Here is a 130,770-nt window from a genome sequence, read left to right as displayed (position 1 = left end):
TTTGCATTTACTACAATATATATAATCACTCTTCTCCGCTCCTAGTTTCTACAATGAACTCTGCTCTTCTTTATATGGCATGCTGCCATCTATCTTCGCTCTTGGGAAACAGTTTTTCCTTGCATTTTTCATTGTGTCGTCGGAACTAGCACGTGACAGTGCTGTTCATTTGAATTTGTGTTTGGCCGTTCATCCTCATCTTCGCGATCAGCCAAAAGTGGCAGAAGAGTGAAGCAAAGTAAATCAAATCAATCAATCAATGCAATTGTGGATTCTGGTTAATTGATTTAGTTTATTTTACTTCGTTTTTCTTCCACCCTTGGCTAATCGCGAAGATGAGGAAGACTGGCGATTACGTAGATGAAGGGACAGATAGGTACAACACACCACAAGCCTCACATACCATTATACTGGCTGTGAGATCACACGCCAGAGCCTCGCTTGTCTGCAAATTGCAGTCCATGTAGATTGACATTTGGGTGTTCTCAGAAAGAGACACCCTTTACATCCCGGATTCTGCTTCTACATTGTCTTGGTGGACAGGATTGGATTGATTTGGTAAATTATACTTCGCTTTTGTGACACTTTTGGCTAATAATGAAGATGAGGATGAGTGACATGATGAAATCGATGAAGGGACGCTCTCAAAGAACACACATGATCTGGCCGGGATTCGAACCTGGGACCCCTATACATGTCGCATTTCCAGCTGGCGGCTGGGAAGCAACGAATCAGCGATCAGTTGAATTCTCTTCGACTGACATCGGGCATTTTCGTATCACAAGGCATCGAAAGCGGCTGGCGGGACAAATCAAATGAGGGTCGGATACACACCATGTTGACAAACGTACTGTAAAACGGGGAGAGAGTTGATGAGCTGGATCACTGGAGAAAAGTTGTGCAATAGTGCACAAAGAGCGGAAAATTAGTACACAAGACACCCAAACACTGTAAAAATAAGCTAATTAAAACAACTGACAAAAATAGACATACGCTTGGAAACGTTGTAACGGGAGAGCGATGTTACCCCTACAACTTTTACTTCGCAACTGTTGTTGACACTCATCGAGCAACACCCCCCCCCCCCCCGAAGACGATTGATGGACAGATGGAGCTACAAGCCGCCAGTTGGGCATTCGATCCAGGTAGCCTTCGTCGAAGCGCACAGTGCTAACCGTTCAGCCACGGAGGTTATCTGGTGGACAGGAGGATGAGACTACCACATCACACAGGGCTAGAGCCCACCTTCACCTACCCGCTGGCTACGCCTCTGCGTACCAAGACTCAAAGTGGTTTTCCCTGCTCAAAATGATAGCAAAAACGATGGTCAATTCCTAAGAACTGACGTCATTCTACATCATGACGTCGCATCAATGTGTATTTAGCAACGAACCTTCAAGGAAAATGGCAGAATATTACCTGGCAGCACTGTGCAGAAACCGGTCTCGACCTTGAAAGAAAGGAATATGTTCCCAACCTCCAGTCATGGAACCAGTGTTGCCACATGAAGGGAAATTTCCCTTTTGTTGGGAAATTTGGACCGAAATTTTAGCCAAAAAGGGAAAAAGGGAAATTCGATAAAAAAAATACCACAATTTTAGGGAAATTTTAAGGTCATCTGACTCAACATTATTACAGTTTATGTCAATTACGAATTTCATATCCACATTTTTATGTTATTTATTTATTTTGCTTTTCCCACTTGTTTCTGCTTCTTTAAGTTTATTGTACGTTGCTTTTATGTATCTTTGGATAAATAGTAACGATGAGGATTAACGATTAAATGGATTTCTGAACAGGATTCAAACCTGGGACATCTGGTCAGGAAGTGATGAAACTGAAATATGATTTTTTAAAAAAAATATTTGTTATTCAACGTAATACTTAACTACGTACTACTACTGCTTCCACAACCACCACTATACCGCGTTTGTTACAACCTGTCCCGGTTCCCGCGCTAGTTGCTCCCTGTCTTTTCTCGGTGCTGGGGAAAGTCAAAGCCAGGCAGCCAATTAAAATACGCAACGTCGCAACAGCGTCTACGTAAGCGCCTCTCTTCTGGCTTTCATTCGCTCCTCGCTGCCCAGCAGACGATTTTTTCCTCGTTTCTCATTGGCACCGAAACTGTTGAGCGCTCCCTAGCGCGGGAAGCGGGACAGGTTCTACCAAACGCGGTATAATAATGTTGCTGCTGCTACTACAAATTATTATTATTATTATATAATTTGCTTAGGTGAAGGGAAAAATTGGTTCAAATAGGGAAATTTTGCCCCTTTGAAAGGGAAATTGTGCCCCATATTGTGGCAACACTGCATGGAACCATAGACTGTTTGTTGCCAGTCGGAAAAACTTTCAACCAGCCGTAAGTAACCCCAGATCTGCCACAGGTGGGAATTTCGTTGACCTCTATGTGAGTACAGACAACTTTCACTCCTATGTTCCAGATACAGTTTACTTCAACGTGCTTTTCCTTTTTTAAAGAAACTTGCCATTCCTCTATTTCTTCTTCTTCACTGAACGACGGAAAATACAATGCAGCATTCCTCAGTACGTTTCACCTGCGCTTTCATCGCAGTATGTCTGTCTAGTTTTGCTTTTCTACTTTGTAATTGTATTTATCTCACTTTATGTAATTTTCCTTCCCATTTGTGTAAGGTTTATCCTTTTCGGAATGTCAGACTAACTAGGTTCTTGCGTCTGGGTTCGCAGCAGTGATGTGCCGTAGACTATACGTTTACATCTACATGCGTTGTCTACACGTACGTAGATTACATTGGGTTGTAGTTTACATTGACTACGTAGACAATCTAAAGTGCATTAAAATTAATTTTCAAGGGTTTCATGAAAGGAAAGTGACTTTTTCAACTATATTGGTTCCTAACGAAATGAAAAGAATCCTATTTACAACAAAATTTCTCTTCTCTTCTATCATCAACTATGGAAGAAGATAAATAGTATGCAAAAAACAACAACAGATGGCAGTCGTGAGGCACGTGTGGTCTTCTCCCCATAAAACACTAGAATATTTCCTATATTAGGTTTCTTCCTAGGTGAGAAATTGTTCGAATTTGGAAGAAAGAGTATGAAAAGTTCTTTTCACACATCAGCAACTGATACGTAGTATAATTTTCTTTTAATTCCACGGCGCCCTTTGCTGAGTTATCACCTTTCGCCATGTTGTTTACATAGATTACGTAATCTACGTGTATAAAATAGTCTACGTGTAGAATGTAGACTATCGTTGTTTACGCGTAGACGCACATCACTGTTTCGTAGTCAGTATAATCGTATTTTGGGGCTTGTGTGTTTCCGACTGTCCTTTCATCATTCTAATCGCATCACCATTCACTCTCTTCTTCGCGATTAGCCAAAAGTGGAAGAAAAGCGATGTAAAATAAATCAAATTAATCAACCTTTGAATTTAAGCAAACCTCGATTGCATTGAGTTATTGTGATGAGCAGTGGCGGCGATCGGGTTCCGAAGCAAGGGGGGGGGGGGCAAGTTGCCAAAACTGGAGGGGGGTTAAGGGCAGTTTACTTTCCCTTGATAGATAAGGTTTAGCATGGTGCGTGGACAACTGCCCCCTTACCCTCCTCCCAAATCCACACACCTGTGTGCCCGACGTTTAGCACGGAAAATATTGTCACATCCCGACTAAATCGGCAAATTCTCGATATGGGGAATATCCTGACACTATAAGAATCTCGAATTCTACACACTACCCCCTCCCCCTCAAGTGATTGCTGTTTTTGTATTTATGGAATTAAAACTGCTATTTTAAATAAATTTCAGACACAGTGCACAAAAATCGAGAACAGGGTGCGAAATCCTGGGGGGGGGTTATCCCCTCAGCAACAATCTTGGCCTCAAGAATCCCCCTCACCAGAAATTTCCGGGGGGAGAGTTCTTGTTATATCAAACAAAAGATAAGCAATTGCTTTTAATTTCAAATATGCTTTACTAAGAAGAATATCGAAAACACACACAAATTAGTGTAGTTGTGAGTATTGAATGCATTCTCTCTCAAGGGATAATTAACAAATCTACATCAATACGCACAATATAAGTAAAACAAGAATGCAACAAAATAATAGGTACGAAATCTAATTGATTTATATTAACATAAAGCACAAACTAAACAAAAACTTACACATAATAAAACCACTTGAAGTATTTCACAATTTATTAACATCTTTAACCAGTTTGTAAAGTAATTAGTTGGCTGCTTTACAATATCTGATATGTATAAAAGTAACAAATTAATGTCCCTTATGTAATTAATAATAGTAATAATAATAATATATTTTACCTTCCTTAGAATATGCTGTTAGGAAGGTAAAAGAAACTAAAGAAGGACTAAAATTAAATGGTGTGACTCAGTTGTTAGCATATGCAGATGATGTAGACTTACTGGGGGATGATTTGAATACAATTAAGAATAATGCTAAAATATTTTTCAAAACTGCTAAAGAGATAGGTTTGGAAGTTAACAAAGAGAAAACTAAATATATGCTTACAGGCCGAAACCAAGTGTTAGGTAATAATCGAAATCTAATTATTGATAACAACTCGTTTGAACCAGTTTCCAAATTCAAATACTTAGGAGTAATATTAACAAATGAAAATTATATTAAAGAGGAAATAAAAAGTAGGCTTAATTCAGGAAATGCATGATACTTCTCTCTCTTCATAAACTTTTGTCTTCTCGTTTAATATCTAAGAAACATAAAGGAACATAAATTGAGAGTATTTGAAAATAAGATCCTTAGGAAAATATTTGGACCTAAAAGGGATGAGGAGACAGGTGAGTGGAGAAAGTTACATAATTTAGAATTGCATAATTTGTATTCATGTCCAGATATTATTAGAATGTTTAAATGAATGAAGACTTAGGTGGGCAGGCCATATGGCACGGATGGGAGAGGAAAGAATAGTTTACAGAATTCTTGTTGGGAAACCTGATGGTAAGAGACCTGTAAGAAGGCCAAGACGAAGATGTAGGGACAACGTTGAGATGGATTTAAAGGAAATCGGTAGGGATGGAAAAGAGTACATAGACCTTGCTCAAGATAGGGACAGATGGAATTGCCTGTGTTGCTGCAGCCATGAACATTGGGTTTAAGAAGGCTAGAGAGTTAGTTAGTTAGTTATAATAATATATTTTAATTGGGTAATTTATTATTACATTTAACAACAGTACAAATATATCATATAATTTACACTTTTTTTGTAATGGAGGGTGTTTTTAGATGAACTTTCTCCCCCACCATTTTTCAATTTCACACCCTGATAGAAAATAACCATTTTTAAACACTATCATTTGGGATTTCTCATCTGTTAAATGGGAAATCATTTGCCGAAGTCTGTATCGGGATGACATTTTCTTCTCCGCTACCAGTTACAATTTTTCAGGATTCCATACACCCTTAGTAATTACTGTACACCCTAGTGCTGCTTCTCGGCTTCCAATTTTCATATCGTGAAATGTTATTTAGCCATGATCGCATTTTGCATCTACTATGACACAACTTTTCGCTTCTTTCCTATGTCACACAATGTTAACGCCTTTGAGCAACATATTATGAGCCTACGAACCGGAAGATGTCCTGCTAAAACTATGGCGTCTGCGCGAACACACTTCCTTTCGGTGGATAGCCCCTATAATTCTTTCTTGTTTTTCTGTTTTCGATCATATTTATAGGCAAAATGTTAATGTCCACTAGGTTCACAGATGAGCTAATCGGGATTGGGCCTACAGTTTAAAGTGCAATCCGAACCACATTGAAGCTATATTTTATTAGATTCTGAGCCAATCTCAAACCTGCCAAGTAATACATATATTCCCGGTTTAATTTGTTACCTTGCTTCATGTTTTATGTCTTTGTGTGCAAGCATTTTCACTGTGTTGCTTTTTCCATGTCTAAATTATCATCAGTTTCCATTTTTAATTCATTCATCTTTAGTCAGTAGGGGAAAATTCCTACGGAGAATGCTACAACAGAAATATAACATTAAATGTTTCGTTTTTAACTATTTTTAGTTCGTCCAAAATGATTACGGGGGAGGGTGCGTAACGTAAATCCTTTAAATTATACTTTTGTTAATGTTTATTCTCTTGATTTAACACTATTAGGAGTTAGGCAAGTTTAAGGTAACTTAAAGTTCCTCTTGCACGTTGCTCCGTGCCATGAAGTCACGTTTAGGGGGAATGTGAAGGTAGGGTCCCAAACATTCTCGATCTCGGTCATTTTGCATGTGATGTGATCAGCATCGCGTTCCGGCCACCTTTACACTCGAATTTAACTGAGCTGCCACCAAAAGTGGCACACGGAATTGGCTTTGTTTAACACAATTTTTGGTGCACCGTTACACCATTTGATGCCACACCACATCAAGTATTGAGAATTGAGACCTTTAACGGTCGGTTAGGAGTTGTGCTAGAACAATTATAGTGTTACACCACTCAGTTGCATATTGTTAGAGTGTACCCTCCAGGGTAATCCCTTGTAGTTGAGGCTGAAAGGACTCCAGTGGCCTTTTTACGCAGAGACAAGGCCGGAATATTCCCACCTTAGTCTGGGAAATGAACCCAGATCTCCCGCATGCCAGACAGGCGTCCTACTGAGTAGCCCACCGCGACTCCAGGGCAAGTTAACGGTTACCTTTTCCTTGTTTAATCTCGTTATATTGTTTACAATTTATTGGTACAGTCACGGACACTTCTGGGTTGCAACAATCCCATTGAAGGAGCTGTTACAACACAGAAGTGTCCGTGACTGTACAAAGAATTACATCTAATATGCAGCACGGAAACACTGTGCATGACCGGCATGCAAAGCAATAGACATATGCACCGAGAATTTATTGAATAAATCACATTTCTGTATCCTCTTACGTCGGCTTAATACCATTTTGTTCTTCAGAGGACGAAATATGAAGGCATTACAATGACATAACGGACCCTTCTTTTTTTCAACTCGAAGATTCGGATCGTAGGCTGTAATTTCGTTCGGACGTGGGGAAGGAAAAAGAGAGAGAGAATAATTTGCTTCTCTCTTTACCCGTAATTATTGGGAAACTAAACAGGTAAGACATGCTATTCAGAGGTTACCCGGAGCGACATGTTTTCCCCAGAGCGCTGTGTTCGTGATGGGACGGGGAATTCTGCTACTTTCCGAGTGAGATCAGCCAGGATGTTTCCCATACAAAACTTCAAAGCGACTTTCTTGCTTTTATTCTTGTACGCTTGCGTCTTGGATGCAAGGAGAAAGAAGTCTTGTGTTAGTGCCGAAATAAAGTAAGTACATTTGTAATCCGTATTTTGTCTGTTCTTTACGTTTAAACATATAGTCAAAGATCTAACTGATTACATTCTGTTTTGCCTGTTCCCCTTTCGCCTAATGGCTTATCAGCACAATATTGTTCAACGCGACACCTGTCGGCCATTCCAGGGGAAACAGAAATTCCAGTTTCGCCTGATCAAGTTGAGAGGGAAATATTTGCCATGCCGTCAATGTGTTCCCTAGGTATAGATTTTGTATGCGTGGACCTAATTAATTTTACTAACAATGCAACTGTCATTTGTTTTTGTTTCATTACAATTCAGTGACTGTGACTCATTCTATATAACATTCATAATTTTATTGTCACGATAAAATTCTTTGATAAGAAGGAGATTTCATTATCACTGTTACTGTTTTAAAATGTTGTACTATTATGGGATATGGTGTAATAATGCAACTCGTAACTTGATTTCTGTATTTTATTTATTACAATAATTTATATATTTTGTGCTTGGTGCTAATTTAAAACCTAACAGCAAATTGATCCAACAGATGTGACGAGGTTCAATGGATTAGTTAACTAGTAGAGAATCACGCTGTTGTTGAATTTTAACGTGCACAATATGCACATATATTTATTTGTATAATATAATATGACTAAGGCTATTGGCTATTATATTACAGTTACGTATCATATTGTTAATAGAGTACTTTCTGTAAATATCAACTTAATACTTCATTCTCTGTTCACATTAAGGCAGCGGCGGCACCAGGATTAATCATCTAGGGTGATGAAGGGAAGGGGGGGGGGGGGTGCGAAGCTGAAATTATAGAAAACATGAAACACGCATGTAACCTTTCTAAACTGGGGGAGGGGGGGAATGACACTTTAATTTTCCTTGGTAGATAAGGTTTATCATAGTGCGGGGGTAAAATAGCAAAAAGCGGGGGCAACTGCACCCATTGACACCCATTTTCCAGGGAGGCTGATCCCCCTTGCACTTCCCTGGACGTCCATGATGATATATGTATTATGTCTTATACTCCAAGAAAGTGGCCATGTAGTCAACGTTCAGATACACGTTGCAGTCCTTTTGAACTATGTAGTGAAATACAAAATGAAATTATCCTTGCTTTTAAAAACACAATTTTTTAACCTTTACAATGTAACCAATGGAGGTAAAAAATACATAATACATAATATGTAATACCTTCCGTCTGCCACTTCAGGACAAAACTCAAAGTGGACAGCAACTTCTTCGGGACCATTGGACCTCTTCCTAACAGTTTTTGAAAAATCCTGAAATGGTACGTTTACTAGACATGTTACGTGGAACAAATACATAGAACGTATTAACAAGATAGGTATACCCTTCATGTTACAACTCGCATCGCATTAAATAATGTCCTTAGCAGGACCTGGTGATACCTTGAAGCAGCTGAAATTTTGTCTCCAATGCAAGGAGGAACAAGTAAGCGGAAAATATATCGTTTATCAACAATTAAAAAAAGAAAAGAAAACATAACTAACTCATACTAAGCTACAGGCAATTATCGAAAACCACAAACAGTACCACTTGAATAAACAAGAGAAGAAACAGTTTCTTGCAGCAACACTGACGAAAGAAATAAAACGGCCGCTGATCTTTATTAAGGTGCCACCAGTACAGGAAAGTATGTACGAGTATATCGGCACCTCTTTCAAGTGTTTTCAGTGGAACCTAGGGGGTGCTGAAAGGGGTCCCGCGCCCCCCTGCCGCCGCCCCTGCATTAAAGCCTATGCTCCAAATTTCTTGGTGTATATGTTGATTATCATGAATAACAGAGACGGTCTGACACAAGTTTTCCGAAATTTCCCTCATTTCATACATTTCCCTTTCAGCTTAAATTAGGCGAAATTGAAAATTGACGAAACGGGAACCTAAATCGCATGTTCTTTACCGGCAATTGTCAAAATAGAAATGACGCCAGAATGAATGAGGCAGAGAAGAGGGGAATGTTTAGAATAACTGTGACATTTAAAATGCCCCTAACTGGTACTAAAATGCCTTTTAAAGCACGTTTCTAGAAAGGGATACTGAGATAAGGGGGTTACCTTCCTAATTTTCACCTATTGACGAGGAACTGGCCAAAGTTTGTCTGGCAACAGTAGACCATACTTTAGGTCTTGAAATTAACAACAGAGGGGGTGAAGATAATATGCATACAAGTCAAATAGAAATTCCACAATTCTACAGTCTTTCTCAATATATTTCTGCTTGTAATTAATGAAATATATTGTACACAAAAGAAACATATTTTGTGTTGACATACCTTATAATTGTTCTCACAGCATCACAAAAAAAAGACCACAATTAATTATTTGTATCTTATTTATATATTTTATGCAAGAAGCTTTGCTTCATTTAATTGTGTAAATTGCCCTAATAACTTCTTGTGTTAACTTGCATTCATTAGAAGAATTAAAATTAAAAGAATCGGCTCTTCCGAATTAAAAGAAGTTGAATAACTACCATACCAAAATATATGCGTGACCATGGATATTAGGAAAAAATAATTAGTTCGTGTTCACTAGACTTTTAGTTTAACAATTTGGAAGCTATTAATTCTCGGGATAAATATATACAAAGTTACAAAACGATTCCCTCTTAAAAAATACATAAATGAAACCAATAAAATAGTCTATCTGAAATACGAGGGAAAGTCAGTAAATAGGTCAGTGGCGTAGCAAGGTAGGCAAAGTGGGCGACGGCCCGGGGCCTCGCGTCCCATGTGATTGATACGAAAAATGTAATAATAGAAGTGAGAGAAAATATGGAGAAGGCTATTTTTTGTAGCCAATAAAATTAAAACATTTATCTGGTTTAAAATTCTAGTTAAACGTTATAATTTGAATGAATACGTCGAATCAGGGGCGTAACACACCTAAGGGGCCCGAAGAAAGTAAAAATTATTGTAGTATTTCTCATGGAAATATTTACTTAAAAATTGACGACAACTTGCATAGTAGTGCAAGTGGGCCGGTTCTGCGCCCGAAAATGAGGCTCGGTGAGGCTCGCCTTAATAGATTTCTCTCGTAAGGCATGAGCCTCATTTTCTCGCAGTGTTGCCAACTCCTCACCCGAAAAAATCACCAAGGTTTTTGGGTCTAACCTAACCTAAGGCAAAGAGTTGGCAACACTGCAAAGCAAGCCTCAAGCAGTGTTGCCAACTTGTTCTTGACCTATTTTTTATTTTACGATGTTTTATGCACTAAACTAACCTACAATGAGAGTAGAGGAGGCGGGCCGGTTGACCAACCGAAAATGGCGCTCGGTGGCGCTCGCAGTGTTGCTAACTCCTCACTTGAAAAAATCACCAAGGTTTTTGTTTTTGGGTCTAACCTAACCTCAAGCAAGGAGCTGGCAATACTGCTTGAGGCTTTTCTCGCAGTGTTGCCAACATCTTACTTGAAAAGTTACCAAGGTTTTTGTTTTTGGGTATAACCTAACCTAAAGCAAGGAGCTGGCAATACTGCTTGAGGCTTGTCTTGCAGTATTGCCAACTCGGGCAAGGCGTAGCTTTTTCGGTGTATGTTAACCTCACAATATTGCCAACTCGGCGTAGCTTTTTACGCTGTATAATTTTTTAGCTTTTTTGTGTGTGAGTGTATATGTGTTGCCAACTCGGCGTAGCCTTTTGGGTGTATGTTAACCTCGCAGTGTTGCCAACTCGGCGTAGCTTTTTGGGTGTATGTTAACCTCACAGTGTTGCCAACTCGGCGTAGCTTTTTACGCTGTATAATTTTTTAGCTTTTTGTGTGTGAGTGTATATGTGTTGCCAACTTGGCGTAGCTTTTTAGGTGTATGTTAACCTCGCAGTGTTGCCAACTTGGCGTAGCCTTTTGGGTGTATGTTAACCTCGCAGTGTTACCAACTTGACGCAACCTTTTGGATGTATGTTAACCTCACAAACAGTGTTACCAACTCCTCACTCGAAAAAATCACCAAGGTTTTTGGGTCTAATCTAACCTAAAACAGCTGGCAATTTTGCTGAGGCTTGCCTTGTAGTGTTGCCAACTTACTCGAAAAGTTACCAAGATTTTTGGGTCTAACCTAACCTAAAGCAAGGAGCTGGCAACGCTTGAGGCTTGGCTTATAGTGTATAAAGCAATTTGCCAACCTACTGGTATTGTCATAGCTTTTTACGAGAGAGAGGAGAGAGGGGGAAGAGTTAAAACAACTGGCAGCTGCCAACACCTACCTACAGCTTTTTTTTTGTTTGGTGTAACCTCTAAAGCAACTGGCAAGTTTGCTTGAGGCTTGCCACAGTGCATAAAACAATTTTTTGCCAACCTACACACACTGGGGGGCAAGGAGAGCCGGCAACAAATATATACTGTTGTAAAAGAGATGGATGGCAGCATAGTATGTGTGTGCGTGTGTGTGTAGCATTATTAACTAGTGTTGGCAACCCACTTACAACTAAAAAAATAGAGATGCCAACGTTGCTGTAAAAGAGAGAGACCTATCGTGACCTTTGTAAACCTCTCTCGGGGGAACGATGTGCCACACGCGCGCGCGCTGGCGCCTTTATTATTTTCGTATTGCATACAATATTTATTGTGTTTTTTTTTTTTTTTTTAGGATTTCTGACCCCTAACCCCGGCAGGGTGCGTGGTGCCCAACCAAAGAGGTTCTAATGGCTGCGACTCTAGATAACCGCACCTCTGTAGAGTTTCACGTGTTTTTTTTTTCCCCCCCCAAACTTCCATGAAACCCTACAGAGGACCTCCGTAATGCATGCAACGTGTACTAACGACTCTAGTGTTATTATGATGTTGTAATATTTTTGGATATAGAGTTTTGTGAGATATAGATAATAATAATTATGTTTATTATAATATTTTTTGATGAAGATGGAGAATGTATGTGTGTGTTACAAATAAAGTTGCATGTTTTTTTTTCTAGTGTGTGTGTATGTGTATGTGTTTTTTTTTATGTTCGACAGCATCTGAAACGATAAAAAAAAATTTATTGTTAATTTTCTCATGTAAAAACAACAACAACAAAATTTTTGTGCAAAAATTCTGATTGTCTTGTGCTATAGTGCAAAAACTGATGATATTGTAATTCATAACTGATGAAATTAATATTGTAACTGATCTGAACTAGTGAAATTTTCGTATTGTGCTATTGAAACTGATTGTGCTAGTACAGAAATTTTTTATTGTGCGAGAAAAAAGGTTAAAAACTTGTTAAAACTGCTCTGTGACCCTCTCGTTCTTCACGTCGTGGACGAAGGACTTCTCGGCGACCAGGATGACACTGCATACGGTATCCTCGGGCAACGGACTGTTGAACTCGCAGACGATCTTGATGTTGGTTCGATCGTTGACCACCACCTGCTTTCTCTTAGATGTGTTGATGACGAACATGGGTCTGCGGGTTTTGAATTCGCTGGGCGTGTAGTACATGTCCATGCTTCCCTCGGTCACGCGCTTGTAAGCCGTGTAAGCTTCGTAAAGTTTGAGGTAATCGTCTTTGGTCATGTCGAGGTTGTAATTCTCGCGCGGGAACACTTCGTTGCGTCCATTTTTCAGATAAACATTCTTGATCTTGCAGTCGTCGAACTTGCTGGAATCTTTTTCCTGGTTGTTATCGCGCCCGGTCTGAAAAAGCACTACGACGAAATCTGGCATGTCGAACTGTATGTTGTTGAACTGTGTCGTTACGTCGAATTCCATGTGACTTCCCGACGCTATCTTCTGCACACACTGGTAACCGTGAAAGTGAATCGGTACCTGCGGACTCTTCAAGATCTCCGCTTTGTACTTGAGGGCGTAGTTTGTTTCGTATTCTACGATCGGCATTCTCAATTCCATGCTCCGGATGACGCACTTGGCTGCTTCGGGTAATGTGTTGGCTATCGGCGTGCTGTCGGCGTTTAAGTTGGTGTATCGCATCAGTGCGTTGTTGTCGTTGGCCGCTCTTCGAAACGTGACGCGCAATCCTCCCTTCCACATGATCTCCTTGTAGTCCGAGAAGAATCCCGGCAGCAGACGCATGGGAAAAAGCACCGTGTGACTTTTCGTCGATATTTTCGTTCCTGCTTCGAATCCTCCCGCCTGGTAGTATGCTGCGTCTGTTTTGGATAATTTCAATGTTCCCACTGCCGTCGACGTGATGCCTGGATAATCTATTCTGTCTATGACGGTGTTGTGTTTCCTCACCTCCACCTGCGAGAACAGGTGTGGCACGAAGTTGTCCACGAGTATCAAATTTGCTGTTGCGGGAAACGCGTCTCCGCCTTCCTTCTTCACTACGTCGAATTGAAGGTAGAGGTCCGCTCTGTGAGGATGAACAAACCCGTCGCCTACGTCCACGTCGTATTCGATCTCCCTGTTCGCTTCGTTGAGATTGGCGAACGTGCGACGGTTGGGAGGGAAAGATTGCAATTCGTAACTTTCGATTTGCTCCATTTTTACTATGCGTGTTATTTATTATACGTTGATCTCCACGATGGCAGTTGTCGTTGCACCTGCGAAATCCACCACGTCTCCTTTCTCGTTTGTCACCACCAACTCTATGTCGTCTATGCGGTTGCGGCATACTGGAAAATAGATCGGCGAAGAGGGTGTGTAGATGATCGGTTCCATGAATTCGGAACTGGGTTTGAATGTGGCTATGATTCCTGTCTGCTTGTGACTTCCTAACAATCCGTCCGAGGATTTCGTGATCATGCCTTCCGCCACGTTGCAGTGAACGTTTAGAGTTTCTATGGCTAGAAATTTAGGAATGTTGGTTGCCGTATGTTTGATGCCAGCTTCGAGTTTGGTGTCGTTCTCGAATCCTAAAAGTTCTCCCATGGTGCCCAGGTCCACGGTCTCCGACGCCGACACGATTTCCACTCTGTGCGTGACCGAATTTTGAGAAAGGTACGTGCCTTTGGGTAACTGAGCTTCCAAAGTGGAAAGATTGTATTGGCCTGGCGTGACGACGATGTGTTCGCTTCCGACACTAATTTTATTATTGTGCTGCGTGACGTTAGGTATGAGGTACATGCTGTAGAATGCACGTAGAGCTACGGATTTAGGATAGACGATGTCGTCGTGCAGCGTGAGTTTCAGGATCGAAGATTCGCTCGTGAGATGGAACACGCCCATCGTGTTTCAGGTTCCACAATGCTTTCTGAAAATGTTCCACCGACGGGTTATTTATTTTAGACATGTATGCGAGAACAGAAAGGCATAGGTGGCCGCAGTTAACATCAGTGAAACCCTGGATGCGTTTGTCATTGTAGTAGAGGTTGGCAACACTGAGATACTTCACCAACCTGGCAGGCGGTGTGCCACCGAACGAATCGAAAACAAATGCAATGTTATCGTCAATTTTAAGGTAGCATATCCAATGTGTACCAGGATTTTTGTAACTGTCCAGGTTGACCACGCCATACTCCTTTTTCTTCACAGCAGAGGGTAGAGAATCGGACATGAAAACACCCCTGAAGTTTTTTATTCCCAACAGTTCGATTAGAGATTTAATATCGAAGTTGGACAGGGCTTCTTCTTTTTTTTATATTTTTTCAAAGCATCGAGGTTGCTTTTTTGTTTTTTGGTTATACCTTTCCCTCTCTTCTCCATGGCCAGGTTGTGACGTTTCTGTTCTTCCAACTCGGCTTTGTTCTTCTTCGAGTCGATGACGGTTTTCGCGATGGCGGCACTTCCGCCGGCCAAACTTCCAACAGCCCCCAATGCTGCCAGGATGGCTGGGATGCTGAATATGAAACCTCCGATTTTTTGCTGTTTCCGCGAACGCTGCAAGCGTCTCAATTGAGGTGTGCTGAGAAGTAATTTCATTCCGTGTCCTTTCATCAAGCAAGAACGTTTCTTCTCGCGTTGTTTTTTGGTGAGTAAACCATCGAGGGTACCTAGATTTTTCAGATTGGAGTAAGGTATCTGGTACACGACACCTTTGGGCTTCATGTTGATGCTTTATATGTTATCTTCACGGTATGTTATTTATATATATGTTTTGAGATTTTTTTTTGTTTTGTGTAATTTTTTTCGGTATGTTATTTATATATAAATGTTCTGAGATTTTTTTTGTTCCGTGCAATTTTTTTTTTTCAAGGATATACTCCGCGCAGAGCTGTTACACAAATTCTATTACGTGCTTTGTTTTCTTACCAAGAAGTTCCTTTGTACCCTTGTACACGATTTGAGTTTTGTTCTCGATTAAAATAGCTAGCTTCTCGTCGGATAACATGTTAGCGTATCGATGTGGTAAAAATAGACTGTATTGTGCGTTGAGCAACAAACGCGCCTTGGGACCATACTGGGTAGAAACAATTGAACCGGAAGTTATCGTGTAAGGTTTGTCCACTTCTAATTCCTGAATTTTTACATACTCTACTGACAAATTTAGCATTTGTTTTAATGCTTGAAAGTCACTCATTTTTTCAGTCGTCATATTGAAGAGAAATTTCAGTGTGTTAGAGAAATTTAATTTTTTTCACAATGTGTGTTATTTATATATACCGAAGATTATTTTTTTTTCACGATGTGTGTTATTTATATATCAAGTTTTTGACAGAGGAAGAAAGTTCGTGCTTCGGAAAACGCGATGATGTGGGTGATAATATCTTCCGTCTCTTGTTTAGATCTACGCCAATCATCCGTGTATCGTCTTCTTCCCTGCCTCGCCTCGTGCAGTTCGTCCATCCTCTCGTTTAATTTTTCCCCTGCAGCCGAAAGAAGTGTGTCGAGATCATCACACCTCATTCCACTGATCTCCCGAAGATGGTCCTTGACAGCCATTTCACAAGGGATGCGAAATTCCGGCGTTGATCTCGCTATGATCAAAAATTTTCTTATATCCTCACAATCTCCATTTACTGCATGTTTGAATATTTTACACAGCAGTTCGTGTGGCAAGACGGTTATACCAGACATGATGTGTTTTTTTTTTTTTTTTTTACTGTATGTTATTTATATACCCCACCCAAGTTTTTGTTTTGTGTTCATGGCGATGGTGGTGCCCAGTGCTGCAACTCTTTCTCCCAGCGAAGCGTCTCTGCTGACGAATCTTTCGAAAGCTGCGTGCTCTAACTTTCTGTCTGCTTTGTGACGTGCATCCAGTTCGGTGCGAGTGGTGTTGTAAGCGATGTCGTGATCTTTGCATGCGGCGTCCAACGGATTCACACCCCTGTCTCCTCTCTTCAATCTTTTCTCGAGTTTGGTACCTGGTCCGCAGTACTGGTAGCCGGGTAAATGCATCTCGAAAGGTAACTTGTTGATGATGTCGTTCACAAGTCCCTTTCCTTCGGCCACGTTCCAGAATCTCGGAGGCAGCGTGTTGATAATTTTAATGAGGTAACCTATGCCCTTGTCGTCGTTCACGATGAAGTTGGAAAATTTTGTGCTGATCATGTCCACAATTCCTACCTTCTCGTTGTAGAAATTACGATTGCCTGCATTCTCCTCTCCTGCAATAACCAACAACCTGTCTATGAGCTTGCGCACGTCGTCCACCCACACAAACTCTTTGGGCAGGGTGTTGTAGAGTTTGACGCCGCTGCCTGTTTTCACCTGGTTCCATATCGGTTTGATGAGATTTCTGTACTTCTCGCCGCTGCTGGATTTGACCCTATTCTGCGTAGCGTCGTTGTTTTGGTATAAGGCATCCGTCATGATCAAAATTTCCTTGTAACTCTGGTAATCTTCGTCGGTGTAATCTTTCGGCTGCTTTTTGGCAACGAGTTCCCACAGTCCCACCGTACCCGGGTACCTGTTCCAACTATCCTTCTCGCCTAAATTAACTTTAATGTCGTTGCCTTCGAAGGTCACCTTCGATTTTCCAATCTTCCAAACCACACCGCCGCCTTCGTTGCTCTCCATGCTCGGATACAATCCGAACACTTCATCCTTGTCGAATTTCCCCGTGCTCAGGTAGTCTCGTGCCAAAGGTCCCAACTCGATCTTATCCAAAGACGACGACGTACTACCTATGGCTCGACGTCGTGGCGGTACGTCTCTTAGTTCGAACGGCGTCGAAGGAATGCTCGAAATGGGCGTGGGTACGGTGTAACTTTTAGCTGCAAGTGGTACGAGTTCGTTGATCAAATTTTTATTTTGTTCCGTGACGCCTTTAATTTCTTTACCTAGATCGCTGATGGCGTCGATCACAGGTTGATCTTGACGTTTCTTCTCTTCATAGAATCCGCGATTCTCGGATTTCCAACCTTTGAAGCGTTTCGCTAGGTAATCGCGAAGCTTGAGATTTTCGTCTTCGATTTTTCGTTTCATCATAACGTTATTTATACACGTCGTTTCTCACAACGTTGCAACGTTTAGAAAGTCGTTGATTTTGTTTCTGTATTTTCCGTCGTTGGGTTTCCTCGTCATGTCGATCGTCGCGAATCCGAAATCGTCACTGTTCCAACAGTGGGAGCAGCAGCGTTCCGAAAATTGATTGTAGTTCATGTCTCCGCCTACGTAGTCATCGTACGCGTGCTTGAGGTTGGTGTGATCTTGACGAAACAAACATATGAAATTAGCGTTGTCGCGTACTAACTGTTTTGGAATTTTGGAAAACGTTTGAGCTAGGAAGAAGCAATCTATTCCTTTGTGACGACGTTGCGTGAAAAAATTGCGAATTTCATTTTGATTTTCCAGGATGACATCGTCGAACACAACGACTGAATTTTCACGACAATCGTCGAGTGGCTTTATTTCCGAAGCGAACGTTGCAATGTCCAGACCATCGTACAGTTTCATCAGTTGCTTGTATTTCGCTTGTTCGAGACTTTTCGAAAATACGTAGAGGTGCCTGTTCTTCCAATCTAACCAATTCGGTGCAAGGAGAAAATTGTCCACGAGCAGTGTTGTTTTCCCACACCCTGAAGGACCTACGATCAGACAGCGGATGCTGTCGGGAAGCAACTCGCCGTTCTTTTTTCTCGTTTGACTTTCCGAATCCGGTAGACGTTTCACCACGTTCCATGTACTTACAAGATCACTTCGTTCGCGTTGATCCAACTTTTTTCTGGAAGTCCCAGCCATTTGACAAACAGTTTGTTGCCTTTTCTACGCAATACTTTCTCGATGAGGTACGTGTCGGGATGTTTTGTTTTAGAGAGTTCCTCTTCGTAAAATCTTCCTTTCAAAATCTCACCGCTACTATCTTTTATTATATACGTGTGTCGGTTTCCGGGTAAAACTCGAACCACCGTAAAAAGTTCCGTGCTCCAATTTTTTGTGAACCCCTTCTCGAAGGTGCGTTTGAATTTGCTGATCCTCACCTGGTCTCCAATTTTGAATTTTGATTTCTTGGTAGTCGTGGGAGTGTACTTTGGACAGTAAACTGTAGAAATTAAACGCTGCTCGTCAGATTTCGTAACGTCAGCTGGCTTCATGCCTATCGTTCTGTGTGCTGTATTATTATAGGTGTCGACGAGTTCCGGCAGTATGTCGACCCATTTGTAATTTCCTCGAAGCGTGAATCGTTTCCACATGTGTGTTTTCAAGGTTCGATTAAATCTTTCCACGATGCTGGCTTTGATGTGACTGAAGGTTGAATAATGTCGAATGTCGTGTTTCCGAATAAACTTTTGGAATACGGCATTGTAAAATTCCTTCCCCTTGTCCGTTTGCAAAAACCGAGGTCGTCTGTCGCTTTCGCGAAAAATTGTCTTGAATGCTTCCGTGACGCACGTTCCTGTTTTGGCTTTCAAAGGTAGAGCCCATGCGAATTTCGAAAACGTGTCTATGACGGTGAGGAGGTACTTGTTGCCCTTGTTCAATTTATGCACATTTTTTAGATTGCCGCTACTCATCTCCACGAGGTCACTTTGCCAGAGGTCATCGATTCCCTTGGTTACCACAGCTAAACGTTTGTAGTTGCGGCGTGCAGGTTTATGCAATTCTTCGACGATGGCTTGCCTAGACATTTTTTAGAGATTACGTTTGAAGAGAAGCACCAGCGTGATGGGATTCAAAGAGGGTGGCACTTCGCTCGTGTTTTGAATGATCAGCTTATCGCCGGCACTCACGTCGAAAACGGTGAGATCTTCGTCTTCGTGTATTTCATATATGTTGCGCGTTTCGTTCCAACGTGCCAGAGGAATGTTTCCTGCTTTCTGAACACCACGATTCGATATCAAGGTCATGGTGGGGACGCTAGCTTTTCTGCCGTGAGACCAGTACGAAAATTCGTTTATCTGAATTGTACCATCGAGGAGAAACTTGTAGTACGGATGATAAGGATGTAACATGTACAGTTTGTTACCTTCGACGAACGTGGAGATTCTCTGTTGATTGGGTACGCTGTTGATTTCGATGGCTTGCAGAGAATGCAGTTTAGCAAATTTAGTATCGACGCTAACGAGGTTGCTGTGAAGCTGTCCCAGTGTATTTTGTACGGGCAACAAATATTCGACGATGGTATCCGTTACTGTAGAAAATGACGGCTTGATTTTCACTTCCACGTTCAACTGCTTGAAGTTTTCGTTGAGTTCTTGCAACTTGGCACCGAAAGAGGTCAGCGTCGATTCCTGCGTGGATTCCAGCACTCCAACTTGATCTCTGATGTTGACGACGATACTCTGAAGGTTCTCGACTTGATTCAATTTCGAACTTTTCTCGGTAAGATCGTTCACGATGCTTCGCATCTCGGTAAACTGCGTGTGAAGGTCGGCGACGCTCTGCGAAGTGGGCAGCGTCGACACCAGCGAAGCAAGTTCGTCTCGAATCTGTTCCACGTTCGCCGTTTCCGTTTCCAGTCGTTTCAGCATACGTGATATGCTTCTTTTCAAAGCGTGCAATTCTTTGGAGGTGGGGAGATTGGCAACCCTACTCTCGAGATCGCTCAACGAACTTTTGATGTCGCTCGAATCGGATAGCGCCGTCACCGCCGTTTTCAATTTTTCCAAATCTTCGCTCGAAGGTACGCTCGTCCGTAACGATTCCAAGTCACCCTGTATGTTGTCCAGTACGTGATGAAAATGAGCAAGGTTCGATTCGACGTTCAAATTTTCTAAATATTCGATCTTCTGCTGAACCGTGCTCAACGTGTCTTGTATGCTCGTCAACGCACTTGCTTCAGCGTGAATATTTTTAATTTCTTCGTTGATCAACTCCAGAGACGCCTGAAGCGTAGCGATGGTGGTTTGAATGTGTTCGAAATCTTGATAAGCCTCCAATTGAATTTTTATGTTCGCGACGCTTTTGCCGATGACCTGCAGCTCGTCTGACGATGGTAGGTTCGTCATGGTATCTTCCAAAGTCTGTAACTTGGATTTAATTTCTTCCAACGTGCTGGCGAATTCTTCTTGTAATTTGGAAACAACAACATGCAAGCGTTCTACATCAATATCCTTCACGACGGTTTGAAGTTCAGAGAAATTTTTTTCGATTGCGGAAGTTCGTTCTTCGATTTCGAGTTTCAATTTTTCCAAATCTTCATTTTTCGATTGAAATTGTTGTAATTTGGCCAAATCATTTTGAAGCTTATCCACGCTCAACTGTATATTTTGAACGTTGTCGTAAGAAGGTACGTCGACATAATTTTTTATGAGCGTTTTCAGTTCGGAATCGATTTTCAGAATGGGGTCCAGACATTGCGTTTGGAGCGTAGCAATCTCCGACTCTAAACTTTTGTTTAAGGTCTCCTGCAAAGCGATCAAATCGCTCCTCAACTTTTTAATTCTGACGTCCAACATGAGAATCTCTTCTGCGTGGTCTACACGTTTGGTGTGGCCGAAAATATCGTTAGGCATTTTGGTTAACGGTTATTTATAATAGGATAGACGATTCGTAATTCTACGAAGAGAGGAATAAGTTTGTCGTAATCTCCTAGGAGTTCAACGTATAAACAATCTCCTGCAGAAACATCGTACGTAATGTTAGAAAGCATCTTGTTGTGCTTGATTCGAAAAATGTTCTTGCCGGTAGATATTTTGATTTCGCCTACGTTTTCCGGATTCACGGTGATTTGAAGTTTTCCATCGATCGGAATTTTGTAAAAATGTAAATTGTTGTTGAAGACGTAAAACATCTTGCCCACATCGTCATCCAATTTCGTCCAAATGCTGTTAAGGTGAACAATCAGTAGACCGTTGAGTTTAGTTAACATGGAAGGTAGAAATTCATGATCTGTCGTCGCGCGGTGTACAGTCTCCATGTTGGTTTGTTTTCGGAAACCAAAGAGATTCATATTATGCTGGTTATTTAAAATACGGTCAAAGTTTTTTTTTTTTGTAATAACAGTCAGTGTTTTTTTTTTTTGTAATGACTAACAAAATGTTTTGTTTTTTTTTTTTGTTTTTTTTTTGTTTTTTTTTTGTTTTGTTTTATGAATCTTCTGTTGAAGATGGGCATATGTTGCAGGTTTTGCTTTCTGCTAAGCGATAGTGCCCCCACGGCAGTGTGTGGATTCCACACTCGAGGACGCACCTCTTGTCGTCGTTGGGATCCAGAGCAATCTTCCTCACTTTGTTGGTGGTCAACACATGGTCGACGCTCTGGATGCGCTGTTCTGCTCTTAGAACCGACGACCTGGTCTTGAGGCAATCCACGAAGTCCTCGAATGTGAGATGCTCCCGAACCACCTGTCTGCCGACACCCTTGGCCTTCTTGGTAACGCTACCCTCGGCTTTGATGGTATAGGCCTTGGCGCGAAGACCTGCAAACTCAAGAATCACGTCTCCGTCCTTCTCGTCTTTGAGTTTGCCAGGCATCTTCTTGTTGCGGGCCAGGATGTCGTACTGGTTCGGCTGGGGATAGCCCGAGGTGTCGAAGAGCTTAACCAAAGATGGAACTGTGGCTATATCCCCGTATGCGTCGGCTGTGCGAACGTGGTACACCAAGCTGTCCGTGTCCGTGTAGAGAAGCGAGATGTTGTGCTTGTAGTGTGGACGTAATGTGTCGTAGTATGTCTCGAACATGTGGAGCTTGCTCAGATCCAGAACAGTGGCTCCAACGTAGATGGGCTTGTTGAGTTTCACCACACCCTGCTTCATGTGAATCAGAGCCAGCTGCTCATTGTAGATTGTTCGAGACTTGAACAATGGACTCGCGACAAGCTGACGACATCGCTCTTTCCTCGTCACCAATTTTATGTCCACGCGATTCCGTACATTCTCCATGGTCTTGCCAAACACCGCATTATTCATGAGCTTGAAGAAATCCTTATCAAGCTCGGACGTGGCTGCGATGCGGTGTTTAGTGTTGACTTCGATATATGGACGCAACCATGAAGAATGCTCGAACTTGAGGATGCGGTGAACTACGTGGACTGTGACCCCTTGCCGCATCAACCACCGGAGATTCCGGTAGTGAAGGACGTAATTCTTCTTGGGTTCGAAATCCATGACGAGCTTCTTCTGGTTGGAATCGGGTGGACACTTGAACTCGGGTGCAGGGGGAAGATCGCAGAACAAATCCTGCAGCTTCTCGGAGAACTCAAGGTCCACCTCGGCGAAGAACCCATGTTCCGAATCGTCGAAACCTTCAACGTTGAAGTTGGAAGGGTCAACCCACTCGAACCCTCTAAAGGGGAGTGGCTGCATCATGGAGTGCCCATACAAGTTATTCACGTCCGTGTGCATGATGTAGCTGGACGGTTGTGAGGGGTCGTAACCGGTGGCCATGTGGTGATTGTTGGCGTGCGAGTGTCGCTGCGACACCTGGACCATTCCACCCCGCACGGCACGTTCCACAAACAGCATCATGTCTACGTCCGAAAGAAGCTCCAGCTTGATTTTCGTCACCAGAAACATGGCTGACCACGCCAGTCCGGGGAGACTATAGAAGTAGGCGGGGTCCAGGTGGTAGATGTTCATTGCGGTCGCCCGGAACGTCTGGAACACGTCGGCGAGGAGCGTCACATCAAGTCTGAGGTAGGCATCGTGGTAGTCTCCGAGAGTTCGACAATCCAGCTCGCGCCACATGGACTGAGCATGGTTATAGTCATCCTCAGAGATGCCCGAGCCTCGCAGCTTGCTATAGAAGTTTGCTCGAGGAGGAAGCGACGTCTCCGCAAACTTGGTAGAGTCGGTGACGTATTCGTAGGGGTAGACCCCCTTACGCCTGAAGAGACTGGCGTCCAAGTTTGGAAAATTCGCAGAGGTAATGAGCATTTGCTCGTTGCTCAGCTTCCCTGCAAGGGCATCGAGGCTAGCCGAGAGGAACCTCAGGGAGTCGAGGAAGCGAAGCTCGATGCTCCTGCTTTTTGAGTTGGGGATCGGCACCCACTTGCTGACGCTAATATAACGCTCCTCGTTTTGTGCCAGGACATTGATTCTTGCATTGTCGTATCCAAGATGCTTGATCAGGTGGTGAAAATCGTACCCCGAGCCATTGTGAAAAAACACAGGGATGAAGCGCGGGTCCCGGGCCAAGCGATTGCAGTCGTTGCACCAAGGACCAACGTACCTACCGTTAAAGTGATCGTGGTGATGGACTTTACGGTTGTTGATGCTAAACTCACAGGTGCACACAGGACAGGTAGTAGCCTCCTCGTGTCTATGTTGATCGTCGGGGGACAGTGGGAGCATAGACTTGGGGGTCAACAGCACCTTCCCTATCTCGATGGCCTCGACAACCATCCTCTCAAGGAAGTGTTTGGTTGCGTCGGGACCACGGTACACATAGGGCTCGGGGACGATGTGTTGATCTCGTCGCACCACAACGTATGCGAAACTAGATGCCTCGTGGAGTTGGTAAGGGGTGGTGGAGGAAACTTCAGGATCGGGATCGCAAGTGGACAGGGGTTTGAGAAAGGCCTCGAAATCCGCGATGATGATGGCGGGGTGCTCTACCATGGCGCCGTGCATGCGAAAACACTCTACGGCGCCAGGTTCGGGCAAGTCTGCCACCCCAGGCTCGTTGGCATTGCAGTAGAGCTTGTGGTTAGCGAGCTTTTCGGCAGCGATGTTGGGACCTCGAACATGTTGGTAACTACGTCGATCTCGTCCGTCGAACATTGACAAGCACCTGCGACAAACTTCTTTGTGGTGTTCGTGTTTGCTTGTTTGGCTCGAAACAAGCCTAGAGAGCGAGCGAATGAGGGTGTAATGGTGGTGGGTCTCGTCCTTGATGAGCAGAAGATGAATTTCCTGCGCACCGTCGTCGTCCACGTCGCTCACCCGGATAGGGTACACCACATTTTCGCCGGTGAGGCCATAAACGTTGATGGCCAACCGAGGGTTGTGTGTACGGGCCTCGAACTTACGAATGTCCGAGACCTCCACCGGGTAGTCAATCCCAGCCATCGCATCTTCCAGCTCTGGCTCGTAGGGTAGGTAGTGGTTAACTCGGTATGGGTGTTTTTTCCGGTGGACAGGGTGCAATGCTGCAAGCACACACCATACGAAGCACTTGGCGTCACTGTTTTGAATATTCACAACTGCCTTTTTATCCTCAATCGTAGGTGGTAAGGGGACGTAGCTGGAGGCGGAGAGAGGCACAAACTTGCTAAGTTTGACGCACAGTTCGTGAGGCTCGCCACACAGCGAACCCCCCGAGCCCTCGGCTTCATGCTCCTCTTGCTTTGCCACCAGCTCCTCGACAAACTTGTTGTAGATGACCTCGAGGTTGTCGACATCCGCCAGATGCAGCGCCTTCGCCTTGGTGTTGTGGCAGAAGCTGTAAATTTCATCAGACGGCTTTTTGTACCAGCAACGAAGCGATGCGTAGAATTTGGCGGAGTGTGTTGCAAGCACATCGCCGAGGACGGAAATAATTTGCGCTTGCACGTTCTCCAAAAAGCTACGCACGTCGCATGAGCCCTCCGAAATAAAAGGAAAGTCCTCTAACGAACGCTGGAAAGCAGACTGGTCTGCTTTTATCGCAGGCTTGATGCGTTTGGCGAGTGGTGCATTGATGGAGGCTGCTTCTGCCTTCCTCTTGGTTGAGCTGGTCGACGGTTGAGCCCCAGATGTATTTTTGCTTAAACAAGTAAGCTTATGTTTTTTGGCATACGCAATTGTAATGTGTTTATTGCATCCGGTACATAGTTCAGTGGTAGCCAAATGCTTGTCTGGCACGCAGGTGCGACAATGTCTTGCAAAATTTTTGCTCGATATAGTTTTTTTGCACACAGGGCAACTTTTCATAGAGCGCATTTTTTTCGGGGTATGTTTATTTATATGTGATCTGTTGGTGGTAGAGTGTTTACAAAACAAAAATGCCTTATGAGAAAAATTTTGTAAGGTAATTCTAATTAGTGTTAATTCGAGGGGTTTATTTATATATGGGTGTCGTTGTCCTCCTCAAATATGTGCTTTAATCAACCCTATAAAAAAATAAAAAAATATATAAGAAAAATATGATTGTAGATAGAAAAAAAACACAATAAATATTGTATGCAATACGAAAATAATAAAGGCGCCAGCGCGCGCGCGTGTGGCACATCGTTCCCCCGAGAGAGGTTTACAAAGGTCACGATAGGTCTCTCTCTTTTACAGCAACGTTGGCATCTCTATTTTTTTAGTTGTAAGTGGGTTGCCAACACTAGTTAATAATGCTACACACACACGCACACACATACTATGCTGCCATCCATCTCTTTTACAACAGTATATATTTGTTGCCGGCTCTCCTTGCCCCCAGTGTGTGTAGGTTGGCAAAAAATTGTTTTATGCACTGTGGCAAGCCTCAAGCAAACTTGCCAGTTGCTTTAGAGGTTACACCAAACAAAAAAAAAGCTGTAGGTAGGTGTTGGCAGCTGCCAGTTGTTTTAACTCTTCCCCCTCTCTCCTCTCTCTCGTAAAAAGCTATGACAATACCAGTAGGTTGGCAAATTGCTTTATACACTATAAGCCAAGCCTCAAGCGTTGCCAGCTCCTTGCTTTAGGTTAGGTTAGACCCAAAAATCTTGGTAACTTTTCGAGTAAGTTGGCAACACTACAAGGCAAGCCTCAGCAAAATTGCCAGCTGTTTTAGGTTAGATTAGACCCAAAAACCTTGGTGATTTTTTCGAGTGAGGAGTTGGTAACACTGTTTGTGAGGTTAACATACATCCAAAAGGTTGCGTCAAGTTGGTAACACTGCGAGGTTAACATACACCCAAAAGGCTACGCCAAGTTGGCAACACTGCGAGGTTAACATACACCCAAAAAGCTACGCCAAGTTGGCAACACATATACACTCACACACAAAAAGCTAAAAAATTATACAGCGTAAAAAGCTACGCCGAGTTGGCAACACTGTGAGGTTAACATACACCCAAAAAGCTACGCCGAGTTGGCAACACTGCGAGGTTAACATACACCCAAAAGGCTACGCCGAGTTGGCAACACATATACACTCACACACAAAAAAGCTAAAAAATTATACAGCGTAAAAAGCTACGCCGAGTTGGCAATACTGTGAGGTTAACATACACCCAAAAGGCTACGCCTTGCCCGAGTTGGCAATACTGCAAGACAAGCCTCAAGCAGTATTGCCAGCTCCTTGCTTTAGGTTAGGTTATACCCAAAAACAAAAACCTTGGTAACTTTTCAAGTAAGATGTTGGCAACACTGCGAGAAAAGCCTCAAGCAGTATTGCCAGCTCCTTGCTTGAGGTTAGGTTAGACCCAAAAACAAAAACCTTGGTGATTTTTTCAAGTGAGGAGTTAGCAACACTGCGAGCGCCACCGAGCGCCATTTTCGGTTGGTCAACCGGCCCGCCTCCTCTACTCTCATTGTAGGTTAGTTTAGTGCATAAAACGTCGTAAAATAAAAAATATAGGTCAAGAACAAGTTGGCAACACTGCTTGAGGCTTGCTTTGCAGTGTTGCCAACTCTTTGCCTTAGGTTAGGTTAGACCCAAAAACCTTGGTGATTTTTTCGGGTGAGGAGTTGGCAACACTGCGAGAAAATGAGGCTCATGCCTTACGAGAGAAATCTATTAAGGCGAGCCTCACCGAGCCTCATTTTCGGGCGCAGAACCGGCCCACTTGCACTACTTTGCATGGACATTTTTACCCATTTTTTTTTGTATTGATTAGAAAGCACTTTGGCTTGACTTTTCTTCTATCTCTTGACCTTGCACTCCAGATTTCAATAGTTAACAATAAAACGCCTCCAACTGCCGCGAAGGAAGTGTGAGGCATTTAAATGCTTGCGTTGTTTTCAGCTCAAGGAAGGCATGGATACCTTTCTTTCTTCCAGCTTCAGATTTCAGTTCCCGGAAAACAGAGAAAGTCTTTTTAGGGTGAATGAAATTATTAAATATCATTTTCGTCAGTAATTTATTATTATTATTTAAATATAATTTGCTGACATATCCCTGACGATTTTGTATTGATTCACCTTGAGATTTCAAATTTAAAGAAAGGATGGGGCCTCGCGATATGTTGCTACGGCACTGAATAGGTTACAAACTGATTTGGGTTAGCTTAAAATAGTAGTTTCTAAAGATATCATTAGGTGGCAGCACAATCCAGCTTGATGAGATTTAGTTAGCAGTCGCTAGATAGCAGACGTACGCATGTGCAACTCAGACCAAAAATGGCTACCGTTCTCGGTGACTGTACGTGAATATAACAGGGGTAGAAGAGATGATTTGAGGTGACAGGCGAGTGACAATAGCATAGCAACTGCCATAGGATGTTCTCATGGTTTAGTATACAGCATAATGCATGATCGTTTGAATTACAGAAAAGTGTGCGCAATGGCGACAAACGTTTCGCGGATGATGAAGATGTTGAACATGAGGTGCGACTGTGGTTGGGGCAGCAGCCGAAAGACTTGAACAGCAGGTTCTGGGGGGATAGTAAAGCGATGGGATACGGGTATCAATGTTGGTGGAGATTATGTTGAAAAATAAAAACGGTTTTCAAGTGAGTATTTCACTTAGTATTTTTTATAAGCGTTTGTGACTTACTGACTTAGGAAAGGTTTCGTCTGCTGGCTTAGACCAGCAGTATTGTAGGTTTCTTCTACTCTTACGGCGGGCCCTCTACATGCTGGCAAGTAAAATGGGGAGCGGGGAATTCGCAGCACACCAACCAGACAACAACGGTGGCTGAAATAAGTACTACGTGCACCTTGTTCTACTGCTGCTGCCTTTCTTATCGCGCTGGATTGGCCGCTTCCCCGCTCCACATTTCCCTTGCCAGCATGTAGAGCGGCCGCCGTAAGACTGGAAAATAGCTATAGTTCAAAATGTGTACGAGCCTTACAGTTGTATACAGGATTATATCACTAATTCCTCCAGTGATGTGCCGTAGACTATAAATTTACGTCTACATGCGTTGTCTACACGTAATCTACGCGTAGATTACATACGGATGTAGTTTACATAGACTACGTAGACAATCTAAAGTGCATTAAAATTAATTTTCAAGTGTTCATGAAAGGAAAGTGACATTTTCAACTATATTGGTTCCTAACGAAATGAAAAGAATCCTATTTACAACAAAATTTCTCTTCTCTTCTATTATCAACTATGGAAGAAAATAAATAATATGCAAAAAAAACAACAGATGGCAGTCGTGAGGCAAAAGTGGTATTTTCTCCATAAAACACTAGAATATTTCCTATATTAGGTTTCTTCCTAGGTGAGAAATTGTTCGATTTTTAAAGAAAGAGCTTGAAAAGCTCTCCTCACACATCAGCAATTGATGCACAGTATAATTTTCTTTAAATTCCACGGCGCCCTTTGCTAAGTTATCACCTTTCGCCATGTTGTTTACATAGATTACGTAGTCTACGTGTATAAAGTAGTCTCCGTGTAGAATGTGACTATCGTTGTTTACGCGTAGACACACATCACTGATAGTCACACAAAAAGAAACTGACTTCATCTGATGACAAACTAAGTATGCTCAATGCTTGAACTTACTGAAATTGGTTTGACTCCCTTGCACACTGCCACCGTCCCTTTAATACCAGATTTGAAAAAAAAGACGCCTGAACAGTGTCGATTATTAACCAATGGTTCCGTGGAACAAGGTAATTGGATCTTCGACAACGGGAAGGGTTCCGATTAAGAAACCCTTCAGTGGCTAGAAACAAGGTATTCTCAAAAATAACAATATACCCTGAGAAACTACCGTTGGCTTTTGTCAATCTCATAACGAATTGCATGGATTAGATCTATGCATTTTCAAGAACAAATGGCCGACCGCTAGTTACAAGAATAGCCATGGGCGTAACTTGGGACATAATTTTTAGGGGTAGAATCAAAATGGGCCTAATTTTGAGTGGGGTAGAGTCAAACCTGTGGCTTACGTTTGGGGGAAAAGATTCGAAAAGTTTTCCATCCAATATAAACAGCGTCTAAATTATTTGCTAATGTAACGTTTGCGAAATCACAAATATTACTCTTTATTACTGTGTTCCTCAGGTCTCCTAACTTGTAAACTTTAATAAATATGAAAAGTTTGGGGGGCAAGCGCCCCCCTTCCCCGCCAAGTTACGCCTATGAGACTAGTCACAGTTACACTCAGCTGGCAACGGTAGAACCTTCGTCGTCTCCCTTCATGCCCAAGAAACGTAAGAATGCCCACTCAATGATAGATTGATTGATTTAGTTTATTTTACTTCGCGTTTTGTGCCTCTTGGCTAATTTGCGAAGATGGGGATGAGTGATGAAATGATGAAATTGATGAATGGACATTCACAAACAACCAAGCCCGACCAGGATTCGAACCCGGGACCCTTGGCGTCGCAGCGCGATGTGCTAACCACTCGGCCAGAATGCCCACTCAACTTGGACATGGGGTGTAAGGGGTGACCTTCTGATAAGGCACCCAAAAGTCAACCTCACTTCCTCATAGTACACCCTCGTAACTGATTCTTGCAGCCCAACGAGGCTCTGGCGCGTGGATCAGTGGCCAGGATAATTCATTGATTGATTTTTTTTATTTATTTTACTTCGCCTCTCTGCCAGTTTTGCCTAATCTTCAAGCGTCAGTTTTGCCTAATCTTGAAGCTGTCAGTTTTGCCTAATCTTGAAGCTGTCAGTTATGCCTAATCTTGAAGCTGCCAATTTTGCCTAATCTTGAAGATGAGACTTAGTGATGACATGATGAAATTGATGAAGGGACACTTATAAAAGATGCCCATGCCCGGTACTCCTGGCATCGTAGCGCGGTGTGGCAACCACTCCACCACGGTGGTCGTTGCTGGGATAATCATCTGTGGAGTCCTGTTGTCCTGTCCTTGAATGTGCTGAGTGTCCCTTTACAGCCTCAGCTTTTAATAGGTGAGGATATTTTAGTGCTCAGAGACAATATAGTTGTCCTTTTTAAGTAATGTATTAATGAGTTTTTTTTAAAAATGAGCTCGAAAGTTCTTAGCAGACTTATTTTCTATTCTTGGTGTTGTGGTTGTCTGTTTTCGTTAAGGGCTTATCTGTCTGGCATAATTAATCAAATTATAGGCTCTTTGCTTCAAGGGAACAGATTTTTAAATTATCTGGATTCCGTCAAAGTTCTTCTGCAGTCAAGTAGCCCAGCGCTATAGAAAGTTATACTGAAAATTACATTAAGATTGAAATTACATTGGCATTAAACACAATAACATTAAGCATGCAGAAATATTAATAAGAAAGGATCATGTAATAATGCAATCATCATAAAGTAGGCCAGGAGTACTTCGGCGCTTGAAAAGGCCATAGGTTCAATACAAGACTCCTTCTGTTCCTGTGAGGACCACAGACTCAATACAAGACTCCTTCTGTTCCTGTGAGGACCACAAACTCAATACAAGACTCCTTCTGTTCCTGTGAGGACCACAGACTCAATACAAGACTCCTTCTGTTCCTGTGAGGACCACAGACTCAATACAAGACTCCTGCTGTTCCTGTGAGGACCACAGACTCAATACAAGATTCCTGCTGTTCCTGTGAGGACCACAGACTCAATACAAGACACCTTCTGTTCCTGTGAGGACCACATACTCAATACAAGACTCCTGCTGTTCCTGTGAGGACCACAGACTCAATACAAGACTCCTTCTGTTCCTGTGAGGAACACAAACTCAATACAAGACTCCTTCTGTTCCTGTGAGGACCACATACTCAATACAAGATTCCTGCTGTTCCTGTGAGGACCACAGACTCAATACAAGACTCCTTCTGTTCCTGTGAGGACCACAGACTCAATACAAGACTCCTTCTGTTCCTGTGAGGACCACATACTCAATACAAGACTCCTTCTGTTCCTGTGATTACCACAGACTCAATACAAGACTCCTTCTGTTCCTGTGAGGACCACAGACACAATACAAGACTCCTTCTGTTCCTGTGAGGACCACAGACTCACTACAAGACTCCTGCTGTTCCTGTGAGGACCACAGACTCAATTCAAGATTCCTGCTGTTCCTGTGAAGACCACAGACTCAATACAAGACACCTTCTGTTCCTGTGAGGACCACATACTCAATACAAGACTCCTTCTGTTCCTGTGATTACCACAGACTCAATACAAGACTCCTTCTGTTCCTGTGAGGACCACAGACTCAGTACAAGACTCCTTCTCTTCCTGTGAGGACCACAGACTCAGTACAAGACTCCGTCTGTTCCTGTGAGGACCACAGACTCAATACAAGACTCCTTCTGTTCCTGTGAGGACCACAGACTCAATACAAGACTCCTTCTGTTCCTGTGACGACCACAGACTCAATACAAGACTCCTTCTGTTCCTGTGAGGACCACAGACTCAATACAAGACTCCTTCTGTTCCTGTGAGGACCACAGACTCAATACAAGACTCCTTCTGTTCCTGTGAGGACCACAGACTCAATACAAGACTCCTGCTGTTCCTGTGAGGACCACAGACTCAGTACAAGACTCCTTCTGTTCCTGTGAGGACCACAGACTCAGTACAAGACTCCTGCTGTTCCTGTGAGGACCACAGACTCAATACAAGACTCCTTCTGTTCCTGTGAGGACCACAGACTCAATACAAGACTCCTGCTGTTCCTGTGAAGACCACAGACTCAATACAAGACTCCTGCTGTTCCCGTGAATACCACAGACTCAATACAAGACTCCTTCTGTTCCAGTGAGGACCACAGACTCAATACAAGACTCCTTCTGTTCCTGTGAGGACCACAGACTCAGTACAAGATTCCTTCTGTTCCTGTGAGGACCACAGACTCAGTACAAGACTCCTTCTCTTCCTGTGAGGACCACAGACTCAGTACAAGACTCCGTCTGTTCCTGTGAGGACCACAGACTCAGTACAAGACTCCTTCTGTTCCTGTGAGGACCACAGACTCAATACAAGACTCCTTCTGTTCCTGTGAGGAACACAGACTCAATACAAGACTCCTTCTGTTCCTGTGAGGACCACAGACTCAATACAAGACTCCTTCTGTTCCTGTGAGGACCACAGACTCAATACAAGACTCCTTCTGTTCCTGTGAGGACCACAGACTCAATACAAGACTCCTTCTGTTCCTGTGAGGACCACAGACTAAATACAAGACTCCTTCTGTTCCTGTGATTACCACAGACTCAATACAAGACTCCTTCTGTTCCTGTGATTACCACAGACTCAATACAAGACTCCTTCTGTTCCTGTGAGGACCACAGACTAAATACAAGACTCCTTCTGTTCCTGTGATTACCACAGACTCAATACAAGACTCCTTCTGTTCCTGTGAGGACCACAGACTCAATACAAGACTCCTTCTGTTCCTGTGAGGACCACATACTCAAAACAAGACTCCTTCTGTTCCTGTGATTACCACAGACTCAATACAAGACTCCTTCTGTTCCTGTGAGTACCACAGACTCAATACAAGACTCCTTCTGTTCCTGTGAGGACCACAGACACAATACAAGACTCCTTCTGTTCCTGTGAGGACCACAGACTCAATACAAGACTCCTTCTGTTCCTGTGAGGACCACAGACTCAATACAAGACTCCTTCTGTTCCTGTGAGGACCACAGACACAATACAAGACTCCTTCTGTTCCTGTGAGGACCACAGACTCAATACAAGACTCCTTCTGTTCCTGTGAGGACCACAGACTCAATACAAGACTCCTTCTGTTCCTGTGAGGACCACAGACTCAATACAAGACTCCTTCTGTTCCTGTGAGGACCACAGACTCAATACAAGACTCCTTCTGTTCCTGTGAGGACCACAGACTCAGTACAAGACTCCTTCTGTTCCTGTGAGGACCACAGACTCAGTACAAGACTCCTTCTGTTCCTGTGAGGACCACAGACTCAGTACAAGACTCCTTCTGTTCCTGTGAGGACCACAGACTCAGTACAAGACTCCTTCTGTTCCTGTGAGGACCACAGACTCAGTACAAGACTCCTTCTGTTCCTGTGAGGACCACAGACTCAGTACAAGACTCCTTCTGTTCCTGTGAGGACCACAGACTCAGTACAAGACTCCTTCTGTTCCTGTGAGGACCACAGACTCAGTACAAGACTCCTTCTGTTCCTGTGAGGACCACAGACTCAGTACAAGACTCCTTCTGTTCCTGTGAGGACCACAGACTCAGTACAAGACTCCTTCTGTTCCTGTGAGGACCACAGACTCAGTACAAGACTCCTTCTGTTCCTGTGAGGACCACAGACTCAGTACAAGACTCCTTCTGTTCCTGTGAGGACCACAGACTCAGTACAAGACTCCTTCTGTTCCTGTGAGGACCAAAGACTCAGTACAAGACTCCTTCTGTTCCTGTGAGGACCACAGACTCAGTACAAGACTCCTTCTGTTCCTGTGAGGACCACAGACTCAGTACAAGACTCCTTCTGTTCCTGTGAGGACCACAGACTCAGTACAAGACTCCTTCTGTTCCTGTGAGGACCACAGACTCAGTACAAGACTCCTTCTGTTCCTGTGAGGACCACAGACTCAGTACAAGACTCCTTCTGTTCCTGTGAGGACCACAGACTCAATACAAGATTCCTTCTGTTCCTGTGAGGACCACAGACTCAATACAAGACTCCTTCTGTGCCTGTGAGGACCACAGACACAATACAAGACTCCTTCTGTTCCTGTGAGGACCACAGACTCAATACAAGACTCCTTCTGTTCCTGTGAGGACCACAGACACAATACAAGACTCCTTCTGTTCCTGTGAGGACCACAGACTCAATACAAGACTCCTTCTGTTCCTGTGAGGACCACAGACTCAATACAAGACTCCTTCTGTTCCTGTGAGGACCACAGACTCAGTACAAGACTCCTTCTGTTCCTGTGAGGACCACAGACTCAGTACAAGACTCCTTCTGTTCCTGTGAGGACCACAGACTCAGTACAAGACTCCTTCTGTTCCTGTGAGGACCACAGACTCAGTACAAGACTCCTTCTGTTCCTGTGAGGACCACAGACTCAATACAAGACTCCTTCTGTTCCTGTGAGGACCACAGACACAATACAAGACTCCTTCTGTTCCTGTGAGGACCACAGACTCAATACAAGACTCCTTCTGTTCCTGTGAGGACCACAGACTCAGTACAAGACTCCTTCTGTTCCTGTGAGGACCACAGACTCAGTACAAGACTCCTCCTGTTCCTGTGAGGACCACAGACAGAATACAAGACTCCTTCTGTTCCTGTGAGGACCACAGACTCAGTACAAGACTCCTTCTGTTCCTGTGAGGACCACAGACTCAGTACAAGACTCCTTCTGTTCCTGTGAGGACCACAGACTCAGTACAAGACTCCTTCTGTTCCTGTGAGGACCACAGACTCAATACAAGACTCCTTCTGTTCCTGTGAGGACCACAGACTCAATACAAGACTCCTTCTGTTCCTGTGAGGACCACAGACTCAATACAAGACTCCTTCTGTTCCTGTGAGGACCACAGACACAATACAAGACTCCTTCTGTTCCTGTGAGGACCACAGACTCAATACAAGACTCCTTCTGTTCCTGTGAGGACCACAGACTCAATACAAGACTCCTTCTGTTCCTGTGATTACCACAGACTCAATACAAGACTCCTTCTGTTCCTGTGAGGGCCACAGACTCAATACAAGACTCCTTCTGTTCCTGTGAGGACCACAGACTCAGTACAAGACTCCTTCTGTTCCTGTGAGGACCACAGACTCAGTACAAGACTCCTTCTGTTCCTGTGAGGACCACAGACTCATTACAAGACTCCTTCTGTTCCTGTGAGGACCACAGACACAGTACAAGACTCCTTCTGTTCCTGTGAGGACCACAGACTCAGTACAAGACTCCTTCTGTTCCTGTGAGGACCACAGACTCAGTACAAGACTCCTTCTGTTCCTGTGAGGACCACAGACACAGTACAAGACTCCTTCTGTTCCTGTGAGGACCACAGACTCAGTACAAGACTCCTTCTGTTCCTGTGAGGACCACAGACTCAATACAAGACTCCTTCTGTTCCTGTGAGGACCACAGACACAATACAAGACTCCTTCTGTTCCTGTGAGGACCACAGACACAATACAAGACTCCTTCTGTTCCTGTGAGGACCACAGACTCAATACAAGACTCCTGCTGTTCCTGTGAGGACCACAGACTCAATACAAGACTCCTTCTGTTCCTGTGAGGACCACAGACTCAATACAAGACTCCTTCTGTTCCTGTGAGGACCACAGACTCAATACAAGACTTCTTCTGTTCCTGTGAGGACCACAGACTCAGTACAAGACTCCTTCTGTTCCTGTGAGGACCACAGACTCAATACAAGACTCCTTCTGTTCCTGTGAGGACCACAGACACAGTACAAGACTCCTTCTGTTCCTGTGAGGACCACAGACTCAGTACAAGACTCCTTCTGTTCCTGTGAGGACCACAGACTCAATACAAGACTCCTTCTGTTCCTGTGAGGACCACAGACTCAATACAAGACTCCTTCTGTTCCTGTGAGGACCACAGACACAATACAAGACTCCTTCTGTTCCTGTGAGGACCACAGACTCAATACAAGACTCCTTCTGTTCCTGTGAGGACCACAGACTCAATACAAGACTCCTTCTGTTCCTGTGAGGACCACAGACTCAATACAAGACTCCTTCTGTTCCTGTGAGGACCACAGACTCAGTACAAGACTCCTTCTGTTCCTGTGAGGACCACAGACTCAGTACAAGACTCCTTCTGTTCCTGTGAGGACCACAGACTCAATACAAGACTCCTTCTGTTCCTGTGAGGACCACAGACTCAGTACAAGACTCCTTCTGTTCCTGTGAGGACCACAGACTCAGTACAAGACTCCTTCTGTTCCTGTGAGGACCACAGACTCAGTACAAGACTCCTTCTGTTCCTGTGAGGACCACATACTCAACCCAAGACTCTTTCAGCCCATTTAAGGGCCACAGACTCGACCCACGGCCCTCGTAAGTGCCGCAGGCTCAACTCAAGACTCCTTCGGTTCCTGTAAAGGTCACAGACTCAACACAAACTCCAAGCGACAGTCGCATGAGGAACAGACTCCATACTGCAAAGGGCCTCCCCGATGACATGGTAGCGTTGTCGCCTTGTAATGAAGGTGGTCCCGTGTTCAATACCCGGTGGAGGTACATTGTGGTTGAGATCCCACTTTAAACTGTAGTTCCAGTACAGATTGGCCTTACTGTGCATAAAGCGGACTTAAAGCACCAAATCAATTAATCCATAGTGCAAGATGAACGCCAGAGAGCCAGTCAATACCAACGCAAGTTACGGAAACGAGGCTTCACAATAACCAGTCTGTCAGAAGCTTGATTGATTGTAATACCAGAACCTTATCAATGACCGGTTTGGATTTAATCTTTGCACCCAATTCTTAATAGATTCACTAATTTTCATCTTAACTGAAACTTTCTCCGGCGTGAAGATATCTTAATGTATTCATTCAAATCACATCTCTATAATCAATATTCGCTTGAAAAAACTTTCATAACGATGTCATTTTTTTTATATTCAGATGATGTATATTGAAAATTGACCTCCTTTTAGGAGTGGTGTATCTCCAAAATTACAGGCTTTGTTAGAGAAACTGGTTTTTGAAAGCGAGTTGGCCACATCGATTAAGAAAATCAAATTTCACATACTGTTGAGGTAGCTGTGACTTGATTTTCAATTTTCATGATTTTGTAACAAGACTGGAAAGAAATACTACGCACATAACTCGAAAAACATCAAATCAAGTTTGATGAACTTACGATACATCAATCGGCACAATTAAACTTGTAATTTTGGTTTCTTTGAAACAATCCTGTTATATTTACACTTGATGTACAGGGTGTCCCAGAAGTCTTTCCCTGATTACAAACTTTATTCATATCCGCTATATGCAAGGTAGAGATGTGAAAGTGGTGCCAAAATGTTGTAAAACTAACCAAGTTTTTTTGTTACAGATTTGAGTAACGTGGCTGTAGTGTAGCAGTGTCAGTGTCCAGAAAACCGGAATTGTTCACAAATCAGGAAAAAGCTTAGCATGTCCTCTGGCATCACGAGACCCGGTCACCAATAACAGTGCAGAGGAACTTTCAAATGTACAGAATTCTTTCGTCTAGAATATCTGCTATCAATAAGTTGGTATTTAAAAAATGGAATTTATCTTCATTCCCAAATCCTGTCAAGTCCAAGAAACATTGTATGGAAAGATGCCACCCGATGTCAAGAGCATTAATTCCGGATTCCTTGGCACTGACACTGCTACAGTACAGCCACATTACTGAAACCTGCAACAAATAAACTTGGTTAGTTTTCCAACATTTTGGCACCACTTTCACATCTCTAGATTGCATATAGCGGATATGAATAAAGTTTGTAATCAGGGAAAGACTTCTGGGACACCCAGTATTTTAATGCATGACAAGGAACTGTAACTCTTTGACATCATTGGAGTCAACATATTTGTGTAAATTACCGTGCGTAGCAATTTATAATTATCCTAATTGTTGCTTATCATTTTCTCTTTGTTCATAAACCTAATTTTAAGGTACTTATACAAAAATGTTGATTTGTCCAGAAACACAGTAAATTTCCCTTACATTTCCAGAACTTTCCAGAAAAAGGAAATTCCCTGACTCAAGTAGGGGTGCCCACAGGGTGTCGGGAAAAATGCGCCCGGGAAAAGTGCGCTCTCGCAATAAAAATGGGAAAAATGCGCCCTCCCAAGAGTAACCACAATGAAACGTGGGAAAAATGCGCCCAGCATACACGACCTTCACCAATATTATAATATGTTGATTAAAACAACCTTTACGCAGCATTCCCTCACACTTAACACAGGCTTGGGACTGCCAGGAAAGATATATTCTTTTTAAAGTACAGTAAATATATTCTCTTTTCTGGCATGTTTAGAAGCTGGAGATGATGTCCTTTGTCATATGTTCTTTTTTAATTTTACTTTTGTAATTTTTATTTTATTTGATTAAAGGTTTTATTTACATTTGTATTTCCAATTCTTGTGACCTCCGTTCCTCCATTTTTTGGATGCACGCCAGACTTCTCAGGCACTTGGTAAGGTCCTTGGGTGTGCTTGTTTTATAAGTATGTAAAATTTTGCTAATCTGTTCATCCTCTTCGTTCCTTCCAAACCGATGCTAGCCCTGTCATATTTGTATCCGCTGTATTCCGCTTCCTGCTTCAGCGTCTTCAGAAGGGTGTAGAAGTTGGGATGAAGTCGAACTTTCTCCTGCAGCTTATTGTTCCACCCTTCGACAGCATTGTTCATGCGGTGCTTTTCATCTCCACAGTGCCATACATCAACTGGTAGATTTGGAATTTGCAGCCATTGTTGCACAAAGTAGTCAAGAAACGCTGTCAGTTTCTCTCCTGCTGGTGCCGTACTATGGATTTGGAGCCACCCATCTTCAACGTCCTCGCCCGGGATCATTGCGATAGAAGAAAACAAATGAACACAGTTAGATAACCGGGAATTCCAACCCTTCAATGGATTAGTTGGTGAAGGTCATGTGTGTTGCGCGCATTTTTCCCACTTTCTAATGTGGTTACTCTTAGGAGGGCGCATTTTTCCCACTTTTATTGCGAGAGCGCATTTTTCCCGGGCGCAATTTTCCCTGATTCGCCCACAGGGGGGATTCATGGACAATTTTTTATAGTTTAGCTACCATATCTTTACACAAAAATGGCCGAATCGTTTCGTTTCATTGACTTGTTGTTTATTTTTAGTTATAGTTATTAGATGTTCATCATCTACTTCATGATTTAACAACATCCACAAGAACACTATTTCCTGTAGCAAACAGGAATTTTGATGAACGACCTGGGGGGGATACGTCCACGGGCTTGGGGGGGATGGGCACCCCTGGACTCAAGTAACAGTTCAATGGATAACTCGATGCTTTGATTGATTGAGTGGTGTTTCAAGTCCACTTTATGCACAGTAATGTTAATTGGGACTGGACCTACAGTAGTAGCTTTCGATAAGTACGATTCTCAAAATGAATCTATTTCTGCATATGTAAAAAAATTTAGTAACTATCGTCGTACCACAGGACAAAGTTCCTACATTGATTTCTGTAATTGGATCACAGCCTTATAGTTCTTCGAGAATTGTTTTCTCCAACTGTACCTGTACCTGAGGCTACGAAACTATAAACAAGAAGATGACGAACAGATTGAAGATTTTGTAAGACGGTTAAGAAAAATAGATAAGCAGTTTGGTAATGACAACTTTTTGCCATTTGCTTTGATTTTTTCATTAGTGGCTTTAAATCTGAAGAAATTAGGAAGCACACGATTTCCAAAAATATTGCGAAAATTTCCAAAGGCACAGATTTAAAGGTTAGTGTGTGACAAAGGAATATTACACGCAGGCTAATATGCATGCGTGTTATAGATTTTACTTAAAACATAAAACGACCACTATTTAATATGCTATAATGACTTACATATCAAACACCTCATCTTACACCCTACATCATGGATTTATCCATTGGTTACAAACTAACACAAAAACATAACGATATTGTACACTTTGCACACCCCATATGCCTCGACGGCATGCTACAATGTGCAGGGGTAGCATTTTGTCTCTGCATATAGTCCTACACATTGCACAATAAATAATTTCAAGAATATATTAGATCCAGTTTAGACGGAAGCATTTCCCTTATCATTATTGCTAGCATAAATGCTTCTAAAAAGAACTTGTAGCAGATAGTACTTTACACGTAACGTAACATTTCGGTAAGCTTTTGCGTTGCAATGTATTATACATACAGCACGAAAGACACGTCGAGTTACACCATCTATGGTGAGTGAACGGCGCTTACAATTGAAAAAATTAAAATATTCTTCCATACGTGTACAGTAAAAGCTATAAACTATGTATTTAAGCAGTGCCATTAATTTGTACGTAAAACCATTTAATACGAAACATTATTCCTCTCGATTGAATAGTTATCGGTTCTTAAACATGGGAAGTGATACGTTGTTTAGAGTGCATCACACATATCTTTGCCGTTGCGCACATACCAATTTTCGTTTCGTCTCCCTCTCTCTTAACATCACGTGTTCTACGCTGCTCGCCAACGTTCGCCATTGTTGCCATATTGTCATTCCATTCCTGGACACACTCGCGCAAACATCATTGAAAACAATTGAATAGCGCTGCAGCTCGCGGTTCACACCGTTCGGCAGGGACGGTAATGTGGCAATATAGCACGGCATAGTGGTTGCTTCTTTTATGCAGTGCTTGTTCATTGGCTAGCTAGTAACTAGTGTTGCCAACTGTAATAATGAAGCACTATTTCTGTCACTGAAGGAGAAAGCCAGTTAAAGTGACGGTGAGTTTTGTTGGATTCGAAGCACCATATTTTTTTTTCATACTAAGTACTTGACCGGTTTGACGTTGTGTGCGTTAATTGCGTGTGTGTATGTGAGTGTGTGTTTGTTAATGAACGTTAAATTCCATAGTGCCTCCAATTCTGTCAAAGTTGAAATCAAAAATCTTGCATAGCCAAGCTAAGAAAATTCACAAATTGTTCATATTTCATTATTTTGGAATTGTTCAAAAGAAATAAATTATGTGGCTCCATGAGCATTTCAACTCTTGGCTCCGGTACGTGTTCTTGTAGAAATTGCATAGAGGAGGCTGTCATTTTTGCTGCTTAATGCGATGCATATTATTTTCTGTGTTAAAATTGCCATGCTTTGATGGGTGACAAGTTCATAGAAAAAAAAGCGCAGCTTATCGTCTAGTGGCAGTATATGTACTTGTTATTGTTGTGGAAGTCGGCATCGTTTTGTAAATGTACAACAAAGGCAACCGACTGTCGCCGATCACAGAGAGGCAATAATACTGCTTGAGGAGGAGTGTTGTTATTAGTTCCAGGGGCGCCGACTTGTCAAAATTATTGGGGGGGGCTCTGATCACTGAAATAAATGAATGAATGACTCACTCCCTCCCTTTTTTAAAATAAAAATTACGTCTTCGTATAGCAGTTCTTAAGCAGCTATTATATTCCTCATGCAAGTGAAATGTAACATGAAAAACGTGTGTCTGCTAATTTGTTTTTTTAGATAACAATTAACATTTTTATTTAAAAGTAGACTATGTATTTACATCAAGAGGCCAACATAACAGTTTTATGCCGGCCTCGGTAGCCGAGCGTGTTGGGTGGTCGTCTCAACTCACTTTGATCCGGAGGTCTCGGGTTCGAGTCCCGGCGAGGGCATGGATGTGTTTTAATGTCCGCAACAGACTTGTAAAGAAAGGACATGTGACGGGTGCAAAGAACCTTAGTGTTGACGTACCCATAAAAATAGCGAATATTTACAATATTTAACAGTTTTATTTAATTATTTACATAAATACAAACACAAATCGCAGTCAAATAGTTTTACTTTTTTGTTCTTGCTACAATATTTTACTTTTTGAATTTAATTTTGCAATAATAAATAAACACATAGCACGCCGTGCTTTAGCAATAATGCTTTTGATCATAACCGTTCCCGCTTTCGCAATACAGACTTTCCATAAGCTTTCCTTGCGTACTTTACTGCAAGCCAGTGTTAAATAAACTCAAAGACTTTCGAATTATTTTCCCCTTATTCTTTGGACCATAGGAAGACATTTCGAGGATAACTAAATATCGTACATATCAATGTTGCCTGAAAGTCGTGTTTACGACCTTAAATTGTTCAGAATTCACTAAACAACATACTGGTATAATTGTCATATCACCTTGTTATTTTGAAACTCTTTTTAGTAAAAATGTTAAGAATACTCATAATTATATACTTAGTATATAGTAATAAGTCATGTGTTTTGCTGTCTCCGTTCATAGCCCCCCCTTAAAGTTGATGGTTTAGCTGTCTCAGCCCCCCAAATTTGATGGTCTAGAACATTTCAAATGTGTATTTAAAGTTAAGTTCATGTTGCACAATTCAGAGTAAACTTTACAAGAGAAGCAAAATAATACATTAGATCCTCTTAAGCAAAAGTATTTGAGGGGCTCTGCCCCCACATCATTAACATTGGGGGGGGGGGGGGGGGCTCGAGCCCCCAAGCTCCATGGATGAATAGTTCTCAAAGCAGTGGTAGTGTCGGTCGTGTATTATCTGTCGTTGCAGTTCCGTACCAGTGTAGACTGGTTTTGGGAGTGAACAGTTAGAACACCACCAGTGCATTAATGCAATGGAAAATAATAAAGTGTTTATTTTGTTTGAAATCACTCATATAAGGAATCAATATCAAGAAGTCTTCTTTGCAGCATTTTTGGCAATTTTACGTATGTGTTAGTCCATATTGTGCGAAGTTTTAGGCCATATGTATGTACCTACATACAAAGCCACTTGTTAGTACATATTAATCCTAGTCCTGGTATAATGCATGACATTTAAAACTCAACGTTAGATACACCTAAATTCTCTAATTTTCTTCTTGTACGTAACAGCTGTGCATCGGCGCACTCCAGCGATTTTTCTATCTGCTCCATTAGCAACACTGCTTCTTGAGTTGTGTTGCGCATCGCACGGCAGAAATATTAGTTATGCTTCGAAAAATGCTTCGGAAATAGAGCCGATTCTATCCTTGAGAAATGCCATGAAATACGCCATGGCATCTGAAATGCCATAAGATTTTTCTCTTTACATGGTAGCATTTTGGTCATGGCATAAATGTTAAGGAAAATGCTAAAGTGGACGTCATCATCTCCCCAACCGGCCAACTTCTGAAGTGAAGACAGCCACAACTACATCCGCAACCTAGTGACATCTCTGGACTATTTTTTCACATCCGCACCACCCTGAATATAGAAGCGATAGAAAGTACAATTTCCATTCAATGTATATGTCTGAAGAGTTAATCGAAACCACACCAAATGGAACCAGTTCCCTGACCCATGAGTGACCACGGAATCTCGTACCCAGTATGATTAACGACGAGTGAAACAGAAGTCAGGTTTGGCATTCCACATATGCATTTGACACCTGCCACAGCCTTCCAGATGTGGAATGGCCGCTGTTATATATTAGATCACGTACCTAACAAGTGGAGAGAAAGCTTCATGTGTTGAAAGAAGATTTAGACATGCAAAAACATTTTTCTGTTTCTTGTTCGTTTGTTTTTTACTTGAAACATTGCTACAATTCATGTTACTTGTGAGTGTAAAAACATCTTCAGAAATTGCCCGGTAGATGGCGCAGAGATAGATCATAAAAGTTATCCTGCTGTGTTTCGCAACAATTTACTTTCGAATTATAAATCAGTATTAAGATGTGTATTGTTTTTATTGTCGAAAATATAGATGTAATGTTTATTCTCTTTTTGACATGTATTTGACGTTGTCTTGTTAGACAAGTAGGTTGTCTACATAGGCGTGTGCAGACTAATTTATTTGAGGGTGTCTCACAAGGTATCAATTGCCTATCTGGACAATGCAACCTTACCAAAACTAATGTTCCTTTTCTTACAGAAACTGTTAGTATGTAAAGACGATGAAATTTGATCTTACTTTAGCACAACTTTCATTGTGACTATAATCATAGTATATAAATATTGAAAGTAAATAAAATGAAAACCAATATTACTACAGAATAACCAAATCTACAGTGCTACATATCTGCAGTTCAATGTTAATCGTTGTTAAATCTACTATTATTCAGAGACTATGCTAGTATAACGGCCTGTTACAATAACGTCGACAATCATAATACTACTGATAGTGGTGTGGTGGCTATAATATATTAAAAAATATTAGTTTTCAGATTGTATTATTATTCACTTGGAACTTCAGTGGTCCACTGTAAGATAAATCGTAAAAAAAATATTTCTTCACCTTACTCGACAAACACAATTCTTAATTACTATTAGCCGTTATTAAACCACTATTATCACAACTTTATAAATTGCTCAGAGCTCCACCATAAATTGGTATACATTTCCCTTTCTTGTGGGTGCAATCTTCTTGTTATGTATAAATATAAGTAAATAAGCCTTGTGAGTTGAAAAAGATTGCATTGGCAATCGTTGCTCTGTTCAGAAGAGGGATAATTGCGGGCCGAGTTGTGGAGGAGCTCTGTGCGATTTATAAAGTCAAAAGCATCTTCTTTACTACGTGATTAGCGACTATTATAGTAAACAATATCACAGTGTTTTGGTGAAAGAGAAACAAATGAAACAAAATGCCTAACTTTTTGGTAACAGGGCTATTCCAGGAAAAGTGGTCCTACATCATGTTCATAAAAAAAATGAATTGCATTAATGTTTAAATGCTTGTGAATGCATATAATTTACACATTTCACCAATAAAAGTTACTAGCATCTGCAGCTCATATGCTTCACAGACAAATTAAGTCAAAATTTGGTACACTTAAAGTGTCACACATGTAACGCACTTTTGTTAATGCTTTTTATGCATTCAGCCTATATCATAATACCCATTTTTTTCATTTATAGAAGACAACTTATGAGATAGTCAATAGATCAAATATTGTGTCGCTAATTTGAACTCGTCATCAATAGCGTTTAAAGACTCTGTAATACATATTACACTGGAACTTTTCTGAAGTAAAAAAACCTCACAGTCCCGTGCCAGTGCTCGGGTAAAAGAGATATAAAAAAATTAACAAGGAGAAAGTAGTGGACATAAAATTACAAGATAAACGTAATGACGAAATGCCAATTAGTGAATCGAACCGGATGTTCTCTCCCCATCAACCCTTTGAAACTTTGAGACCTCCTCTAGGTAACCGCCTTTTGGCCTCTTTGGAAAAAAAATCACCACTTTCACAAAACATTATCTCCAGCTCAGTTTAACAACCTAAAAAAAAAAACTGCACCACATTCAATACGTCGAGTGGAAATTGAAACATGTACCATGAGGGCGTTAATATCGTCAGGGTAACGAATGACGAAACCCGTTTCTTGTTATATGCATTAGAGAACATGATTTGTAAAGGAGAATCTTTTAGCGATTCGGAATGTAAAACTAGCCGATTCTATGTCGGAGAAATTAATGTTTCGACCAAATGATCCGTTGGCTAACCAATGACCTGTTGACCAAACGGGTTCAACAGGACGGGTGTGTCCTTCACCTTCCCACTTGAAACTTTTTGCACCCCCCTCTGGCACGAGTTCTTAATAAAAAAAAGGACACAGTGTTGCTAACTCGAATTCGAAATTAAATCAGCAATTTTTATTCCCTACATATATTTTCTGGTAGACTTATATTGCTGATTGGATAAATGACGGTCTGATACAGCCAATTGCAGGTGCCATTCAACCACCATAAAAAGGATCGTAGTTCTTTATGAAGTATTAACTGCAATTACATAGCGTTTTTCTTTAAAAAATGCAATTCATAATCATTATCATGGATGTCCGCAGGATTTTTCCAGGGAGCAACAAGAAAGTATTTTTTCAAAATCATATTTTCCCCCACAAATAGCGCTGACCCCTCAAAAACAGTCCTTCAGTTTGAAGTTATCATGTATCTCCAACGCCCTAACAAGAATTAATAATAATTGCTGTGATTGAAATGATTGAAATTGATTGCATATGTGTAAAATATACAGGGTGTACCAAAAGTCCCTTTACCCCGCCCCTTTGAATTGTAGACAAACCTGCAAAATGTTATTTTAACAGCATGCGTATAAATCAGACCAATGACCACCATTTACTCCAGAGGATCTGTGTGCACACCGCCATTTTCATGGCACTATTATTCGCCTCCAGGTGCGATGTGAAATCCTCCGTAACATAAGATGTCAGATCTGGATTTCAGGTGGCCATTTTAAGAGAATAACTCAATGATGTGTTCAGAGACAAATGGATTGGACGAGGATCGCCAAATTTACCAGCACCTCTAAAATGGCCACCCCAAAGTCCAAATCTGACATCTTGTGATAATGCGCTATGGGGACAGATCAAACAGAAAATCGCCCATATAATCGTTATCAGACAATTGGGGAACTTCAAGAAGCTGTCCGCTGTGCGTTTGCTTTCCTCACGCCAGCCATGGTACGGAGGATTTCACATCGCACCTGGAGGCGAATAATACTGTGCCATGAAAATGGCGGTGTGCACACAGATCCTCTGGAGTAAATGGTGGTCATTGGTCTGATTTAATGGTATACCATCCTCTCATCATACGCATGCTGTTAAAATAACATTTAAAGGTTTGTCTACAATTCAAAGAGGGGGGGGGGGGGTTAATGGGACTTTTGGTACACCCTGTATAATTTTAGACCAATAATATTCAACTTTCAGGGGCCCTTCCGGACGTTCATGATGATTAACTATCTTTACACATAATAGAATATTCAAATTTAAATAATAACAGCGTTGCGTCCCGATGCAGAAAGTTAAATTTTAACTGTAGAATAAGACAAATGTTACGGTAACTTAAACAGTTTACTGAACAACTGGAAAATATCGCTAAGAAATTAACTTTGAGTTTGATATTAGTGTTCTAACACTCAGCGACAGAAGGAAATAAGTGTTGACAATATTTTCTTGGAGCAGTCATATTTAATATCCCTCTAAGTACCATAAAAACGCATACTGGGGATTCAATGGGCATCTGCCCCCCATCGCCTCCTTTGGCGCAGTCACTGCTCTAACGTATGGCAGCTACGGGATCATTTAATAATAATAATAATTCCTTTAGTTTGGGACGAGGTTCGGCCGTAGGATGCTGTACCACCTAACCCTTGTCATGAGATTGATTTGTTGCAATATTTGTGAAAACCAACAAGCGAGATATGTTTTTTAACTTGTAGAAACAAGTTCCGAAAAAAAAATCATTTTCCCTAAACGCTAGATTTATATCTTAAGTAGCGGATAACGAATTGTAATCATGAGATCCCGAGTTCGATTCCACATCCACTGTGGCTCGAATTCAACTTTAAACTATAGGCTCCATCCTGTTTAGCCTATCTGAACATAGTGAAATGAAAACAAACTTAGGAATTTTAGGAAATTCATATTAGGATGTTCACATACAATTCTCAATACCTCCTATGCCTTATATAGGGTGAGGCAGTTAAGCGGGAAGATTTTTAAAAAATCACAAAAATAGAGAGCAAATATTATTAATTTTTTGAACATGAATGTGCTGTACATGATTGGAAATACTAGTGTACCTGAAAAATGTTATTTTTTTTAATATGGTGTCAGTAAGATGGCGTCCTTGGTTTTGCACACATTGTCGGAGTCTCAGATTGATTGATTGAATTTGCGTTTTAAGTCCGCAGTAAGGTTAATCGGGACTAGACCTACAGTTTTAAGTGGGATCGGAACCACTGTGTGCCTCCACCGGGTATCGAACCCGGGATCCCTTGATTACAAGGCGACGACGCTGCCACTGCGCCATCGGAGTCTCAGAGTAAATCCACCCATGACGTTTCGAGAGGCAATGAAACGGAAAGATTTCAGGAATGGCTGGCGGGCGTGGTTGGGGGTTATGAGAGAGGGGGCGTGACCTTGAGCGGTAACACGGTGACGGTAAACCCTGGACGTTATCCTGACATATTGGTAACCGTTTTCCTTCCTGCCCTCGGTGACCCAGATGAAGAAACACTCTTCCAGCAAAATTGTGCAACTAGATGTACTGCCAGAGTGTCTATGGATGTGCTTAGACTCGCATTTCGAATTCAGCAAGAGATCCACAACATTCCGTTGGAGGTGGTACGAAGCGTCATGGGCGGATTTACTCCGAGACTCCAACAATGTGTGCAACACCAAAGACGCCATCTTACTGACACCATATTAAAAAAAGAACATTTTTCAGGTACACTAGTAATTTCCACTCATGTACAGTGCATTCATGTTCAAAAAATTAATAATATTTGCTCTCTCTATTTTTTGTGATTTTTTAAATCTTCCCCTTTTACTGCCTCACTCTGTACAAATCACGTTTCTGAAAAATTTTACAAGTACAAAATATTTCAGAATTTATATGAACTGAAACACATGTTTCTAGAATCACGATCTGTATGAGCTGAAACAAATGTTTCTACTAACTATAAGTGGTTATCCCGTATTCAACAACTTTACAAATACTGTTAATGTATCTACAACAGGCAATTGTGTAAAGTAGTGGAAAACAAATGCCAATAGATGGCGGAGTACAAAGTTATGCTTTGAAAATAATATATGAATAATGATTTTAATGTTTTCAAAAATATCAGATCGCGCTTAATTGACAAAATTAAAATTGTGTACAATGTGAACGATACTGCACGATGGAGTGATTTAACATTAGATATGTATCTTTAGTTCTGAAAGTCCAGTAATAGTAGTTTTGAAAAAGTTATATTAAAAGGTTATTCTTCCCGAGATGAGACAGACAATTATGACATTGTAGTGTAACCTAAATTGTTAAGAGCCTCCCGGGTAGACAATAGGCTAGTACTATTGCCTTTGGTGCGAGCGGTCCCAAGCTCGATTCATGGTAAGGAGTTTCCAATATTTCCGCATGGGTCCAGCATCGTGAGAACAATTGAGGAACTAGTTGAAAAGAAGACTTAAAGCGAGAAAAGATAGACGATGGGAGTCGACGCGTTGATCACGTGTTACCCAATGAAAAAGCCGCTTGCAAATGCCTTTACCCTCAGAGGACTATTGAGCCATGGAGCTTTCTCATAGTTTTACTAATCGAAATATCCTTATCGAGTACACAGGTTGATTAGTTATTTAGTTATATACAGTGACCGGCAATAACAAATGGGTCACTTACATCCTGATATGCGTTGTGTGTGTTGCCTAACTCTGAAGTGATAAGTGGATTTTGATAGCATATGTTCAACTCCAACGTATGTCACCGTTGTAGAGCTAACGGAGTATTTCAGGAGCTAGGTGTCACACTTTTTTGCCGGTAACTGTACAAATATCCAGTGATCCTAATGTTCAATGATTGACTGACTGAATTAGGGTTTTTACGTCGCATTTCTTCCACTTTTGGCGAATACCGAAAATGAGGATTGATTGATTGACTTGCTTTATTTTACTTCGCTTCTTGTGCCACTGTTGGCTAATTTGCGAAGATTGGGATCAGCTATGATATGATGAATTGATGAATGGACATTCACAAATATCCATGCCCAGTTCAGGATTCGATCCCAGAACCCCTAGCGTCGTAGTGCTAACCACTCCGCCACGGGGGCCGGCGAAAATGTGGATGAGTGATGATCGGTGAAGGCACGTAATGGTTCGGATCCCATTTGGGTCATTCCATGTCAAATAATCCAGAATTTTGTGAAAATGTCACCCACCATTCCCGATTTTGATGAAATTCGGTATACTTATAGGATTTTTAATGCTGATTACGAAAATTCAAAATTTCTGTTCACTATGTGTGAAGGTAAGCATAGGCGTAACCTGACGGGGGCAAAGGGAAGCATATAACCCCTCCAAAATTTATAGATTAATTAAAATTTACAAGTTAAATATATTGTGAACCTTCTAACACTTGAGGAACAAACAAATACAGAGTAATAATTGTGATTTTTCAAATGTATTTAGCAAATAATCTTGGACACTACTTTTATGGGATGGAAAACTTTGCGATTCTTTCAACCCAAAGATAGTTCCCAAGTTACGCCCTTTGCCACCGTCAAGTTACGCCTATGCTTACCTTTACAAAGAGTGAAGAGAAATTTTGAATATTACCATAAAACATATTGTACCTCAGGCTTTGTGCTAAATACATAAGCATTTTATAAAGATTAACTTTTAATGTCATGTGATGCAAATTATTTTTTTATCACCCTCTCTCTGAACCGCCCATACCAATTTTTTCATCAGGCATTAGTACACACTTTGAGCTACCTACATATAAAATTGGGGGGAAATTGAAGGGGGGCATTGCACGAAATTTGCTCTTGAAGTTAGTCATTTTTTCTTCTGAAACAATACATGAAACTATACATAAAAATACATGGTTATTAATACAATCATCTGAAACCATATTTAAATGAAAGCTTACACTATTTTGAACAAAAGAAAAGAAACTTGAAGTTCTACGGCAAACCTGAGGGAAGATACGATCCTTTATAACCTAATGTGTGTCATTCAAAGTGAAGCCGCAAGTGGCGTACACGGAGATTTTAAAAAGGGCGTAACTTCTGAACCCCTTGACCAATCTAAAAAGAATTGTCATTTTTGTAATCAGCATTAAACATTCCATAAGTATACCGAATTTCATCAAAATCGGGAATGATGGGTGACATGGCCTGGATGAATTGACGTGGAATGACCCATTTTAAACTATAGGTCCAGTCCCGATTAGCCTTTCTGTGCATAAAGAGCAAACCCAAACTTCAATGATGAAACTGATAAAGGGGCGCTCACCAATAACATCCATGCCCAGGCTAGGATTCGAACCCGAGATCCCTGGCATTGTAGCACGCTGTGCTAACAATTTCGCAACGGAAGTCGCCAGTGATTCTAACATTACGTAGAATTTATCCTACATGACCTAGTCGTCTTATCAAATTATCTTTCATCGTCGCAATTAACCTAAAACTGTAGAAACAACATGTAAAATAATAATAATAAAAAGGGGGCTGATTTTCACTTCTTAATGTGCAAAATCTGAAAATGTTTTCCACGAGATGGCAACACTTGCAATTATAATCCGGGACCACGAACCCAAATCACGTAACGATACCCGGAGAAAACATGACCTTTCGATGACATCCGAATAACTCGTCCAGTCAAAAAATACCGCTTTCTTCTTGTCATCTTTCCGCTCCGCCAATTGTATCGCGAAAACTTGATTTGACCGTCCTGACGTTTCCAGTTTTGTCGTTCAGGTGAGTCAAAGAGTCCGAAAAGAAGAAGAAAAAAAAACAAGAGTCCAGGGGATGTGGCGGTATCCATCCTTCTAGAGAAAGTGAAATCTCAGCCGCTGTGTACATATAACAGGAAGTTGCGATGGTAAGCTTCGCTCCATTCACCTCCCCGCTGAGGCTAAAGTGACTCAATCCTGACAACTTTCCTTGTAGCCATGAAGATATTGGTGAGTGTATCTCGTGTCGAGTAGAAAGCGTCTTGCTCTCTTAGTGGCAGCGAGTGCTGAATGGCGTGTGGTTGTGTGTTTTGTTCTCTTGCTGGACCGTGTTTTACGTAAGGTTTATTTTTTTGCTATTTCTTTTCAGAGGTGACGCTGTTGGTTGTTGCCTAACTATCTTTCCCGCAGCAAGTTCAGGTTTCGAAGTTGCATTAAGATTCTCGTTGCTGCATGCTTTGAGTTTCCATAAAGTTAAGTCTGATTCCTCCTTTCTTTCTCTCTCAATTTCTATCCTGTTCTTTTTGTCTAAATTTCTTACCTCCCTTTTTGCTTTATTTTTACTCTGTACCTTTCATCTTCCTCTTTTCTTTCTTACCAATTTTTTTATCTTTTCTTTCTCCCTCCCCCTTGCTCGCTCTTTCTATCGTTCTCTTTCCTTTCAACTCTATATTTCGATTGTCTTTTTAACTTATTTTCTTCTCTCCCTCGTGTTGTCTTTCTTTTCAACTGATCCTCAACTTTTCTTTCCTTCCAAATCTTTCTCTTTTCCTTCGCTTGCTTTCTTTCTCTCTCTCCTGATATTACACAATTTTTTAAGTTATATTTTTGCCTCTATACTATTATTAATTTAGACACTAGTTTCCATACAATGATTCTCTCTTAATTTCTATCTTGTTATTTATTCTTATTTCAGTATCTCTGTCCTTTTACCTCTCTTTCTATTCAGCTTTATGCCTTTAATTCACTCATTTTCTCTCTTTCCATGTGATCCTCTTTTCCTTCTCTCCCTCTCTCTCTCTTTGTAATGTATGTGTGTGCCGACAATAAACAACGATTAGGCTTCTACTACCATTAATTTATACATGAGAATGTTCATTTAATGATTCTTCTCTATCTTACTCTCTCTACATTTTCATCTTGTTATTTTTATCTTGTTTCCTTCTCTTCCTCTCTGTATCTCCAGTTCTCTTTCTCATCTATACTTTTGACCCTTCTTTTCTTTCTCTTTTCCTTCGTTTACTCTCTGTCTCTCTCTCTCTCTCTCGATATTAGACAAATTTTTCAGTTATATTTTTGCCTTTCTACTACCATTAATTTAGACACCAGAGCCAAAGTTTCTACAATGATTCTCTATTAATTTCTATCTTGTTCTATTTATCTTATTTCCTTCTTTCCCTCTCTTCACCTCTCTTTCTCTATTTTCAAATTTGTAACTTTGATCCTCCCCTCTGCCTTGTTTCCAAATCTTTCTCTTTACCTTCCCCCCCCCCTCTCTCTCTCTCTCTCTGTGTATGTGTGTGTGTGTGTGTGTGTGTATGTGTCTGTACTGACATTAAATTTTCAAGTTATATTTTTGCCTAGCTGCACTACAATTAATTTATTCACGAAAGTTTTCATTCAATGATTCTCTCTCTCTTTCTCAATTTCCATCTTGTTATTTTCACCTTATTTTCTTCTCTCTTCTTCTCTGTGTACCACTTTCTGTATAACTCTATATCTTTGATTCGCCCATTTTCGTTCTTTTCAAATCTGTCTCAGTTCCTTCTCTCTTTCTCCCTCTTCCCTTCCTTTCCTTCTCTATCTTACGTATTTCATATTTTTCTTTTTCTATTCTCTTAATTCTCGCCTTCTCACTTTCTTCAACCCATTCTCATTCTCCCCTTCACTGTCTTTCCACATCTTTCTCGTTTTCTTCATTTTCTGTTTACTTCATCCTTCCTTTCGTTTATTTATCTTTTTATCTTTATATTGATTTCTCTTTCTTTCTCTATGCTTCCCTTTCCTCTTCCTCGGAGTATTAGACTAGTTTCTGCTTATTCTCTGTCCTCTGTAATAACGGAGGCAACGTAAGCAAATACACGTGGTTTATGAGAAATCTGATTGGTTATTCGAATCTTATGTGTAGAAATATAGTTCATGTGATAAAATCAATACCACTCAATATAACTGCTATATTGAAATTGTGTTACTTACCGGTATATTATAAGCTGTGCAGCTACTATTAATATACTCATGGGCAAAGTAACACCATAACTAACACATAGGAAAGGAACTATTTCTCATTAGTCACGTGGTCTTGTTTACATTAACTTCATTCTTACAGTGGATAGCGAGAATGTGTATTCATATATAAATTGGAAATGTGAACTTCGATCCATTAATATGAAAACACATGAAGAAATTCCACCATTGTAGTACATAATGACCGTGACAAAATACGATTTCAGCACACAGCAATCTCAGTGCACTCATTGTTAAAATATTGAAATTGAACGTAAACTTGCTCCCTTGTTATTGTATGAAGTCGCATTTTCTGTGTCAAGTATATGCATATTTATCATGCTTGTTAGCAGTCTCTAGTTATGTAATTTTGCCCGAAGCGTTAGAAATTCTCTCGTGGAGATCCTCGATGTTTAGTGTTTTAATTCTTGACTGAAGCAGCCTCTTTTTTCTAATATAGACAAAGTTTTTCCATTGACAATCTTATTATTCTACACTGACCAACAGGAAAATATGTAAGAAATAACTGAAGAATCATAAGTAAAAAGATACTAAAAGAACATAATTAAATAAAGAGTATCACAAAGAAGAATTCATTCTTGATTGCAATAATGACATATGAAAATAAAGCGTTTGTTGCAGTGACATCTATCGGCCACTTCTTTTCTTGTTATATCTTTGCCTTATTTTCATTTCAGCAGTGTAGTTAGTATCTTTGATCTGGAGGCCGTTACCTAACGAATTAGATTACTAAGGATTACTCTCCCCTTTACAGCTTATGAAAATGTTATTCTCTTTATTTACCCTATTTTAATTATTAGCGCTCAAGAAATATCTCCCCGAGTCTGAAGGGAATTTGCTCGCAAAAAATATTTACATTTGGATGAAATAAGATTTTTCTCCAACGGTGGGGGCCAGTACCCACATTCATCCACCACTGTGGACGCCCATGGTGGGAAACAATAATTACTATACTCTTTCCTGAGGTAACAGTATCTTATTGGAGAGCTTAATGTGTTCGAAACAGTGAGAGACTGGATTTGTAGTACAGAGGGCGCCTTTCTCACACGTTTAATTCGCGGAGGAAAGTTCGTGAGAAATGACCGCCAGCTTCAATAGCCTCAGTGAAAATCCGCCTTTTTGCTGACTTGCCTGCGAGAAGAAACTAAATATATAAAGCTCTAGTAATTGTCCGACTTTTTCTACCTACTTCCCATTGCTCACATAATATATCTTATGAAAATTACTCTTTAGATAATAATGAACAACAAATTTTAACTTTTCTCTGGTAAATGGAAGGCGATTCTTATACTGGCCTAAAATGTACATGTAAAGGATTTTGGGCTGTGTTCAGAGCCGTAGCTAGAGATTTCTGCGCCCCGGGCGAGAATAAATTTCGGCGCCCCCTACACTCAGCTTGTCGAACTTCTACTACCATTTTTTAAGGGAGGGTAGAAGCATTTGTTGTGTCTTACTTAAATAATGTCGTTCATTCAAATTGACGTTTCATTTATGCTAATAATTGTAGTAATTGTAGGAATTACAACAATCGAGTTGTTTGTACGTATACACATATTCTTCTGAATGAAGGATCATTATTGACCTCTCTGTGTGCAATGATAAAAAATCCTAGAATTCATGCAAAAAAAATATCTTACCATATGGATAGCATATGCCAGCAGAAAAATCTCTAAGAAAGATCATTAATGTAATGTATTTTTTTTTATTACATGAAACCCTTTGAAATACCCTGCAAAGTCATTGTACAAAACTAGCTAAAATCATTCAGTATTAATGTAATGTTTATAAAATAAAACCTATTTACACTGCAAAATGTTATACTGATCAGCTGAAATTAACAACAATGAAAACAAAAACTTATTAAGAACTACATTCAGTACATGGTTATTTGACAATAATCACCTGTGCGAACATACTAGCTACAGTTTCACTCTTCTTGCCTTTCGAGCAGCAAAGTCATTAATAACATCATCGAACACAAGTGATTGAAGTCTGTACTTCTCAACAGACAAAATAGCCAGGTTAGTCAGCTTTTCTTGACTCAAGGAAGAACGCAAGTAATTCTTTATAAACTTAAGCTTACTAAAACTCCTGTCACAAGATGCAACAGACGAAGGTAGAGTTAAAAATTGTTTCAATGCAGTGACAAAATTTGGGTACAACTCAATACATGATATTTTATGAATGAATGAGAGAGCAGCAAGTGGTGACAATTCTGACAAGCATTCCAAGTGAAATCTTTTAAAAATGCTTGCGCATGATGTTTAAAGAACAACAGTTCATGAAGTAACTCACAATATCTTCTGGGTATAATAAAGCCAGATCAAAGACTCCCTTACTCAACGTTTCTTCTGACTTAACTGCCATATTGCTTGGAATAATTACGGAAAAATCCTCCAAACCTCCTTTCATTAGCTTGAATCGATCGCCTATTTCTGACAAAATTGAATCCAATGCACAAAACCTAATTTTTTGTTCTTCATTTATGGCTACACTTTCATCTTCTGCAACTTCATCGAAAAACTTTATTTTCTTTTTGGGACGCTGTTCTCTACTTGCAACGTTCATATCATCGCAGATCTGTTTGCTTTTCTCATAGCGTTAGTCACAATTGTTTTCCGATTGGCAGACAGAAAGCCTTGCAGTCCCTGTAAGTGACCTATATCTACTGCAGTGATGTGCCGCAGACTATACGTTTACGTCTACATGCGTTGTCTACACGTAATCTACGCGTAGATTACATTGGGTTGTAGTTTACATAGACTACGTAGACAATCTAAAGTGCATTAAAATTAATTTTCAAGGGTTTCATGAAATAAAAGTGACATTTTCAACTATATTGGTTCCTAACGAAATGAAAAGAATCCTGTTTACAACAAAATTTCTCTTCTCTTCTATCGTCAACTATGGAAGAAGATAAATAGTATGCAAAAAACAACAACAGATGGCAGTCGTGAGGCAAGAGTGGTCTTTTCCCCATAAAACACTAGAATATATCCTATATTAGGTTTCTTTCTAGGTGAGAAATTGTTCGAATTTGGAAGGAAGAGTACGAAAGGTTCTTCTCACACATTAGCAACTGATACGCAGTATAATTTTATTTTAATTCCACGGCGCCCTTTGCTAAGTTATCACTTTTCGCCATGTTGTTTACATAGATTACGTAATCTGCGTGTATAAAATAGTCTATGTGTAGAATGTAGACTATCGTTGTTTACACGTAGACGCACATCACTGATCTACTGTAACAGACTTTTCTTGGAGCCGTAGTTTAACGTCGTTAATGGCTCGAAAGATATCTATCAGCCCAGCAGAATAAGAACACAAGAAAGTTAAACTTCTTAAGGCTGTGTAGCAGGCATTTGGGGCATTTGGCACCGTGTACTGTTTCGGGTGGCTCTTTTGAGATGTCACATAATTCCTCCAAAGCTGCACAGACATCCGGAAATTGGGTACTTAAGAGATTGTACTGCGTTTGCATTTGAAGACCACCTAGTTGCTGATTGACTCTTCACAGTAATATGAACATGACTTTTAAAACACCCCAATGATGAGTTAATTTACTGAAAAAACTGTAAACATTTTAAATTGCTCCAAATCCATTGACGGTTTCGGTGTCTGCTGACGCAGCATGAACACCAACTAAATTTAACGAGTGGGATGCACAAGGAACATAGCGAACTGTAGGAAACTGCTGAGAAATGCGAGCTTGAACACCGGAGTGTTTCCCCGACATATTACTGGCGTTGTCAAAGCACCGAGGACGGCATTTTGACATGGAAAGGCCATCATTCTGAACAGCATGTAAAACGTCTTCAGTTAAGGTAGCGCCAGTTTTGTTGCCAGTAGTAATGAAGCCAACGAAACTTTCTTCCATTTTGCACTCTCCATCTGAAGACACTGTAACGTAACGATAAGTTTGGTACATTTGCTCTTTACGACTGACATCGGGAGTCTAGTCATACAAAATGGCAAATTATTTTGCCCTTTTAATGTCCTCAATTACTACCTGACGTACTTGATTCCCTGCTATGTGGACAAGTTCATTGAGAATTTGTGGAGAAAAAATATAGTATTGGAACTGCATATACTATTGGAACTATTCACTAAGAAGTTGTAAAACACATCCCCAATAAGAAAAAAATAATATATAAATAGCCTATATATATAAATTGGATATTTATTTATGTTCTTTTATTTGTTTAAAAGAAAAGCTTGTAATGCCAGCGCAGCGAGCAAAACAATCAATATCTTTGCAAACTGGCAATAATATTGTTTTAATAAGGCGCCAATAATTTCGAGGAGATCGCATGCATCCTTTATTTTACAAGTAATTTTCAATGTTTTTCTTCTTGCCGTTCGGCGCCCCCTTGCTTCAGCGCCCGGGGTGACCGCCCCCACCGCATAAAATTAGAAATCGAGGGGGTTAATTGTTCCTCTGTGCTCCCCTGCAGGTGATCTTGGCCGTCAATGTTTGCCCCCCCCCCAAAAATTGATTTCCGGCGAAGGTTGGGGGGCAATGTCCCCTGCCCCGCTGGTTGCGCCACTGGTAGCACACAATGCACTGTCTCAGTTCTATTACAATACGATGCATAGCCTATACGTAATTGTAATGTATTTCTCATGTGTAGCACCCCATTAACGTTAGCACCAGACCCACGCCTTTATCGACTACCCTTTTCCCCGTGATTCCCTCTGCCAATGTTGCCAGAATCTCTTCCAAAATTTCTTCTCGGTGGAAGTATTCCACTGTGGCATACAGCAGAGACTCCTGGCTTCCGGACTCTGAACTTGAAGTGGCTCAAGAGGTCAGAATCCTCGCTGGACTGGTTTCTCCGGTTTTCGTGCCGAAAGATCAGAAACGTACTCCCAGAAAAGGAAAAAAAAAGTCAGTGAACTCATCTGAGAATGTGTTGCGCCACTCTTTCAGTTTCGGAACAAGGCTCAAAAAGGTTTTGTTTGTCGAGTGTTCTGTGTATAATAGTGCATATCGCTGGAATTTCGAATCATCTCTCTGCATCAACAACACCTCGAGAACTGCAGTGCATAGGAATATGAAACCTGGTAAGGATATTTGGATTGAATTAGAACTCGTTTATTTTTCTTCGCTTTTGTGCCACTTTTGGCTAATCGCAAAGATCCGGATGAGTGATGAAATTGATAAATGGACACTCACAACCATCCGTGCAGGGATTCTAATCAAGAACCCCTGGCGTTGTAGCACGATGCTGTAACCACTCTGCCACGGAGACCGGCCTTATGTAGCACGTGTCCTTGAATTTGGGGGCAGGTTAGACGCGCCTTCTGCATCCATTTTTGAAAGTTGTTTTTGAGGGGGCATAAAGGGGGCGGCGAAAGGCGTTACCAAAAAGGGACATAAGCTCCTTTTTTTCCAGACTATTTAATATAATTTTCCACTATTTACAGAAATAGAAAACTTTAAATCTTGTAAAAATTATAGCCTACTATTCATTAATTAACATTTTTAATTTGTACTTATATTTCTGTTATTTAGCGTCGCATTTCTACCACTTTTGGCTAATGATGAGGATGATTTATGATGAAATTGATGAAGACACTCACAAAAAAACCACCCATGCGAAGGCGGGGATTCGAACCAGCGAACTGCAGTGGCGATATCGAAAGTCGACTATTTTGTTTTACTACTTTCATATATTATTTTTCCATTTTTTAAGAGCTGGTACCATCGAAATGAGTTTCCAAGGAGCGAAATGTTGCCTCTGTGTGTGTGTGTGCGCGTGTTCCTTCCTTCCTCTACCTTCAAATGTTCGTTTTGGTATTATGCGACCGCTATAGATCATGTTGGCATCCCATTCCTGAAGGCTAGTGAAACATGTAACAACCTGTTCTTTGCGTACGTCGGAATTTCCCAAGCCGACATTTCCTCCCACACAAAAAAAATGAAGTTCGCAGTGGTGTCAAGTCGTGAGAACGCCAGTGCAAGCATTGTGAAACACCAGAAAATATTTTAGTGTCAAATCGAACCTTCTTGCTATGAAGTTGTTGATATCATGATCGAATTCATGCCACCATTTAGTAATTAGACAACATAAATCAGTTCTTTAGATGTTTTGATTGATTGATTGATTGATTGATTGATTTAGTTTATTTTACTTCGCGTTTTGTGCCTCTTGGCTAATTTTCGAAGATGGGGGATGAGTGATGAAATTGATGAATGGACATTCACAAACAACCAAGCCCGAGCGAGATTCGAACCCGGGACCCTTGGCTTCGCAGCGCAGCTCTTTAGATATAAACTACGAACAATTAAAATTTAGAACTTATACAAGTCATTACTAGACGTATATATATCAAAGTACAAAATATGTACATAAATATGTAACAATAATTGATAAAAACGTACCTAAATATGTATTATCAAAGAACATGTAACATTAATAATAATCGACTATCCAAGCAATTTCAAGAATTCGGGTACATATTTACAGTAAAACCTGTCTATCCCGGAACATGATGGTTCCGAGCAAAATTTTCCTTGTTAACAGTTTTCCTTCTCATACAGGGTTGACTTTAAATACAGTATAGAGCGCTGCAGGAAATAATGGAAAGACAGATTTACATTTCGCATTACTTATAATGTACAGTATTAATGCATGTACGTACATGAATAAAAATGCGATATATTCATCAATTTCAATATATCATCACTCATCCCCATCTTCGGAAGTTAGCCAAAAGTGGCACAAAAAGCGAAGTAAAATGGACACTCACAAACATCCATGCCAGAATTCGAACCCGGGAACCCTGGCGTCGTAGCACGATGTGCATAGAGGGAAAGAGAAAGATTGAAAGGTGGAATAAGAAATGTGGAGAAAGATTGAGATAAAAGTGAAGAAAATAAGAAAGAAACAAAGAGAGATAACAAGAAAATAGAAAGATGACGAAAGAACAGAGGAGAAAGAGACAAAGAAAGGTGGAGAAAGAGGGTAAGAGATGAAAGAAAGAAACGGAATCGTAACAGCTATGAGTATTGTAGCGCATTCTTTCATATCGACAAAGTTACCGATAAGCGAGTGGCAACAGAGGCGTGTTACACTTACAGTATTGCATTGCTTTGTTACGAGCGAAAAAAAAATATAGGAAGAAATTTCCGTCTTACTGAGAATAAAAACATCTCGTTGGTCTTTAAATGGTGTTCCGTTTCCTTCTTATAGAGGTTCCGGAATATGCAGTTCTTACTGTACTTTCTTTGAACATATTCAACATAATTTTAATGACGTAAGTTGTTCAAATTAAAATTTATAATCTCAAAGAAGCACAGCAACGTGTACATACCGTAATTAAGAAACCAATTTTGTCAACTATTGATTATTTTTCACATCGCAAATTATTGTAGAATATGTATATATGTAAGAGAGCTCTTTGAAACTTTGAAACATTTTTTTAAAAAAAAAATGCGTATACAGAAAGAACAATGGAATGAAAATACGTAGCTACTTTGGTACATTTTGTACAAGGGAACATATTGTGTAACTCGCTACGTGCAGGAAAGTAGCTTTCTTGTCCACCGATGCCAAGTTTCTAGGTGCTTTGCTTAAAGCTAAAAGCGAGACAAAATATATAACCAGAGAAGGGGGTGGCACTATGCATCTCATTCATTAGAAAATATGACATCACATGAGCTACAAATTTTCTTCAAAGATAGTAAAAAGATACTGAAATATGATGTTTTACGTAAAGTAAATGCACAAATATGTAAAAATATGTAACATAAAACTTATGCAAAATTATGCCAGTTATACAATTCATTGACATTTTTCTGTTCAAGGTATGGATCTAGAATGGAATATAATATGTAAATACTAGCGCTACGATTTTATGACCTAAATATGCCAAAAAAATATGCTCTTATGGCCTAAAATTTTACAAAATATGCACTATAATTTGAAAAATATGCCCTTATAACTAGACTGTTTCAAAAATCAATATCTAACTTATGCTGAAATAATTTCATATACATACTATTTTTAGTTCACTTTATGGGCCCTGATGAGTTGAAATGCACAATGAATACTATCTGTAAATTTTCAATTAAAAATGAAAAGATTTTGCTGGTCCCAAAAAAAAACAACCTCGAGTGAACATGGGAGTAAGAACGAATCCACTTGGAAAATAACTGTATATTTAAGCACCTTAATTTAATTAGTTTCTTCAAAATATGAATTTCTATATATTTATGGAACACATCGCCCTTACCAAAAAAACAAAAAAATATGCTAAGTCATACGTTCTTCAATCTCTGTTTCTTCTTCTCATTCTTTCTCTGTTGCCCTACTTTTCGATTTTTATTTATCTTTTTCTTCTTTTACTTAACTAATGAACGCTTTATTTTCATTCTCTTCTCTATACCTGTCGGTGAGCGCGTTAAGTGGTCGACTCTCAATCTCACTACCCAAGTTTCTGGGTTCCAGTCCCAGCGTATGCATGGGTGTTATTTGCAATAGTACCTTCATTAAGTTCATCTAATCATGACAACCTGATCGTCGTGATTAGCCAAACGTGGACGAAAAGCGACGCTAAATAACACAAATAACAATTCACTCCCTTTAGTTCTCTTTCATTGAGCTATGTCTTCCTTCCTTCTTTTTTCAGGCTCTTCATTTCACCTTCTTCTTCTGGATCTTTTCCTTTTCACTCTGCGAAGCCTGAAAGTAAAATACTGCAGAAAAATCTCTTAGAAACTGCGTGAATTAATCTGATTTGAAAAATAAGATAATGGCGATTCTTAGGAGTTGGCAACCTGAATTCTTAGGAGTTGGCAACATTAATTCTTAAGAGTTGGCAACCTGAATTCTTAGGAGTTGGCAACCTGAATTCTTAGAGGTTGGCAACCTGAATTATTATAAGTTTGCAACCTGACTACCGTTTGGATGGCAACGTGGCTTCCTTGAAGATGTCAAGAATGAGCCTAGTCTTCTTCCTTCCTCCATAGCCTAGGACCAGGTGTCATAGTGAGAAGCCCAGGCCTTGGATTCAGCATACGCCACTGCTATACCTTATTCACTCGCTTAATTTCTTCTTCTGTTCTCTATCTCCTCTTCACTCTCTTAATTTTATCTTCTCTTCACTTTATCCTCCTTTATCAGTTTCATAATTTCTCTTCTCTACCTCTCTTATTTATCCTTCTTGTTTCTATGTTTCTCTTTCGCTCTATTTCTTCCTCTTCCTCAATATCTCTTTCTTTTATACTCACTTTACTTCATCTTCTTCTTTCTGCCTCTCGATTCTTTTAGTTTTCACTCCCTTGATTTCTAGACTGTTCCTATTTTCTTTGTCACCATCTTTCTTTCTTTATTTGATTCTGACTTCCTTTATTTCTTTATCACCTTTTCATTTCTTCCTCTGTTTCACTGTCTATCTACTTTTCACCCTCTTCATTTCTTGCTCCGTTCCTATCTTTCTTTTTCACCCTCTCTTTTTGTTTCCGTCTCTCTTTATTTCATTGTCAATCTCTTTCCTTTGTTTCTCCTTTCATTTATTTTTCACTCTCTTAATTCTTTCTCTGGTTCACTATTTCTTTCTTCCTTTATTTTTGACTCTCATATTCACTATTTTTCTTCCTTTCTTTCTCTCTCAAAAGACACGGCAAAGTTGCCATGGTACCAGAGTGTTCTCATGCTCCCACCTGTTTTAATCCGCACCCCCAAATTTCCTCAGTAGTAATGAAAATAATTAATAACATTAAAGAGAGTTGCGTACTACATATTGTATCAATTCGATAATTGTTGAGGATAAACACATTCAAATTGTACGCCCAGTCCTAACTAGACGCTATGCAACTACTGTCATTTAAATATTATTTAAAACAGTTTCTTTTAACTCAGTCACAAATGATTTATCATTTTCTCTTTACGTATATTATTGTCTGATTTATGTCATATATTTTCCATTCTCTATATTTTGGTTACGTTAGCATCTACAATGTTACATAAATCTTAATATTGCGCCATCTTTATGTATATATGGCAAAAGCTGCTACATTACATGCAAAAACTATAATGTTATATGTATCTCTTTTGCAAACCCTAAACGTTTGCATTTTGCGGCACTAAAAAGCTGTATAGCATAATATTAATCTTGCTACTATGTTTGAGAATAAATATACATATATAATTGGTGTTTTTACGAGAATAACAATTGCATCCTTCATAGCAAGGTCAGTACTCCATACGCACCCATACAATTCCGGATCCCATGTACAGGGTGGCTCAAAAAGTCACTTAACACCCCCGGTACAAGGTCACTGCAGCGCGCAACATGGAAATGGTGATGATCAATCGTTATCAAACCAAGGGGGAACCACATTGACGCCACCCGCGCGGTCGGCGGCCATCTTGATGTCCGCCATCTTGAATTCAACTTCAGAATTTTAAATGGGAAGGGGGTGATATGATATATTAAATCAGGCTAGAATTTCACGAGAAATGCAATGGTGAAGGGTTTTTTAATGTATCTTTAACCAGTAAAAAGTTATGACTGAATTCTTGTACCAATTTGCTCCTTTTCGAGGTGTTAGAAAAATGCCTTAAAATTTGTTTAGCGCATCGGTAATGCATCGAGATCAAAGTGATGTCTAGGGAGAGACGTTCACATGCCATTGCCCACGATTTTAATCGGATACATCCACGAAGAGCTACACATTATGAATGGTTGTCGCGAACAATTTACAGTGTGACGCTTCCATTGAATTAAAAGTCCTTCACAGTGACAAAGCTAATGTTTATATTCATAAGGAAGTTCATAAACAGAATATGAGACCCTTGTCATCTGATAACTAACTTTGGACAGAAACTGCTTCACAACGTACCCATAGTGTTCTGGTGTTCCTCCCTATTGAAAAAACTCTGTAAAAAGTACCTTCTTCCATAGGCAAGGATGAAAGAAACCTTTTTATTTAACAAATCGAAGTAGCCCTAAACATTTAAGGTTCCGTTGATGGAAAATTGACTAACCAATCGTGTTCCACACAGCACGCCACACCATTAACTTATCAGCACTAACCATTCAGCTTTGATGTGTCGAAAATGGGTTATCAGATAAAAAGCATTGAATATTCTGTTTATGAAGTTCGTTATGAACAAAAAACATTAGCCTTGTCACTGTGAAGGACTTTTCACTTAATGGAAGCGTCACATTTTAATTGTTCGCGACAACCATTCATAATGCACAGCTCTTCATGGATGTATCCAATTAAAATCTTGTGCAATCGCATGTGAACGTCTCTCCCTAGACATCACTTTGATCTCGATGCATTACCGATGCGCTAAGCAAATTTTAAGGCACTTTTGTAACACCTCGAAAAGGAGCAAATTGGTACTAGAATTCAGTCATAACGTTTTACTGGTTAAAGATACATTTAAAAACCCTTCACCATTGCATTTCTCGTAAAATTCTAGCCTGATTTGATGTATCATATCACCCCCTTCCCTTTTAAAATTCTAAAGTTGCATTCAAGATGGCGGACATCAAGATGGCCGCCGACCGCGCGGGTGGCTCAATGTGGTTCCCCCTTGGCCTGGCAACGATTGATCATCACCATTTCCATATTGCACGCTGCAGTGGCCTTGTACCGAGGGTGTTAAGTGACTTTTTGACCCACCCTGTATATTGCTAACCAGGTAATTTGAATTATGAAATCCTCTACATAATTAAGTTTTCATATTTTTTACTTTTACTTCTTTTGTGCTCAAGGCATCGTTTTCTTGACTTTATTGTACCACCATTATGGCTTTTGTTATGGTCATTGTTTTTTTGTGGAAGTTCTGTAACCTTGAAGAAGAAATTCACAGGCTACAATGAGAGCCTATAATTTCATCTTCTTCAGTTGCGTCAGTCATATGAGACCTAGCCATCTACACCTGCGAACGATGCTTGTATACAAAACTTTCAATCCTAGGGAAGGAACTGTGGGTATGATAAATTGTCGTAGGGTATTAATTCTGCAATTTTATTAACGTCAAGTGGTTTTTGTGAGTATATATATACAACAGTGCTTTTGCATGTTCTTAACTATAACATTTAAGTAAATAATGCCATCTTTACTCCATATTATTGGATATCTGCATGATATTTTGGAAATACATCGCTAATAAGGAGAGGTCAATTTGGAAACAATTTTATCATCTGAAATTTCTCGTACACAAAGTCTCGTTCTCGGAATCTCCAGAAGAGTCTGGTCTCGATCTCGTCTTGTTTTTCTCGTTCAATTTCGATCTCGCCATCGACCCGAGTTCGAGTCCTGGTCTGGTGTTCATTCTGAGTGTAAACTGTTAGAATTCGCCGTAACATTTAAAATTTTCTACCGTTAAAATTTAACAGTCTACCTGTTAATTTGCGGAAAACGGTACAAAACCGTTTTTTTTATTTAAATTCATATATTTTTATGGTGCGTAAAAGATATCATTGTAAATTGAAGTTGGTCGAAAACTGGTCCATTAAAATTACATTAATTAATCCTTCAAAAACGGTCACGGTGATTTTACGGCAGTTGAATGGCAGCGGAATTTAACGGTCAGGCCGTTAATTTGGATTATTTTACTTCTATTTTCTACCACTTTTGGGTAATCGCGATGAGGATTAATGATGATACAATGAAATTGATGAAGGGACACTTACAAAGAACACCCCCACGCAGGCCGGGATTCCAACCCGGCTGTGCTAACCACTAGGGGTGCCCATTCCCCCCCCCAAGGCCCATGACGCGCTCCCCCAAAAGATAGAACATCCCCCCCCCCCCGTGTATGTCAAATTAATTACTCAAATTATTTTTGTCAGACAAAATTTGCGGAAAAATATAATTCCAGAGATGCAACCACGAATTTTTGTCGGGGGGGGGGGCAAGTACCAGGATAAAGGTACCAATAATAATAATAATGACATCATTATTATTAGTAGTAGTATTACTAGTGGTAGTAGTTATTATCCTCAGAAATTACGCAAAAAGGGGGTAGAAGTGTTTGGAAGAAACGATTTGAAATATTTTTTTCAATAGCGTCAATTTCACATTAGCTAATAATGGAAACCAAGCACACAAACTGTATTTTTGAATGGCAGAAAATGAATGATAAATGCATTCTAAAGATACATATGAGTATGTAACTTTCATGTACAACATATGCTTTATACATATGCAACATGGAGCGACATAAAATAAGATAATACTACATATGCAACAAGCTAACACTAAATTGTGTACGTATTCAAAGCTTATTCAATACAAATATACAAAATACAACACATATTATTTAAATACATTACATTACAGAAAACAAGTAAGACTGCAAGCGAAGCGAACAAGAAAATTTTTAGATCCAATATTTGCAATTGAAAAAAATATTGATTTAATAGGGCGCAAATAATTTCACTGGACGCCATGGCATTCTCTCTTTTACAACTTTTCTCTTTAGATCATTCGGCTCCCATGGCCGACTCCTGCCGCCCCTAGCTACAGCTCTGAACTTGACCAAAGCGAGAAATGCAGATAATGCGAGCGACGCAAGCAAGAAAATTTTACAAAATATATTTTTATTTGCATAAAATTTGAAATCGGATGGGGTAATTGATTCTCTATCACCCCCCTGCAGGTGCCCTTGGCCGTCAATGTTTGTCCCCCCTTGCCCTCCTAGAATTGGATTCCGTCAAAGGTTGGGGCGGGGGGCAATGACCCCCCTGCCCCGCCGTGGTTGCGTCACTGTATAATACAGCATATTTAAGCAATATATGTTTACTTTAGATACTTTAGACTCACTGCCATTGTTAGTCAACCTTATTCTGCACAGCTTGTCTGCTCGACTAACCTTGTATTAATGCGAATACCACGCCCTCCCCTCCATCCAAACCAATTCTAAAGGCATAAGAGGTGGTGTTTCATTTCAACCCTATCGCCGTGATCACCCAAAGGTAGGTAGAAAAACTATATATAATAACCAAAACTAAAAATCAATAACAAGTTAATCAAACGATACGATCCCCCCATTTTCGTGTGAAGATATATAGAATTGGTATAAAATTTTGTCCCCCCCCAAAAAAAAATAATTCCCATGACGCAGGCGCGTCATGAAACCCCCCTGTGTGCACCCCTGCTAACCACTCAGCCACGGAGGACGGCAGTCAACCTTTTACAATGCATTTCCATCAGCTTCAACTACTCGTCATACATTAGCCATAAGTGGAAGATTTTAACATGGACGCGTCGATAAAAAACATCGGGATTTGAACCCAGTGGATCCGTTTCCCAAAACGACCCGCTGAATTTCAAGATCACGGCGCCAACACGATGACTCTTCAGTTATCCAACGTCTCTTCAAGTCGAAATGAGAAAGTGAAGGAGAGAAGACCACTTGCTGTTGTCTGTGTCCCGGTTTTATGTATTACACAAAGGTGCCATTAGGAAGACGTTCGCTCAGCTTGTGATGTAACAAACATTGGTAATAGATTGCCAGAGGTGCAGGATAACACTTTCCTTTTCACCTCTTCGAACCGATGCATCATGCAGCCTGCTATATAGCAGTAGAATAGTTACAATTTTACGTCGGAAGGAGTAAACGTTCAGATATTTATAAATAAAAAAAATTATAGAAGCAATAAATGCAACCATAACATTTTTTCGTTAAGGGGGAACTGAAGGCAATTTTGCAGTAACTTTTCGATAACAGATGGCAGCTCCGTTTGTCAAGGCAACCGAGTGCCATGTTGCCAGATCTACGCATGAATCAAGGGTAGGTACAGTGTCTCTCAAAAGTTTTAGGACAACGACATTTTAAACTAGGCAACCCAATTTACACAAGGCGTTGGTGGGTTGCGTGTAGAGTTAGGCTCAATTTCAGGGTTGCCACATGCACAATACATATTTATAAAATACGCGAAAGAAATAAAAACAAGTATTAGTGTATAAAAAGTATTAACAATATCAATATTATATCGCAAGTGACAAAATTCTTTCTGAAAGAAAAATAATAGGTTTTCTAGCATTTCATCGCTGATGAGTCTACAGAAAGGAGAAGAGGTAAGAGAAAACGAGAGGTGACAAAGGACAGGAGAAAGAGAAAGCGAGAGAAGAAAAGGAAAAGTAGAGGAGAGAAGGAAGAGAGGATTGACGAGGAGATGAGATGTAGTGAGGAGAATGGAAAAATATTCTAGGAGAGATGAGGAAAATGGAGCAAAGAAGAGAAAAGAGAAGGAAAACGAGATGAGAGGAGAGTGGAGAGTAGAGTAAAGGAGAGAAAAAGAGAAGAACGAAAAGAAGAGGAGAAAAGTGCGTGGAGTCGGAAATCTAAGACAGGAAAGGAGATACGAGGAATGGAGATGAGTGGGATGGAGATAAGATGCGAGAAAAGTAGGGAAGGCGGCGATATGAGATAAAAGCAGAGCAGAAGGAGGGGAGAGAAGAAGGAGAAGGAGAAGAGAAGAACAGAAGGGACTGAAGAGAAGAGGTAGTTGCAGAAAATATCGTCTCAGCGTCAAGAATTGATGCATTGGTCAAATTATCGACATGAAACGTTCAATAACATTTTGAAATGTATTGGAGAATGTATAAAATCGGTGCGAAATGCCTTTTGGCTTAGTTCAGAGCAAGGTAAAATCTTCCATGTAAGATCTTTGATTTTACCTGCGATTATACCACTAAAAACATGAATGTAATTTTAATATTTATAACAATTATCCAATTTTTGTCCAATTCTCGGTTCGTTGAAATGGAGATTTTGTAATTTAATATTTCCCCTCCCCCATCGTTAATTCCAAACTGAATCATTCCGTTTCACACGGGGTGAACAATGAACACAATGGGATAGGTCTAAAACTTACGAAAATTTTCTGCCACCGGAAGGGTTTGAACCTACGACCATCAGATTGACAGTCCTGAACGGTAAACACTACCCTACAAGCTTTCGCTCCTGAAAGTAAGGAGAAGGAGCTGACCAATGTGAAATGTAGATGCAACTCTCCTCCTACATGTAATGTGCAAACAATACTTGTTTGTAACAAAGAAAACGAAGGTAGTACGACTCGGAGAAAACATTTAATGGAGAATTGCACATGATGAGAACTTTTCATTCGATATTTGCGGAGGTATCCTTGCATTAAACTCGAGTGGGAAAAGGGGTAAAATTAGTATGTCCTAAATTGCCACAAATATAAATAGTTATTTCATTAATATTTGTCAATGTCTTTGAAGCAGTACACAATTATCCTTAAAGTATTATAATTCACGATCTTATACATGAAAATATCCCTTTGAACGTGTGTCAATTCATTTTTTTTTTATAAATTCCATTTGTAGAACAATGTAGCTACTATACACTGCTATTACAATTAATGTTACCATGCTCTTGTTTGTAATAAAAGGAGTATTAAAAAAAGAACACATCCTAAGGAGTATCGAACCTTGGACCACAATCAATGCTTTCAAGAACTCTAAACACTACACCACGCCCTTACTTTCGATTGAAACAACAATTTTTAAGTATTCTGTCTCCCCAATATTGTAAATGAAGTTGGGTATACATGTGGTTGAACTTTTACTTTAATTTTGGATTGCTTTCTTGTAGTATAGCAGATATCTTGATGAAGAAAAACGAGAATATTGGTAGTTGTGAAAATGCGAGTTATTTCTTCTAACTTATTATTGTGATTAGACATTATTAATGAAAAATATCTAGAGGCTTGAACAATGCAGGACGATGTTCTTTTCCTGTGATACTGCAACAGACGAAATGCTTGTTTACTGACGCAAGTCTGGTGTTCAGAACAGTCTTATGAAATATATTTGCTGTTGCGTAAGGTAACACGAAATAATTACACCGTTTGCGAACTACCAAATCTGCGCAACGTTAGACGTAAACAGGCGGAAAATTTTATTCATAAAATCACTTCACATTCGACAGTATTGTCAAGAGAGACTCGTGGGACACTGTGTTAAGGTGCTGGAGTAAATCCTTCTTATTTTTCTTCCTCGAAGGACAACAATTTTTATAGTAGAGCAACAGTAGTTCCGCTCTTTCTTATTTATTTTAAATTCTTCCAAATTCCTTTCATTTTGTTACATATAAATAAAAGTATTGCTTGCATTTCTGTCATTGACATAGACCAGGCCAGTACGCAGGATTTCTTTGAGGGAGTGGCCAGACCCTAATGTGTGTGTGTGTGTGTGTGTGTGTGTGTATATATATATATATATGAGAGAGAGAGAGAGACAGATATTACAAAATAGTTCAAATAGTGCGAGCGCGATTCAAAAGTCATGATAATTCTATGTTTAGAAAATAATATATTTATAAATTAAATGTTGCGTACTAGGAATTATTATTACAATAAAGAACATGTCTAATTGTGAGTTAAGAAAACAACAATAACAAAGAGACATTCTCGCATCACGATTGCAGTTCGAAAAAGTCGGGTCAGGGATTGAAGGTAGCGCACTGTCCTGACTAAATCGGTGAATCGGACGTCTGCTAGCCTTGCATTATAAAACTAAAACCATCCAATATGCAGCCTGAAGACTTTTGCGCAAGAAACAGATTCATTTATGTAAGAACAAAATTGAAATGTTTACACATTTCTAAAATCGACGATGTTATTTTCGTAGTTATTGATAGGTTCACATTTAAATATTTCAGGGTTCGAGGGGGGCATGCCCCTCATGCCCCCCTGGATACTGGCCTGACGTTAGTGACGTAGACGGTGGGAGATAAATTTTGGAGAATTTTTGCATTAAATTTATTATTTACATCCACCTTATGCTCAGATAGGTTTATTGACAATCGTGAACTTTTCGTTTAATAGATAATATTTGGTTTTAAACGACGGGAGAATATTGGTCTAATTTTATTTCTTGCTCCTTTGTGAGAATATATACTTCTACAATAGCAATCGCGTTCGGAAACGGTGAAAAAAAATGACTTGGTTTTCAAAGGCAGACAACCTTGGTAGCGTAGCTTGCTCGCGTTCAAAGTGACTCACTCACGCTATTCAAGGTCGCTTCTTATCGCAAAACATTGTCCTTCGATGCACCCAGCAAGTTACGAGTGACCAGAGTCGAATTTTAAAGAGAATCTGAAGAATGATAGATTTCATCAGAGGCGGCTAGGTGGGCACTAGCTCAACATGCAATAGTTTAAGTGATAATTTCTGACAAGCAAGAAACCTTACTGAATAAGGATTGGGATAGTAATACGTTGTCACGTGCCAGTTTCACACGACACAATTGAAAGTTGCAAGTAAGAAGTTTCCCGAGAGCGACGACAGATGGCAGCACGCCATATAAAGAGGAGTGAAGAAAATTATAAAAAACTTAAAGCGGAGAAGAGGGATGATATATATTATAGTAAATTGAGAAATATATAAAAGAAGAGTTCAAATACTATAATAGAAGTAAATAGAATGATGTATATAGTAATTTGAAAGAATTAAGAATATAGCCGCATATGAAACGTTTAGGAAATTTATTAAGCGAGCAAATGAATTCAGAAATGTATCTCAATTTCTTTTTGATTCTCTGACGAGGAGAACATCGTCAGCTTTTGCATTTGTCCGTTCCCCGGTGGCGCTGTGTCAAATTAGACGCCCCGAAGCACTTTTCGGTTGCGCTTTTTATTAGTCGCACTGGGCCATTGGTAGCGCTGTTTATTAGCGATCCTGGTTTTCCCCTTTGGTCGTCAAATAGGAGGTGGCGCTATTGTCAGTTTAGTAGACCCTACTCCTTTATATAAGTATAGCTTGTATCGTTTGGCAAGGAAACCGGGAAAGGGAAAGAAAACATATATAGGGCATAAAGAAAAGGAAGCGAGACGACGCAACTAGATTTCGTATATATAGAAGAAATAATAAAAGAAGTCCTTTCCATAATCAAAAGAAGAAGAAGCCTATTCGATAATCAAAAGGAAAAGAAGAAGAAGTTTTTTCCATAATCAAAGAAGAAAAGAAGAAGAAGCCTTTTCCATAATTAAATAAGAAGAAGCTTATTTCCATAATCAAAAGAAGAAAAGAAGAAGAAGCTTTTCGATTATCAAAGAAGAAGAAGCCTTTTGATAATAAAAGAAAGAAGAAGATTTCCTTTCAAGAAGAATGTAACCGATGTAAATCTTCGATATATTTCAATGTCGCTATATATTTTTCTCTGTATTTTGTATAGTTCTCAGAATATAGATCCGCATTTAACTATATCCTCTTGGCTATAAAACGCTTTCTTATTTGGAATTCTCAAACAAAGAACCTATCCCCCTGAGATTAAGATATCTGTAGCCGTGGTAAATAACATGTAAGTACGTACCCACAAGGGGCGTAGCATTAGTGGCGCCCAAAAATGCAAGGAAGGAAGGACAAAAGAAAAAGAAGAGAAGAAAAGAGAAAAAGAAGAAGAAAAAATGAAGGAAAAACAAAATAAGACGGAAGAGATGAACATGATAGAAATGCTCCAGAAGTTATCAATGAAGATAGAAGAAAAGATAGATGAGAATAGCAGAAGATTAGAAAGAAAGTTTGAAGAAAAGATAGATGAGAATAGCAGAGAAGCAAAAGAGAATAATAGAAGACTCGAAGAAAAGATAGATGAAAGTAGTAGAGAATTAAAAGAGAATACTAGAAAGTTAGAAGAAAGTAATAAAAGGATGGAAGAAAGGCTCGAGGAAAACAGCAGGAAATTGGAAGCATCGAGGTCCGAAACCCACGAGATGTTCTTGAGATTGAATGAAACGTGTGAAGGAAATAGAAAGTCGCTGGAAAGCAAGATAGAAGAAACAACGTTGTTAATCGAGAGTACAAGTTTTGATGTAAATAGAAGAATAGAAGAGGAGGTTTCGAATCTCAGAGAGGAAAATAAACAAAGAAATGAAAATTTGGAGAGAAAGCTGGTTGAAAGTAAATCTCAAATAGAATTAGCCGTTTCCAGAATAGAAGAAAACGAAGACAAGATAAAAGTAGCTGTTTCAAGAACAGAAGAAAATGACAGCAAGACAGAAGTAGATGTTTCCAGAATAGAAGAAAACGAAAACAAGATAGAAGTATCGGTTTCAAGAACAGAAGAAAATGAAAACAAGATAGAATTAGCAGTTTCAAGAACAGAAGAAGATGACAGCAAGAGAGAAGTTGATGTTTCAAGAATAGAAGAAAACGAAGACAACATAGAAGAAGCGAAGCTCCTTACAGAAGATAGAAGTTGGAAGACGAAAGAGGAAAATTCCAATGACAAGCATGACAGCAAGATAGAAGAAGAAGCTATAAAGTTAGGCGAAGTAAACAAAGAAGAGACAGATAAGAAAATAGAAGAAAAAGAGGAAAGTTTCAATGACGAACATGATGGCAAGATAGAGGAAGTAGCTATAAAGTTAAGAGAAGAAACCACTCAGGAACTTAAAGAGGTCAAAGAAGAGGAAGATAAGAAAATAGAAGAAGAAGAAAGAGAAATAGAAAGGGATGAAAAATTTAGTTGTCAATGTAATGATGAAGAAATCCATGTCGAAATGAAGATGAAAGAAGATAGTTCATGTGACGAGTCTCTGACGGAGGAAGAAAAGAAGCATAAGTCTAGCAGAAGATGTAAACAAAGAAGAAAGAAAAGTAAAATGAAATTTAGATGTATTCACGTAAAGACATGGAAGAAGAAGAGAAAGAAATTAAAAATAGAAAGGAACCTGAAGAAAGTTAAGAATATGCAAAGAAGGGTCGACATAGATCAAATGGATTTTGATGCTACTTCGCCAAAGAGAAGGAAGAAGAAGACGAGACGGAAAAGACAAGGAGAGCATGCATTTGATGAAGATGTAGAACATAAGAAGAAGTCTTGGCAGAAACCAGATGGGAAGAAGAGAGAAATGAAAGTAATTTCTTTACTGGAAGAAAGTTGGAAGAGGAGGAAGAAGGATCTTGAGAAGAATAGAAAAGAAAATAAAAGAAAGAGAAGAAAAGAAGAGGAAGGAAAGGAGAAATAAGATAATAACAAGCAACGAGTATATGAAAGAATCGGAAGAAACAAATATGACTGAATAGCGCAAAGGAAGGAGATGTTATGACTTATTTAGACTGGCAAGCAGACGTTTCTAGAATTAATAATGTTCTCTGAAAAAGTTCCAGTTTACCAGAAGAAAAATTCGTGGAATTATTCGTGATCTATTTGAAGGAAGAGAATTTTAGTTCTTTAATGTTAGTTCATGTAAGAAGATATATAGATATGATAGTCATCGTTGGAGGAAAATCTATTCTGCAAGTTATATCTAAAAAAGAATAATGAACGCTAATTTATGTCACCACTCCATTGAACAATGAGACTGATAGTGAAAGATCAAACCTGTAAAAGAAGAGACGCCAAAGAAAGTAATATGGAAAATGGATGTAAACTTTTCAATTGTACGAACAGAAGAGAAAGAAGAGAACAGTTAGGCACAGAAGGAAGTTAATCATGAAGAAAACTCTCAGGAAAAAGGAGAAGACAATATAGAAGATCGAACAGTATCAGTAAAATGAATTCTTTGTAAGCTTAGACGACGAAAAGTCATCGTGTATTTAGAAAAGTGCAAATGAAATGGGTTGTAATCCCAGAAGTTAAAGAAGAATCGGTTGTATTCCGAGAATGGGTTGTAATCCCAGAAAATAAATATATCTAGATACATGCTGATATGAAATTAAAGCTGATGTGAAGAATTATTGTAGCTGATGGAAACACGTAGATGGTCAACTTAGAGAAGAGAGAGAGTTCTTTGAAACGGAAAAATCTGAGCTAACTGATCATCTGTAGAGAGATTGCTGAAAGAAGAAAAGGGTGAAACGAAAATTACTATTTTGGCAAGACATCGTCAGGTAAAGACTATCTTGGAGAAATTAGACGAGTAGACTTGCAGGAGATGAACTATTGAAGAATTATATTTTGTATCTAAAAATAACTTAACAGGTCATGAATATTTCCGGAACGTGGTGATAAGACATCTAGAAACGAATATAGAAAGAAGAGAGAAATAGAGAGATGAGGAAAAATGCTGCATGCCAGGAGATATAATTTCACAGTGAAAGTGAAAAGCAATGTAAGCTGTAGAAATGAGAACCAATGAGAAAAGTCAAACGAGATGTAGAGAAAGTGGAAAAATTTATCTATTTCCATAAGATTTTTTCCTATATATAAATTTTTCATCCTCAAGGAGGGGGATATTGTGTCACGTGCCAGTTTCACACGACACAATTGAAAGTTGCAAGTAAGAAGTTTCCCGAGAGCGACGACAGATGGCAGCACGCCATATAAAGAGGAGTGAAGAAAATTATAAAAAACTTAAAGCGGAGAAGAGGGATGATATATATTATAGTAAATTGAGAAATATATAAAAGAAGAGTTCAAATACTATAATAGAAGTAAATAGAATGATGTATATAGTAATTTGAAAGAATTAAGAATATAGCCGCATATGAAACGTTTAGGAAATTTATTAAGCGAGCAAATGAATTCAGAAATGTATCTCAATTTCTTTTTGATTCTCTGACGAGGAGAACATCGTCAGCTTTTGCATTTGTCCGTTCCCCGGTGGCGCTGTGTCAAATTAGACGCCAGTAGGTGGAACGCTACGTTCTGGCGACGTCCTTTGACCTACTTTTTTTTACGATGTTTTACGCACTAAACTAACCTACAATGAAAAAAAAAATGGCTAGAAAAAGCTCTGACATCACTTTTTAAGCTATTTTTTACCCTATTACAAAAAAGGAGAGAGGAAGGAAGAGTGAGAGAGGAGGACGAGTTAACCGAGAGTGTTGCCAACTCCTCACTCGAAAAAATCACCAAGGTTTTTGTTTTACGCACTAACCTAACCTACAATGAGATAAAAATGGAAAGAAAAAGCTCTGATATTACTTTTTAAGCTATTTTTTATGCTAAACTTGTTTTTTGACCTACATTTGAAATGACTTACGACATTTTCCTATAAGGCTGTCGCCCTCTTACTGTAAGGTCCCCCCCCCCTTTTTTTCTCCCTCCTCAGTGTAATCTACTACAACCTGCTAATAGGCTTCTGCTCTCAGCGTAATCTGTTTTACGGGCTAAACTAACCTACAATGAGAGAAAATTAGACAGAAGAAAAGCTCCGGCATCAGTTTTTAAGCTATTTTTTTACCTTCTGCAAATTTTGCTTTTATGCCACCTTGCTTTTTGACCTACATTTGAAATGACTTACGACATTTTCCTATAAGGCAGCCTCTCTCTTACTGTAAGGTCCCCCTCAGTGTAATCTACTACAACCTGCTAATAGGCTTCTGCTCTCAGCGTAATCCGTTTTACGGGCTAAACCAACCTACAATGAGAGAAAAATAGACAGAAGAAAAGCTCTGGCATTACTTTTTAAGCTATTTTTTTACCTTCTGCAAATTTTGCTAACATCGCCCTTTGACCTACATTTGAAATGACTTACGATATTTTCCTATAAGGCTGCCTCCTCTTACTGTAAGGTCCCTCAGTGTAATCTACCACAACTTTGCACTCTCAGCGTAATCTGCCACGATGTGTTTTGTTTTTAAAACTCTCAGGTGTGATTTTCTACAATGTGAGTGTGTGTGATAATCAAAAATTATTTTTGTTAAGGAAATCCCTGGCCCCCAAAAAAGAAAATATCCCGCCAGGGGTGCGTGGCGCCCAACACAGTTCTAATGGCCACGGCTAACAAAGCCATGCCTCTGTAGAGTTTCATAGGTTTTTTTTTTAAACTCCCCCATGACCCCCTACAGAGGACCTCCGTGTGTAATGTGTGTGTTTTATGATTGAAGAGAAGAAAAATTTTTGGTTAAGAATAGAATGTGTAAGAACTAAAAAAAGTTTCCGTAGGGGGCGCAGCATCTGAAAGAAATAAAAAAATATCCTCAAAAATAGTGTACATAATATGATAGAAAAAATATATAAAAAAAAAAAAAAAGTGTGAATGCAAAAATTAGTGTGAATGATTGTTTTTTTAAAAAAAAATGATAGAAAAAAAATATAAAAAAAAGTGTGAATGCAAAAATAAGTGTGAATAATTGTTTTTTTTTTTAAAAAAAAGAGGTGCAAAAATAATACGTACTTTTTGATGAAGAAGTCTAATGGTGCGAGCAGGTTTCTTCCTCGTCACGGTATCCCCATTCTCGGGTGTGGATGTTGCAGTCCAGTAGCCTCAATTTGGTGTCGTGGGGATCAAGCGCCACTTTGTTGATCGTGGATGTATGCAACTGGTCGATGGTGCTCGTGATCCGATGTTCGGTCATGCGTTTAATTTTTTTGTCGAACAAGCACGACTTGTAATCTTCTACGGTTAGTTTGTTTGTGCTCGAACGCCCCACCCCCTTTGCCTTCTTTATTTCAGTCTCATCCTGAATTTTGATGGCGTACATTTTCGCTCGAAGACCAGCAAACTCTGTGATGATGCGGCTGTTGACTTCATCTTTCATCTTCCCGATCGTCATTTTCTGGCTGTCGTCGAATAGAGCGTGATCTTTCGGATAATTGGAGAAATCGAAATGCTGGCTCATGCTTTTGAGATCTTCGTATAGATCATCGGTGCGGATGTTGTACACGAAGCTGTCCGTGTCGGTATACGCCACCTCGATCCCCTCTCCATAGCGTGGTTTCATGACGTCGTAGTGAAACTTGTACATGGCTAGCTTCGACAACTCGAGGATCGCGACTCCCACGGCGATTGGTTTGTTGAATGTTATGTTCCTGAGAGCACGTTCGATCAATACCAACGTGTTGCTCAGTATCGTGAAGTTTTTGTACGTGGGCTGAGCGACGAGCCTGTTTATTTTCTTCGGGTCGGAGACCAACATGATATTTCTTCTTTTCCTGGCATCTTCCATGCTCTTGCCGTAGATACTATTGTTCATCAATTTGTATAGGTCTTTGTCTGCGGAAGAAGAAGCTGATGCTCGACGTTGAGTGTTGCCGTCGATATAGGGTGCTAGCCACCTGCTCTGTTTAAACTTCAATCCCGAGTGCACACGCTTCAAAACCAATCCATGCTGGAGGTAGAATTGTAGGAGACGATAATGCACCACGTAATTCTCTTTGCTCTTGAAGGTGAGCATCAGCTTTTTCTCCGGAGCTGTTTCCATCACAGGTGCCATCGCAAATCCATGGTGTTCTTGATGAAGCGATGCAGGATATTCCAAATCTACTTTCAGGAAACATCCATTTTCATGATCTTCGCTCCATTCTAAACAATCTTGAAGTTCCTCCTCACTCATCCATTCGTATTCTCCAATGGGTAGAGGCTCGGACATAGCATAACCATACAGGTTGTTCATGTCCCAGTATGCCAAGAAGTTTGTCGGTTTCCCTGCATCGAAATCGGCAACATATGGATTGTTGGCCTTGACGTATCGAAGAGGACACTGGACGATTCCACCACGTTTTGCCTCTTCGACAAACAAAAGTTGATTGACGTTCTTGATGAGTTCTATCTTCACCTTCGTGGATTTTAACATCGCCTGCCAAGAATAACCCGGTGTGGTGTAGCTGAAAGCTGGGTCCAAACCATATGCGGCTATTCCTCTCGAGCGATGGAGATGAAAACGGTCGCTCAATAGCGTAACATCCAGTTTCAGATACAGATCGTGATAGTCGGCCATGGTTTGACAAGAGAATGTAGACCAGACGAGGTGAGCATGATGGTAGTCCTCTTCGGTGCAACAGGTGTCGCTAAGACGACTGTAGAATGCTTCTCTCGGTGGTAACGTTGTTTCTGAGAATTTGGAAGCATCCGTCATGTATTCGTAGGGGTAAACACCCTTGCGTCTCAACAGTGCTAAATGTTGGTCTCCAAAACATTTCCTGGTGGCGACCAAATCATCGTCGGTGAGTTGAGACGCAAGTGTCGCCAAACTCGAAGACAGAAAGTTGTAGGAGTCCAAGAAGCGAATTTCTACGCGATTGCCATTTCCAACGTCCACAGTCTTGCTGAATGAAATGAATTTCTCGTTGGTGCGAGCTATGACGCTAATGGGTTGAGCATCGCATCCCATCTCCTTTATGAAGATTTTGGCGTCGTAGCCCTCCAAATTGTGAATGAATACAGGAATAAAATTCGGTTTCTTGATTTGTATATTACAGTTGTTACACAGAGGGCCCACATATTTTCCCGTGTGATGATTGTGGTGGCGAACTTTGACATTTTCGAGGGTGAAGTTACATTCGCACATGCCACACTGAGAGGCAAGGTCGTATGCATCCATCTCTTCCTGGGTAAGAGGCTCCATTGGTTTGTCTTCTCTTAGTAGAGGAGCGAATTGTATGGCCATCTGTTTCAAGGTTTGAACGAATTTTTGTGGAACATCATTGCCACGATATAAAATAACATTGCCCGTGTTGTTGACCATCAATCCAAAAGCGCAGGCTTCGTGATGTAGAATTTCGGTGGTGCTCGATACGCTGGGATTCGGTTCGCAGATGGCGAGTGGAAGTTGGAAACTTTCAAAGTCGGCGCATATCACCAAGGGATGCCGGAGTAACGCCTTGTAGTTGGAAAATGTCATGTCTCGAGAAGGCATTTTGATAGCTGTAGCCGGATGTTTACTACACATTTCATGATGATCTCGGAGTTCTTCATCAGCATTCTTTTTTCCTCGACCGTAGAATATACTCAGGCATCTGTCGCATACTTGAATTTTATGGTGATCTCTGGTAATTTGACTTCTTATTAATTTTGGAAGATTCTGAATTAGACAATAATGATAATTATCATCCTCTTCGATCAGAAGTAATCTGATGACACGTTTACTTTTAATGTTGCTATGTCTGAGAACGTAGATGGTGTTGTTTTTGTCTAATCCGAAGATGTGTACTGCTATACTTTCGTTTCTATCTGTCTTGTACTGCGCCTCAAATTTACTAATGTCTCGTAGATTTACAGGGTAATTAATGCCGGCCATAGGTTTTTCAAATTCTGTGAGATATTCTGGCTTGTTGTAGTGGTATAAATGTTGTTTGTCATTATTGGCTGGGTGATGATCGGCAATGATGCACCACAAAAAGCATCTGTTATCCTCATTTTGAATGTTGATGATTGCTTTCTTACTGGCTATTTTCTCGGGCAAATCGATGAAGCTGGATCCTCCCATCGGGTTGTATCGTGCCACCTTCAAAGTTAAAGTGTGAGGCGAACCGCAAAGTGTCCAACCCGATCCACGTTGTTCGAAAGTCTCATGCTTGTTCAACAAAGCGCCAAACATCTGGTTGCAAATGGCATCCACCTCATCGACGTTGGCGACGTGGAGACTTTTTACACCAGTGTAATGATGGAAAGTTTCTCGCTCTTTTTTCACGTTTTCGTAAATGACGGAAACGATGAGGTGGATTTTCAACGAGCATTGCAACAAAGCTTCGGTGATAGACGAAATTAACTTGCTTTTGACCGAACGAAAAAAGATGTTTAGATCAGATGTTTCTTCAGATTCGAAAGTCTTCTTGGTTAAAATATTTCGAATACTTTCGCCGGCACTCTTCTGCTTTTTTCGTGGCGCTTGATCGCCATCATCGAGCTCTCTCTTACTTGATCCTTCCCCATGCACATTTTTCCGATGTCTACCCAAGTTTGAAATGGATATATATTTCCCACAGTCGTCACATGCACGTTTCGCTTCCTTCTTCTCCATTCTTTCGCTAAGAAAAAAAAATGAAGTTACTAAATTGCACACATTTTTTTGTGGTGTTATTTATATTAGACCCCAAAACCATAAATGATCTACCATAGATAAAGTTACTATTTGTGGTGTTGTTTATATTAGACCCCCAAGCATAAATAATTTACCATGGATGAAGTTACTATTTGTGGTGTTATTTATATTAGACCCCCCAAAACCATAAATGATCTACCATAGATGAAGTTACTATTTGTGGTGTTGTTTATATTAGATACGTTCTCAATTTTTTCTTAAATAACCAGCATAATATGAATCTTTTTGGTTTCCGAAAGCAAACAAACATGGAGACTGTACATCGCACGACGACAGATCTACCTTCCATGTTAACTAAACTCAATGGTCTACTAATTGTTCACCTCAATAGTATCTGGACGAAACTGAATGACGATGTAGGAAAGATGTTTTACGTCTTCAATAACAATTTACATTTTTACGAAATTCCGATCGGTGGGAAACTTCAAATCACCGTGAATCCGGAAAACGTAGGCGAAATCAAAATTTCTACTGGCAAGAACATTTTTCGAATCAAGCACGACAAGATGCTTTCTAACATTACGTACGATGTTTCTGCAGGAGATTATCTTTACGTGGAACTCCTAGGAGATTACGATAAACTTATTCCTCTCTTCGTAGAATTACGAATCGTGTATCCTATTATAAATAACCATTAACCAAAAATGCCTAACGACATTTTCGGCCACACTAAGCGTGTAGACCACGCAGAAGAGATTCTCATGTTGGATGTCCGAATTAAAAAGTTGAGGAGCGATTTGATCGCTTTGCAGGAGACCTTAAACAAAAGTTTAGAGTCCGAGATCGCTACGCTCCAAACGCAATGTCTCGACCCCATTCTGAAAATCGATTCCGAACTGAAAACGCTCATAAAAAATTATGTCGACGTACCTTCTTACGACAACGTTCAAAATATACAGTTGAGCGTGGATAAGCTTCAAAATGATTTGCTCAAATTGCAGCAATTTCAATCGAAAAATGAAGATTTGGAAAAATTGAAACTCGAAATCGAAGAACGAACTTCGGCAATCGAAAAGAATTTCTCTGAACTTCAAACCGTCGTGAAAGATATTGATGTAGAACGCTTGCATGTTGTTGTTTCCAAATTACAAGAAGAATTCGCCAGCACGTTGGAAGAAATTAAATCCAAGTTACAGACTTTGGAAGATACCATGACGAACCTACCATCGTCAGACGAACTACAGGTCATCGGCAAAAGCGTCGCGAACATAAAAATTCAATTGGAGGCTTATCAAGATTTCGAACACATTCAAACCACCATCGCTACGCTTCAGGCGTCTCTGGAGTTGATCAACGAAGAGATTAAAAATATTCACGCTGAAACGAGCGCGTTAACGAGCATTCAGGACACGTTGAGCATGGTTCAGCAGAAGATCGAATATTTAGAAAATTTGAACGTCGAAACGAATCTTGCTCATTTTCATCACGTACTGGACAACATACAGGGTGACTTGGAATCGTTACGGATGAGCGTACCTTCGAGCGAAGATTTGGAAAAATTGAAAACGGCGGTAACGGCACTATCCGAATCGAGCGACATCAAAAGTTCGTTAAGCGATCTCGAGAGTAGGGTGGCCAATCTCCCCACCTCCAAAGAATTACACGCTTTGAAAAGGAACATATCTCGAATGCTGAAACGACTGGAAACGGAAACGGCGAACGTGGAACAGATTCGAGACGAACTTGCTTCGCTGGTGTCGACGCTGCCCACTTCGCAGAGCGTCGCCGACCTTCACACGCAGTTTACCGAGATGCGAAGCATCGTGAACGATCTTACCGAGAAAAGTTCGAAATTGAATCAAGTTGAGAATCTTCAGAGTATTGTCGTCAACATCAGAGATCAAGTTGGAGTGCTGGAATCCACGCAGGAATCGACGCTGGCCTCTTTCGGTGCCACGTTGCAAGAACTCAACGAAAACTACAAGCAATTGAACGTGGAAGTGAAAATCAAACCGTCATTTTCTACAGTAACGGATACCATCGTCGAATATTTGTTGCCCGTACAAAATACACTGGGACAGCTTCACAGCAACCTCGTTAGCGTCGATACTAAATTCGCTAAACTGCATTCTCTGCAAGCCATCGAAATCAACAGCGTACCCAATCAGCAGAGAATCTCCACGTTCGTCGAAGGTAACAAACTGTACATGTTGCATCCTTATCATCCGTACTACAAGTTTCTCCTCGATGGCACGATTCAGATAAATGAATTTTCGTACTGGTCTCACGGCAGAAAAGCTAGTGTTCCCACCATGACCTTGATATCGAATCGTGGTGTCCAGAAAGCAGGAAACATTCCTCTGGCACGTTGGAACGAAACGCGCAACGTATATGAAATACACGAAGACGAAGATCTTACCGTTTTCGACGTGAGTGCGGGCGATAAGCTGATCGTTCAAAACACGAGCGAAGTGCCACCCTCTTTGAATCCCATCACGCTGGTGCTTCTCTTCAAACGTAATCTCTAAAAAATGTCTAGGCAAGCCATCGTCCAAGAATTGCATAAACCTGCGCGCCGCAACTACGAACGTTTGGCGGTGGTGACCAAGGGCATCGACGACCTCTGGCAAAGTGACCTTGTGGAGATGAGCAGCGGTAATCTAAAAAACGTTCATAAATTGAACAAGGGCAACAAGTACCTCCTCACAGTCATAGACACATTTTCGAAATTCGCGTGGGCTCTACCTTTGAAGGCGAAAACAGGAACATGCGTCACGGAAGCATTCAAATTAATTTTTCACGAAAACGGCAGACGACCTCGGTTTTTGCAAACGGACAACGGTAAAGAATTCTACAATGCCGTATTCCAAAAGTTTATTCAAAAACACGACATTCGACATTATTCGACTTTCAGTCACATCAAAGCCAGTATCGTGGAAAGATTTAATCGAACCTTGAAAACACACATGTGGAAACGATTCACGCTTCGGGGAAATTACAAATGGGTCGACATCCTGCCGGAACTCGTCGATACCTATAATGATACGGTACACAGAACGATAGGCATGAAGCCAGCTGACGTTACGAAATCTGACGAGCAGCGTTTAATTTCTACAGTTTACTGTCCAAAGTACACTCCCACGACTACCAAGAAATCAAAATTCAAAATTGGAGACCAGGTGAGGATCAGCAAATTCAAACGCACCTTCGAGAAGGGGTTCACAAAAAATTGGAGCACGGAACTTTTTACGGTGGTTCGAGTTTTACCCGGAAACCGACACACGTATATAATAAAAGATAGTAGCGGCGAGATTTTGAAAGGAAGATTTTACGAAGAGGAACTCTCTAAAACAAAACATCCCGACACGTACCTCATCGAGAAAGTATTGCGTAGGAAAGGTGACAAACTGTTTGTCAAATGGCTGGGACTTCCAGAAAAAAGTTGGATCGACGCGAACGAAGTGATCTTGTAAGTACATGGAACGTGGTGAAACGTCTACCTGATTCGGAAAATCAAACAAAAAAAAAGAACGGCGGGTTGCTCCCCGACAGCATCCGCTGTCTGATCGTAGGTCCTTCTGAGTGTGGGAAAACAACACTGCTCGTGGACAATTTTCTCCTCGCACCGAATTGGTTAGATTGGAAGAACAGGCACCTCTACGTGTTCTCGAAAAGTTTGGAGCAATCCAAATACCAGCAACTGATGAAACTGTACGATGGTCTGGATATTGCAACGTTCGCTTCGGAAATTATTCCACTCGACGATTGCCGTGAAAATTCAGTCGTTGTGTTCGACGACGTCATCCTGGAAAATCAAAATGAAATTCGCAACTTTTTCACGCAAGGTCGTCACAAAGGAATGGATTGCTTTTACCTAGCTCAAACGTTTTCCAAAATTCCAAAACAGTTAGTACGCGACAACGCTAATTTCACATGTTTGTTTCGTCAAGATCACACCAACCTCAAGCACGCGTACGATGACTACGTAGGCGGAGACATGAACTACAATCAATTTTCGGAATGGTGCTCCCACTGTTGGAACAGTGACGATTTCGGTTTCGCGACGATCGACATGACGAGGAAACCCAACGACGGAAAATACAGAAACAAAATCAACGACTTTCTAAACGTTGCAACGTTGTGAGAAACGACGTGTATAAATAACGTTATGACGAAACGAAAAATCGAAGACGAAAATCTCAAGCTCCGCGATTACCTCGCGAAACGCTTCAAAGGTTGGAAATCCGAGAATCGCGGATTCTACGAAGAGAAGAAACGTCAAGATCAACCTGTGATCGACGCCATCAGCGATCTAGGTAAAGAAATTAAAGGCGTCACGGAACAAAATAAAAATTTGATCAACGAACTCGTACCACTTGCAGCTAAAAGTTACGCCGTACCCACGCCTATTTCGAGCATTCCTTCGACGCCGTTCGAACTAAGGGACGTACCGGCACGACGTCAAGCCATAGGTAGCACGTCGTCGTCTTTGGATAAGATCGAGTTGGGACCTTTGGCACGAGACTACCTGAGCACGGGGAAATTCGACAAGGATGAAGTGTTCGGATTGTATCCGAGCATGGAGAGCAACGAAGGCGGTGGTGTGGTTTGGAAGATTGGAAAATCGAAGGTGACTTTCGAAGGCAACGATATTAAAGTTAATTTAGGCGAGAAGGATAGTTGGAACAGGTATCCGGGTACGGTAGGACTGTGGGAACTCGTTGCCAAAAAGCAGCCGAAAGATTACACCGACGAAGATTACCAGAGTTACAAGGAAATTTTGATCATGACGGATGCCTTGTACCAGAACAACGACGCCTCGCAGAATAGGGTGAAATCGAGCAGCGGCGAGAAGTACAGAAATCTCATCAAACCGATATGGAACCAGGTGAAAACAGGCAGCGGCGTCAAACTCTACAACACCCTGCCCAAAGAGTTTGTGTGGGTGGACGACGTGCGCAAGCTCATAGACAGGTTGTTGGTTATTGCAGGAGAGGAGAATGCAGGCAATCGTAATTTCTACAACGAGAAGGTAGGAATTGTGGACATGATCAGCACAAAACTTTCCAACTTCATCGTGAACAACGACAAGGGCATAGGTTACCTCATTAAAATTATCAACACGCTGCCTCCGAGATTCTGGAACGTGGCCGAAGGAAAGGGACTCGTGAACGACATCATCAACAAGTTACCTTTCGAGATGCATTTACCCGGCTACCAGTTCTGCGGACCGGGTACCAAACTCGAGAAAAGATTGGAGAGAGGAGACAAGGGCGTGAATCCGTTGGACGCCGCATGCAAAGATCACGACATCGCTTACAACACCACTCGCACCAATCTGGATGCACGTCACGAAGCAGACAGAAAGTTAGAGCACGCAGCTTTCGAAAGATTCGTTAGCAGAGACGCTTCGCTGGGAGAAAGAGTTGCAGCACTGGGCACCACCATCGCCATGAACACGAAACAAAAATTTGGGTGGGGTGTATAAATAAATAACATACAGTAAAAAAGAAATAATAACAACATGTCTTGCATAACCGATTTGCCGCACGAAGTGCTATGTAAAATATTCAAACACGCTTGCGAGGATGTAGGGAAACTTTTACACGTAGCAAGAACAACTCCGAAATTTCGTATCCCTTGTGAAATGCTTATCAAGAGCCATCTTCGGGAGATCAGTGGAATGAGGTGCGGTGATCTTGACACTCTTCTTTCGGTTGCGGGGGAAAAATTAAACAAGAGAATAGACGAACTGCACGAGGCGAGGCAGGGGAGAAGACGATATACTGATGATTGGTATAAGTCGAAACAAGAGACGGAAGATATCATCACGCACATCATTGCGTTTTCCGAAGTACGAACTTTCTTCCTCTAACGCACACACACAAAAAAAAAATCTTCGATACAAACCATGAAAAAAATATATATATAAATAACACACATCGTGAAAAAAAATAATCTTCGGTATATATAAATAACACACATCGTGAAAAAAAAAAAAAAAACTAAATTTCTCTAACACACACACTGAAAATTTCTCTTCAATATGACGACTGAAAAAATGAGTGACCTCCAAGCATTAAAACAAATGCTAAATTTGTCAGTAGAGTATGTAAAAATTCGGGAATTGGAAGTGGACAAACCTTACACGATAACTTCCGGCTCAATTGTTTCTACCCAGTATGGTCCCAAGGCACGTCTGCTGCTCAACGCACAATACACTCTATTTTTACCAGATCGATACGCTGACATGTTATCCGACGAGAAGCTAGCTATTTTAATCGAGAACAAAACTCGAATTGTGTACAAGGGTACAAAAGAACTTTTTGGTAAAAAAACAAAGCACGTAATAGAATTTGTGTAACGGTTCTGCGCGCAGTATATCCTTGAAAAAAAAATTATACGGAACAAAAAAAATCTCAGAACATTTATATATAAATAACATACCGAAAAAATTACACAAAACAAAAAAATCTCAGAACATATATATAAATAACATACCGTGAAGATAACATATAAAGCATCAACATGAAGCCCAAAGGTGTCGTGTACCAGATACCATACTCCAATCTGAAAAATCTAGGTGCCCTCGATGGTTTACTCACCAAGAAACAACGCGAGAAGAAACGTTCTTGCTTGACAAAAGGACACGGAATGAAATTACTTCTCAGCACACCTCAATTGAGACGCTTGCAGCGTTCGCGGAAACAGCAAAAGATCGGAGGTTTCATATTCAGCATCCCAGCCATCCTGGCAGCATTAGGGGCCGTTGGAAGTTTGGCCGGCGGTAGCGCCGCCATCGCGAAAACCGTCATCGACTCGAAGAAAAACAAAGCAGAATTGGAAGAACAAAAACGTCACAACCTGGCTATGGAGAAAAAAGGGAAAGGTATAACCAAAAAACAAAAAAGCAACCTCGATGCTTTGAAGAAATATAAAAAAAAGAAGAAGCCCTGTCCAACTTCGATATTGAATCTCTGATCGAACTGTTGGGAATAAAAAACTTCAGGGGTGTTTTCATGTCCGATTCTCTACCCTCTGTTGTGAAGAAAAAAGAGTATGGCGTGGTCAACCTGGACAGTTACAAAAATCCTGGTACACATTGGATATGCTACCTCAAAATTGACGATAACAATGCATTTGTTTTCGATTCGTTCGGTGGCACACCACCTGCCAGGTTGGTGAAGTATCTCAGTGTTGCCAACCTCTACTACAATGACAAACGCATCCAGGGTTTCACCGATGTTAACTGCGGCCACCTATGTCTTTCCGTTCTCGCATACATGTCTAAAATAAATAACCCGTCGGTGGAACATTTTCAAAAAGCATTGTGGAATCTTAAACACGATGGGGGTGTTCCATCTCACGAGCGAATCTTCGATCCTGAAACTCACGCTGCACGACGACATCGTCTATCCTAAATCCGTAGCTCTGCGCGCATTCTACAGCATGTACCTCATACCTAACGTCACGCAGCACAACAACAAAATTAGCGTCGGAAGCGAACACATCGTCGTCACGCCAGGCCAATACAATCTTTCCACTTTGCAAGCTCAGTTACCCAAAGGCACTTACCTTTCTCAAAATTCGGTCACGCACAGAGTGGAAATCGTGTCGGCAACGGAAACCATAAACCTGGGCACCATAGGAGAACTTTTAGGTTTCGAGAACAACACCAAACTCGAAGCCGGCATCAAGCACACGGCAGTCAATATTCCTAAATTTCTAGCCATCGAAACTCTGAATGTTCACTGCAACGTGGCGGAAGGCATGATCACGAAATCCTCGGACGGATTACTGGGAAGTCACAAGCAGACGGGAATCATCGCCACGTTCAAACCCAGTTCCGAGTTCATGGAACCGATCATCTACACACCTTCTTCGCCGATCTATTTTCCAGTATGTCGCAACCGCATAGACGACATAGAGTTGGTGGTGACGAATGAGAAAGGAGGGGTGGTGGATTTCGCAGGTGCAACAACCACTGCCATCGTGGAGATCAACGTATAATAAATAACACACATAGTAAAAAAAAAAAAAAATGGAGCAAATCGAAAGTTACGAATTGCAATCTTTCCCCCCCAACCGTCGCACGTTCGCCAATCTCAACGAAGCGAACAGGGAGATCGAATACGATGTGGACGTAGGGGATGGGTTCGTTCATCCTCACAGAGCAGACCTCTACCTTCAATTCGACGTGGTGAAGAAAGAAAGTGGAGAAGCGTTTCCCCCCAATGCCAATTTGAAACTCGTGGACAACTTCGTGCCTCACCTATTCTCACAGGTGGAGGTGAGGAAACACGGTACCGTCATCGACAGAATAGATTATCCAGGCATCACGTCGACGGCAGTGGGAACATTAAAATTATCCAAAACAGACGCAGCATACTATCAAGCGGGAGGATTCGAAGCCGGGGCCAAAATATCGACGAGAAGTCACACGGCGCTCTTTCCCATGCGTCTGCTGCCGGGATTCTTCTCGGACTACAAGGAGATTGTGTGGAAGGGGGGACTGAGAGTCACCTTTCGAAGAGCAGCCAACGACAACGGCGCACTGATGCGATACACCAACTTGAACGCCGACGGCACGCCGATAGCCAACACATTACCCGAAGCAGCCAAGTGCGTCATACGGAGCATGGAATTGAGAATGCCGATCGTGGAATACGAAACAAACTACGCCCTCAAGTACAAAGCGGAGATCTTGAAGAGTCCGCAGGTGGCGATTCACTTTCACGGTTACCAGTGCGTGCAGAAGATGGCATCGGGAAGTCACATGGAATTCGACGTGACAACTCAGTTCAACAACATACAGTTCGACATGCCAGATTTCGTCGTAGTGTTCTTTCAGACCGGGCGCGATAACAACCAGGAAAAAGATTCCAGCAAGTTCGACGACTGCAAGATCAAGAACGTTTATCTGAAGAATGGACGCAACGAAGTCTTCCCGCGCGAGAATTACAACCTCGACATGACCAAAGATGATTACCTCAAACTTTACGAAGCTTACACGGCTTACAAACGCGTAACCGAGGGAAGCGTGGACATGTACTACACTCCCAGCGAATTCAAAATCCGCAGGCCGATGTTCGTCATCAACACCACAAAAAGAAAACAAGTGGTGGTCAACGATCGAACCAACATCAAGGTCGTCTGCGAATTCAACAGTCCATTGCCCGAGGACACCGTATGTAGCCTCATCCTGATTGCAGAGAAGTCCTTCGCGTACGACGTGAAAAACGAGAGGGTCACAGAGCAGTTTTAAAATATATTGCCTTCATCGAGCAAGAATAGCTTTTCTACATCCCCAATTACAAAATTTTTAATCTAAAACACATCCAAAGCACTCCAATAGGATGCAGAGTGTTTTTTAGGATCAAATCGAATTTCTTAAACAAATTAAGAGGGGGGGGGGGCTTGCTTGTAGTTGAGTAGTTATGATCAAAACCTATCCAACAAAGCCACAATCATCATCCTAGCTCAATTAGGAGCCGAGAAAATCAATGTCTTAGAAAACGTCTTAAAATAATTGTCTTAAGAAAATTTTCTTGACAGACCGGAAGTAACATCTTGACAGACCGGAAGTCGACTTTCTTAAAGATTAAGATATTTGTCTTAAGACGTTTTCCAAGATATTGATTTTCTCGGCTCCTATGGGACCTAGAACCATGTAACTTTGGTCTATGTATATACCAGTACTTGCCCGACGCTGTGGCCGAGTGGTTAGCACATCGCGCTGCGACGCCAAGAGTTCCGCGTTCGAATCCCGGTCGGGTATGGTTGTTTGTGAATATCCATTTTCATCAATTTCATCACTCATCTTCGCAAATTAGCCAACAAGTACAAAACGCGAAGTAAAATAAACTAAATCAATCAATCAATCAATATACCAGTATTTTTCCTACATGTTCACTCACCTTACAACCCACCCGATCAAAAAAAAAAAATTTACCCCCTGTGCGCATGCGCGCATGTATAAATTTTTAAAATATAGGTTCGATATTAAAAACAAAATATTATTTTTTTTTCCTCCTCTCCTCTCTCTGGCCAAGATTGCAAATAATTGCAGAAATAATAATACCATGATATTTTTTAGACTGAAGGTCTAAATAAATAAGATTCGAATAACTATGTACTTCCACTAGTCTCTGCGATGGTGCAGCGATAGCCTTGTAATCCAGGGTTCGATACCCACACAAGTGGTTTTTGAAACTGAAGATCCAGTCCCGATTAGCCTTACTGTGCATAAAATAGACTTAAAACATCAAATCAAACAGTACTTCCACTAGCCTCTGCGATAGCACAGCAATAGCCTTGTAATCTCGGGTTCGATACCCACGCAAGTGGTTCTTGAAACTGTAGGTCCAGTCCCGATTAGCCTTACTGTGCATAAAATAGATTTAAAAAAAACAACAAAATCCAATCCAGAGTATCAACAAATTCAAAAAATAGAGTTTCCCCTGTACACTTGTATAATTTTAAACTCAAAGTTCCATACCCAGCAGAGGTGGTTCGAATCCCGCTGTAGGCCCAGTTTCGATTAGCCTTACCGCGTAAATTTTAGTTTTATAGCTAGTCAAGCAACTTGTGTGCGTATAACTTATGCTGATATGGTACTCACCTGACAGACCAAACTAATTCGGCTTCTATTACACTTGATATTTACACTTGGTATAGCGTACACTTTTATGCGACTGCCCAGTAGCAATACTCGACTGCAACTAATGTGCGCGAGGTTTCTAATATAAACTTATACCTGCCGACAGCTAAACTTTCAAGATTGGTTCGAGCTATGCGTGAACGCCCTTTCCTAGAAAAAATATCGTTGACGCCCAGCTGTATTTTGCTGGAAACAAGTAGAACTTGTTTCGTGATTTGAATCTTGTGTGCCCTTTAGTGCAATCCAGGAAAAAAATATCGTTGAGTTCATCGCACAGCCTGGGTGTGACTGCAGGAAGTTGTCAATCACATAGCCGTCGCAAAAGCTGAGAATTTGCACAGTTTTCAGCAGTAACAAATAATCTTGATTTTTGTCGAGTTTCAAAAAGCTTATCACGCCCAGATATTTAAACATCCGGTTTAATTGTTACCGCCGCCGCTAGTTGATCGCACCCATCGTACCCAACCCATCCGGTTTGATTGTTACGCGACATCGCAGCAGTGATTTCCCACGGCAGCTCTTTTCTCCCCCCACGATTGCTTTCAAGCATATCGTTTCGCTCTGTTGCTTTAGTATCCTGGGCTGTAATGATACCATCAACTCGATGGACAACTTTCTGCAGTCACACCCAGGTAATTGACAGCTTCCTGCAGTCGCACCCAGGTAATTGACAGCTTCCTGTTGTGTAATTGATGGTTTCCCATAGTTACCCGCCCAAGTTTCCACACAACACAGTTGAGTTGACCACAGATCACCCCCAACAGTCGATGAAAATTGTAGATAGGCTGTAATTGATGGCTTCCCGCAGTCACCCACCCAAAATTTTTTACATGGTTGAGTTGACTACAGATTTTCAGCTTGCCCTTCAGTCACTTCAGTAGATGAAAAATACAAAAATAAAAAAAAATACGTACGTGTGTGTGTGGCGCATCGTTGCCGCGAGAGAGGATTGCAAAAATCACGATATACATTGGCGCTCGGGACTTGGAAATAATGCATATTCGCTCACCACTGTTGCCAGCTTAGTCTCTCTCTTTATCTTACAGCAACATTGGCATCTTTATTTTTTTAGTTGTAGGTGGGTTGCCAACGCACTCTAGTTAATAATGCTACATATTATACACGCACACACATACTGTGTTGCTATCTATCTATCTATCCCTCTCTCTTTTACGGCAATATATGTTTGTTGCCGACTCTTCTTGCTCAGTGTGTGTATGTTACGTCAGTATATAAATTAGTTAAGCCTCAAGTAAGATAGCTCTTGCCAAGTAAAAAAAAAAGCTGTAGGTAAATATTAGCAACACTATCGGTTGTTTAAATTTTTCCCTCTCTCTTTTTTGTAAAAAGCTATGGCAAACCAGTAGGTTGGCAAATTGCTTTATGCACTGTAAGGCCTCAAGCAGTATTGCCAGCTCCTTGCTTTAGGTTAGGTTAGACCAAATAAAAACCTTGGTGATTTTTTTCGAGTAAGATGTTGGCAACGCTGCGAGAAAAACCTCAAGCAATGTTGCCAGCTCCTTGCTTTAGGTTAGACCCAAAAAACCTTGATGATTTTTTCGAGTAAGAAGCTAACAACACTGCGAGCCTCACCGAGCCCTATTTTCGGTTGGCAACACTGCGAGAAAAGCCTCAAGCAAGGTTGCCAGCTCCTTGTTTGAGGTTAGGTTATACCCAAAAAACAAAAACCTTGGTGATTTTTTCGAGTGAGGAGTTGGCAACACTCTCGGTTAACTCGTCCTCCTCTCTCACTCTTCCTTCCTCTCTCCTTTTTTGTAATAGGGTAAAAAATAGCTTAAAAAGTGATGTCAGAGCTTTTTCTAGCCATTTTTTTTTTTCATTGTAGGTTAGTTTAGTGCGTAAAACATCGTAAAAAAAAAGTAGGTCAAAGGACGTCGCCAGAACGTAGCGTTCCACCTACTGACGCCCCGAAGCACTTTTCGGTTGCGCTTTTTATTAGTCGCACTGGGCCATTGGTAGCGCTGTTTATTAGCGATCCTGGTTTTCCCCTTTGGTCGTCAAATAGGAGGTGGCGCTATTGTCAGTTTAGTCGACCCTACTCCTTTATATAAGTATAGCTTGTATCGTTTGCCAAGGAAACCGGGAAAGGGAAAGAAAACATATATAGGGCATAAAGAAAAGGAAGCGAGACGACGCAACTAGATTTCGTATATATAGAAGAAATAATAAAAGAAGTCCTTTCCATAATCAAAAGAAGAAGAAGCCTATTCGATAATCAAAAGGAAAAGAAGAAGAAGTTTTTTCCATAATCAAAGAAGAAAAGAAGAAGAAGCCTTTTCCATAATTAAATAAGAAGAAGCTTATTTCCATAATCAAAAGAAGAAAAGAAGAAGAAGCTTTTCGATTATCAAAGAAGAAGAAGCCTTTTGATAATAAAAGAAAGAAGAAGATTTCCTTTCAAGAAGAATGTAACCGATGTAAATCTTCGATATATTTCAATGTCGCTATATATTTTTCTCTGTATTTTGTATAGTTCTCAGAATATAGATCCGCATTTAACTATATCCTCTTGGCTATAAAACGCTTTCTTATTTGGAATTCTCAAACAAAGAACCTATCCCCCTGAGATTAAGATATCTGTAGCCGTGGTAAATAACATGTAAGTACGTACCCACAAGGGGCGTAGCAACGTGTACCCGCTCCTTTTGAAAAATGTAAGCTCGAAGACAATCTGTATTCCATTTGTTTGTATTGGCAACTTGGTCAACCTGAGGTTATTATAAGGAACTATTTCCTAGATGTTCATGTAACCGTTATAAAATTACAAATAAAATATATTCACAAGCTTAGATATACTTACAACGAAGAATTTCAAATGCATGTGTATAGAGTAATTCTAGAAGTACAGAGCTATATCAGAGTATTGAACTTCTTTTTGCAGGATAACATTTACAATATTCACGCGACAGAATAATTAAGACCTGTTTCTCCAAGGGAAGCAAAGGGCGTAGTGTAATGGTTAGAGTTCTTGAAAGCATTGATTGTGGTCCCAGGTTCGATACTCCTTAGGAGGTGTTCTTTTTTTAATACTCCTTTTATTACAAAATAGAGCATGGTAACATTAATTGTAATAGCAGTGTATAGTAGCTACATTGTTCTACAAATGGAATTTATATATAAAAAAATGAATTGACACACGTTCAAAGGGATTCCGCAAATATCGAATGAAAAGTTCTCATCATGTGCAATTCTCCATTAAATGTTTTCTCCGAGTCGTACTACCTTCGTTTTCTTTGTTACAAACAAGTATTGTTTGCACATTACATGTAGGAGGAGAGTTGCATCTACATTTCACATTGGTCAGCTCCTTCTCCTTACTTTCAGGAGCGAAAGCTTGTAGGGTAGTGTTTACCGTTCAGGACTGTCAATCTGATGGTCGTAGGTTCAAACCCTTCCGGTGGCAGAAAATTTTCGTAAGTTTTAGACCTATCCCATTGTGTTCATTGTTCACCCCGTGTGAAACGGAATGATTCAGTTTGGAATTAACGATGGGGGAGGGGAAATATTAAATTACAAAATCTCCATTTCAACGAACCGAGAATTGGACAAAAATTGGATAATTGTTATAAATATTAAAATTACATTCATGTTTTTAGTGGTATAATCGCAGGTAAAATCAAAGATCTTACATGGAAGATTTTACCTTGCTCTGAACTAAGCCAAAAGGCATTTCGCACCGATTTTATACATTCTCCAATACATTTCAAAATGTTATTGAATGTTTCATGTCGATAATTTGACCAATGCATCAATTCTTGACGCTGAGACGATATTTTCTGCAACTACCTCTTCTCTTCAGTCCCTTCTGTTCTTCTCTTCTCCTTCTCCTTCTTCTCTCCCCTCCTTCTGCTCTGCTTTTATCTCATATCGCCGCCTTCCCTACTTTTCTCGCATCTTATCTCCATCCCACTCATCTCCATTCCTCGTATCTCCTTTCCTGTCTTAGATTTCCGACTCCACGCACTTTTCTCCTCTTCTTTTCGTTCTTCTCTTTTTCTCTCCTTTACTCTACTCTCCACTCTCCTCTCATCTCGTTTTCCTTCTCTTTTCTCTTCTTTGCTCCATTTTCCTCATCTCTCCTAGAATATTTTTCCATTCTCCTCACTACATCTCATCTCCTCGTCAATCCTCTCTTCCTTCTCTCCTCTACTTTTCCTTTTCTTCTCTCGCTTTCTCTTTCTCCTGTCCTTTGTCACCTCTCGTTTTCTCTTACCTCTTCTCCTTTCTGTAGACTCATCAGCGATGAAATGCTAGAAAACCTATTATTTTTCTTTCAGAAAGAATTTTGTCACTTGCGATATAATATTGATATTGTTAATACTTTTTATACACTAATACTTGTTTTTATTTCTTTCGCGTATTTTATAAATATGTATTGTGCATGTGGCAACCCTGAAATTGAGCCTAACTCTACACGCAACCCACCAACGCCTTGTGTAAATTGGGTTGCCTAGTTTAAAATGTCGTTGTCCTAAAACTTTTGAGAGACACTGTACAAGGACGTTTCGGAATGATTCCTATGGAAATGTGATACATATGAAAATGGTTCTTGTAAATTCCTGCTCATGTGTACACGATATCGGAAAGCAAAATATGGCGATAACGATCAAAAGGCCTTCAGAAAGAACGTAAAATATTCTAATGTAAAGAGTTTGTGTGAATTACAAGTAAGTCTCAAAACTGGAAATTTTAGGGAAACGTAAAAACTTGAAATTTATAATTGCAAATTTAATGAAATTGCAAGAACTGTTGATGTAATACTTTTCATGCAAATGCGGAAGCTTGACGAGTCTATCTCAAATATTAATTTGCACGTCTAATATGGTAAATGGGTAGCTACATGACGTATGGGGGATGCGACCAATCTCAGATTACATTAGCAGGTGACTTCTACAGCTACACAAGGTCAAACATGTAAATAAATCTATCAAGAAAATGTGTGATCTATATAATAGATGCTCCGAAAGGTTTGATTAATTTAAAATTTATGGGTGCGTCGGCACTTAAGGCCATTTTGCACCCTTCTATGTATACGGGGAAATATCCCCTTATCTAAAATTCTGACTGAAAACTAAAAAAGGGGGTAAATAGCCCCTTGGGAAAAACTAAAAGTGCAGGTTGTAAAAAGACCTGCACGAGACAAACACAACACATTAAAAAGTCAGAACAAACAAACTAAAAACCTCCTTACAGACGGTGAAAGAGTCCAGCTCTTCGCAAAAAACTAAAAACATTTGATAAAATACTGCTGTCATCGCCCAAGAGGGATGACAAACAGCCGGAAAGGTTAAACGTCTGCCGGAGGTAAGCAAGATGGACACATTCAACGAGAATGCGTCGAATGCTTAAAACAACATTACAAACACGACACAACGGAGGGTCCAGCCCTTGTAGCAAGTGACTATGCGTGAGACGGCTGTGTCCTACACGCATGCGGGTAAGAATAACTTCTTCTCGCCGAGAAGGACGGGACGAGGAACGCCAAGCACCTATGGTGGGCTTAACAGCGTGAAACTTGTTCCCCGTTTCCGCATCCCACTCGGCCTGCCAAGTGTCAAGAAGGGAACAACGGAACACATTCTGCAGGTCGCTAGCTGGCAAAAGGTGGACGAGAACGTCGCCATCTGCATCAGCAGACTTGGCGGCAGCATCAGCTGCTTCGTTCCCCTGGATGCCCACGTGGCTAGGGACCCAACAGAAGTGTACATCCGCACTGGCAGATAAGGACACAAGCCGTCTGAATATGCGTTGCGCTACCGGATGCCGGGAATACGGCGAATCCAGAGTCTGCAACACACTGGTCGAATCACTGCACACAAGGACTTTCTTCAGACCATTGACGTCTGCAAAGTCCAGTGCCTTTAGAATGGCGTAAAACTCTGCCGTATAGATGGAACAGGGAGGATGTAGCGAGTAACTGGAACTTTGAGAGTCTAATACGAAGGCGCAACCAACTGATTCGAATGTCTTGGACCCATCCGTGTAAAACACATTAAAATTGAAGTGCTTCGCACGAATTCCTAAAAACCGTTGCTGGTAGACAACCATTGGTGTTTCTGCTTTTGGAAGGGCAGTCAGAGAAAAACCGATAGAAGGTGCAGGAAACTCCCAGGTAGGGAGAGGCGGAATGAGTGGAGAGACGCCAGGAAGATCACATAGGGAACCTAAATTAGATATATTTCACATAGCTATTAAGGCCTTCAAAAAGGTATTCAGAATGTGGGTGAATAAAGGCCGACATCGTAATTATGAACGCAATTTTTTCTGTGGTGTATTTTTTCATAGTTTGTATGCAATTTATATATATAGTATAATCTATGGTATCAATTGACTACGGGTTCTAGGAAATTATCACTTGCACAGAATAGTGTTTTCATAATAAGTTTGATTTATTCGTAGCTCTTCTCTATCATTTTGCTCATCGAAACGATTAGGATTCATAGACGAAATTAATGAACGAACATCCCACGTCCAGGCCATGACCAGAATCTATTCTTCCATAGTAACATAGTGGTTAAAATTTCGCTTTGTTAACTAACCAACGAGGCTATAATTTGAAAATGATTTTCACGTAGTATTAGACAACTTAACGGCTTAGTACATACATCAATAACTTCATCGTCATAAATTTGTCGCTTAACTATATTATCTAGCTTGTTTTGAAACATGGTTGTGATTAATTACAAAAATGCTTATGATATATGATTATTTAGTATTTAATATTTGACAGTTCTAGTAATCCCTTTTTCATTCTTGCTTGCTGTTGAATTGTTGAATCATTTTTCATATTTCCATGAATTTGAACTTAATGTGGCGCTCAGCCCCATCTACTGTTGTAACAGTAAGACCATAATTTAATGGTATTTATTATTTTATATTTTATATCCAGCAGTATCATATTTTTAAATCTTCCAACCCAATGGAAGTGAATTATACTACTGTCTGATTAAAAATCATAGATACTAGAGTTTGGACTCCGATTAAAAATTAACTAGTAGACATACATAAAAACGAGTTACATAAAAATTTAGAGTTATGCAAACAATGAAATTCTGTAAATAAAAAACGGGTTGTATGATCGTTAATTATTAATTTTCAGGTTTTCAAAATTTCTCAAAAAATAGTTTTTTTTTTCAATTTTGCCAAAAAACTTTTTCTTAGTATTGGGTAGTCCTATAAATACAATATCTCTTGTTTTGAAGCTCTTTGCATCTGCTTCTAAAATGCATTATAATTGTCGATTCACATTGCGAAACCGATTTTATACAGAATTTTATGCAACGGAGTTAAGCTGTTCGCAATGTGAACGAAAACAAGTCTCTGCGCAAGTAGTGACGCGAGACGGCTCCACCAATTAACACGTGAGAGGGAACGGGATTGCGTGGAGGCGGAAAGCGACTGCAGTTACAGCCTTTCTAGCAACGTTTTCTGCTTCTCTCTACCCACTCAATTTCCACCACTCCATGCGCAGATTTGCTCCACAGACGACCGGAACAGAGTACATACGAGTATATCTAGTAGCTTTAACATTTTCTTCTCTTTTCCTCACATTGTTTTCCCTCTGTTCTCTTTGTTCCTCCTACACTATCTCTACACTTTCCTTATCTCCTCTGTATTCTCCAATACACTACATTTCTCTCTCCTCTCTGTGTCAGCTTTCACTATTTCCTTTCTCCTTTAATTGTCCGTTTCTCGTTCATTCAGTCGTTGTTTTTTTCAGCAAAATTACGACATGATCCTTGTACTTTACCGTTTCTCATGTCATTAGTTTTAATATTGCGACCTGATTTATTCCCCTACCGGTGTTCTGTTAACTTTCTTTATTGAGTGAAATGGCGAAACGCACGGAAACATGTGCATTAAAGCAAAACCATTCTCAAGAGGGAGAAAGAAACATCTTTGAATCAAGGAAAATAGCGATGGAATACTGAAGAATCCTGCTATCTAGATGCATGTTCTAAATAGCACAGTCATTTCTCTTTGTTCTCATATATATGTAACTGCCAATTTATGAAAATGCCTCATTCATTTTTTCCTTAGGTCATCCGAACGCTTTCTGTTTGAGTGCTTCTGTTCTTGTTCTTAATATTATACAAAGTGTGTAACTGTACAAAAAAAATTAAATGATAAAATTTCTGTAGAAATGTATTTAAACTTTATTTCCTATGTTGCTAATTGAGAATTAAAAACCCAGTTTCTGTCTCACGAATTACAATTCAAACCAGAAGTTTCTATCTTGCCATATCACCCAACAAAAATTCAAACCACAAGTTGCTATTATGCCAAACAAGAATTCAAACTATAAGTTGCTATCTTGCCATCTCACCAAACGAAAATTCAAACCACAAGTTGCTATTTTGGCAAACGGGAATTCAAACCAGAAGTTGCTCTCTTGCCATCTAACAGAACGAAAATTCAAATCGCAAGTTGCTATTATGCCAAACGAGAATTCAAACTATAAGTTGCTATCTTGCCATCTCACCGAACGAAAATTCAAACCACAAGTTGCTATTATGGCAAAAGATAATTCAAAATAGAAGTTGCTATCTTGCCATCTCACCGAACGAGAATTCAAACGACAAGTTGCTATTATGGCAAAAGATAATTCAAACCTGAAGTTGCTATCTTGCCATCTCACCGAACGAGAATTCAAGCCACAAGTTGCTATTGTGTCAAACGAATTTCAAACAAGAAGTTGCTATCTTGCCATCTCACCTAACGAGAATTCAAGCCACAAGTTGCTATTATGTCAAACGAAATTTCAAACAAGAAGTTGCTATCTTACCATCTCACCTAACGAGAATTCAAGCCACAAGTTGCTATTATGTCAAACGAAATTTCAAACATGAAGTTGTTATCTTGCCATCTCACCGAACGAGAATTCAAACCACAAGTTGCTGTTATGCCAAACGAGAATTCAAACAAGAAGTTGCTATCTTGCCATCTCACCGAAAGAGAATTCAAACCACAAGTTGCTATTATGCCAAACGAGAATTAAAATATACTCTATCCCAGGAAACTCTGGAGCAAGCGAACGAAAACAAGTGTCTGCGCAAGTATCGAGTCTAGAGTACTCGACCAATGATCGTGTGAGACGGGATGTAAGTGCATGTTGAGGAAATTGCGGCTGCAGCTCTGTTAGGAGCAGCTCGTACTGCTTCGCTTCTCCAACTGGCACTTTCCTCTTCTCTAGCTTTTTGCTCGGCCTTCCTCCACAAAGTCCCGGGACAGAGTATTGAAGTTATCTTTTGGAATGACAATCAAAATCTTATGTTCCTTATGTTAGACTGTAGGTCAAGTCACGATTAGCCTATTTGAGCATACCTTGGATTCACCTTCGACGATGAGGATGAATAATGACTGCATGAAATTAAGGTACACACACAATACACATATTCCAGCTCTAGGACTCGCTCGAACCTGGGACTTTAAGAGCGCGGCCATCACAACGGTTTAAATATACTCGTGATTAGTTAGAAAATATGCTACTTTTGTCTGTAAACTGCCACGAGTTCGTTTTCTTCCCCCTACATTTTACACTTACCGGATAGTTGATACTTGATATAAGTTTTTGTTGTTGTGAACACATATGATTGAATACTAGTACTTTTTCTTTGAAACAGTATTGTAAATTGATTTTAGTGTAGTTTACATTATCTAAACTCCGTACCAGCTAACTGTAGACCAGGCGAACGAGAACAAGTCTCTGCGCAGGTAGTGACGCGAGATGGCTCCACCAATGAACAGTGAGAGAAACGGGATTGTGTAATGGGCGACGGGATTTTCCCGATTTCCTCTGATATGCAGCGTTGCAAACTTTTGAAAAGGATAAAATACCGAACGCACATGGCAAACGGACCGTATTTTTGTCTCCAGGTCCGTACGATTGGTTAAAGTTCTTTGGGAAATATTAGGGATAAAACTGCAAGAGCATTTAGCGTACGGACTAAGGTCTGGACCGTACATCCGTATATGTACGGTCAAGACCGTACGGTTGGCAACGCTGCGCTTTCACCACTCGATTTTCCTCCTCCTCCTCTGCCGATATGCGCGTCCCTGCTCTACAGTTAGCTGGGACAGGGTATACGTATAATCTAAGCGATAAGACATTGTAATCTACAAAAGAGTTTGATTGATTGATTGATTTAGTTTGTTTTACTTTGCTTTTCTGCACTTTTGGTTAATCGCGAAGATGAGGATGAGTGATTACGAGATGGACGAAATGATAATGACAAACATATGCAGACGACACAACACAAGCCCCACGGAAGATTATACTGGCTGTGAGCCCAGACGCCAGTGCCTCGATAGTCTGTAAAATGCAGTCCAGGGTGTACTATATATGTGTATCTTCGGACAGGGTCCCACCTTCCACCTTATGTAATCTACTAGTATGAAACAGCATTTTAAATTAATTATTAATATAGTTTCATTATATGCATAGACTATGTAAGCTGACAAGGTACTCTACGAAACGGCATTGCAAATTAATTTATAGTTTAGCTTACATTGTCTGCGTGCACTATGTAAACCATGGGACAATGTAGTTATGTGTTAAGCATATCGCCCACTGACATGCGGGAAACGCGCCACCCCGAATCTCCGATTGGAAAATTCCATGTGCCTTCCGAGGGTAGTCCGCCCATGCACATTGTAAATCTTTAGTAAGGCCTCACTGACGCTTCACCTTTTACAAAAAAACAAAAAAACAAAAAAAAACGATATTGAATTGGAAACACTGCAGCGTCAATGCCGAAACTCTATGCAAGATAAGAAAGAGCTGCACAGCTGTCAGTCGTGAACACCACACAGAAGAGCAATGTTAACCATGAGTCATCAAGCAATTAGCACAACGTTTCTTTCTGTGATCATTCGGCCTCGGAAGAAATATTTCTTGTCCATTTTGAGCTCTCAAGAAATCAGGTTCTGAGCTGGCGATTTATTTCCTTCATGAAAGAAAAAAGGTTGTTCGTTTTTTCGTTTCTTTTCTTTTTTTGTCATTAGCTCTAAAACAAATATAAAAAGAAAACAGGCATCTGATAACTTTGCTATTTTTATGACCATATTATATCCCTCTTGTTTACTTTCAAAGATAAGGACGAATGTTGGAGTGACCAGAAAAAATGAACGAACACAATAAGCTCTTAAATATTACCCACGCTTCGAAAATAGATGCCGGCCCCAGTGGCAGAGTAGTTACCATATCACGCTACGACGCCAGGCGTCCCGCATTCGAATCCTGGCCTGGGCATTGATTCGTGAGTGTCCATTCATCAATTTCATCATATCGTCACTAATCCCCATATTTGATTGAGTTTCATTAATTGAGTTTGTGTTTGAAGTCCACTTTATACACAGTAAGGCTAATCGGAACTTGACCTACAGTTTAAAGTGGGATCCGAACCACTATGTGCCTCCACCGGGTATCGAACCCGGGAACCCTTGATCACGAGGCGACGATGCTACCACTGCGCCATCGGGGAGGCGTCCCCCATATTTGCAACTTAGCGAAAAGATGCACAAGAAGCGCAGTAAAATAAAGCAAATAAATCAATCAATCAATCAATCAATCAATCGAACATAGGGTCTCCGGTTTCATAGAGCAGTATGCAAAGTACTCGGCCATGAAGACCCTCAAAATTGAAATAATAAGTGGAACAAAAAACCTGATATTAGAGTATTTTAATAGTTTAGGCAGATTAACAATTCACGTCAACCTACAACATTTCCACCTGTATTGTGTGATAATATAATTGAAAGTGCTCTTGCGATAATAGTTACATATTTCCGTCTTGCAACACATAACCTCGACTCGGCATGACATTCTTTTCTATTTAGGATACATTACGTTCCGCTTTTGCCTTTGGTTAATCCGTGACGATGAGAATGATTGAACAATTGATAACATGAATGTGATGGGGTAAATTTGCCTTAATCATGGTTCGAACTTAAGACCTCTGTCTTCAAAGCACGTTACAATCTGCCACGTGTGTCTTTTCATCTCCAGTCACCATTAATTTCATGAGGTAGAAAACGACGTTACTCAAAAAAATTGTATAAATAATTTCCATGACCATAAACATTTGTTGCACTTGTTGAGAGAAATCCATACCCTTGTAACGCTATAAGTAAACGTCGACCTAGTTGATGTCCCAGGAACCCTTCCTTGCACGAAAATCACACTGTGTCCACAGGATTTACGACTGAACGCTTACTAAAGTAATAGAAATGTGCATCCCCATTTCCATTAATCGTTCACTCTTCATATATTTTGAGGTCAGCTAATTCGAACATACGACCCTAAGATAGTTACACACTGCCAAAAAAAACTGCAGTGTCAACAAAGTAACTACTGTATATTTATATATTTTATTTTTGGTAATGGAATATTTTTCCTTTTAGCTTCTTATTTATGTTTGATTTGGTTAATTTTACTTCGTTTTTCTGCCACTTTTGGCTAAACGCGACGATGAGGATGAGCGATGAAATTAATGAAGGGACACTCACAATGAACACCGTATGAAGACAATGCCAAGGCGGTGTTTAAGCAAGCTGTGTTAACCACTCTACCACGGAGGCCGGAATCCTTTTTAGTTAGGAGAAATCGTTCCTTGACAGCGAACTAAGAACAGTTAATATGCATCACGTCAGAGTTATAATATTTTAAATTTCTAACAATCAATTGGGATTTACTCTTAACCATTTTTTTGCCTACATAAAAACTTCCACACAGTTAAGATCGTTTACACTAAGGACAACAGCGTTAACGTCTATGCTTTAAGGAATAATTAAGCACACTGTGGTGACGGAAAATAATAATTCACATGACTATAGTGATGCATTGCATCAGTGAAACGTTAATTTTCGATCAGGAAGAAATATTGAAAAACGCAGGGACACAATGACCAATTGATTTATTTATTTTACTTCGCTTTACTTCCACTTTTGAGTAATCACATAGATAAGGATGAAAGGTGTGTTAAGATGAAATTTGTGAAAGGCAATCACAAACGTAGGACACAGCCCAAACTTCACAGACCATTATACTGGCCTTTTGTCTAGACGCCAGATCCTCGTTAGTCTGCAAAATATACTCCATTGTCACATTGACGTAAGCATTCGTAGAATAAATTTGTATATCATTCTCCCCCCCTCCCCCCAAGAAACGTGAGCTAAACTAGTGCGCATTCTGTGATATGTTCATTACTTCTCAGGAACCACTCGCGGCCTTCAACTAGTTTATCCTGAAAAAAAATGCTCGTTAGGATGTTAACAGATACTTCAGGGACAATATCCAAAGAATACTGTCACATACGCAGAATGCAAAACATTCCTATTTTCTCATTTCTACTACAACCCTGGCGAAAAAAGGCGGCTGGAGCGTGGTGCTGATCGTATCACCTCCAAAATGGCCGAGCTCGAGAATATGCGGTGCCCTACTACCACATCCCCTAAATGTGCCTTCATGGCACGTTGCTATACGCACGAGGAACTTTAGCTAACCTTTACTACTACTAACTACTCATGTCAGGAATTTTGCTATTTTTTATACTTTTTTATTTGCCCATTGCTAACCTGGTTCATTCCCAGCCATAACAGCAATTAGTCAATGCAATAAAAATACGCCAAACTTAAAAAGAAACATGTGTCGGCGTGCGCGCGCGCACACCCACACACATACACAGAGAGGGTGGGGGGTAAGAACACAAAATTCTTCCACAAACTGCCCAGATCATGCCTGACAATACTCCAACAGAAAGCTTTCCGGAAACAAGTTTACGTGCGCATAGATTAGTGATGGCCTTGTCTGCAACTGCCTTCCCCCACTTTCTTAACCAATACAGGAGTAATGAAGTGTTTCCAACTACCTTCCAATCTAACTAAGAGTAGGGAGACCTTTTTTAAAAGTTCGCCAGTGTACCGCGCTGCCACGCGTCGAAGCGCGGAACATTTCCCATGCTCGTCTACAGCGGGGCCGAGCATGACGCTTGCCGGAGCTGAACGAAGATACGCGGAATTACACGAGAGGGCATTACCGTAGAAATCTGCATATTTCTGTCACGGAAATTCCGCGCGTTTCGCTGTAGTGTACGTGATTTCAATAGAAGCAGACTAAAGCATTTCACTAATATAATTTATCTTTGCTCACTTACAGGTTTTCACCCTTTTCCTGGCTTCAGCCGCAGGATCTCAACCGGGAGCATCTAGACGACGAGTGCAGAAGAGAGGCCTTTCAGCCCTAGACTATGGGGGACTAGTCCACCACGGTATTGGCGTTGAGGGCCTAGGCTACAGCGGTTTGGATCTCCCCGGCTTGAGCCTGAGTCATCTGGATTTCAGAGGAGGCCTGGTGGGCCCGGGAATCAGCTATGGCGGAGGCCTGGGCATTGGCCATCTGGGTCATAATCTCCTTGGGTTTGGTGGAGCTGGCATTGGCCATTTTGGCCACGGAGGAAGCCTCGGCCTGGGCTATAGTGGTCTTCGTCTGGGGTATTCTACTCCTCCAGCCTTTGCTGCTATTAATCCCGCTGCTTCTGCTCCAGTTGCCGCTTTTGCTTCATATCATGGTTCCTCACCTTCGTACTACTCTGCGCCTGACGCGAAGACGGCGTTATCATACGCTGCTCCCTCTGGTGGTGGACATTTTGGCTATGACTACAGCGACCATGGCTATCATAGTTAAGAGATGAACTCGAGGTGAGTGTTTACATTTTAACAGCAAGGTCGGACATTCTTTACGAGCCCCAGTCGATGACTCATCCACCGGGGATCAGGAAAGAAAGGCGACCTTGGAGGCTCTGTGAGGGGCAGTGATGTGCCTTAGACTATAAGTTTAAATCTACATGCGTTGTCTACACGTAATTTACGCGTAGATTACATTGGGTTGTAGTTTACATAGACTACGTAGACAATCTAAAGTGCATTAAAATTAATTTTCAAGGCTTTCATGAAAGGAAAGTGACATTTTAAACTATATTAGTTCCTAACGAAATGAAAAGAACCATATTTACAACAACATTTCTTTTCTCTTCTATTATCAACTCTGGAAGAAGATAAATAGTATGCAAAAAACAACAACAGATGGCAGTCGTGAGGCAAGAGTGGTCTTTACCCATTAAACACTAGAATATTTCCTATATTCGGTTTCTTCCTAGGAGAGAAATTGTTCGAATTTGGAAGAAAGAGTATGAAAAGTTCTCTTGACACTTCAGCAACTGATACGCAGTATAATATTGTTTTACTTCCACGGCGCCCTTTGCTAAGTTAATACCTTTCGCCATGTTGTTTACATAGATTACGTAATCTACGTGTATAAAATAGTGTACGTGTAGAATGTAGACTATCGTTGTTTCGCGTAGACGCACATCACTGGTGAGGTGCTCAAATGTTATAATGTTGAATTATGATGACTTTACAATACGAATTTATCAACATATAAGTCGGAAAACAAATGAGTAAAGAGTAAAAAGTTATGTACTGGATACCTATAAATGTATAAATGATAGTGAGGAATATTGAAATCTACTTTCATATTCAATTGAAGTTAGTAATTTTGATTTCAACCCCTAACCGTTGGTAGAGAGGACTTAGAATTTTACGGGAGCCGGTCAGTGTTGAGTGTGCAACGTCAATTTCATGCAGGATTTAATAATAATAATAAAAAATACCAGCAAAGAACTTTCCAAGTTTAAAATAATTCTTGGATATCCAAGTTTAATTGCTAATACTTAACATGGAGCTACTTCACAACATTCCCTAATTCTCTCCACATCGGTCTCTGGGGATATGTCCAGGGCACTGTCCAAACCACACTCCACTTACGTGAATTGAAAGATATTTGGGCACTTCTTCATAAACTGTTTTTGGCGTGGGTAACATTTCTATCGAGAAGAAAATTGGTATGATCAATCCCAGCGAACAGGCTGCCTATGTAAGGCCAAATTATCTAGCACAGTGGTTCTCAAACTGTGGTACGAGTACCACCAGGGGTACATGAACAACTTGAAGGGAGTACGCGATCAGCCAGGAAGAGAAATGTCGAGAATACTCACACAACAACATTTTTTTACTGCAGGTGTGTAGAGCAGACGTCATAGCTTTAACACTCAACAGGAAAATAAGGCTGAATTTGTCACTGACACACATCCTTGTTTCACATATTTTGAATTAAAATATTAGTTCGAAATCTATAATAGGCTAAATTTGGAGCCGAATCTCCGCTTGAAAGTTTCAAGTACACAACCAGACATCAAGGGACTGTGTCAGGTTATGCAGGCACATCCTTCTCACTACAAACTCTGAGGATTTACAATAGAAACTCCAAAACCGTGCTTGACAGTTTGTTCACAAACTTATTTGTGTTCTTTACTTTTCTTTCAATAACTCTGGTAAAATATATGGAAATTAAAGTGTTTTATGTACTTCTTAGCACACATTGGTTCCACATTTTTATTTTTGTAACTAATCATAAAGATTGTAAATGTAGAAACACCAAATGCAATAAAACACGTAGGATTATAATGATTATTTGTTTACCGTCTTTCCACATACAGCCCTAATGTCATTTTGCTCTATTGGAGATACAAGCCTCCAACATCAAAAACGCCCAACCAATCTGGCAGCCCAAAAAATTCCCAAAACCCACAATTCGGAGAAAATCTATGGTTGGGGTACATTAGACGTTTAGTAACGACTAAAGGGAACAATGATAATGATGATGATGATGGAAAAAAACCACTGGTCTAGCAGACCTTCGACAGAGGAAGAGCTCCAGTGATATTGGAACCAGCGTAGAAGATGCTGATCACTGATAACTGTACGCTCCAGCAATCGATGTAACCTAATCACTGAACACTAACTTCTGGAAATATCCATCGTCACTACTCGACTCAACACGAACAGGCTCACGTCAACTTGTAATCGCGAAATGCTTTCTCCTCACCACTGGCAGCCTTTTTACTACTGGTCAACCTGCCACCTGGCTGTAGATTTATGAACTATGGGGGCCGTTCCTAAATAAGCTTTAGGATTTGTTCGAATGTATTTCACTCGAAATTTGATCGTTGGTAATGTTATATTCCTCATGGAACGTTTTGTTATGGTTCTAATTGTTTTGGAATGTCCTGTATATCCAATAACTATATGTATGACACAAATACAGGGTGTTTCCGGGCTGATGATACAAACTTTCAGGGATGATGGAGAAGGTCACATGTATCAATTTGAGATAAGGAACCCTGGTCCGGAAACGACTTAGTCGAAAGTTATAAGCAAAATTCGGTGTATGAAGATGTAGTACTTTTATTACCTGCACAAGTTTCACAAGCTGCTACATTCACAACAGTTATTCAAAGTGGCGTCCCCCAGCATGACATGACATCGTCGCACAAAGTTCTGGCGTACCCGTTGGAACATCCCCGAGGTCGTTCGAACAATGTCACAGGCAGCGAGAAAGGTGAATAGCAAGAGGGGGGGGGGGGGTGTTCTGTTCCGTGGCCAACTCGGTCACCTGATCTGACCCCACTTGATTTCTTCTTGTGTGGTCATGTAAAAGTCTTGTGTACGAGGCACCTGTCGAGACTGAAGAGGATCTGCTGGCAAGAATTCTCGCTGCCTGTGACATTGCTTCGACGACCCCGGGGATGTTCCAACGGGTACGCCAGAACTTTGTGCGACGATGTCATGTCATGCTGGGGGACGCCACTTTGAACAACTGTTGTGAATGTAGCAGCTTGTGAAACTTGCGCAGGTAATAAAAGTAGTACATCTTCATACACAGATTTTCGCATAAAACTTTCGACTAAGTCGTTTCCGGATCAGGGTTCCTTATCTCAAATTGATTCATGTGCCCTTCTCCTCATCCCTGAAAGTTTGTATAATCAGCCAGGAAACACCCTGTATAAGAGTGAAAATAATTCCTAAGTATTAATAGAATATAAAAATGATCAAAACAAAACCCAATTATTAGCATATCTATCTAAAAAATATTCATATTGTTTAAATATTAGATACAATTCGGATGACACTAATTTACAGCACAGTTATTTAGTTATACATAGCTCGAGGAATTGCGCATCCAATGGGGATCGAGATGGAATGATGACGTGGATTTGTATCAAAAATTTTAAGGTAATAATTAAAACTTGTACAGTGTAAAGAGAACTTATTACAAGCTTTGAAAATTCAATACCTTAATAATAAAAACTGCCAGATGATGTTTAGCCTCAAACTTTTGTCTCAGCTGCTTTCAAAAGTTTACTTTTCTCAGACTTATAAGTAGTAATGTTTTAGTAAATATATAATTAATAACCTAATTTGACGGCATCTTCTCTGTATTAATACATAACACTCTTTTTCTGTCTTTACAGGTTTACATCATTGCAATCATAATCATCATCATTACCATCATCGCAAGTCATCGACGCACCAAATCATCCAAGTTCATCTGTACAGCATGCATTCATATGTAACTTTCTCATCCTCTATCAATAATAAACATATTTAATATTTTCTCGTATATGTGTCTGTCATTTACATGCCTAGCGAGATTAATATTATACACGTCGATACATTACTTAGGAAAAGAGGGTATTCATACTTAAATTTATGAACTCTTCTCATGACACAGAAGATATGATGGAGCAAAAATTCATTCCGATAACTCAAATATATGTCTTAATAAATTGGTACTCATTTTACATATTTTTTTCTTGAACTTGCTCTTCTAAAAATTTATAATAATGTAAAATAATATGACATCAGTGATATATTTATGAAATGAAATGTACCTGCCATCTAGCGTGTTAATAAAGATAAACCGACAGTGTTTTGTTGTCACTAGATTGTGACGTCATGGAGATTTTCAAATATTCTTGAAATATTCCAATATTTCGGTTTCATCTGAATGATTATTTTCACTTACAGTCATTACATATGTAGGTTATTAATCAGATTAGTTTAATAAATTTCTTCCTGTTTATTTTATGCTGATATAGACTAACCGGGATTGGATCTATAATTCAAAATGATGTCTGAACCACCGAAATATGGTTCCAGTAAAAATCTAACTGGCATATCTTGATTACAAGGTGATAGCATTAGCCAATATGCTATCCACTACACACTGAGATTTACTGTCTATTTATAATTATTGTTGTTTATAGATAAATCATGTGAGCCAGAGTCAGGTTTTTTCCGCAACATCTCCAGCTGACTGCATTATTCTTGCTAGCGAGCCTACCAACAGCCTAGAGCGCGAGTAAGAGAGAAAGCAATAGGTTCTTGATTGAGATGACGTCAGTGGCTCGCTTCTTGATTGGCTGCCTCGGGAATTTGCAACAGTTCTTTAATTCAAAGACATTTTTACAATCATATTTTGTTATTTAGTTTTGAGCATAATCTGAAAAGAATGAAGAAAATTCTATTGTGCTACTCTATTCAATGTTGATGTTATTTTGTTTGTTATTCGTTACTATAGTGACTGTAGAAATTGGTTAATATACTAATGTGATAAGTAACATTTGAAAAGTTATTTTTATTTAAAATATTGCAACAAATTGCTCCACACCGGGGACAATTGCAATAAATTGGCGACCCAGACAGGATTCGAAAATTGTGAGTTGATAAGAACTGAACTGATAATGCAATAATGAAGAAAAGAGAAGTGCCTTACGTCCTTCGAAGTAGCGTGTGTCTTCAACCGGATCTTAGTGATGTTGTTGAAGTAAGCAACGAAGAGGACATTTCTGGTAAGCAAATGGAGGATTTAATCTGTTGTAAGGACAGATTTTCTGACACTCGCATGATTGAATGCACGTCATGCAAGAAATGGGAACATGTAAATTGTAGAGGTCTTACAGTTATTCACTAGGTAATATTCAGCTCTATGAAAGAAGACTATTACTGTAAGACATGCAATCCAGAATTCAATCCATTCACTTTAAAATCATACTTGGATACGGTAAATCCCAATATTGACCAAATTTTATCTGCTTTTCACTTGAGTTTGGCCCAACATGAGAATAGGTTGCAAGACAAGTTGCTCCAGAATACCGAAACGCTGGAGAATAGATTGCAAGACAAGTTGCTCCAGAATACCGAAACGCTGGAGAATAGGTTACTTCAGAACACTGAAGCTTTGGAGAATAGGTTACAAGATAGACTTGATCAGAACACTGAAGCTTTGGAGAATAGGTTACAAGATAGACTTGATCAGAACACAGAAGCTTTGGAGAATAGGTTACAAGATAGACTTGATCAGAACACTGAAACGCTGCGCGAAAGTTTACAAACAAACTGTGAAGTTTGGGGCACAAAATTGGTTAGGTTGCAGCAAAGTACTGAAAAACTGAACGAAGGACTCCAACATGTAGAAAATAAGTTGCAGCAGGTTTCTGATTCTTGTCAATCAGCTAATAGGTTACTAAATGAACGTATAAATGATGAAGTAACTTTATTAAATTCGAAGGTCAGTGATCTTGAATCGAAACTAGACCATCATGATGATGCGTTAAAACAACACGTATCAAACCAGTTGTGCCAACATGAAACTTCTATAAGTACACTACAAACAAATATAAATACTACGCAGGTAAAGTTGCAAGAATTTGATTCTATGCTTAAGGATTTAAATGAGAAATGCATTAACTTAGAGCAAAGCGATGTTATTTGTACTAGTATGGTTAGAGACGTTCTACAACCAGATAAAGAATTAAGTAATGTTGATGCACTTATTAGTGAACATAGGCACATGGCATGCCAAACTGATAAAAGTTTAAATTCTAAAATAAAGCATGTTGTTTTTAGTGAACACAATAAATGCGAAACATTTCATACAGGTTATTCTGGCTATGATACATCTGATGCTGAAGTGAATTCTGCAAAGGAAAATGTAACCAAATTTTGCAAGGGCAAATCTGCTCACAATAAAAGTAGAAATAAATTTGGTAAAGCTACCACTTCACAAGGCAAGAATACATATGCATTGCGGCATTGTGTTTTAGATAATACTGAATTTACTAATAGCAATCCTACTGTTGACAAAATCCATTGTACATGTTCACTAAATAACCATTCATGTCTTTCTTCGTTGAACAGCTCTTTACTGTATGATAATAAGCACGTACATACTTGTGATATTGAAAATAAAGCACCTAGTTCTTTATGTGCTACAAACACATCAAAGCAGATTTGTTCTACATCTAACAGAAATTCCATACCTTCTAGAACTTACGTTGCTTGTGATAATAAAGACAATTTCACAGGTCTTGAAACTTCAGTATGTGGTTGCCAACGTCAAAGTACATGTCATTCCTTAATCCATGATCAGTTTTCTGATGACTTAAATGTAAATCATAGTCCTTGTACTAGAACAAACTGTACTTATAACCCGATGTGGCTGAATAATGATTCTACATGGAATTCTTATAATCAGTCTGATACATGCTCTAATAGATTTTCACGAGTTAGTGAACTCAGTCAATTGTCACGTTTTGGAGGAGATGTTTCAAAACAGTCTGCTAGAGAATTTATCGAACAACTAACTACAATGTTAAACTTAATTGGTGTTCCTTCCAAGTATAAATTATGTATAATTCGTAAGTGTTTTTATAATGTAGGCGCTTACTGGTTCAACAGTGAAAAGAAGAGTTTCATTTCTTATGAGGACTTTGTACATAAATTTCTTGATCAGTTTGCATCTAATGAGTTATTAGAAAGTCAGTTGACATTGTTACGATCTAGAAAATACAACCCAGCTTCAGGTTTGTCATTGGAAGCATACGCTTTAAAAACGTACTCTGCTTATTGTAACCTTGTGGAAACTCCAAACAAAGTTGAAGTAATACGGATGATTTTGAAACAGCTACCTGAGTCAATTTCAAAGAATGTGGGCTGCCATAACATTAAAGATCTTAAGCAACTGACGCAGAAATTAAGGACTATTGATTTGTATTCGAGTGATAAGAATAAAAGTTTATCTTTGCCCGGTGATAATACAGATTCTGATGACAGGGCTAATAAGAAGAGAAGTTTCGACAGACCAAAATACTTCGTCAGGCAAGTAAATGTTGAGCGGAATTCTTATGATTCTACAACACAGACTGAAAATGCAGGAATAATGTAAATAATCGCCCATTTCCCAGAAGATTTGAACGCAATCCCTCAAGAAGGCAGTTTGTAAGGTCTGAAAGAACTAATAATAACGTGAATAATTCTAATTTCAGACGTGAAGATTATCCATCCAGATCTAATAATAATGGTAGTGTTGGTGTTAGAAGAAATGCAAATGTTGATGAACAATCATCTTATATTAGTGGTCAGTATTCACTTAATTGTAATACTAATCAGAATAGTGACAGTGTTTGTAATAATTCTCGTAATTCGATAAATTACTCGGATGCTAGAACGGATAATCCTGTTTCATCTGAAAGGTTAGGTGAGTTTATTTGAACAGTGAGTTGATCATCGCTGTTACAAGAAAGTTCATTGTTTCTTATTATCGTGTGTAAAACAGCATGAATTTATTGTATTTGTTCTGTTTATTTATGTTCTGCTGATCATCATATTGTCTTTTATGGAAGAACTTATGTTTGGCTTCTCCTCTCACAACTGTCTGACTTATTTCAATGTATCAAAGACAAGTGTGTGACGCGAATAAAAGCAGAAAGAGCCAAGAAAAAAATATACAAAGTGTCTCGCTGGAAGAACGATAAGAAGGAATATATATAATGTAAGTTGGTATATATAATGTGGTTCGCAGTTTTATTGAAGGGCTTCATTTGCACATATAGTTTCAAAGGGAAGAAGTGCACTCGTGAAGAATAAAACCTTCTTTAATGGACATAAGATGGTTATGAAATAGTAATGGTAATGAGATTGCAGTAAACAAGAAATCTACTGAAGATGGCTGTGAAGAAGATGAGAAAAGAATGAGATTGCTGCCAAAGAAGTAGTAGAAGAAGAAGTGAAGATGATACATTGAAGATGTTACGTTTGAAAAATATACGTATTTCTACATCAAAGTATGATGTCAAGGTTTTCAACCGGAGGAGGAGGCTATTGCAACAGTTCTTTAATTCAAAGACATTTTTACAATCATATTTTGTTATTTAGTTTTGAGCATAATCTGAAAAGAATGAAGAAAATTCTGTTGTGCTACTCTATTCATGTTATTTTGTTTGTTATTCGTTACTATAGTGACTAGAAATTGGTTAATATACTAATGTGATAAGTAACATTTGAAAAGTTATTTTTATTTAAAATATTGCAACAAATTGCTCCACACCGGGGACAGTTGCAAATTATGACTTGTTTCCAAGTTGCTAATGCAGAATAGGTAAAGATGTTATGGAAATAATCTGACTCTACAATATTACAACCTATTTCTTCAATCTGATCATGTTGTTTCATTTTTTTAAAGCATACCTTTACATAACTGCAGAAATTACATTGATCGGTTATAACTAAACAGTTTGTATGCACAGTACTGAAATTAATTGATTGATTTGGTTTTCTAAGTCCACTTTATGCACAGTAAGGCTAATCGGGACTGGACATCAGTTTAAAGTGGGATCCGAACCACTATGTGCCTCCACCCGGTATCGGACCCGGGCCCCCTTGATTACAAGGCGACGACGCTACCACTGCGCCATCGGGGAGACCTACTGAAATTAATAATTTCCAAATTAATGTAAGTAATTTGCTTTGCAATTTTATCTTGGTTTAATCACAGAGAATGAAAGTGTGATATAACACTGCTGGGTATCTGGTAGTAATCTAATCTGCAAACATGGGAATGATATGAATTACGTCCATGTGACGTAACTAAAACATTACAGCATTACAAAACCATGAGACATTGTGTGTGTTCAGAAAGTGCAGGAACTCCTAGGAAGCAACATCCCTAAGGGAGCTCTCGCGCTATACAATTGCTACTTACTTTGTGCAAGCAGGATACAGAGTGTTCCAAAAATGTATACACACATTTACAGGCCATAACATGCCCTTTTACACATCCCTTACACCTCTTATTTCCCCTCCAAAACAAAGGAGGAGAAGGGGCTCAAATTACGTATCTGCGGAATGGAAGTTATTGAACCTGGTTAATATCATCCATTTAAAAGCTTAGTTTCACTTCCAAACTTTATTAACAATTCTTTTGAGTAACTATAAATGTCACAATCCTTCAATAACAAAACCCATCACAAATTTATATGATTAAACGAAATTTCAACCTCGTTTTTCCAGCCAACAAGTACAACCCTATATATGTATCATTCTCCTATTACTTTCATTTCTATACTTACATTCTCTTAGGAGGTGTAACACGTAACGAAAAGTCTGTCCACGTAAATCAGTCAAACTGTGAACCAGTCTGTAGAAAATATGGCTTTAACGATACTACTGCAACCCAGCACAAAACCTATATGATCAACTAATAAATATAAACAAGTGGAATATATATATTAAAGAACTACAAGTAAATTTAAGGCGAACCACTACGAGGCCATGCAGGCAGAAAATGAAGTTCACGGAGTTACAATATACCCGTCCAGTCTCCACGTCTGCCATGCCAAACTATTTGCTCACACAGCTCCGCGGTTCAGCCAATGACAAAGCTTGCTTTAGTCACATGATAACACAAGTCTTCTTGACGGTATTACATGAGCCATACTACGTTATACATTCTAAAACACGAAGGAATAAATGTTGTTCTTCACATTAACACATTTTGGTGTCAATGCTTTGATTTGTTCCTGCGTGTTGTACTTATCATACTTCTAGGAAGCAACGTGCAATACGTGGTTTTACAGGTTATCTAAGTTTGATAATTAGCATTGAATATGTAATTGTGTGTCTTACTAAATTATTAACTAATCGCAGAAATTTGTCACACATTGCAATATTCAATTTATTTCCGGAGCGAATGTAGAATATAGAGAATGTATCTAATTTCGTTAATATTTTTGGTATACTAACTAAATTTGGCCTTCTAATCACGAATCTCTTGTTAAAATGCCGCGGACACGTTCGGAAATCGTGAAAAGGCTGATGTAAGTTGATTTTTTTAAAAAAGAGCTTTTTCGCATTGTTTTACGAACAAAATTTTAACTATGCTTGCCTAAACTAACCTAACCTTGCCGGAAATGGTTCGTGGGGCTATCCGTGAATGGTTTTTGGGTCTATCCGTCAATGGCTTGTGGGGCTACCCGTGCATAGTTCGTGGGGCTACCCGTGAATTTTTACACACGTCCGCGGCATTTTAACAACAGATTCGTGATTAGAAGGCCAAATTTAGTTAGTATAGCTACCAGATATTAACGTAATTAGAGACATTCCCTATATTCTTCATTCATACCTTATTTCCTCTCAGTATACATTAATGAATACCATGAGGGGAAACAGTATTTTCAATTAATACATAAGTTATGAATTAACATGTCAGTAGACTATAATAATGCTTAACTGTAAGAATAACTGCGAAAGCAACGTCTATATATATCGCACTTCGTTCACCAAAGTTCTTTGAAGAGCACATAATAGAAGTTTCTTAAAATACATAGCGCCATATGTCAATTTCTAGAAGATTTTTTTGTACAAAATTGATGTACTGCCATGTACCAGTAAAAAAAAAAAAAATGTGTGCATAAATGTGAAAGCTTTTGCACAAGCTTAAGCTAGTTTGTTTGAGCTTGTTTTTAATTCCACTTTATGCAAAGATAGTCTGGACTGGAATTACTCTTGAAAGTGGAATCCGAACCACTAAGTGCCTCTACTGGGCATCTAATCCGCTACCTCGTGATTGCAAGGCAACGTTGTCACTACACCATCTTGTATTGGGAGAATATTTGAATTCGTAATCGAGGCTAATTAGATTGACTGGTGGATTGAAATTAAAACTATGGACAAGTAAGCACTTAGGATATTTGCATCTGTCATGTAAAATGCGATTGGGGGGGGGCAAGCCTTCTGGTAATGCGAGGGTGGGGGCTTAAGCCTTCTGGTCATGACAATTTAGGAAGGGTCTTGCATATTAATAGGGAAGGTTTTGATTCAAAATCATAATGCGAGGATGAATTCTTTGTGAAGATTTTGAATACCTGAAGGTTAAACTTTCCATACATAAATTCCAGTCATTTTTACCCAAAATTATGAAATGGAACTTACTTTCTGGATGACCCTCGTATATGTATGTGCGTATATAGGTCTATGTTGTATGTGTATGTGTGTGTGTGTGTGTGTTTGTGTGAGTAGTATTGATCATCCGACTGACAAATAATATTGTGTATGACAGCCATATTGGAAAATGGCGACCGAATACCTACATTGCACACAAAATGGATACCAGATATGTCCGCTACCAGAAAAATATAAAAGCATATGTAGGAAAGGATTCATCAAATCTGGACTGAATATTTTACCAGGCCCTTGCAAGGGGGTTGAAGCAAATAGAGCGTCATACAGAGGGCGTCATCAAAAGCTTTTCTTATTTTTAGGAAAGAAAGAATAACAACGTCAGAATATGCATTTAGACCTGGAAGTTAAGGGAAGAAAGGAAACGCACAAGCTGTTACTCAACATAGAAATATTTTTCAAATTATGCTTACTTACTGACATTCTAAACTTGCCGCGAAATGTTTTTCTCTGTGATCACTTTCCGAAAAAGAAAATCCTGGCCAAGTCGAAACGCTGTTATTGTTGTAAGTTTTATCAAATTGTTGCCATTCGCCTACTTCTCTGCCACGATATTGGCAGTAAGGGTATGTTTTTAAAGAATGTCAAGTACGAAGAACCTATCTTATTTTTAATAAGTTTTTCTTTCTTTCCTAATTTAAAGTTGTAGGATGTAAATACAGTAAAACTTCATTAATCCGGACCCCGATAAGCCGGACTTGGCTTAATCCGGACAGGCAAAAGCCCCCCAAAAAAGGAGAATGCAAGTTTTTTAATGTGGCTAGAAGTCAACAAGAAAACTTCCCAAAGAAAAGACAGTCAACCACTGATGAAATTATGTTTCCCGCAGACTTTGTACTGTACTGTATAGTGTATTTAGGCCTATGCCCTTTAAATACAGCATAATAAATGTGTTTTGTTGCTATAAACGGAGTTTAATGCACTTTCTATTGTTCTTTTAGGTTATTTCAGTTAATCCGGACTTTCGTTAAACCGGTCAACTTATCCCCTCAGTCCTGATTAACGAGGTTTTACTGTATCACAAACCACGGCACAAGAAGAAAATATCGAAGGACTCATATAAAATGTCGATGCTTGCATAACGCGCCAAAATATCTAGCTAGCGAGGATGAATTCTTTGTAAACATTTTAAATACCTGAAGGTTAAACTTTCCATACATAAATTCCAGTCATTTTAACCCAAAAATTTACTGAATTATCATGAATATTAAGTAGCTTCTTTCATGTGCTTGCGTTACATTTATGAAACTGTATCTTGGATATGTAGTGTTGCACAAAAGAATATCACATATCTGAAAAGTCTTTGACAGAATTGCAGAGTTAGAAAACATCAGCAACAGCAAGAAGTTTCAACATAAGAAAATGGGCGGGGAGCAGACTTTTGAGACACAAACTTTCCATGAAAGGTGTAAAAGCATATTAATAACAACAAACGAAACTCTCCAACAAATGCTTCAAAGAAATGATAGGATTTTTATATGTCTGGAGGAGTGGTTATCACAGCACACTACAACACCAGGTGTTCCGGATTCTAATCCCGGAATGGACGTTCTCTGTGACGTTCATCATTCTCATCACATCATCATTCATCCACATCTTCGCGATTAGCCAAAAGCGTTAGGAAATCGAAGTAAAATAAACCAAATCAATCAATCATTGAGTACAATGTCTCAAAATTTATTTAAGTTGTGCGGAAAAAGGACATCCAGACCAACAAAGGATAATAGAGTGAAGAAAAATCTGGTGTAAATAGACGCTTTTTCAAAGAAACAAAATCGATTAAAAAAAAAATTGAGTGAGAATGAAGTTGAGCATCAACATAGTGAGTTTTCTTCCAATATTATAGATGCTTTCTTTATTGCAGTATACTTCTCAAGAATGGGGGAGGTGAGAGACAAACTAGAGAACATTTAACTTCTAGAAATTTAAGATAGGAGTTGAAGCGGGGCCTCCGAGATACTTATACTTATGTACGGGCCTCACACCAGCTTTCGTGACGTCACAGGATTAGTCAAGTATAGTCAATTTACAACATTTAACAAAGTGCATTGTAAGAGTATAATATTTAGTTTTCTGAGTGAATAGCCTTCTCTTATTCGTTCAGAACGTTGCTTTCACCAGAAGAATGTTTCAAATGTTATATGACATTCGAAAATACATAAATAATATTGATAAAAGTAAAATCCAATCTCTACCGTTCTGCATAAAGTACCTTTATTTTTCGAATTACCAATGGGAAAAAAGGTGATATAGATAAAATGTCATCCTACATTTGGAACTTACTGTAAGGTCGTAAAGAATTATCGTCGTTAGTATATAATTGTTATTAAATTGCTGTGGAATGAGAACTTACTGTCCAAGCTATGTATGCAAGATAATTTGTAAAAGTTTACGTACAAATGGTTGATGAAAGAGCTTGTAAGATTAGAATTTCGAATTAAATAAGCTTTCCAACTTTCGAAACTCAATTCCCGTGTTTAATTTGATTAATGTTTAATTTTCTTAAAATCTGGTAAATATTTGGATGCACAAGTTCCCGTGGTTTGGTTGTAGGTTAAATTTCTTTAAAAATAATTTTTCGCATCAAAATATTAACATGCAAGCAAAGAAAGACAGTGTACAAATCGTAATGCAATAAACATCAAGCCTAACCTATTCGCAATACCTAAATGCTAAGAATACCAATCTTAATTAATCTAACAGTAATTCAAGCCTATGAAAAGAGATTTTGGATCACACGGAAAATGAAACTCGTTGAGAATATTAATGCAACATGCAAGCAACTTACTTTAATTAAGAAGCCCAAAGCAAAAAGCAAGAGAATACAATAAACCTCATGCTCTATCAGGAGATTATTGTTAAAGGAATATTATATTCTAAAGTCCTTATAATGATATTCCTTTTTGGTAAGCATGCTAGATAATGGTAAAAACCAAGAGACTAGTTAGCCAAGTTATTTTTCAGGATAAGGTGTAAGTTTTAATATATATCAGCGTGTTTCATTCATCCCTAATAAGGACAATTTACTTCTAACTGTACCTGGACATGTATTGAAATCGTGTAATGCAAATATTCGCTCACATATAAGTTGATAATTATATCGTCTTGTGACACACTTTTACTGAGTGTGTGAACCTCGAAAGGTTCGGGGATCAAACCTGGAGCCTTTTAGATTAAAGTAATTATTCTATTGGGGGTTAGCGGTAGCTCGTAAGCTCTCGCTTGGCTGCATCTGCTAACAGCAGGAGGTACCTTAATAAACTTAAATTTACAAAACCCTTTATAAAATGGCAACTCTCATGATTTGGGTTACTATGACCTTAAGTCTGCATTGGCAAAGGATGGCATTATAAAAGTATATTACCTGTCTCTCTCTCTTTAGAAGCGTGGATAGCAGAGCACCTAAAGTAACTCTCACTCTCCTCTCTCCAAAACTCAAAATCCCCTTTTTCTTACTCCCGAACCACTCTCCTCTTCTCTTCAAAACCCAAGGACCAACTCCCGCATCTCTCTAGCGCCAGATCCAACCTGCCTCCCTCCTCATCCAAACTCCTCCCCTTTTTCTCTCTCATCAATTTTCCAATGCAAATATTGGCGAGCTGCTTTTTGCTGAGCTGGTGCTGAAGTTAACACTTTCCTATACTTCCTGTCAGGCTGCCTAGCTACACGTAACTCGAAAATGAAAATGAGGGATACGTAACGGTATCCAGCTGGGCGAAAAAAATTCCTTTGAATTTTTAAAACGTTTAGACAAGTTGCAGGTACAGTGCCGGTTATGCCAATGCAGTCCCTTAGAAGGTCTATTTATTTAGTGAAGAAAAATAAAAATACATTTCACATCAGTGAAAATGAACATTACAGACTAACTCTAAAACTAAAGGGAAGAAAAAAAAAATGCAGTCAAAATTAGATTTGGTTGACAGGTGTCAAGTCGTAATCTAATTTGGACTATCGAATATCAAGACAAAAGCTCTGTGGGAGCAAACTAAAATTAAAAGCCGAGATGGCAATCAAAGATGAGAAGTCCAATGCCATATTTCGTTCGTCTCTTGCATGAATGAAATGAACGCGTGCGTACTACAATATTTATGCTGAGCACGCATACATTGGCTTCCAAGAAATGTTTATCAACACGAGCTAAGCGGTAATGTCAGCTCGGGTCAGAGAACCATGAAAAAGATGTTGATACATCAAACACACACCACTGAACTCACTTGTCAGCTGAACTGACGTTAGAGTGGCCAAAGCCATAAGTTGTGGCTCCACCCACTAAGCATGTGGGGGAGGGGGGGCTAACACCAAAACACTAGGAATATGGGAGCAACTGCTCACGCCACAATAAATTGCAAGACAATTTGCACTAATATAAGAGGATCCTGGTGAATATATATTGTATCGAAGCACACGCAAGTTTCTCCGTCCATTGAATCTCTTTGAGAGAATAATATATGTATAGAAGATATAAGTACCATCTTCCAATAAAAATGAGAGAAAAAAAAGATTGTTGAAAATATATCATATTATAGTGAATAATGCTATACTGCATTACGTATTAAAATACCAAAATTGTCCAACACCGTCCATTAAATATGAGTAGATATTTGAATACACACGTGATAAGTAAAGAAACCCAACTTAGTCCACTACAAATACATAATGAGTGGAATATTTAAATCAAATGTCCATTATATGTGTATATCTTGGTTAATAAAAAAAAAATGAAAATCCTACAGTCCTTGCTGTATGGCGTAAAAGTTCCTATGTAAGGTCCGGAATGTTCTGAAAACACACGAAAGCACTTGCGTGTAGTATCCACTGCATTCCATGGAGTCCGTGCAAAAGTGTTTGCAACTGCGAAAACCGGAACGAGGGTGTCACAATTTACATCCCAATCATCACTTGAGAATATCGGTCCTTTTGTAGCTTAAGGAACGAGAAGTGTTCATGATTGTACCACTGGATGTAAAATTCTGGGTGAGGGACGTTTGATGAGGGGTGGGGGGTAAATCTTGAAGATCGGCGGGTGAACAGAAGGAAGAAACAGTTGGATTAATTTGTGCTGCTAACTGTACTGTAAAATTAATCATCCAGGGGAGAATGCTGTTCACCGGACTAGGGAACCTAGTCTCGTAAAGTCTGCCATGCTGTAGAAGTAACAGTTAAAGTAGGTGTGCTTGGCGGGTTGCATATGCCTGCACTCGAAGATGGTAACACACTTGTGGTGCGGACCGTACATGAAAGTAAAGCTGGTCTTGCTGCGTACGGTCGTCTGAATGATAACCAAATCGAAGGATACTGAAGATGGGGTAAAATGTGTCATGTTTTCTTCTGGCCACTTGAAACTTGTTGGCTGGGACACATGACGGGAAAAGTGTTCATCAACTGCATCACTTTGAGCTGGAATGTAGTTCTGACTGGAATTCCAGCGGAAATAAAGACAGTACTTTTAGGAAAAGGGGGCGTGTATCCGCTGCATCTTGAGGGCCGGAGCGTAGAAATGGGAGAAAACTGTAGGTGTGCTCTGGTGGCTGGCACAAATCCCATCGGCCGACGGTCGCTGTGCAGTCCTGAGTTCGAGGAGGTAATGCGAAGTACTCGGCGGGTTTATGTATGCCGGGTGAAAACTGAAATTGTTGACTCCACGAACTGAGAGGCGATGGTAAATGGAGCTGCTCTCTGAAGGTCACCGGCGCGTAGAATTCCAATGTTGAAGGCGTCTCAGGAAGTCTCTGCTATGCGATGTGGACGTCATGGAGATACGAGACATTTTTAGGTGAGGATAGGAATGAGGTGGCCAATTAAAAAAAAGGAACAGGGAAAGGTTTCAAAATACAGTCTTTAAAATCACAATAACCCAGAGTATGCCATTCAAATAAAGGTACAAAATCACTAAAAATGGGGCCTAATGTCAAATAGAATATAATAACTAATAATAAAAAGCAATAAAGGATGTAAATCAATTTTAAATAACTGATATGCTAAAGATGTGAAGGTTCACGATGTGAGACATTATTTTACCATTACGGGAGTGTAAACGTGGTGAAAATATTGATTGAAGGCTAACAAAATTGCAATAATTGTCCGTAAATATACAGAGGTTTGGGAAAGCAAAATAGATATGCGAATCGGAACAAAATTTGGAATATAGCCGTGATTGTTAGAAATGTGGTTGTCGGAAGGGTAATTGCAGTGACGTAATAAGTGAAAGTTGAATTGTTATGTACTAGTTGAAGAACGACACTTCATGTAATAATGATATAAGGCATAGCCGGTAAGTGCAAAATTCCAGACGACCAGAAGGAATATGGCGATTGAGTATTTTGAGAAAACGATCTCATGTAACGGGATTTCTGTGGCCAAAGATTGATTTAATTTCAGTAAAGCTAAGTTCATATCTGTCCAATCCGGAAGGATGATGTCAGAAAAATTGAGAGACAAATTAAAAGGTAGATTAACATCTGTCATTTTGACTGTCGTGTCCAGCGATTGGCGAGTGTGAATTATTTCATCAGCAAAAATAAGTTGATCGAAGTCATTGTAATGCAAAAACACAGAATTTCCTTCCAATACAGACACCGTGGTTTGACTATTGACATTGCCATGAAGAATTTGAGACAGTTTAAATTGTCCTTTACCAGAGATGAGAACACCATTCCGTGTTCGAATTCGTTGTAGCTCGGGGCCAGTATGAGATTTTATTTCCATTGCACAGGAAGTTGTAGAGTTATGGTAAACCAAATTCTGAAGACAAATAACGTTTTCCTGGATTGACAATTCGCGTACCGTCGCAATATGCGTCGTGATGTGCGTTGCAATTAGCCAAAGGTAATAAAACACACGACGGTTTAAGAAATTGATTAAATTTACAGTTACGTCGTCTCTGAATAATGTCATTTGAATTTGTAAATGTAATATGAACCTAAATCTGCCCGTGGACTTTTGAGTATAATACTACGAATTTTTAATTTACGCACGAAGGTATTGGAACAGGCCAGCCATCATTATGAGTACTGAAACAGTTCGTTGGAAATGATGATGAATTTTAATCGCCAACTAGTAAGTAAAATTTCGACCGCAGCTTCGATGCGAGTGATGGCTTGAAGTGCAAGAAATTGTGGCGTCAGGATAATTCTCGTAAAAATTCTGGGGTGGGAAAATTCTAAAAGCTAAGCATGCTGGAACAAGGTTCGATCTTTCCCGGCTGCGAGAGCAATAGAGTCGCCGCTAGGCAACAGATTATGCGAAGTCAGGAAAAGGTAACAAGAGATGTATTGTTCTGCTCATAGTCAGTTCCTTGGAAAAAGAGCGGAGGTAGCCATTGTGCATTGTCATATTGCAATGCTGTCATTGTATCAATTTTCACCTTCGGCCGGAACTGTCGAAGGTTACTGGGTGTATGGGAACGCTGAATCGTAGCCGTCAGAGTTTGCTGGAATTAACTAACGCTTACTAGTAGGGGGGTAAGGTTTGAGAGAGAAAAAAAATTGTAAGGAAAAGAGAAACGTGACGACGCTTGCAGAAATGTGTACTGAACCGTGCACCAAGAACTCGCGTGCAAATCTGGGGTGTAGACATAATGGAAACTATAAATTTATCACAAGGAGAAAAAAATTATAAACAATTTATATTGGCACGTAAATCAATTATAAATCATCATACATATCGTGATGGACAAAAGCAATAGGTTGATCCTGAGCTAAGATATTAACTGAAATTGGTATTAAATAAGGCTCAGTAACACCTTCATCCATTACGTCAGGAGCACAGGTTGGAGGAGCAAGGTGCTGACTACACTCAATCTCAACAAATGGTATAGGAGAAGGGTTTAGTGGTACTATCCCCTGGGTGTTTGTTTCTAGTTCCATGCAAACATTATCATAAACATGATTCATTTCTGAGTTAACTTCGCTAGCTATGTCATGTAGTACCACAATGTCTTGTACTTGAAGCTTCTTTGTTGCAGGCTTAGAGCGATAAAAACGAGAACAGAGTAAAATAATTGCTAAAATAAAACATATAACAAAGGTCGCAATGACTAAACTGGTACAGATTACATACGGGAAATGGAACGCTTCTGAAAATATCTCTGTAAATGATAACGCCTGAACTGATGGGAAATTAATATATAATACTATAAGTACTCCCAAACTATTCATAGTAGAATGGTTGCAATCCATTCTTGACCACTTAGTACACTAAATTATCGTTAATTAGGCGTGCTATGAGCTCTATATATATATATATATTCAAAACATACCGTAGCTATGCGTTTCCTATTCGGTTATTAAATATAAGTAATCCTATTCTGTTTTTGCACTATAAAATTTATTATTAGAGGCGGGTAAAAGGAAAACAAGTTGGGAAGATGTAAATCCGATGATCTGGAAATAAAATAAATTCGACGCTATAAATATGTGAATGTGTTTTTCAGCCATGAAAATTCTCTAACACTAAAATTACAGTGGAACATCTTATGTTCACATTTCATTATTAATATGTGCTTAGCACATTTATTTGAAAAATATAACTAAAGTCTTCTGGAGACCTAAATCTTATGCCATTTCGTCGATAACGAAAGGTGCTTTCACCAGTTAATTGGGATCCCTGGGTAACTGGAGAAAGGATAATCAAAAGGCGCATTAAAATATATTTCGTACGTAGCACTACTATTATGGTATTGTGTAGTTACTAAGAAGTGAGATGTGAGAAAAAATTAAGTTCCAGTTAGTAAAAGGGGTTGCTGTTAAAGTGTGCGACTAGTTTTCCACAATATCATCATTCTCTTGGGTTGGCAAAGAAATGCCAGTTGCATTTATTGCAAGATGAAATAAATGAAGGCTGAGACCACCAATACGTGGAAAATTAACGGTCTATTCTCATCGCATTTCCGGAAAGGAAATGGATGAGAGGCCCAATTCGCAACTCCACCACGTCTTGTGACACACTTTTACTGAGTGTGTGAACCTCGAAAGGTTCGGGGATCAAACCTGGAGCCTTTTAGATTAAAGTAATTATTCTATTGGGGGTTAGCGGTAGCTCGTAAGCTCTCGCTTGGCTGCATCTGCTAACAGCAGGAGGTACCTTAATAAACTTAAATTTACAAAACCCTTTATAAAATGGCAACTCTCATGATTTGGGTTACTATGACCTTAAGTCTGCATTGGCAAAGGATGGCATTATAAAAGTATATTACCTGTCTCTCTCTCTTTAGAAGCGTGGATAGCAGAGCACCTAAAGTAACTCTCACTCTCCTCTCTCCAAAACTCAAAATCCCCTTTTTCTTACTCCCGAACCACTCTCCTCTTCTCTTCAAAACCCAAGGACCAACTCCCGCATCTCTCTAGCGCCAGATCCAACCTGCCTCCCTCCTCATCCAAACTCCTCCCCTTTTTCTCTCTCATCAATTTTCCAATGCAAATATTGGCGAGCTGCTTTTTGCTGAGCTGGTGCTGAAGTTAACACTTTCCTATACTTCCTGTCAGGCTGCCTAGCTACACGTAACTCGAAAATGAAAATGAGGGATACGTAACGATATTTTCCCCTTGTGCTTGTGATATTTAGAACAGGTTGAGATAATATCTCGCTCTCCTACTTTTCCACAGAGCATAAATGTAAATCAATCAAATGTGTTACATGAAATCACAATGACTGACTATGCAAATGTAATAATCGTTATTCTTTACATAGTAAATTTTCACTTTAGCAACTTGTCTACAACTTGTCTACATTTCCAATTACCTTAAATGCTGTTGACACAAGTACACGTTTTTATATAATTAGTTCCTTAACTACATCGCAATAATCAAAAAGATCTTCCTGTTTTTGACAGAAATAATCGACAAAGCGGAAATATAACATCCGGTACCGAGTACAAAGGTACAAAATTATGCACAATGTATTTGTGAAATATGCTAATAAAATTGAACAAAGTCGTAAAGTTCTATTGATGTACATTGTATTTCTGTCACGTCATGTATACCAAGCACATAATTCTTGTAAACTGGAACATAGAATGAAGAAGTAAGTGAATATCCTTTACTGTGACTGGAAAGAAATTATGTTAACGACGTGACTCTTGCACTTTAAACTGTACAATTTCAGACAACGTATGAGCAATAAAACGTACATATAAATAACAATCAATATTTTTTCGTGTTAAATAAAGTAATATAATAGTTACAAAGTCGGCAATCATGTAATTAATATTACCATTCAGCTATGTTCACAAATTCCTTAATGTCGTACACATCGCACTGATTGAACACAGGCGTTTTTTAATAACATCCAATTAAATGTTGTACTACATACAAACGCATACATTTACTTGTAACTGAGCAGGAGACAACTATGTCTAGTTTGCGATAACAATTATTGTTCTTACTCTGAAATGAATATATTTACAGGAACTCTTTATCGTACAAATCTCTCATTCAAATACATGTATTTCGCCAAAACACACAACTAATCCTTTGACGTCATCAGGTTGCGGCCCGTATACAGAGTATACACGAAGTACCGTGCGTCCATTTCGATCTTCAGCCGAGAGATCGGGAGAAGCGTGGCGGGCGGCGCTGACGGAGATGCCGACATTTGCGTCCTGTAATGACCGCTTATTTTTATGGACATAAGCATACATTCATATAAATATTGCAAAACGAGCGCTAACCTGTGTTATAATTCATCATCTGTAATTCATTCAAGTTCTGCCCTTATATACACAAAAAAATACGCTTTAGAAACGATGTTAAGAGCCACAGATAATCAAACATTTTAATCATAGTTTTGACCAGTAACGTCCTGCTTAAGTTTATATCCTTGAAAGAGTTTTGTGTCGATCGTTTGGAGGTTTCGAATGTGCAACACTGTATCAAGATTACGCTGCAGACAAAACCGTTAAAAGTCAATGGTTTTCGTGAGCTTCCTTGCTTCCTTGTTCCTTCGTGACTAGATGAAGACAGAGCTGTGAATATAGTGGCGAGCAGATGTAAACCAAGAGCGTGTTAATTTCGTGCTGTGCGCAAGAGTGATATTCTTGGTTACTTGCCGTTACTTGTTTGTGTTATTGCAGTGTGTATGTGTGTTGTGTCAGTGAGACGATTGGAATGCCAGCCGCAAGGTTCGCGTTAGAACAAAGATTTTTTATGTATGACACTTACGTGAAAACAGACTCGTGTCGAGACGTGTGTAGGCAATTTGTACAGAAATTCCTAGGCGTTTCACCTCCACATAGAGATACGGTTATACATCTTGTCCTTAAATTACGAGAAATTGGATCGTTAAATTTTAAAACACCTAAGCAAAAACGACGGATTCTAACCGAAGCAAAACTCGATGAAATTGGTGCAGCGTTAGAACGTTCTCCAAACAAACCTCTACGCCGTGAGATGGACGTGTCAAAATCATCAGCACATACAGCTACTAAGCTACTAAAATTAAAACCGTACCCTTATAACACAGGTTAGTGCTCGTTTTGCAATATTTATATGAATGTATGCATATGTCCATAAAAATAAGCGGGCATTACAGGCCGCAAATGTCGGCATCTCCGTCAGCGCCGCCCGCCACGCTTCTCCCGATCTCTCGGCTGAAGATCGAAATGAACGCACGGTATATGCATCTCGAGGCTCGAAATCGTTAGTTACTCCACTGTTTCAAAGAGTATCCATGCTATCAAAAATATTTCAAATAAAAGAAATGTTTGCTGTAATATTGTCTACATTTCTTGTTCACATCATTGTTTGTATAACTTGCGTATGCTTTACCATCATATGTGTATAAATTTCACCTTTCCAACTCACGGTAATCCGAATTGATTTGCAGAGTATCTTCTAAACTCGCTTGACCTCTTGTATACTGCAACTTTCTACTAAGTAACATTTCTTGCATGATCTGGACTACTTGTCAGTCCACGAACTGAATTAACAGATCCTGAGCTTTCACAAAATCAAGTTGTGGATACAAAAGTCAACGACCATTGGATTATTGTTTCCCTCCTGTGTTGATGACCAGAGGACTCAAATGGTCATTAATTTCATGGTCAATTGATGGAGTTGTCTTCGGTGAAAACTCTGGAAAGATGGCGCTATTACGTCTGGACTGATCTTCTTTCCCAAACTTTCATTTCAGATTTCATTAGCTTCTGCCTATTCTACATAATGATGCAGAATAGAAGAGTTTCAAATAATTATCTCTGAAATAATGTCCACACTATATTCACAAGTTATTTTATCTCCATTGTTACAGTTTCTGCTTACTTTAGGTTTAGGCTCAAGTTATTTTCCTTACTTGGATCGGTTAGTTGAACTCTACAGCGTAACCATTACCAGTACAGATCGGTTAGTTCATCGAACTCTCTAGCCTAATTATTGCGTATTTTTGGAGGAGCAGGAAAAGGTTTGGAATTTAGCAAAGAGGAAACTAAATATATGCTCACATGCCGAAACCAAGTGTTAGGTAATAATCAAAATCTAATTATTGATAACAACTCGTTTGAACCAGTTTCCAAATTCAAATACTTAGGAGTAATATTAACAAATGAAAATGATATTAAAGAGGAAATAAGAAGCAGGCTCAATTCAGGAAATGCATGTTACTTTTCTCTTCATAAACTTTTGTCTTCTCG

General features: G+C 39.8%; 1 protein-coding gene across 1 annotated transcript; it reads left to right on the top strand.

Moving 5' to 3' along the window:
- The first annotated feature begins 51,550 nt into the window (after positions 1–51,550).
- Positions 51,551–110,472, top strand: LOC145980731 (uncharacterized). Its single transcript, XM_083113793.1, has 3 exons — positions 51,551–51,613; positions 106,111–106,652; positions 110,324–110,472. The coding sequence occupies exons 1-2, from the start codon at positions 51,602–51,604 to the stop codon at positions 106,636–106,638; spliced, it is 540 nt and encodes a 179-aa protein (XP_082969919.1). The 5' UTR covers positions 51,551–51,601; the 3' UTR covers positions 106,639–106,652; positions 110,324–110,472.
- The last annotated feature ends 20,298 nt before the right edge of the window (positions 110,473–130,770 follow it).

This window comes from Lepisma saccharinum, chromosome 28 (assembly GCF_977018435.1).
Source record: "Lepisma saccharinum chromosome 28, izLepSacc3.1, whole genome shotgun sequence".
Taxonomy (NCBI): Eukaryota; Metazoa; Arthropoda; class Insecta; order Zygentoma; family Lepismatidae; genus Lepisma; species Lepisma saccharinum.
The sequence above is the reverse complement of the archived record's forward strand: the minus strand, read 5'-3'. Positions and strand labels throughout refer to the sequence as shown.